At 40.1% G+C, this 116212-nt stretch overlaps 7 protein-coding genes across 10 annotated transcripts; 4 read left to right on the forward strand and 3 right to left on the reverse strand.

Moving 5' to 3' along the window:
* Positions 1-8600: 8600 nt before the first annotated feature.
* On the reverse strand, positions 8601-11919 carry LOC146307856 (uncharacterized). Its single transcript, XM_084710333.1, has 2 exons — positions 11817-11919; positions 8601-10678 (listed from the first exon to the last, which is right to left on the reverse strand). Exons 1-2 carry the CDS (start codon positions 11844-11846, stop codon positions 9617-9619), a joined length of 1092 nt encoding a protein of 363 aa, XP_084566459.1. The 5' UTR covers positions 11847-11919; the 3' UTR covers positions 8601-9616.
* Positions 11920-13066: 1147 nt separating this feature from the next.
* eif1axb (eukaryotic translation initiation factor 1A X-linked b) lies at positions 13067-20762 on the forward strand. The gene is made up of 7 exons (XM_084747020.1): positions 13067-13232; positions 14020-14103; positions 17747-17850; positions 18067-18117; positions 18415-18496; positions 18829-18920; positions 19380-20762. Exons 1-7 carry the CDS (start codon positions 13217-13219, stop codon positions 19383-19385), a joined length of 435 nt encoding a protein of 144 aa, XP_084603146.1. The 5' UTR covers positions 13067-13216; the 3' UTR covers positions 19386-20762.
* Positions 20763-23311: 2549 nt separating this feature from the next.
* On the forward strand, positions 23312-56349 carry map7d2b (MAP7 domain containing 2b). Of its 3 annotated transcripts, XM_084747632.1 has the most exons (17): positions 23312-23466; positions 25959-26042; positions 27014-27067; positions 27874-28034; positions 35008-35185; positions 41752-41841; positions 45476-45565; positions 46563-46681; positions 47754-47827; positions 47922-48130; positions 48715-48853; positions 50471-50651; positions 51578-51682; positions 52990-53056; positions 53869-54013; positions 54509-54804; positions 55856-56349. In XM_084747632.1, exons 1-16 carry the CDS (start codon positions 23430-23432, stop codon positions 54798-54800), a joined length of 2025 nt encoding a protein of 674 aa, XP_084603758.1. In that variant the 5' UTR covers positions 23312-23429; the 3' UTR covers positions 54801-54804; positions 55856-56349. The 3 variants fall into 3 exon arrangements, with proteins under 3 accessions (XP_084603758.1, XP_084603757.1, XP_084603756.1); XM_084747630.1 differs by lacking the exons at positions 23312-23466; positions 25959-26042; positions 27014-27067; positions 27874-28034 and having other exon boundaries at positions 34713-35185; positions 54530-54804; XM_084747631.1 differs by lacking the exons at positions 23312-23466; positions 25959-26042; positions 27014-27067; positions 27874-28034; positions 41752-41841 and having other exon boundaries at positions 34712-35185.
* Positions 56350-60689: 4340 nt separating this feature from the next.
* On the forward strand, positions 60690-72525 carry LOC146307859 (uncharacterized). 2 transcript variants are annotated; one of them, XM_084747022.1, is made up of 11 exons: positions 60690-60934; positions 61794-61837; positions 62011-62673; positions 63083-63907; positions 67890-68059; positions 68967-69087; positions 69719-69791; positions 69931-70052; positions 70411-70516; positions 70638-70749; positions 71670-72525. In XM_084747022.1, exons 2-11 carry the CDS (start codon positions 61803-61805, stop codon positions 71681-71683), a joined length of 2241 nt encoding a protein of 746 aa, XP_084603148.1. In that variant the 5' UTR covers positions 60690-60934; positions 61794-61802; the 3' UTR covers positions 71684-72525. The 2 variants fall into 2 exon arrangements, with proteins under 2 accessions (XP_084603148.1, XP_084603149.1); XM_084747023.1 differs by lacking the exon at positions 60690-60934 and adding an exon at positions 60982-61083.
* Positions 72526-73568: 1043 nt separating this feature from the next.
* lipib (lipase, member Ib) lies at positions 73569-83475 on the reverse strand. The gene is made up of 10 exons (XM_084747093.1): positions 83331-83475; positions 79127-79518; positions 77528-77636; positions 77341-77442; positions 76935-77024; positions 76678-76845; positions 76458-76547; positions 75519-75627; positions 75139-75312; positions 73569-74674 (listed from the first exon to the last, which is right to left on the reverse strand). The coding sequence occupies exons 1-10, from the start codon at positions 83380-83382 to the stop codon at positions 74590-74592; spliced, it is 1371 nt and encodes a 456-aa protein (XP_084603219.1). The 5' UTR covers positions 83383-83475; the 3' UTR covers positions 73569-74589.
* Positions 83476-92825: 9350 nt separating this feature from the next.
* On the reverse strand, positions 92826-96612 carry LOC146307861 (serine/threonine-protein kinase pim-2-like). Its single transcript, XM_084710414.1, has 7 exons — positions 96414-96612; positions 95876-96196; positions 95564-95703; positions 95228-95446; positions 94158-94338; positions 93885-94058; positions 92826-93792 (listed from the first exon to the last, which is right to left on the reverse strand). Exons 1-7 carry the CDS (start codon positions 96610-96612, stop codon positions 93701-93703), a joined length of 1326 nt encoding a protein of 441 aa, XP_084566540.1. The 3' UTR covers positions 92826-93700.
* A 2235-nt stretch (positions 96613-98847) lies between these two features.
* On the forward strand, positions 98848-109666 carry LOC146307862 (SH2 domain-containing protein 1B). The gene is made up of 4 exons (XM_084747542.1): positions 98848-99509; positions 103520-103583; positions 108491-108689; positions 108775-109666. Exons 1-4 carry the CDS (start codon positions 99367-99369, stop codon positions 108819-108821), a joined length of 453 nt encoding a protein of 150 aa, XP_084603668.1. The 5' UTR covers positions 98848-99366; the 3' UTR covers positions 108822-109666.
* The last annotated feature ends 6546 nt before the right edge of the window (positions 109667-116212 follow it).

The raw sequence follows: 116212 nt of genomic DNA on the forward strand, positions 1-116212 counted from the left end.
TATATTTAGAAAATTTTCACCACTTTGCCTCGCTGTCACTCAGCCTTTTCTGACAGAAACTGAAGTTATATCGCTTGTTAAATCGCGTCCCCCTCTACCACCAGACTCCAGTAACAAAATCATGAATTTTACTCCACAGAACAAAGGAGCTGCTGATCAACTGCTGCCTCGATCTATTAGTTCGTTTGTGTTATTGTGCAACTTCTGTGAATCCAGACTAACCCGCTCAAACGCTGAAGTCACACAATAACAAACAAGCTAACAGATTCAGTGCGGCGATACATCAGCAGCTCCTGTGTTCTGTGAAGTAAAATTCATGATTTTGCCAGTGGAGTTTGGAGAGAGTGATAATTGGTTTATATAACAGCAGTTACCCATCAGAAGCTGTCAAAAATTAAGATAAAGTGGTGAAAATACTCTAAATATAATGCACACTTAAACTGATATTATTTTATCTGTCAAATACATTTTGCTGTTAACCCTGTCCACAGTAGCACAAACACTCCTTTGCAAGTAAAAGTCCTGCATTTAAAATTTCACGTAAAACATGTTTGAAGTGCCAAAAGTAAATGTACTCTCAGCGCAGACTGACCCCTTCTGAGAGTAAAATATTCTACATCAGTCTATGACAATATATAATATTTGAATTGACAATTTGATCCTTATATTTTGTGATAAAAATAAAAAGTATCTAAAGCTTTCAGATAAGAGAAGTGCAGTAAAAAGTACGTTTTCTACCAAAATGTAGTGGGGTTGAAGTATAAAGTGACAGAAAATGGAAAGACTCAAGTAAAGGACAAGTACCTCAAAATTGTACAGTCAGTAAATGTACTTAGTTACTTTCCACCACTGGTGAAATCTCAAGCATCTTTCAGGCTGATGAGACAATAATTTTGGAGTATTTTCACGTAGAGCTTCTACCTTGTGCAGCTTTAAGACGTGTCAGTAAAATTTAAATGAGAAAAGCAGCTTTAACTCGAGGAGACGGGTGATATTTAAGCAGCAAACACAAGACGTGTGGAGTCCCAGTCCCAGTTTTTCCTACAAAAACCAACGGGAGGATGTTGTGTTACCTGGAAACGAGGTGACCCGGCTGCCCAGAAGGCTGAAACGTTGGATAAACACAAAGGCGAGCGAGCGTCCTGCTTCCACACTCGATCGACTGGAACCCGGACGAGCCTCTGACCTTCTTCTGTACGAGTCGACTGATCATCTCTATGTGCAGCAGACAGGAGCTGAACTGTAAATATATATAAACATGTCGAGCAACTCAGGTTTCTATGAATCAAGACAATGCATTTTTATATGTCCAGCAGCAGGAGAGAGAGACAGAGAGACGTACAAAATAAGCACACAGACGTGAGCGATGGGAGGTGAGCGAGGACACATGCAGGACAGTTAAAGTCCAGAACCTGATCGATCGATCTGATGGATGATTGGTTTTTGTCTCATTCATTGTGTCTGAAACATCGACATCTTGTTTCGGAGGAGTCATTTCTACCACGAGGACTTCATGTGTCACAGATCACCTGTCAGCAGAAACCTTTAAAAACACAAAGTGTAGCAGGAAAAAAAAAAGAAAACACTCACCAGGTACATTTACACACATTCCTGTTGTGTTCAGGCTTCAGAACTACATGAGTCTGTCCGCCATGTTGGAGGTGAAGAAGAGTTCAGTCTGCAGAGGTCAAGGCATCTTTTACTTGAGTAAAAATACTCCATTACTACATGAGAAAGTGCTGCATTAAAAATCATACTGAAGTCAAAGTACAGAAGTATCATCAGCTAAATGTACTCAAAGTATCAAAGGTAAAAGTACTCGTTCTGCAGCAAAATGGCCCCTGTGACCAACATATTCTTATCCATTTCATCATTCGGTTGTTTCTACTAAAGCAGCATTTTAAGGATTTTCACAACTTTAGACTGGATAAATCTGAGATTATAACAGAAAAGAAAAGAAAATCAAATTTATGCTAAACACATTTGGTTTTTCTTCTCAGACTTTTCTCTTTTTATTGTGAAATCTCTGATCATTTGTGGCTCAAACAGATGAAAATGAAAAAGAAACCAGGTGAGAAGTTTAGAGAAGCCAAAAAGATTCAAAACACTGGTTTAATCTTTTTTTTTTTTTTATCTTCAATTCATTTTGTTTTTTATGTAAAATCTTAATCTGAAATGTAACCAGGGGTGGAACAGTTCAGTTACTGAATACAAGTTACATTTAGTTACTTTTGAAATAAAACTATGATCTGTTGCAGGAGTGAAAATATCTGGATGAAGCACATTAAAATACTTTTAAATGCATCAATAACTGATAAAAAAAAATAAAGTGTTATTTGAAGAGTACTTTTACTTTTCATATTTACTGATTATTCTGCTGTACTTTCATTTAAGTAACATTTTTTAGATTATTTTACTTTTTCACAGTTGGAATCATTTAATTGGTTCATTTGAACGTTTCCTCCAAATCATTAGAAAACATCTGACCTGTGGAAGAAACTCCACCAGTTAATGATGTGGTAAATCTTTTTTTTTTTTTTTTAGTTTGGGTGAATTGGTCGTTTAATTAGAACACAGAATCAGTTTTAAATTTATATTTGAGAGATTTTAATTGTTTTTATGTTAAAAACATCCAGCTGTTAAGATTTGACCTCCAACATGGCCGCAGCCAGCAGGTGTTTGTTTTCTCGTGTGTGTGTGTGTGTGTGTGTGTGTGTGTGTGTGTGTGTGTGTGTGTGAGTTGGCCCCGCCCCCTCTGACTTCAGTGTTCAGGTGAAATAAAACCCACCTGTACCTGCGTGTGCCTCCTCTCACCTGAGATTTTACCTGAAGACAATCAGCGAGCACTAAAGACAACCAGACATCCTGCGAGTGTTAAACATGAATACTTCATCCTGTCTGTCCGTCCATCCGTCTCCGTCCATCTGCGTCTGTCTGTGCTCACCTGAACGTCTGTCAACACAAAGGGACAAAACTTTCACTGCTCTGAGACTAAAGTTAGATTTTTTTTTATATATATGATATGATGAAAGATATAAATGTTGATCTTTGCCTCGTCTATCGATGTACAGCTCTGGGATAAAGGAATGTAAAAGGAATGATTTTTTTTTTCTGTAATTATGAACAGGGGAATAGCTTTCTTCTTCTCCTCCTCCTCCTCTTCTCTCTTCCTCCTCCTCTTCCTCTTCCTCTCTTATCTGATCCTGTCAGAGACGCATTCAGCCCTGCTGCTACACCAGCTCTCTGTTTTTGTACCTGCAGTGAGAGTTGGACTTTCTATTAAAAACAATAAAAAGGATAATCAGCTAATAAACGACTTGAGACTCTCATTGAAATGTTTTACGCTTCAAGTTTCTTTAAAGATTATTTTTGCACAGAAAACATTCAAAGACTTTATCAAACATGCACTAAACCCGGCACCTTTAACTGTGAAGGTGTTTCTCACTTTCAGATACCAGGATTAAAAAAATCCTCAGACGGCCTAAAGCAGTTTTCCCCAACCCTGGTCCTCAGGGACCACTGTCCTGCATGTTTTAGATGTTTCTCTGCTCCAACACACCTGATTCACATGATCAGGTTGTTGTCAGGCTTCTGCAGAGGCTTGATGACGAGCTGATCATGTGAATCAGGTGTGTTGGATCAGAAACATCTAAAACATGCAGGACAGTGAAGCTCTGAGGACCAGGGTTGGGCACCACTGGCATAAAGTACTGGATCAGGACCTGGTGACGATAATGTAAGACTCTGAAATTGGATCAGGACGTGGATCTGTGATGATACTGATATTAGATCGGTCCCGTCTCTACTCGGCATTGCCAAAAAATGCAGAGATTTAAGTTTCAGGAAGGAAAGCCGGTGTCAGAACATCTCTCTTCTAATCATTTAATAAATCAGGTTGTTGTTGCAGCTCATCTCAGAGTTTCTGCACAAATCCTGGCTGATATTTTAATGATTTTAACACCTTTAATTGTGAAGGTGTGACTTTGTTTTCTGGGTAATTGTGACAGCATTTCTGACTTTTCAGATTTTACAAAAAAAATATTCAATTGATTAATAGTCTGATACAAAGTCTGCACTGGAAACTTTTACTTTGAAAACTTGAACTACATTTTCCTGATTATACTCATACTTTTACTTCTGACAGTATTTTCACAGTGTGGTAATAGTACTTTTACTTCATCACACAGACCAGAAACATCGAGCACCGATCACATCGATCGACAGGAAATGGATGAAACTGAAGTTTGTGGCCTCAAAGAAACACTGAGTCAAAAATACAGCTGACATGTTCCAGTGAGGTTTATATTTACAGCTTCAAACTAACAGTTGGGTTAAAATAAAGAATTTAGTTAGATAACAAGTTAGTCTGATCCTCCAATTAAAATATAAATGATTATCCAATTAATCCAAACCAACTGGGTCAATAATCAAACTCAGAGTCCAGATCATAAATTAAATGTCCCTGAATTGAATAAATGAAAGAAGCCACTCGCTCCTCAGTGTCTCTGTCCTCCATGTTTGTTGAGTTTCACTCTCCTCCTGTTCACAGGTGTGTCTCCTCCCCTCCCTCGTCCCTCCTGTCCAGGTGAGAAGAGTTCATCTGTCCATTTTAAATAAATAAATAATAAAACTCACTAACTAAATAAATAAAACTGTCCCATCAGCCTCAGATGTTTAGTGCTAATTAACAAATGTTAGCAGAGCTGCACAATTATCAAATTTATCACAAGACTGAAGTATATCAAAATGTAACATCCAAATATCAGAAGCAGCATTTTGTGAAAATGTGATTCAACAGAAACATTATTGGAGTCATTTTTTAATTAAAAAAAATGTCCAAACTCTGATTTCAGCTTCTTAAATGTGAATATTTTCTGGTTTCTTTATTCCTCTCTGACAGAAAACTGAATATTTTTGAGTTGTGGACAAAATAAGACATTTGAGGACGTCGTCTTGGACGTTGATCAACATTTTTCACCATTTTCTGCAGCTGAAAACACTATAATGTACTAAAAGTACATTACTTTAATACTTTGATGCTTCTGTGATTTAAGAGGTAATAAGTAACTGTAATAGAATACATTTTCAAAGTAATCCTCCCAGAACCTGACTAACAGGCAGTGGCTGAATATAAGAACAAACAAGTACAAATCTGAGGTTCCTGTACTTTACTTAATACAGATAATATAAAATAAATCAACTAATAATTTCTCTTGTATTATTACAGACTGATCTACTCAGCAGTCTCTCCTTTATCATCTGCAACATAAAGTGATTTAAGTGATCAATGCATACCTTCTTATTTTGCTGCTCAGGAAGTTTTACCAACTGAAACTGTTTGTAACAGCAGCAGATAAATCCGACTAATTCTGCCTTTAAAAGAAAACTTTTCAACATTAAACCTGCAGCATTTCTTAAAGTTAACTGAAAATTTTAATAAACACATTAAAAACCAGCTCCCTGAAGTTTATTAAGTAAATAAAGTAAAAATAAATAAAACCAGGCTTAAACTTGTACTGAAATGCCTTTAAGCATGTGTTTAATTAAAATAGAAAGTTTAAACTTTTCTCATAAAGTTAAAGTGTCTGTGAAACAGCTGCCTTCAGGTTTGTGAATTGTGACCAATCAGATCGTGTCGTGGGCGGGACTTTGAGAGATGACAGACCAGACGGCAGCATCAGAAACAAAGAGGCACATTTTAAAATTCATTTACCTCGTCAGCAGAAACACAGATTAAAAAGAAAGTTTGATAAAGACTCAGACCGGAGTGAGAAAAATAACACAATGCTGAAAAAATCAGTGGCGTTTCCCTTTAATGATGTCAGAAAATTAAAAAAAAAAGACACAAAGATAATGTTTCAGAGACAAACTGTTACAGCAAAGAGTAAAAAACAAAACAAAAACACACAAAGATCTCATTCCAAACGTGACATATTTTCATTTCCATATGTTCACTTCTAAACTAGTGTTTCTGTGATACTGACACCAGAAACAGAAAAACGCCTCAGACGCAGCTTCAAACGCGAGAACGTGAGTCTGTGCACCAATCAGATATCACGTCATTTATTAGACCTGAAACACCAGAGTTTTTTTTTTTTATTTTAATCTGAGTCCGGCTGACGTCCACGCAGAGTTAACAGCTGATAAAAACAACAACAACATACAAATATTTTTTTTTTATCAGACTCGTATCAGCTAATACAGAAAGTTCAGGTATCAGTATCAGGAAGAAAAACCTGGTCTCAGAGCGTCTCTATCCTAAATATTGAATAAAAACAGAGTGTTGCAGTTCATCTCGGTCTTTATTTACGCACCAAACTCAGTTCATATTTTAGACATTTTAGCACCTTTAATACTTGTTCAAAAAGTAAAAGATTCATGACTCGTGTTTACTTTTTTTAATGACCTCTACTGGAAAAAAAAAGACATTTTAAAAATCAAGATTTCCAAAATAAAAGTGTATAAATTAATAAATAAGTGCCAAACCGTATTTTGATCCTCGGCAGGTTTTTAAATCCACATTTTGGCCTTTAATTGTCAATGCATTTTCAGTGAAACATGGAATCAATGAGGGACACACACACACACACACACACACACACACACACACACACACACACACACACACACACACGACTCAGTGGTTCCCAATCTGTGGGCTGGGACCCCAAACTGGGTCCAAAAGAAGACATAAGGGATAAAAATGAAAAACATAAACTTCTTAAACACATTTTTTTCTCTAACACCTTTAGGAAACGCTTCTCTGTTTGATCCGTATAAACTGAGTGACTGATGTAATTATTTTTACTTTCTGGGTTAATTTGTTTAATTTTCAGCCTTTAAATATCAGGAAGGATAAATGCCACTTTGAACCCAAAGTGATACGTTCAAACTTTGGTGATTTTATTTCATTAACAACTTAAATTACCACAAAAGATTATGGGAAAATATTAGAAATGTAGTTTATTAACTTATCTGTCAAACTAAATTATTATTTTATTGATGTTTGGCTTTTTTAAGTACTTTTTTTAACATCAGTTAAATCTTCCATTTTCATTTTTCCGAGCACATTGACTTTTACTACAACCGTCATCTGCTGAAGAAGACGGTGTGAATCGATCAAAAGCTCCAGAGAAAGACGAGATGGGAATTTAAAGTTGAATATTTTCTATAATAAAGGCCCAAATGGTCTTTTTTCTATTTAAAGTGACGACATTTACATGCAAACAATCACTGAAATCATACTGTTTTTATCCATTTACTACAAATCACATGCAGTTTACTTTACTGACATTATTTTAACTGACTAACTTTTATAAAATCTGCCTCAGAAACTTTTTTGAGATCCATCACAACGAACATTTAGAACTGTTTGTTTTTATTCTTTTAATTCAGAGTTGTGTTGTTGTGTCCCCGCAGCTGAAACTGAGGACTAATTAAAAATCCTTCAGACGCAGAGCTGCGACAATTTATCAATTAGCTGTCAACTATTAAATGAATCGACTATTCTGATAACTGATTTCTCTGATTTCAGTTTCTTAAATGTGAATATTTTCTGCTTTCTTCACTCCTGTAGGATAATAAACCAAATATATTTAGGTTGTGGACAAAACAAGACATTTAAGGACGTCATCTGATAGACATTTTTCACCATTTTTTGATTTTTTTTAAGTGCAGACTACTAATTGATTAACTAAGAACATAATGGACAGATTAATAAATAATTAAAATAACTGTTAGCTGCAGCCTTGTTTAGGTGTCTTAAGTAAAACTGTGCTGATAAAAAACTTCTAACATCTTAGATTTGACTGCTGAAAAGTCGTGAGCTGCTGTTGCATCGAAAATCAACCCCAGAATAAAAAACAATTCACAAAGATACACCAAGTCAACAAAGTATTCTGGACTGAACAGGCTGCAGCTGACTGCGAGATCTCAGGTGACAGACGTCTACATCAACGCAATCAATCACTAAAAAAACTAAAACAGAGGCGGCTTCGTGTTCACTGTGATGGATTTACCAGCTTCAATTCACAGCTCCCTGCAACGATGCATAGACTAAAATATTAATATAATAAATTTATTCACCTTAAAAGCTGCGTTGTGTTTTAGAAAATGTTGCCAGTGATGTGATTTGTAGTAAAACACGAACAAACAGTGACTCAGCATCATGTGTGCATCACATTTCTGATAATCAAACAATTATGGAGGGAGTTAACAGTGAATATCCATCATCACTTCCTGTCGTCTCTGCTGGATGAAACCTGCAGCTGTTCAGTAAAGGATGAAATAAAAAGTGACTATGTGAGTTTAAAACTACATGAACAGTCAGCTGCTGTCTGCATGTAAACATCCTCACATGACATGAACCTCTGATGTGAAGCTGCAGCATTAAAACAGATTTACTTTCTTCTACTGTAACTGAGTAACTGAGGAGTAATAGAGAATATACAGTATTTACACACACTGATGAACAGATAACAGCACTGACACTGAGAGCAGAACTGACACGTTAGATGAAAAAAAAAAAAAAAACACCTTTTTCTTTGACAACCTGGGTCTGATTTACACCAGAGCTGAAAAAAAAAACATCGACTGATTAATTAATCTGATTCATGTCATAAACTGAATATCGTTGGTCGAACAAAACAAAACACTTGAAGACGTCACAAGAAACTGATGAGCAGTTTTAACGATTTTTCGACATTTCAATGATTAATCAGCAAGATAATCAATGATGAAAATGTTCGTTAGAGCCCTGAAATACATTTTTGCCATCATATCAGTTATGACACTTTACTTGATCGATTGATTAATTGTGTCTGAGGATTGATTGCGAGCACAGATGGAGGCTGCGTCACTTTCACACAAGATCCTAAAAGTTGCTCTCACATGTAGTTATATTTGTGATTCCTACACGGCTGTAAAAATAAGCAAAAAGCCGTGTTGCAAATCACAAGTTGTCGTTAAAGTAGTTTTAAAAAAAAACTACATGAGGGACTATTTCTTGTGGTGGATGCAGAGACTTCCTGGAGTACACAGTAGAACACGTATCTCTCCTATAAAACAGCGACTGATTGTTATTGCGTGGATCAAACAGATAAAATAAATCGTATTAGTGAAGTTTAAGGGTTCAGCAGACGGTCAAACAGCTTCAGAGCTCTGTGGTGTTGATCTTCTCATCTGACTCTCAAATAAATAAATTAATAAGCAGATTTCTAATCCTTTAAATTAATCTGGCGAGAAAAATTAAACATATCCAGTCTTGATTTATAAAATAAACAAACAAGACCCAGGTTGTGAGAAAATGTGATTTTCCTTCAGTTTCCACTGAGGCCGCCGTTACCATGACAGTATTTTCTCTGACCATGAGGCTGCTGGACGCTGCAGGGAGGAGCCTCCGACACATGATGGCACAAATCATGAAAGAAGAATGTTAGTTACAAAAAAGTTTTCCTTAATTTGACAAAAACATAAACAAACTGTGTCCAGAGTTCAGTTGAGTCAAAGATGCATAAACGTCAGACATTTTTCTGACAGAGGAGGTCGCTGAGCTGCTGCTGCTGCTTTAGTCTAAAAACAGAAAACAAACAAACAAATAAACAAACATAAAACCGTGTCAGAAGTCGGAGTCGTCTGTGGCGGAGTTATCGCCGCCGGCGGAGACTCTGGACGTCTGCAGGTGGTTTTCTTCAGACTCCTGCTTCTTCTTCTTGTCGTGGTTTTTCACGTGAATGTTCAGACCGCGCTCGGTCATCTCGTAGATCTGACACTTGGCGCAGTAGTAGGGCGACACGCCGACGTGCCTGAACTGATCGGCCAGGTACGACGAGAGCGCCTTGAAGCCTTTGTTGCAGATGTCGCAGCGGGGGATGACGCCCGGGTGCTCTTTCTCCAGGTGTTTCTTCAGACCCCACTTCGACCCTTTGAACCCCGCCTCCGATTTGTCTTCCGTCTCCGCCGCCGAGCAGAGGTGGCAGGTGAACACGGCGTCCTGGTTGGCGTGGCGTTTCGTGTGGGCGTCCAGTTCGATCTGCGTGCGGACCGTTTGCTGGCATGTCGTGCAGTAGAACGTCTTCTTCTCCACCATCTGGTGCATTTGTTTCAGATGAACAGCCAATCCCGAGCCTCTCTTGAAGAGCCTGCCGGGCGGCGGGCACAGCGAGCACATCAGTCCTTTCCCTGCGTCCGAGTTCATCTTCATCACGTCGTTGTAGTCCTCGCCGAGCTCCAACACGCTCTTATTGCTGATGACCTCCTCCTCTTTGACCTCCTCCTCTGCGATCAGCTTCCTCTTCTGCCTCACCTCGTATCTCGACCTCGGCGCCCTCGTCTGTTTGAACATCACCGGTACAGGCTCTCTGGCGGCCTCTGTGACCTCAGGATGTTTGACCGCCTGCTTTCTCGCCGGGACAGATCGATCCACAGACATGGTGAACTGGTAGCTCTCTCCTTCCTCTTCAGGATTCGAATACTCGATGACATAAACGCCATCCTCCTCTTCCTCTACCATAGCCACCGCCTCCTCCTGCACCGCCACAGGCACCTCGTAGTACTCCACCGCGGCGTCTTTCTCCTTCACCACGACATGAGACTGCTCCTCTGCGATGTGTGTGTCATCTATTCTCACCACTGTGATCTGGTCCATCCCGCCTGCGGCCGCCACAGGCTCAGGAGACGTCTGACACGAGACAAACAGGTTGTTTTAATTCACCTCCAACAGAATAAACATTTTACTGATGTCAGACATGTTGAGAATCATTTTGTTTTTCACTAAAAAGTTCATAAGGTCCCCTGGTATGAAAGTAGGGTTGAAATGATTAGTCAAATAATCAGCTAGTCAATCGGCAGAAAATTAATTGGAAACTGTTCTGATTATTAATTAAGTCTGTCACCTACAGTAGAAGACGGTCGACACGCCCTCAGTTTAGGGAAGCAGCAGGAGCAAAGGTGTAAGAAACTTTATTTACAATATTTTCACTTAAGTGACAATTTAAATAACTCTGAAAGCAGAACTTCAGTCTGAGTATGAAGATGTCGTGCTTGGAGAACAAGAGTTTGACAGAAAAAGAGTGCAGAGCTGCAGACAGTGAGCACCGACATGCTGCAAAGTCCACAACACAACATCATCTCACACCAAACTGTGCAACATCCAACTGTCAAAAATAGGTGCAGTGGTGTAAACTCAACGCCTGAGTCTGTTTCCTGTTTATAATGTTCCTGTTTTTATTCTCTGTTTCTAGCTCACTTGTTTATGTATCTGTTATATGTAACTGGTTATTGTACACTTAATACCCTGTTTTTTAATTGATGCCTCTGTTATTTTAACAACGCCCAATTTCCCCGCTATATTTAAAGTTAAGTAACTTCAGAATTATATTAATGATTGTAAAAATACATAAATAATATTCTGTAGTTTACAATGTGTTACTTAGAAAGTATAAAATGTTACGACCAGATATATCATTTTGTTGAGTTTTTAAGCAATTATAAAACTCTAGAAATTGCTGCTATTCACGTTTTCACTTATATTCTCCTGCAATTATTAACTTTTTTCTATTATTGTTGTACTGTTTATAGTTTGCGTTTTAAATTGCTTTAATTAAAATGGGAATACAAAGGTTATTATCCATCAATCTTTAATTAAAAACATTTACAGTAAAATATAAATTAATGCTTAAAACACATGTTGAAATGAACTAGGTATAATATGATAATAACCCCTGTTATAACAACATCTATAACATTCTGATTTAGGTCCAGAGAGAAGCAGCAGAACTACTTTCTCTTTTTAAATAAAAGGATAAAAATACACTCACCCTGATCTCGCTGCCATCACAGTCAGCCATCACAGCCAAACCTCGTTGACCAAACAAAACTGCAGCTAGCTTAGCAACAAGGTAGCTAACGTGCAAAGAGACTGCAAAAATATATGTTTGTTTTAACTTTGCATCAGTTGGCTATTTGTCGGCAAATACGAAGAGTTGAAATGCACGTCTGTATGTTCCGAAACAGGAGATAGTCCACCAATATTCGGGGCAGGAGGGTCACTACTCTTCGATCTTTGGCTGCGATCAACCAAAATGTCTATTTTCTGTATGGAGAAATGAAAACATCTACGGCGCCGCGGAGGGACAGCGCGCCCCCTGGCGGAGCGGAGGAATACAGCGGCAACCCCAGACCAGCGGCAGATCTCGCGAGAGTAATCATTTCAACCCAAACCATCTTTCCCCAACCAAGTGTTTTTGTCCATGAAACTACTCAGATTTTAAACCGATGATTTTAAACATTACTAATTATACTTAGTTCATGACTCATGTACAATGAAGAGACACCGCGTACAAATCTCGCGAGAGTTTCGCAAATCAAGGGTTCCTGTCTAAACACGACGGAAAAATACTGTAATGCAAATCAAGTTCCATAATTCGCTTTCCAGCGGAGCCAAATATAACAAAGTACATTTAATCAAGTACAGTACTTGAGTTTAGCTGGAACAATATGTTTTTTATTACAGCAACTCGGAAAAAAAAACATTTTATAGATGATACAAAGTGCTGGAGACAATGTGGCTGTGTGAATCCTGATTATTATCATATTTTTGGGGGGGAATGCAATGTAATTCGTTTGGCTTTTGGTAATAGAGACTGTGCTTCATATTAAGATTCCATTCAGTTTTGATGTATTATAAACACTGTGACATTTGCAGCGGCACCAGCATCATAGCTGTGTTCACTTTGTTTGTGTATATTGTGGCCTATCTTTCCCTATCAAATAAATCAATGAATGAATAATAAAATAATGCAGCAGGGAGGAATGAGTAGAGTATATGTTTACTTTTGATATTTTAATGATATTATGCTTATAATAGCCTGCCTCAGTTATGTAGAGAAGTTTCACTCATAATAGTAGAGTATTTTTTCATTTAGGTATTCCTACTTTTACTAAAGTAAAGAATCTGAACACCTCTCCCACTATTAATACTACTACTGGAGGCTATTGTCTCTGTCAACAATCACCTATTACAATAAAGCAACGGAGCTTTGAATGTCTTGGCAGGCGCATGCGCAAACCGGCGGATAGACTCAGCAGTAACTAGCTAGCTTCTCGTTCTGTTCAGTCAATTTAGACCTGTGCTTTCGCTGACTATTGTAAACAGTTACTGTTTAACCGTAAGTCGTTTCTACCGAGCGGGATTAACGTGACCGAGGTGTGAAAGAATATGCCCAAAAATAAAGGTAAGTCCCGGGGGGAAGATGTAAATATCTGTTTCAATGTAGTTAATTGTCTTCGCGCTGTCGAGCCCGCCGCGAAGACACACGCAGTGAAAACGTGACACCGAGCAGCTAACGCTAGTTAGCCGCATGAATTACACTTCTTTTCACAGCCGTCAGCGGTGTCTGTCTGAGTAACTTAGTCTCTAAACGTGAATTTGGCTGAGATAATGATGAAGTAAGTTTAGGCCGGATAAAGTTGTTCAACGCATTGTGCCTGCTAGCCAGCTAGCTAACGTACTTATTGGTGTAACTAATTCCGTTGCTAGCTGACGCAGCTAACTAGCTAGCTAGTTGCTAGTTAAACCCCACCCCGGTCTGGCCCATGACATCTGCCACTTTATTTCACCTAAATTAACCTCTCATGATATCATTCAACGTTGAATCGACCCATTAGACTCATTTGAGGATCTAAATTAAGCGTCCTCGACAATATAATCTTTAGGATGTCACTTGGATTAGTGAACTAGCGAGGTAACGTAAACGTTAGCCAGTGTTCATGTCATTCCTTATCTTCTATAGTTAGTCTTTCAGACAGGAAGAGAGGGGCTGTCTTTGGCTCTTGAATGGATGTTGTTCTATGGAGGAAGTGTGCGGGCTAGAAAATAGATCGATGAGAAATAGACTTATTTGGAACCGAGAGCTATTAATTGATAATAACTATTATATCAGTGAATATGATTGTTAAATTATTATATATCTGTAATAAACAATTGACAACATACACTGATATCTGTCTGTATCTTTACAGGTAAAGGAGGAAAGAATCGGCGACGTGGAAAGAACGAGAATGAGTCTGAGAAGAGAGAGCTGGTGTTCAAAGAGGATGGACAGGGTGAGTAGTGGTTCTGGGGCAGTTCTCACCTGATCCTGGGTTACAAGAGTCAGCTGCTGGATGGACCGGTCCATTACTGTCTGTCTTTACACTGGATGTGTCTTTTCTTCAGGCTGAACAAAGTATTTAGTTACATCCCTTGAAAACCAAACCAATGACATAGAATAAACTTGTGTTTGCAACTCGGGTCACTGTAGTGACTGTGATGTTACTATATTATGGTTCGGTATCAGTACTGAACAAGTTTAAGGTATCGACTGAAATAATCCAGTACCAAGTAGTACCAAACCTCTCCAGTCAAACAACACCTGCATTAGACTGTTTTTGGACCCAGGTCTAGGAAAAATACTTATTTGTATTTGGGCCTGACTAATAGAGATATTGAGGAGCAAGAAAACAAATCCGATGTCAATTATATATTGGGCTGACATCGTTTATACAGAACATATATGTATATACATATATAAAAACAGTATTTTTGAAATGATCTCGAGTGAGTTAAAACTTGTGACAAATACTGTATATGTAATGGAGGCAGGATATTTTACGGTTTATCAATAAAACTATGATAAAATTATGTCAGGGCACTGAAACAGTAAACTTTTGCTGGTATTCTTAGTAATTAATTACCTAAGAAAATGGCTATAAATATAAAGAACACAAATAAAGCAAAAATATTTGTATGTCCTAAATGAATTGAGAAAAAGGATGAAATAGATGGAAAATGCTGCCTGTGAAGCTAAATAAATAAATAATGATCTGCGTTATTTTCCGTTAAAAAATACTGTATTGGAGGATACTGGACAACATATATGCAGAGTACTGATATAGACAGATCTAGTTATGATAGGCCAATATAGGTTGACTTTTGTTCACGGCCAATCACCGGAAGTGTTCTTTGTTTTAATGTGACATGTGATTGGTCCTCTACCACAACAGGTATTACCCACACAGTCTGAGGTGTCGAGCGCTATGTATTTGACAATATTGGCAGTTCAGTGTGCCAACGTGCTGTCAAAATGTTGTAAAGTATGGATAACTATACTACACAGCATGCCTCTGGAATCTGATATAAATAAACGCTAGAAGGATTATTTCAGGAATATTTCCATTCACAAGATGGGTATCTAGTGGAGTAAATTAAAATTTAAAAAAAGGTATCAAACAAAGTACTCTCATGGTTCTAATATCTCTTTAAAAGTGTTGGTATTGATATTGTTATTATAATTTCTTTGAACGATATCCAGTCCTAAATCATGTGCTATTCCTGCTGTTAGTAGATAAATGAGCGGAGGCTTATTTTAGGAAGACATTCCGGTAATTAAATCATTCATTTTAAGCATAAGAGGGGAAGAAAATTTCTGGTTCCAGCTTCTCAAGTGTGAATATCATTCTGGTTTTCTTCCACCAGTCAGCTGTTGGAGACATAAAACAAGCAATATTTAAAAATGTCAGTTTGGGCCTTGGGAAATTGTGAGGAGCATTTTTCACTGTTATCTAATATTTTATAGACTTACCTAGTACTTGTTTAATAATAGAGCAGATGGCAGTTTCTGCACTTGTGTTTAGTCTAGCAGAAAGATTCAATTAAAGAGAAATAAAAAAAAATAACAAGAAAGGCTGCTGTGTCAGAGATGCATAGAGTTAAACAGACAATCTGCACAACATACAGCTCACACTTAAAGAAATATAATCTGAGGAGGGATGTTTAAAGTGAAGGATGTTTTGACATACAGCGGACATCGTCCCTGAGAGCCTCACTAGATGGGAGCATGAGCCTGCAGTTAGAAGAGTAAGAGCTTGGACTGCAGTGCTCACTGCTGCCAAAATCCCTGATGGTGTGGAAGTGCGCCCAGTGTGAGGACGAGGCTGGTTTAAGGAACATCCTCAGGTAGTGCTTAATGCACACAGTCTCATTTAGTGCAGGGGACAGATATTAATTTAAGTTTCAGAAGAAATCTAAGAACTATCTGTCATGAATTTAGTCAGTACAGTTGGGCTGCTTCAGTTGGGAAATGGATGCAAAAAGTCTTTTAAGACAAGGATTATGCTGTTTCCATTTGTTTTATACAAAAGTGCTCCTTCTCTTCCTTCATTGGTCTTTTCTAAACAACAAGCAGCTGAATAACCTTCCTGTTCAGACACCAGTGAAGCTCATGCTCAGGTCATCTTGCACTTTTATATCAAATCAAATTATATTTATTAACTTAAACTAGGCTTTCCCCTACATAATTGGTTAGCAGAGGTAGTTAGTATTTTATTTTGTGGCTGGTGCTGCCAGTCAGATGTGTTACAAGACACTTAACACGTATAAAAGAGTAGAAACCTCTTTTAGTCTTCAAAAAGCACAGAATCATTCCTCTACAAATGCCGCTTAAATTATTATTGCAATCAAGAAGTGTTCATTTTGGGTCTTTTCATGCAGGATCATATATATATATTTTGCTCTACCCCAATGATGTTTTGAAAAACGCTGTCTCATCAAAGCTTATGACAAACTGCTTAAAACGAGGCCACGCGATGCAGCAGCAAAACTACAGCACGGTTCAACATTAATGTATTTTTTCACATGCCGTCTCTGGAAGGTGGGTCAGAAATCTACTTGCCCCATGTCAGTTTTTACTTGCCTCTGTAGAAAATGTTTTGTTTATTAGCAGTTTTAAAATAACAGGGACCAACATTAATTGTATTCTTTAGTGTAGGGCTGCAAGAAAATAGTGAAAAGTGTCAATGTCCAGTTTTTCAAAGGCCAAGATGATGTCTTAAAATGTCTTGTTTTATCAGTCTGAAAACCAAAGATATTCACCTTATGATGATTAAAGAAGAAAATTGAGAAATCTCCATATTTGAGAGGCTGAGAACAGCATTTTCTGCTATTTTTGCAGCATTTTACTGGCTCCATATGGCTTTTTACTCATCTTGCCTTGCTAGCCTTATTGTTGAGCTCCGTACAGTAAATGTGTCTCGGCCTCGGTTGAAATAACCCTGTACCAGGTAGTATTGAAACTTCTCCAGTCCAACGATACCTGCGATGAAATACAAGTAAATGATGACTGGTTTCTTGATAAGCCATGATAAAATTCCTGATTATTAGTATTTCTGTCTCAGATGTTAACTTTTTGATGCTTTGAAAAGCTCGCAGTAAATAAAGTTAACAACAGATTCCCCAGAGGCGGATACAGCAGCGATGTGGATTTGTTTTGCATCAGTGACATTACAGAGGACATGATGTCATTTCAAATTGTTGAGAGATTTTCAGTATAAAACTTAGTGAAAATAGACCTTCTGCTAGCGGATTGGCTGTTTGGGTGTTCTTATTGGCTGCTACCAGCTTGGATTCTCCTTGAAATCAGACGCAATGATTTACAGCACACAGACCAGAAGAGACTTTGTTTACATCTTCACAGACAAAGTAATATTAGAATTGTATGTTAGCCAGTTAAAAAGTAGCTGGAGGAGATTTTTCTTTACATCAGTTTATTTTTGATGTTATATTTTGTGCTTATGGCAGAGGAGACACTACTACTTTTGTCCACAGAGGCCTCCAAAATCAACAATGAGAGTTTCTCGTAGCTGCTTTAAGCTCATTTTTCTCAGTTTATTACCTTGTATCAACAATCCTCTGCTCTCCTGTGTCTTCCAGAATATGCTCAGGTGATTAAAATGCTGGGGAACGGACGTCTGGAGGCCATGTGCTTTGATGGAACCAAGCGGCTTTGCCACATCAGAGGAAAACTCCGGAAAAAGGTAGGAATGTCCCGACCGTCCTCTCTTACCTTTACCCCCCCCAGCACACACAGGAAACCCCCTGACGTAATGCTGAGTCGGCGTGTTCTCAATGGTCAGTCAGCCACCGTTGATGTGGCAGTATGGACTCAATTGACTGTGCGTGTGAGGGTCACAAAGTGCAGTGTGTTGCTGTATGACACGAGGTAATCTCTGCTGTGTTTTGTTTTCCTTTAGGTTTGGATTAACACGTCAGACATCATCCTGGTCGGGCTGAGAGATTACCAGGTGTGTTGGTCGCTCACGCATGACAGATGAGACTGAACTGAACTCACTGTGGGGACACGGCTCATGTTTTTGTCTTGAGAAAAATAAGCAGCTTTTAAAACAGATGTTTGACATTTTAAATCAGTTTCAAGTTCAACAAAAAACTGAAAATGTCTCATGCTCTCTGAACCGCTCTTTCACTATAACTACTCAACAGTTCTTTGTCATTTGATCAGATGTATTTGCCTTTATCTCTAAAATACTCAACACATTTTCACACAAACTCTGCCTTTCCTCACACATCAACTTGTGTTTCAGGATAACAAAGCTGATGTCATCCTCAAGTATAACGCAGACGAGGCTCGCAGTTTGAAAGCCTACGGAGAGCTGCCAGAGCACGGTGAGTGAAACCACACGTCGCGCCAACCCCACAGCTGCTGGATCCAAAAACTGAACGTCACCAAAGTGAAACAAGTCCAGGAATGCATTGATAGCGCTTAGAATGACTCTTGTCTAAAGTTTATTCAGCTCAGACAGATAAGAGGAGGATTTTCTTCAATCCAAAGCAAACCTCCGTCTACCTGTTTAGTAATGTTGGAACCAGTGAAGTAATAAGTGCAGTGTCTGACTTTAAACGTCCTCCACTGTCCTGACCGTCATTACACTCCTGTTATTTTTCTGATCGATGAACATGAATCTTTCTAACACCTCCTCCTGTCATCCTTCTCACAGCCAAAATCAACGAGACAGACACCTTCGGACCTGGAGACGACGATGAGATCCAGTTCGATGATATTGGCGATGACGATGAGGACATTGATGATGTAAGCTCCTTTCATTTTATAATTAATCTGTAGTATCTCGTTTCTAAATCTATATATAACCTTTTTTATTAACTCTAAAGTCCAGTGTTTTCTCTTGACAAAAGATGCCAAAGTCGTTAAATACTAAATCTTGTCTAAACTCAAGCAGTCATTAAGTGTCAGCCTCTCAAATGTAAACATTTCCTGCTTTTCTTTGCCTTATATGACAGTAAAGTGAGTTAATATAGGTGTACAACTGTCTGACTCTTTATAGATTAGTTGGCAATTAAATGAGAATATTTTGCAGATTAATTGATAATAACACATCTTTAGATCCATCTACTCTCCTGACATGATAAAAGCTGGATAAGCTGCAGCGAGATCTCAATTTTTTAATAATTTTCCTTAAGGAGCAAAATTACAGTGTTAAAAAAGTGCAGAACAAAAGTTGAAATATTTTTGTTTTTTGTCCTCTTCCAGATCTAAAGACCTGCTACTGGAGGGGGAACGTGGGATTTTACTAGAGATGCTCCGATTGGGATATTTTGAGCCGATACACCGCACCGATATTGATTATTTTTTATTAAGATCAGCCTATGCCAATCCAATACAGTTTATTAATATACAGTATGTTTCAATTTATTCCAGTCTGTTAACCATCAGTAGACGTCGTTGTTGTTTGGAGAACTATAAGTGCATTTCATGTAGGGGAGAAAATGACATCAGTATGAGTTTATTGTCAACATGAATGAAGATGAATGATGCTGCCGTGGTCAAACTGCGTCAGTTATCACTCGTAGCATCTGGAGGGCGCTGCAGCAGGCTGACTGACGGCGACGCAGACGGTTTGCTCTCTCTGCCTTCCAGCGGTTGGATTGGAGAATCAGAGTAGGCTGATCCACCAGCATCATATTCAGGGTGAACATCTGGAGCACTGCTAGATTTTCACCTTTTTGCTTCTAACGTCAACAAAACGGCAAATTTGCCATCTTGTTTTTTTTAATTTTTAATTTTTTTTTCTTTCTTCCTGTATTGTCAAAGAAACACTCATTTAATATTTAGAGGCTCACGCCGAGACCATGATAGCTAAATATCTCACACCAAATGCGTCATCTTTTTAAAATGTATTTATATTGATTTCACACCATGTGGAATTTAGCAACAAGTACAGAATCTCTGGATTCGCCAATAAAAAGATAAAACATTTTGTTTGTTTTTTTTCCTTTGACAGTCTGTATCATTGTAGCTTGTAAAACAGTTTGAAAGCTGTTTATTAATGACAGAAGACAGATAAAAACATTAAGTATAGCTCCGTACCTTTTTAGGGTCTTCACTTTAACGTCATATTCCTCTGACAGCTTATTACAGCGAACTATCTGCTCGTTTTGGATCGATCCACGGCCGACTGAAGGCGATCCCTGTCCCCCCGAAATCAAAAGAAGAATCAAAGTGTATTTTTCTATTGTTTCCCTTATTTGTGTTTCCGTCTGTTTTTTTGTGTCCATGTTCTGTTTTTGAACTCTTGGCTGCTCGCTCTGTGGCTTCAACACGCCGTGAAGCTCGGCCCGGTCGGCCACCCCGCCTCATGCCAGACCAGAGGTTCCCAAACCTTTTTCCACCACAGACTCACACACCAGTAAAACCTCACATCAGAGCCGTCGGTCTCGCACATTCTCTGAACCTCTAGAAAGTCTATTAACAGCGACATAAAGTACTTTATTTTCCTTCTCCCCCAGCACCTCAGTTTGGGAACCTCTGCTCTCGATCACATGGGGTCTGTTGCTGCTGTTGCTGTAACTCTGAATTAATACAAATGTACTATGATGTTTGAAGGCTGGGTTTCCAATAAAGATCTTAACTCCACTGACCTGACATAGTGGTTCTTGGGCGCTATACGCACTGCCTGTGCAGGTCTGAAGGTGGCGACATCGAGCTGAAGCAGAGGCGGCCTCCGATGAAGCGGCCTCGTGCCCTTCAGAGCTCCGAGCCAAGAACATCCGGGGCTGCTGGGTGTTGACAGAGCACAATATGTCTGTCCTGGTGCTATTTTTGTCATTATAGGCAAGAAAAAAAAATGTCCCTGAGCGAAACAGTGAGTCCCCTGCGGCTCCAGGGCCACAGCTCCGTATGTGAGCCTGACCTCTGACCCGTCTGGTGATTGTTTGTGTGCTTGGACTTTCTCCTGTTTTGTAATGTCAGTTTTTTTTTTTTAAGATCACATATCTAGTTTCATTTTACAAAACATTCACATTTTCTGGATTCTGATTAGAACCTGAGATCTGTGCCCGGATCTGACAGGTTGGGGTCAGGCCGGGCCTCAGTTCTCACATATTTCATGGGCTCACATCGGGTTCGGGTTGTACTTTATTCAATTATTTATTTGCATTTTTTCCCCCCTCAATGTAGTCATTGCTAATTCAGTTCCCTGCATGTATTGTCCCTGTCAATGAAAACGCCTACTGTTTGGTGCATAGATCGAAGCTTGTTAAGAATAACGTCAGGCTGTAATCGGGTTCGGGCTGAAATATGATGATGAGGGTCGGGTTCGGGCTGAAATATGATGATGAGGGTCGGGTTGGTTTCAGACAGAATTTTGTCATCATTCCTCGACGGGCTCAATTTTTCAGGCACGATTAAAACACTAATCCTGTGTGTACTGTTTTAGGGTTTAATCTGGTTTTAATGCTCCTGCTGAGAAATCCAAACAAATTATAAGAATACAGTTCTCTCAAATCAATGTGAATTATTTTACAAAGGTTTTATAAGGGACAGTTCACCCCAAAATCAAAAATACCCCTGGTCTGTAGTGGTATTTATCCATATAATTATTTTCAGTGTGAGTTGCAGTGTTTTGGAGATATTGGCCATAGAGATGTCTGCCTTCTCTCCAGTATAATGGAACTAGATGGCACTCAGACTGTTAAGTTAAATCACCTGTCAGATCAACTGTTTTAATTAATGACAGAAAACAAGGTGGGTATTTACCACATTGCCCCTGGAGAGGGGGCAGACATCTCCCAGAATATGCAACTCACACAAAAACAGTCTAGAGGGATAAATAATAATAATAATAATAATAATAATAATAATAATAATAATAATAAATAGTGCTGCAGGTAAGAAGTTATAGTTATTTTTGATTTTGGGATGAACTGTCTCTTTAAGGTTGGGACCCACTGGGCTAATTAACTAATCCTTCTAGTGCAACTTGTGGATGTTGTTTCATAATTTTTATTTGTACTAACACATCAGATTTCATAAGCACAAGTGTGATACGTGAGTAAATGTACTTAGTTACATTCCACATACAGTATGTGCTCATCTTTATGCTTATTTATAGAGCTGCCATCTGACATGACTTAGTGGGCCTGTGTGTGTGTGTATGAGCAGCACTGACCCATATTGCCTGTCATCAGCATCCAGCCTCAGTTTGTTACAAGTCTGACGTAACACAGCCGCTGGGTCTCGCTTGTGCCTGGCACGTGCGCTCTGACACGAGCCAGGCAACGGCGCCAACTGAAGCAGTTAGTCAGGCACGTGAGGGTGAGAGAGAGAGGCGTTCATGACGGCTAAACACGACATCACCACACATACACATGTTATGTATTAAAAAACAGAATATACATACACATTTAATAAAGGTGTTTTAACTCTATTTTACTGATAGTTGGTTTGATCCTTCCGCCAAGCTGTATCGCTCGTGTGCAGCCGCCTACCTGGTTGCTAGGCGACGCATAACGGCGGGAGTGGCGATTTTTGGCGCATTAATATGTAAATTGGCCAACGGTGAAGCGGTCGTGTCTAGAAGGTAACTCCAGACCTGTGAAAGATCTCGCGAGAATTATCGTTTTAATACGAGTCATGATCTTTTTTTAACCTTAACCAGGAGGAGGTTTTTGTCCCTAAACATAAGCAGATCTTAACCAACGCGCGGTCACATTAAAAAACACAATTAGTTTGAAAAATGTCCAAATAAAGAAAAATCGCGTACAAATCTCCCGAGAGTTCTACACTTCAAGGGTTCCCTTCTAAAGACGAGCGGTCACAGGTTTGACAGCTAAAATGGAGTAGATCGCAACGAAACAAATCAATTTATTCTCTATAGGATTGTTTTTCTTTTTATTTTTTGAGAAACTGAGAGAAATTTATAACCACATACACACTGAACAATTGATAATATTTAATTTCCCTATATGTTCTACAGTAATTGTTATAGGGTAACGGGAAAGTAGACCCCAAAATAGGGCAGGTATACTGTTTTATTTTGTCACAGTGACCGTGAAATCATAACCACACGTTGTATAGTATAAAAGTCAGATATAAAACTAACATATATGCTAGCCGTAAGGCATATAGAACCCCCCCTCCCCTCTCTGTCTCTCTACCATAGGCTCCCCATTCCCAGCATCATATTTTCCTCCGTCTTTTCCTGAGTCATTGTGTTGCACAGATCTGCTCTCCCGTGTGGTTTTCAGCGGTTTTCTGGCTCCTGTCAGGTCCCTGCGGTGAACAAATTCGACGACCTTTGAGATGACTGAAGTGGCTTCAAGCTGCCCTGAGATGACAGGTGAGGAAAAGATGCTCTCATTATTCATTCCGGTTATTCGGTGTCTTGAAATGGGTGTTTTACTTGCACACAGATGCAGACACCTGACTTGTAACGAGACGCATAAAACCTAGACTGCAGGTATCCATGATATGAGTTATACTTCTTAATAAGAGTGAAATTATGTGTATTTTCCCCAAAAGACTCCTTTGCAGCAAGGTTCACTACAATTTGAGACTTTTACTTGATATTTTAATGTCACTAATAAAATGTGTGAGGTAGGTTTTTGCAGTGCATCTAGATTTATAGAGGCTCTTTACCATTTATGGAGATCATCATTAATATTTAGCATCCTAGGTTTTAATATTTTCATACATGCAGTCATTGTTACTTTTTCAACATGTAATACTGGTATCAAGAGGTGTAGAAAATCCTGTTGTTATGCAGGAATACAAATCTGTGACACATACCTGCATTTCACATGAATCTGATTTTCTGGCCAAGTAGCCAAGTATGTATGGTTGTTTAATGTATTTGCATAGAGGTACATATGCCTGACTTGTATGAAATAATATAGATAATAGTAATATAATATAATAATATACATTATAAATAATAATAAAGATTTCACCTTAAAGAAGCTGTGTGGTCAGCAAAGTTCACTACGCTATACTTTGTACTATATTTTAAAAAATAATGTCACCAATAAAATGTGTTAGCCACTTTTCAAGATGGTTATTCATATCTACACATCCTAAGTTTTCAAATATTTCCATATACATGCATCTATCTATCTATCTATCTATCTATGGATGTAGGAATATATATGTATAAATATGTAATTCATGCCAGTTATGGCTGCATCTCATGTGATTCAGAATCAGATTTATTGCTCATGTGTGTGTATGGATGTTTATTGTACTTGCACAGAGATGCAGACGCCTGATTTGTCGACTTTATGAGCTGAAATAATATAGATAATAATATAGATTTCACTGTTTTCAAAGACTCTGTGTAGGCGGCAGCGTTCACCACAGCTTGAGACTATTTTATGTCATGCAATGCTTTGTACATGATATTTTATATTTTACAGAATAATGGGTGAGATATATATTTACCATTTATAGTGATTGTTATGGATATTTTAGCATCCTAGGTTTGTAAATATTTGGATAGATCATGTTACTGCAGCACTGATGTTGTTTGGTGTAGAAAAACCTATTGCAATATCAGAATTTATACATATTTTATATGTAAATATATGTTATAGATGCCAGAATATATGAGTTATTGTTGCATTTCATACAAAAATCAGCTTTATTGGCCAAGTATGTATGGGTGTTTAATGTATTAGCATATAGATACAGACGCCTGATTAATAATAACATGAACAGACAACTGATGTATACATATATATATAAATAAAAAATATCTATCTGTCTATCTGTATAGATCAGTCATTGTTACTGCAACATTTTCACACTAATGACAAGAGGTGTAGAAATATATAAGTAAAATTATGGAATATATGCCAGAATATATCAGTTGTTGCTGCATTTCATATGAACGAGACACAAAATAATATTTTCATATATTTCTATAATATTTATACATGATTATGACACAATTCTAACACATACAAGGAATTTTACAGTTTTTTCTTAGCTCTCAAATACAGAAATATGTTACAGCTAACAACATATGTGTAGCTTTATCAGAATAACATAAAAATATGTCATGTCTGTTCAGTAATTTTATAATATATAGTATATTCTTAACAAAAATATGTTGTGTTGTCAAATGTGTGCAGAGTCTCTTATAGATTCAAATGTTCTTTTTAATATCCGACATTGTATTTTCTCATTTACGTTCTCCACTGCTGCCCTGCTTTTTGACTGACAGGCTGACTCAGGGATGTTCCTTAAATCAGCCATGTTCCTTCGTTAATGCAGCGGCTTATTATCAGCCTGGTGTTCACACGTAACAAACCTCAGCTGGAAGAGGCTGTTAGCGCCTTTAGAACATGTGATTCAGCTCATTTTTTTTGCCTGTGATGTCATCCTAAATGAAGGTTAAGCAGAGTAAAACCCACGGGACACTGAGGACTCAGATTTGCATGTATTTGCATATCTAATGTGTGTATGTGTTGTGTGTGTGAGAGGACGTTTGCAGCCGTCCCCTGTGTGTGTCTGTGTGCAGAGACGACGGTCGATAGTTGTCCTCTGGCAGCTTTCATGTCAGCTTGACAGATTGAGAAACTAAAACAGAACCAGTAGAAGGCTGAGGGTCACACTCAGGGGTCCCTTCACTGACATCTGACCCTGAAGGTGACACGCTGACTGACAGGAGATGTGTTGCATTTGGACGCCACGGCGAGTATGTCTGATTGTTTGAAGTGTTGGAGTCTTGCAGGAGTCACGTTCACCACTCCAGCTTTTACATTTTTGGCCGTATTTGCCTCTTGGCGTTCAGCGTAGCGTGAATCATGTCTGACTGCTCTCTCCAAACCACAGCTCTGGCCCCTCCTCCTGCGCCGCTCACCACCAGTAGGAATGCCTCTCCTTCTCGATCACCATCCAATCACAGCAGCCCTTCAGGTAAACTTCTAATCACATTCACACGCTTTGATGTGTTCCCGTTATCTTCATAATCCAGAACAACTCTCCCTGTTCTCCCACGAGACTCACGTTTCTCCTTTATTTCTTTTGATTTCAGACAAGTTTTAAGCATCAATTATCTTTTAGTGGCAGGGGCACAAAATTAACGAATGACAGAAAACTGGTGAATGTTGGTTTATATCAGAGATTTACACAAGTTCATGCTAGAGGGACAGATTATTCTGTATTTCTCTCCAAGAATTAAAAGTAAAATTAAAAGTATTCAACACAAAAATGCTGTTGCACTGTAGAGTTGCAACAATTATCAATTATGAATCGATTATCAATTTAATCTACAACTTTTGTAATAATAAAAAGTCAAAATTCTCTGATTTCAGCTTCTTAAATGTGAATATTTTCTGGTTTCTTTCCTCCTCTCTGACAGTAAACTGAATATCTTTGACACTTGAGGACGTCACTTTGGACTTTGGGAAACACTATTCAATATTTTTCACCATGTTCTCTCATTTTATAGAGCAAAGAACTAATCCAGTAATCAAGAAAATGATTAGAAAATAACTGACAGGTTAAAAAATTATTGTTACAGGACAGATTGATCGAGAAAATGATCGACCGATTATTCGACAATGAAAATGAGTTGCAGCCCAGTTGCGGTGTACATCTCAAAGTTGGCAAGCATGCATGTAGCGTCAGGATTACGTATGAGTCTACCTCTAATTATTGTGTCTAATAATTGTTTTATATCGATTTTATATCCTGGAGTTGTGAGAAAATACTCTTTATTTTGTATTTTTTATGGCTGAAATGAGAAACTTGCTGGGTGTGACATCAGACTAACACACAGTTATTACACACAGATAAAACAATACAATAAATTATAAAAGCCTCCCTGATTATGAAACATATGTGACCTGCAGGCATCTATTAATTTTTCTTTCACTCTTCTCAAGGCTCACGGAAGCATTTAGCGAAGGATCGACGGGAGGACAACGAGAAGACGCAAGGTATGAAAAAGTGTCCAGCTGGTGGAGCTGTGTGTGGTCTGTTCTGTTCATCTGTCACTGGCACACACACACACACACTCATGGGTGGGTGGGTGTTAGATGCTCGATGTTAGGAAGTATTCAGATCCTTTATTTTGGTAAAAGTCCTACATGTAAATGAAAATGGGAATAAATGTTGGCAGGAAGGTTAAACTCCAAAGATAAAGATCTTTGGAGTAAAAATGCTCGTTGTAAACGTTGTATTTACATGTGACAGAAGCTGTGAGTGTATCACGTCGTCCTCATCAGCAGGCTGAGTTTGCTCAGTTGCCATGGAAATGTAGATGTGCCCATGATTATAAGACATCTACATATTTTCTCAAAATCGCTCAGCCATAGAGGCGTTCACTTGCATCAACCAAGATGCATCTTTTATGCCATGATGTGGACTGAAACAACAAGCATTCTCATGTTGAATCTGCAACAACTCACTGTGTGTCAACTGGTTTGTGCTGATTTAATTTAATATTTGCTCAAGAATATGCACCACTAAACCATGATACTGACACGAAGAAGGTCTCGATGCAGGTCCTCCATTAAAATCTGATCTTATGAGCCTGACTTGGAGGCGTTCCTGCGTCAAAATCTATTTTTAAGACCTTTATTACTTCACTTTTGTGACACACCAGCTAATTTTTGCCCAAGGGCTCATCTGGGCATGTAGTGGAATAACAAGTACAAGATTTCTCTCTGAAATTTAGCACAGAAAAAGAAGACCTCTGACCCTCGTGTGTGTGCGTGTGTGTGTGCCGTGCATGTGTGTTCAGAGATGTTGGAGGTGCTGCGGGATAAGGAGCGCCGCACGCAGCAGCAGCTCGACCGCTGCGCCGAGGAGCGAGGGAGGAAGTTAGAGGAGCAGAGGAGGAAGGAGCAGAAGCGAAGGGCGGCAGCTGAGGAGAAGAGACGCCAGAAGCAAGAAGCAGAGAAGGTCAGAGGTCGCAGCACGCTAACGATGCATTCACTGCACATCAGAGGAAGTTAGAAAACAGGATGACATCTGACATCAACTGACACTGAAATTAGCCATGTTAACTATTAAAACTAACAGAATAACAACAAAAAAGAAAAACAAATGCGGCTTGAAAAGTCTCCTGTGATGAAAAGCTTCCTCTGTCTTTTTCCTTTTCTCTCTCTCTCTCTCTCTCTCTCTCTCTCTCTCTCTCTCTCTCTCAGCTCTCTGCTCTCTGAGTTAATTGTGTCGATCCATAAGTGAGTCAGTGTATTTCCAGCTGTTGTTGGGCTGAACCGGAGTTTAAAGGAGTAATTAATGCAGGAGCTTTAATGACTTTCTGTCAGCTGACCAATTGTGTGCATTCGGCTGTAACATTCGACAGCCTCCGACGGGTCGCTCTGAGATTTGGGTGTGTTATGCTCATAGTGGCTAATGTAGCCTGGAGCCTCCAGCCTGCAGCAGAGACGAGGAGCGGCAGAGGTCTGGTCACCTCCACACCCCTGACTGTGACGTCTTCAGACCCAACAGACATGATCAGACTTCACACAGCTCCCTCTGGGGACAAAAAAGTCTTTAAATAAGTTTGTTTTTAACTACACCTGGAGACAAACTTTGATCTGTAAAATTAAATATAGACAGACACAGAGGTCAGATGGCCCGTAGCCACAAAAAGTTTCTCTGTGGCCACCAAATAGTCCATGTAGGTGGCCCCCTGCAGCCTGAGTAAACCAGCTGTCCCTCATTCTGGGGGAAATGAGTTTAGAGCCAAAAGTTTTATTTACAACCACAGAAAGTAAGGAGGTGAGAAGATGTGTGTCTGTCTCTCAGTCGCCTCCACTGTCAGAACCACAGACTTCACACACAGCGCTGTGTTAATTAGTGAAGATAAATGTTTGGAAATTATAAGATTATGAGTGAATAAATGTGCAGCATACAGACACACGGCATATTTGTTTTATTTATTCCAGGAACATCATGTTTTAGAGCTCATGAAAGTGGACTTTCAGGGGAGCTCAGATCTTTTTCAGGGGAGCCCATGCCATGATTCGGACCGTGGGTGAACTGTCCCTTTAAACGTGGAATAAAACTCAGCGCTCTACGTGAGTCATGAGTGGGCATCACTGAACTGAGAACCACTGACTCATTTTATTACAATCCAACATAAATGATGTGCTGTGTTTGTGTGAGAACCGCTGAGTATAAATCATTAGTGCCTGTTGAAATGCTAAGCAGCACATAAAGGGTTAACGAGGCCGTGACAGTCTGATCCACAGAGACTACACCGCTCAGTGGGGGGGGGGGGTCACCGTCTGTATTGATTTAAGGTCTCTGTTTGCATGCTAACAGCCCCTCCCCCTCCTCCACTACACACACTCATATGCATAACTTAATGACATAATGATCGGTCAGTCTCACTGGGCGATGACATCACCGGCAGCGTCTCATGTGGCGTTTACTGGAACAGACAGTCGATGCTCGGGGTGCTGTGACAAGCACATATTTCACCTCAGAAAAGGAAACGACACAATCAATGTGCTGCAGATTACACAGGAGAAAATTAAATGTTCGTTTTAGTCTTTTGTTGTGAGAATTTAAAGCTCAAAAGGTTTTTGCCTTCTTGTGAAGTTATTTTAGTCTCTGCAGTGAATGATTATTTTATTACTTTGATTAATTTTTTAATTGTCTAGTCTATAAAATGTCAGCAAATAGTGGAAAATGCTTATCACAGTTTCCCAGAGCACCAAGCGGCGCCTTCAAGTTAATTGTTTTGTTGGATTAACAGAAGATATTCAATATACAGCGACATAAAACTGAGAAAAGCAGCGACTTGAAAATACTTGATACCTTAAAAAGTCTGCTGATTTAAAGAGAGTGAATCTTTTATTTATTCTCTGCAAGTCAACACTCAGTTCACTGAACCAGTCTGACAGCAGCCAATCAAATCACAGGAGAAAACCGTGAAGAAGTGATGTCATTGTTTCTGAGCTCCAGTTGATAAAAATGATACCAAAGATAATTTCATTCATGTGTTGAAGCTGTGAGGATGAAAAATAATTTGAAGTATGTAAAACATGCAGGTTGAAAATTACAGACAGATTTGAAGTTACAAAAAGAACAATAAGATGAGACTGATCTAAACACGGTGAACTAATGCTTAGCTAGCGTTAGCTTAACAGCTACGTAACTCAAAGTTTGCACCCAAGTCTCAAGTCAGTCTTGACTTGTCCTAAACTTTGCAAGACAATGACTCGGCCTCACCTCTGCTCTTTGGTGCTACCAGGATTGTAACAGAGCTGCAGCGATTCGTATTATTTTCATTATTGATTCACCTCTCATTATTTATTTAGTTTGTCTATGAAATTAAGAACTCGTGCCAAAAATTTGACACAAAGCAATTAATCACTTATTAAAAGAGCTGCTCATTAATCTTCTCTTGATCAATTAATCGACTAATCAGCTCAAGACGTCGTTGTGATGGTTACAGTCCCACGTAATGATGGAGATTTGCGACACGTTAAGGAGGGAAAAACTGAGAAGGAAGCTTTTTTTCTTAGGATTTTGCCTTTTGAGAATAAAGTTGAAAGTGTGGAGAATAAAGTAGAACTTTCAGTATTCATGCCAGGGATGAGAAAAAATAAATCAGAGAGGGAAGATTTTGGTGAAATTTTGCATATCGAGAACAAAACTTTTTTCTTGACAGATAATCTACCTAAATCTCCTCGTTTCATTTTTCTTCTTGTCTCTGGCACTAATTCCCTTCTGCACCAAATAGTTTATTTTACAGCAATATTGCAAAATAATTGTAGAAACATTTAAATGTGACTTTTTGACCAAACAACTCTTCGACTCTGCTGTTTTTTTATCGTGTCAGTTTTCTGGTTGTTATTAATGCTGCAGTGTGTCAGGCTTTTAATCTTTGCAGGTATTTTCTATTAATATTCTGATGAGGCTCTGCAGATGTAAATTAGTCCATCATGACTAACTCTGCCTCGTTTGCTTTGTGATTAATGCTACTCAGTGTTCTGCGTTTTGCCCCTGATAAATAAAACAGCACAAATTAAAGGTCCAGTGTGGAAGATTCAGTGGGATTTATTGGCAGAATTTGGAAGAAATGTGATATGATATTAATGAGTATGTTTTGCATTAGTGTTTAATAACCTGAAAATAAGAATTGTTGTGTTTTTGTTACCTTAGTACCTTACCTTAATTAATCTGCATCTATAGATTAATCATTTTGAGTATTTTTCTTAAGTTTAAAAAGTCGTCCTGAGTTTTGGGAAACACTGATCAACTTGTTTCACCTTTTTCTGACATTTCATGGACCAAACAACTAATCAATTAATTAAGAAAATAATCAACCAGTTAATCAATGATGATCATTAGTTGCAGCCCTAAAAACACTTTATCAGGCTAAACAAATTTCACCATATTTTATATTGAGGTAATCCAAAAGCAGCATAAACTAATAAAGTTACATTACTTTAATGTTGTGATACTTGGATTATGTTACTGACTACAGTTTTAAATTAGTAACTGTATCAGGATACATTTGTAGAGTAACCAGTAACTGTGTTGGCGTTGGACAGATTGTCCTGCAGTCCTGAATCAGGTCACAGTAAATGTCTCTGCTGCAGCGTTCAGTCTTTGATCTGTAGCTACATGAACGTCTCTCCACTTCTATCATCTTACCTTTCTGCTCTCTCTTTTTAAATCCTTACTCTTGACTCGGACCCCCCCCCTCCTCCTCCTCCTCCCCCCATCGTCTCTCCTCCCTCCTGCAGTCTGTGCGTGACTCTGCATGCACCTTCAGCAAACCCACCCCCAATGCTGAGGTGGGGCTTTTCCATCCTTTATATATATATATATATAGAGAGAGAGAGAGACAGACAGTATACTGGAGCAGAGCATCAGCTTTAGATTGTGCAGTTACTGTAGATATACACCTGCTGTCTGCCACATTAGCAGCTATTGACTGAAAAACCAGTCTGGGACGTGGTTTAAAATAGAAAACTGAACCACAAAGAAAGCAGGAAGAGACGGACAGAGAGACAGTGAAAGAGAAAGACAGAGTTGTCTCTGATTTCTGCATGTGATCAGAGAAAACAAATATGTCGTATTAGTTTGAATAATTAAATGATATCAAAAAGCCCTAATTTAATTTACTAAATTTAAAAGTAGTTTCTTGTGCGTGTCACTGGCAGTAATGTGAGTTATAAAATGTTTTTGTGTGTGGCTGCAGGCTGCTGGGAGACGTTACACTCTTAAAAAGTAAAAGTTAGTTTGTTGTGACAGGTGATTTACGCTGCAGGCGGCTGTTCAATCCTTATTTTGTGGAGTTATTATTATATCCTGCTGAGACGTGCTAAAAAAGACCACATCGTCCCCACCGGCCCTCCATCGTACTTTATGCAGAAACCTGGTCCCCCATGAAATCTCTTGGAAAATCTGATATTAATATATATGAATAATTGATGCTGAGTGGTCGCCAGATCTGACAGGATGTTAAATTGTCGACATTATGATGGTATAAAGAAGAAAAAGTTGCTCTGAATGATTTTTAAGATCTTAGGAGACACGATGAGAAACAGTGGAGGGAACAGTGAATTAATTTGCAAGCAGCTTGTTCACTGAGGAAAAAGACAAAATTTATATATTTTGGAAGACAAATACACAAAATTAAAAGATGCTAAAATACAGATGGTAACACTCGATTCTTTTATTTTTTTATCACAGAGATGGAAAGAAAACTTTTTGAGCAAACGTGTGTAATATCATATCATATCATATCATGTGCTGAATATATTGTATTGTTGTTCTGTGGTGGTTTGTATTTATATTTTAAGATTGTACACTCAACAAAAATATGAACACAACACTTTTACTTTTGCTCCCATTTTTCATGAGTTGAAGTAAAAGATCTGACTTCTTCTGTGCACATGTGAGGTTTATCACTCTCTTCTCACACTTCTCTCCAAGATAATCCATCCACCTGTGAGGTGTAGCATAAAGTAGGGCTGCAATTAACAATTACTGTCATTATTGAGTAATCGGCTGATTATTTTCACAATTAATCGATTAACTATTTAGTCTGTAAAATAAAAAAAAGTGAAAACTGCTCAGAATTTCCCAGAATCCAAAGTTACATCTTTATTTGTGCTTTAAAATGACTGAAACAATTAATCCATTATCAAAATTACTGGCAGATATTTTTCTTTCAATCAGCCAATTAATTAAGCGACTAAACAGCAGGATTGTTGCACAGCTGTGTCTTGGACTTTTCAAAATAAAAGGACACTTTAATATGAGATGTTTTATCTTGAAAAAAAGACATTTATTAAGTGTTGAACTGAACTGAATATTAGAAAAACTGGAAAAAAAACTGAAATCATCACCTCTATGTGTTGGACCTGTCAGGTGGACAGAATAATCTTTAAGTAGAAGTCCTAACTGCAGAGTCAGTTAGGACTATTTTAACAAATTTATGAATAAAAATTTGAAAGAAAGAAACCTTTTGTGTGCACAGAAGTTGTTCCAGGTTCTTAAATTGAAGAATTTATTGCTTTTCTTTCTTCTTATCTTTTCTGCGAAGATAATTCCATCCACCTGACAGGTGTGGCACATAGAGACACTGATTACAGTTTTGTTTTCAATTTCTAATATGTGAGGACATGGTTCAGTGTTTAATAAATCTCTTATTTCAAGATAAAACATCTGATCTTTAAGTGTTGTTATATTGTTTAACCTCTGTGATACAGCTGCAACGATTAGTCAGCTGATTAGTTGATGGAAAGAAAAATAGTTGCTTTTGACTTTGTTTTGATAAAGAATTAATCATTTCAGTCATTTTGAAGCAAAAATGAAGACTTCACTTTGGATTCTGGGAAACTGTGATGAGCAGTTTTCACTTTTTTATTTGATATTTTGTAGACTAAACAATTAATCGATTAATTGTGAAAATGATTTGCAGATTAATCAATAATGACAGTAATTGTTAATTGCAGCCCTACTTTATGCTACACCTCACGGGTGGATGGATTATCTTGGAGAGGAGAAGAGCTCAGGAAAACAGATTTATACAAATTTGTGAGCAAAATTTAAGAGTGATAAACCTCACATGTACACAAAAGAAGTCTGAGATCTTTTATATCAACTCATGAAAAATGGGAGCAAAAAAAAATGTTGTGTTTATATTTTTGTTCAGTGTACTTTTATCAGTCTTCTGTATTTTATGTATTTTACAGTATTTTAATATATTGTGTGCAGAAACAAGGTAAAAGAAGGTAGAAAGAGGAGAGGAAAGAAAAAAAGCACCAGAGATGAAACAAATGCAACCAGTATCAATATCTAATCCACCCACTCAGTCTGTGTGTGTGTGTGTGTGTGTGTGTGTGTGTGTGTGTGTGTGTGTGTGTGTGTGTGTGTGTGTGTGGAGGCATGGTCCCCTGTGTGTGAGTGTGTGTGGGGGTGGTGATGGGTTGCATTTTGTCCCCTCCCGTCTCACTAAACTGCTCTGTGAAATAGACTCAGTTATTAGAGAGGGAGGGAGGGAGAGAAAGGAAGAGCCAGAGAGAGGGAGGGAGGGCGGTTGGGGTAAACAGTTGTGAGGTAGGACAGGAGAGGAGAGAGAGAGAGAGAGAGAGAGAGAGAGAGAAGGGGGAGGGGGGGAGTCAGTGGTACCTAGAGGGAGCGGCAGGCAGACAGAGACAGAGGGAGCAGAGCTGCTGTGTTCTGTATCACTGACTGACAGCCGAGCAGCGATCGAGCGCTGCTGACCGCCGGCAGACGCACAGCAGACGAGCGTGAGGAGGACGGAGGGGCGAGGCTGCTGCGGTTGCATGCGGTAACCATGGCGCAGCCGTCTCCGAGCGCATCGCCGGGCATCCGTCGCCGTAGCGATGGCTCAGTGAGAGAGTGTCTCTTTTTCCCTGTTTCTGAACGCAACGAGCAGGAGAGGCTGGAGGCCCTGGTCCGCCGGAGAGCCGGAGGCGCCGAGAGACGAGGAGGAGGAGGTGGAGGTGGAAATGGAGGTGGAGGCGGAGGAGGAGGAGGAGGGGGGGAGGCCCGGGACCACCTGGATAACAGGCCCAAACGCTGGACATGGGGAGGACCGCCTGATGGAGTGGAGGGTGAGTATGATGGGAGGTGGGGGGGGTTTGTTGACGAGGTGATGGAGAAAGAAGGAGAGTGATGGTGATGATGTCAGCGGAGGGTTGGTGCGAGAACAGCTGAGAGCATAACGGGCGGATGCTGATGGGGGCTGGGAGGAGAGGAGGAGAGGAGGAGAGGTGTTTTGGGGGGAGGTCTGGAGGTCAGGGGGGAAGGAAGAGGGGGATGGTGGGATGAAAGGGTGGGGACAACAAAGCAGAGGAGAGCAGCTGAGGAAGAGGAGCAGGTGATGTGAGGGTAAAGAGAGGAAGGAGGAGGAGGAGAAGTGATGGAGCTAAAGAAAGGAGAAGGGCAAAGGATGGAAAAGGGTGTGGAGGCTGCAATGCAGGAGCTGCTCAGCGCTTTGTGTGTAAACCTGAGCGGGGTTAGGAGAGGCTGTGTGTGTGTCAGACTCACTGAAGCTGTGTGAGCTGGTGGTTTTAAACGTGCTACAGGTGTGTGTTTGTGTGTTATTGCTCTGTTGTTTCATTTCTGTGCTGGGAGGCAGGGCTAATTCCCAGAAGAGCGGGAGTTACACATCAACCTTGAACGCACCAAGGCCATGCACGTAAACACAGACAAAGTGCGACACGAGGCCGTTCACTCAGCCGACGTTCGTCTCTTTTAATTCACGTCTCTGCTTCTTTCGTATCTCGTCGTTGTCATCTTTTTTATTACATATTTCAGTCGTCGTGTTGGCCAGCAGGAGGCCACAGCGCCACCAGCTAGGCACGACATCCTGTGGTGCATTCATAACGCCATCAATTATTCACAGTCCCCATCAGCCCAGCCGTCCTGGCACTGGGATCAGGGTCCACCCAGCAGCAGCAGCAGCAGCAGCTCGTCTGGCTCCGGCCCGGCTGACTGACGGGCAGAGAGGCTGCTGTGGGATGTGTGGGGCCCAGCAGAACGCTCACTGCAGCAGAAAACAGCAGCATCTCATCTTACAGCTCCACTCGATTAAAGGACAGGGACTCACTAAAGACGCAAAGTGTGTGTCTGTGTGTGTGCTGCGTATTTTTCTCTGGATCCAAGGTGGTTCAGGTAAAACTCAGTTTAATCTGACAGGATGTTCAGTCCATCATGGCAGGTTTTTCTTTACCAGGGATACATCAACTCATTTGTGTTTCCATGCTTTATGTTCTGAAAAATTGAAAGACATATGGAGGACATTGATTGGTCAATAATAAGCCGGGCTCCCTGGCTGTAAATCAACCTGCAGTAACAGACTACTTCAGCATGATTAATGCAAATATGACAGGAAGCTGATGGTCGTCCATTACAAACTGCTGCAGAACATTGTTCAAACCGCAGAACTTTAATTTAAATTCTAGTGGAAATCCTAAAGTTCTCAGGGGAACCAGCTCTGTCAGGATGAGCTTTTAGAACAGAAACATCTACAATATTTGCTTCAAAAGAGCCGAACAAAATGAACACAAAGTTTTAAGGGAAAAATTGTCACTTTTCATGTCGATGTCCAGTCAGTGTTGATGGTAAAAATGGTCAAGTTGGAGCAGTAAATTCCTCTGTTCTGCTTTACTGACCGAGAAAGCTGTTCTCCTGCTAGTCTACATGTTCTTCTTCCTCCCACGCCCATGTTAAAAATTATAAAAACTTTATTTAACACCTTAAATACCTTTAAAGACAAGGAGCAGGATACCCAGGGGGCAAAATAACAGCAGAAAGCCAAAACAGTGAGGCCAGAGTGAAAACGGCAAGACAAAGTTAAAAATGAGTTAAAATTAAAACACAAAGCAAAAGACACAAAAACATAGTAGAAATAAAACAGAATGATAACAATTAATAAGAATTAAAAGAATAAAAAGATGCCATTGGATAATGTCAGTAGAATTAAATAGAAATAAAAATAATGAAAGATTAAAAAGATGACATCACATAAAAGTGAGTCTATAAAGTGGGATTTAAAAGATGTCACTGATTCTGCAGGTTTATCTCTTCAGGCAGGTCGTTCTAAAGCTGAGGGGCCGTGATGGAGAAAGTACAGTCACCTTTAGAGTTAAGCTTCGACTTTAGAACAACTTTTACCCCTTTTCCATACACATGCTGGCCCGGTTTGACTCGGCTTGACTCAGGACATCGGCATGGCAAGAACTTGCATCTCCATTACAACAGGGCCACTCGCTTGTCTTTAACTGAAGACGAGTTTAAGTTTTAAGTCAAACGGCTGTAAAATGGTGGATAAACATTGAACTTCCTATAAATTCTTCACAATAAAAGTCCCATGTTATTTTGTTATTTAAAAGTTTTTATTATGAGGCAGCAAAATCAGGATTTTTTTTTTTATCAGCAGTATCTTAACATGGCTCCTGTCAGCTGAAAACGAAAATTAAACAGTAAAATAAAGCAGATGCCTGAAAGTACAAACAGCGACACATGAGAGAAATAATCTTTAAACCACAGAGGTTCAGTTAGAAGCAACAAAAGTACTGAGAGCTGAACACAGACACTTTTAAAAACCTGTTTCTCTCTGCTCTTCTGCTCAGACAAGTTCAGTCTCACAGCCCATGTTTGTTTGGGGGGGAGAAGGGGGGTCGTCACAGGTTGGCTGCGGTGGACGTGACATCATCGCAGCCTGCTTGGAGGTTTTGAGTGTGCTCCAGAGATGGGCCATCTAAGGCGCATCTTAAGGCTCGGCACAGCTCGACACATTTAAAGTGTTAATAGAAATGCAGATCAGCACGGCACAGTTTGACCTAGCATGGACAAAAGTGCCAATGGAAAAGTCCCACAGGAGGTCCCAGACGGGCTTTAAAAGTGATCAGTACAATCTTAAAATCAATTCTAAAATGCACAGGGAGCCCATTGAGGGAAGCCGGGATTTGGGTGATGTGATGTTGTCTGTTAAAACCAGTAAAAAGCTGCTTTCTGAACCAACTGGAGGCGAGAGAGTGAGTTTTAGTTTATGCCAGACAGTAGGGAGTCACAATAGTCCGGTCTAGAGACGATCAATGTGTGAATTACTGTTTCTAGGTCAGATTGTGGGAGCAGTGGTTTAAAAGATGTTCAGGACAAGATGTCTGCTCCATCATGGCAGCATTTGTAGTTTTTTTCTGATACAGTGATAAATCAAAACTCACTGACTCATTCGTATTCACATGCTTTATGATATGAAAAATTTAATAGACATATGGAAGTCATTGATTAGTCAATAATAAGCTGGGCTCTCAGGCAATAAATAACCAGCTATAAAAGGCCACTTCAGCATGATGAATGCAAACGTGATGGGAGGCTGATGGTTGTCCATTACAAACTGGTGTGCAGCCAAACTTTGTTCAAACCACAGAACTTTACTTTAAATTCTAGTCAAGATCCCAAAGTTTTAGAACAGAAACGTCTAGAATATTTCAACATTGTAGAGCTTCAAAAAGAACTGAAATAAATTGTTTTTCCAAATGGGAAATAAAAGCATAAAACACAATGTTTTAAGTTAAGATTTGACACTTTTTTTTTATTATTAAAAACAATGTAGATGTAGCCAAGTGAATCAATAAATTCCTCAGTGCTGCTGTATCGACCAAGAAGGCTGAGTTCTTCTGCTTGCAGAGCTGTGCAGGCAGTGCCTACATGTACCAGGATGCACTGCATGTGAACGTGCGACTCCCACATGCATGTTGCTGTGTATCACTACCCAGGCCTGTAGCTCTTACTTTGTTGGCTGAAACATAAAGTTAGGTGACAGAAATACTAACCCAGAACTCCTCCTGGTTACCCAGAGATAGAAACTCGAAGCTGAAATAGTCTGCAGTTCTTCCTGAACACCAGTGACATCACTGTGACCTCACTGGATGCAGGAAGAAAAACAGATTTTGCAGGAGAGGAGCTCAGCTGTCTGAGGACTACATTTTCCATCAACACTGGCTGGACAGTCACCTGAAAAGTGGTGAATTTTCCCTTTAAGGGTTAAATGATGTCTTTAAATGCTCTGACTTCACAAGTCGTGATTTATGTGGATGTTTTTAAAAAAAAATGAAGAAGTCACTTTATTAAAAGGATGTTGTTCTGATACAACAAACTGACCTTTATGTTCAGTTTCAGTCAGTGCTGTCAGTGCTGTCAGTGAGTCAGTTCTCATCATACACAGTACCAGGACTGTGACTGTTTCTTACTCACTGGTCCTTCTCACAAGCTGCTGGTGCTCTTTTCTTCCCTCTCCAATGCGATGTTCTCTGGTGAGTCATAATGGCCCTAAATAAACTGCATTACCCAGGGGTCACTGTGTGACGCTCACCTGTTCCCGCTCCCCTCTGCCTGCATTTCTCTGCCAGCTGGTCGTCTGAGTAGAGCTGTCACAATAACAGACTTTTTGATACTCTAGTGGTTAAAAAAAAAAAAAAAAACGCTCCATATTGATGTTTTTTCTTTTTGTATATTAACAACCTGCTCACGGCACCAGTACTGAAATAGTCACTGAACTGTTTGGCTTTGCTGCGAGACAAATTTTAAACATGTCATATAAAAAAAGTATTGAAGTATTGATTCTTTTGACAACCGTAAGTCTAAGTAATGTTATATTAACTTTTAATAGTGTTGGCCAGGCTCCAAAAGGGCAGAACAGAAACCATGAACAGAGTCAGACGATGACACAACAGAGCTTTGAAAGTCAGTACGAAATGCAGTCTGAGAGCAGTAAGCTAATGTTAGCGCCCTAGCCTGCTGTCTTCATTACACGACACACTAACGCTACTTGTACCCGCTCAATTCTTTTATTCTAATAGTTGAAATAGTTGCTCCCTTGGTTTAAGAAATTAATTATAGAAATTCAGATTGTAATTCTTAATGATTTGCTGATGCCAGCTGATTCACAAGCAAACATGTCAATAAGCGGAGTGCTGGCACTTTTTTTTTTCCTACTTCAAGCCCTGTCTTGAATGATTGGTTTGAATGGATTTCCATAAAATTGTGAGACACTCATGGTTCCCAGAGGATCAGTCTTAAAGATTTTGGGTATATGTATCATGCAGTTTGGTGCAGACATGCATGGTCTTTGAGGACCTTGGTGATCCCCTGGCTTTCCCTGAGTCCAGACCTTTGAATCCGCCCGCTCCGCTGAGTTGACTGATCCGTCCGGCATCGTGACATGAAACAGCGGCTTCTTGGTTGAAAAAAGCAATCGATTCACTGAGCTCCGCAGGGGGTCTGATGATTAGCCAATCAGTGCCATGGGCAGGACTAACAGCGTCGTCAAGCTGTGCACCAGAACCAAGGAGGAGCAACAACTGCTGCTATCGAGGCTGTTCCAAATTGATTAAAAGAACCAATTACTGCTAAATCTGAACAGCATTCTGCTTTGAAGGCAAAGGAAGATGTTTTTTGTGCATCCTGTCAACTTAAAATGCTCAGGTGGATACTTTGGTTTCTACTGATTGCATAATGAAAATTGAGTCCTCCCCCACGAAATAGAGCAGAAGCAACATGAGACTGAATATGGAAATGCAGTGTAACAAGTTGATAATTCAGCTTGATGTCAAGCAAATCTAAAACCCATCATGAGGTCAAAATTTCACTTTGTCTTGTAGATTCTTATGGTGCATTTCATTTAAACTTGGAAGTCAGAATTTTCAAGTTCCCAGTTGAAAATTTCAACTGGTACGGCTCCCAAGGGGTTCCAGAAAGACGGAGGAACCTCACCAACTGGACCTCAAATTTTAAGATGGCTGCTCAGCTCAGCAGCAGTGAGGGCTGTTTATTAGCACTCCTGTCTTTGGTGTCTCATTAAATCGGTCGTGCATGCAGTGCTGTCTTAGTTATATCTGTGGACGTGTTGCTGTGGTGTTTGAATGTGCAACATGTCATGTAATGCATTATTATCAAGCAAAAAAAAGCTTTTTTTTCTTTTTTTTTCTTTTGCACTGGAATGCAGTCAGTGCTCTTAGCTACAAGCGAGACAGATGTTTTACTTTTTCTGCAGTGTTTTTGTGGGCGGACTGTACATTTACTGCCACTACACAACTGATCACAGCCATCAGGTTGCTCTTTTTTCTTTCTTACTTTTGTTCATCCATGCCCACTGCTCAGTAAGTTTGGCTGCTCCTTTGTTTTGAAATGCTCCTCCTTTGCTTTGACATTACAGAGCCTGTATAGACAGATGCTTCACTGTGGCGTGAACACTGTCGTCACATGAGTGTAATGATAACATGACGTTTGCAGACTAGACAAGAAGTCAGTCTTCTTACTCAGATACTCAGATCTTTGTTGCACGATGTTTCACTCTGTTCCACCATGTTGGTAAGATTGTTCCTCAGCTGGGATCCTTCATGTTGCATCTATAATCTTGTTTTGTCTGATGATGATGATGATGATTTGACATAATGAGGTTTTGATGAGGCGCTTCTGCTGGGAATCTTGTGTGCAGTCTGGTGTGTCTCAGATTCGCTGTTTATGTCAGTGTGTGTGTGTGTTTTTAGGTTGGTGTTGTTACCTGTTTGTTCGTCACGTGTTGGTGACGCAGGTGTGAATGTGCGTCTATATGTGGGCGTGTGAGTGTGTAACGCTTTGCTTTCTCCGCTCTGCTTCACCTGCTGCCCAGGTAACCCTAAGACCCCGCCCTGCCATGCCATTGGCTCCACTCAGCCCAATGAGCTTCCTTCTGCTTCCAGCGCCAGCCAATCCCGTAACGGTACAGACCTCATGACTCTGTGTGTGCCACGCTCATACCGCTCACCAATCCTGCTGTCTCACCTGCAGCTGTTTCTCCGCTTGCATGTGTGTGTGGACGTCTTTGTGCCGTCACAGCAGCTGTTTTACAGTCCTGGAGTGTTTATGACGTGTGCTCAGTGTCTGGTGATGAACTCTTTTATATAATATCTTATTTATTATCTCAAAATATTTGCACAGAACAGAAGGGTTTCTGAATAACTACACTTTGCTTTGGGCCGACGCCCAACAGGGAGCGAGAAAGAAACAGCTGACAGCACACCGATGATTTAATATATTTACACTGGGTTGCATCAACAAAGATGAATTTGACACAAGATTAGATCTAATCAGAGTTTAGCAAACCCAGGTTTAAAATGAGCAAAGCCAGACTTAAAATTTAGCAGAGCTCAATGAAAACTTTAGTAATATAAACTGACTTTGAATAGAGTCTGAATCAGTATGAAGATACTTGCTTGTCCAAATGGAAATAAATAAATAATAAATTTGACTGCTATCGTAACTTTGAGTAAGTATAAAAGAGCGAGGAAAACCGTTAAACCTTAACAAAATGTTGCATTGTTTACTAGCTAGCTAAAATGTTAACAAAAGGTTACATTGTTTGCTAACTATCTAAAAAGTTTTTTAAAAATTGTTTGCTTGTTAGCTAAAAAGTTAACAAACGACGCATTGTTTGGATGCAAGCTAAAACGTTTTTAAAAATGATAGTGTGTGCTAACTAACTAAAAATTTAAAGAAACAGTACATTGTTTGCTAGCTAGCTAAAAGGCAAAACCTGCTTGAAAAATGACTGAAACGATTTATTGATAATCAGAAATTTAGCAGCTAATTTTCTTTGGTTCTTCTAATCAGTTAATTGACTGCTGAACCGTTGCAGCTTTACTGTACAGTTTAGTTTGGTGAATGTGACGTAGCCTTCAGATTAATGTTGGCAGAAAAAATGTCTTGAAAACTGACAGAAACACTGAGAGGCAAAGTGAGACTTTTGTCATTTATCTCTTGTTAAATTGCTAAATAATACATATAGTTTGAGCCAAAAATCCTTTAAAATGTGATTCAAGCCTGAAGCTCTGCCGTTTATTTAAACACACACACACACACACACACACACACAGTGCAGTAGGTTAGCAGTGTGCTGTCGTCTGCAAAAAACTTAATTTTAAATCTGTACTGTGGAATATTTTAAATAAATCTCTTCCCTCTGTGCCTCGGTACTGTTGTCTGAATATTAACTACTTGATAATTTACATATTACAGCCAATTACTGTTTAGATTTTACCAATGTGACTTTATCTGGTGACTCTGCTGACTCCGACGGTGATGCGATTTTCAAAACGAACTGCGTAGTCACGATTACAAAGGTCGATTTTAGTCTGTGTTTCAGGTTGTAGTGGTGTTTGACACTGAGACATTTTTTCATGATTTTGAAACCTAATTTTATATACTTAGCGGCATCTCTTTTTTAATGGTGGCTTATGGGGAAAATGCTGTCTTTTCTCTGCCTTTGAATGCTGTTGGAGACATTTAGGATAATGTAAAGTACAAGTCGAGTGTTTTTAGATATTTTACTTTATTATTTTGGAGCTTTTATGCCTTTAATGGATAGAACAGCTGAAGTGAGGACAGGAAGATGATGTGCAGCAGAGGCCCGTGTTTTTAGATATTTTAATGCATGAATGTTAAATATTTTATCTTTAAAATCAAAAAGCTTTGCAACCCACCATGAAGCCTTGGTGAGATCCAGTAAGGTGACAAAAACACAACAGTTCTCACATCACATTTTGCATTTTAGTGCCACGTTTTTTTCATTTTTAAGACAAACAGACATATGAACTCCAACACTGACTCTGTGTTTAGGTTGTGTTTGTTTAACAGAGAAACATCAGTGCTGTTGTTCATCATTTTCATCATCAGTTCACTGCACAAGCACACTCATGTTCTTCTTTGTGGCTCATGAGTGTCTGGTTTAGAGCCCCAATAAACACACACACTCCCACACACACACACACACACACACACACACACACACACACACACACACACACACACTCCCCCACCCTTATCACAACAAAGGGCTGCTCCACTTCCTGTCTTCCTGGCTCGGGGCCGTGTTTAGCGATGCATACATATCGTACTCAGCAGGGAACCCGGTCTGAACCCACCCCGCTCCGCCGCACACACGTACATCACACCAGACATTTACCCTGTAGCTATCTGTGAAACTTATTAGACCCCACCTACACACAGTTCAATCAGATACAGACACACAAACACACACACAGACACACAACATCCACCAGACATTTCCAATCATCCCGTCCCGTATTACAGAAGCAGCCGCAGCAGAAATCCCTGCTCTTTTGTTGATGTTTTCTTTGCATTTTTGCTGTAAACCCGAGAGAAATTTAACTGAAACTTGATAATAATAAAACAAAAAATATTTTTTATAATATTAGAGTTTTCTCTTCTTTGTTGAATGCAAGAAAAAAATGCCTGCAGCAACTGATGCAGAGACAAAACTGCAGTCAGTTAGGATATCAAACCAGTAAAACAAAAATGAAACTGTGTCAGGATTGCTGTGATTAATTATTAAATAACTTATTATGCAAAAACTCTAACATCAGTGCAAACAAATATATTCTGAGAGAGTTAAATGTTTGCTAAAAAATCTTTTCGCTTTTCATTTCTGTTCCATTAACTCAATATTTATATATTATCTCAGCTTCTCTGTCAGTTTGTTTACATGCACATAAATAATAATCAGAGTATGAGACCTGAGATCATTTGAAAAGTAATAAAATTGTTTTAAAAAATCAAGTTCTAATAAAATTAATTAAACTCAGCAGTGTCTACACAAGCCGACTTATTTGTCAGACTTATTTTGATCTGATTTAATTGGCTTAATATGACGCTAAACATAAAAAATAACACTTTTTAAAGCAGCTTTCACATCTAGAATTAACAGAACTTGTGTTAAGTTGCTCTATAATTAACTTTTTTAAACTTAGAACAGTTAATGCCAGTGAAATCCTTCTTTGTTCCTTTTGTTTACTGTATTTTGGGACAGCGTTATCTATTTTTGTTAGAAGAGATTATGTAGGACGCTACGTTATCGTTATCATTTAGTAGCTCTAGAAAAGACACTAAAGACATTTTAACCTGAAGATTATCAAAAGCACATAAACTGAGACTTTTGAGGAGATGTCTTCATGGTGCCTTCAGGTGCTGTTGGAAACATTTTCCTCTCAGTTTCATGGGACTGCTGCAGCAGCTGCCTCTGTATCTTCCTCCTCCTCCTCCTCCTTCATTTCATGATGAAGCAGGCTGCAGGTTGTGTCTGCCTCTGCTCGCTGTTCTGCTGCTTCATTTCTGTCTTACATCACCAAGGTTAATTTATTCAGCTGCCTGCACGGCTCATTGATCGGCAGGATTATTTTCTGTGTGGGTTGGCAGTTTTGTGTTTGTCGTGTGATTGGTGTTTGTTTTGGGATCGGGGCGTTTATTGAACATATTTACATCATCCTTCAGTCCAGCAGCAGTCAGGACTTTTGGTTCACTGTCGTTCGTGTGTCTGTGTGATTTTTTTTTTTAATCAGTTGGTGACTTCCTGTCTCCACCCATGATGGAGCCGCCAATCAACAAACAGCTCTCCAACTCTTCAGCCGCCCTCCATTCACCGGAGAGAGGTGAGAGAGAACAAAGTCAAAAAAACACCTGAACACACCACTGAAACACGTTCTCACTAACAACTCATCAAATACAGCAGCGCGGTCAGAGGCACAACCTTCAAACTGTGATGCTGTAGGTACCTTTAGCCTCAGTTTTACACCTGCAGGGCTCCGTGTGCGACAGTTTGTCAACCAGGAACAGGAGAAATACAGGTTGGACCCAAACGCAGACACTCGAGGCAGACAGGAGCAGTTCAGTGATATTTAATAAGAAAACCAAACACAAAAAACTTGACAGAGATGGCAAAAGGTCAATCAGAGGAAACCAACAAAGTCCAGAATCCAAAATCCATGATCTAACTCAGAGTCTGAATCCAAAAGCACACAGGAAAAAACACAAAGTGAAAAATCCACAAGAAAAAAACAGAAATCCAAAGTCCAATCAGAATTGCTCGCCAGGCGAATACGCAAAAAACATTTTCTCGCCTCCAGGTTTTACTTCCACAGTATGCGGCTCACTGTAGAGATACATCCAGGGGAAGAAAGACGTCATTTACACCATGTTTTTAACCTGAATCTTCACTGTAGATCCTTGGCATGTCAGGACAGACAAGATTGTTTTGGTTGTTTTTTTTACATTTGAAAACTGGTCACCTTTCACTTAAACTGTTTCAAACACTTCCTGTGAAACTGCAGCAGTGTTTTCAGAGGGCGAGAAGACAATGACTGAATTTTCATTTCTGGGTGAACTATCCCTTTAATGTATTGGCATACACATTAAGGACTCTGTATTTATCATATTTAAAAATGATGATAAAACTATGAATCTCAAAATATATCCAGATAATTATTTGTCTACCAGGTGAAATGTATCTTTTTGGTAACAGGAGTATTTCCTCTTCTGACTTCCTTGGTCCGTGTCATCATCATGTTGTGTACATTTGTGAATGTGTGTTTTGTGTGTGTGTGTGTGTGTGTGTGTGTGTGTGTGTGTCGGTCCGCCGTGACTCGTCAGTGTCTTCTGTGTCCCATCGAACAGCTTCCCCCAACAACAACAAACCGTACAGAAGTTCCTCCAACCGCAGGAGCATCGCTGGACTCCCTGAAGAGACGTCCAGAGCCAGAACACCGACGGTCAGTCCTCACACACACACACACACACACACACACACACACACACACACACACCTCATTAACTGTTGAAGACTGAAAGGGCACATTAGCAAGTGTTGTGAGACATTTTGTTTATTATGGTAACACACATACTGGAGCTATAAACTGCAGGTTCAAAGGTCCTGTTATGTGCAGATGAATTTAATAATTTAAATATCTGAAGAGTTACTGTAAACACATGGGACTGTGACTGGGTGGCTCTGATTTCTCAGGTTTGTCGCTGCTGCGGTGGTGAAATATTTTCTTGTCTTTCTTGAGGAGGATGGACGTATTGAAACGTTTGTTTCATGAGTGTCATCATCAGATCTTCATGTTTTGTGTCGCAGAGCAGCAGGTTTCTGTCCAGATTAATGTGAAAAGAGCTGACATTGACTCAGTTATCTCTGGAAGACTTTTTCATTTAATCATCAGAATTAAGATGGGTGGGAAAATGATGCTTTAATTATGCACATGAGACATGAATCTGTCTGTGGTGTGGAGGTTTTCTGAAACAGAGAAACAACAAAGTTGCTATTTGCAGTTATTGCTCAGTGTCGGTCACATCAAATCACTTCATTTGAACACAACATATTTAACTGTCCAGGGGGATTTTATACCTTTAATTAATAGGACAGCTGAAGATATGATAGGAAAAGGGATCAGAGTCGAGTAACAACATGGAGCAAAGGGCTGCAGGGGGAAGTTGAAGCCACGGCCCTGAAGAGGACTCACAGCCTCCATATGAGGAGCGAACGCTCTACCAACTGAGCTCAACCAGTGTGCAACCATCATAACAGGATGAGATGGGGGGAAAATGGGGAATCAAAAATGTATTTATTATATATTAGCTGCTGATGCACCTAAAAAACCTCTTTGTTAATAAATGTCAGCTGTTGTGTTTTAACTGCATCACTGTACACAAAACAATGAAGGCTGCAAACTTTACAAACTCTAAATCACCAGCACCAAAATCCAGTCCCATGCATCCCTGCAGGGAACAAGTTTAAAATGTTCTTGTTATTATCACAGTAATATTTGTAAATGTGGCTTTCAGGGAGAGTCTCCAAACACACCAGTCCGCAGTTCTTCCTTCAGGGCCAACAGCAAGGGCCCCGCCACACCGAAACGGTATGAAACACACACACACACACACACACACACACACCTCACCTGGATTAGGAGTCCAGCCAGGTGACCTGCTGTGTTTTGTGTTGTTTTTCAGGGTGAGGTCGACCAGGAGTCGCGCCCAGTCGCCCTGTTCCCCCGGCCAGTACCCCCCCTCCCCGCTCCGGCAGAGGGCCACCACCCCCGGCAATGACGACAGGGGCCACGCTGAGGTCAAAGGTCACAGCACCCTGGAGAGAAAGTCGACCAAATCTGAGACGTCAGAGAAAAAGATCCCCAAATCAACCAGCAGAGAACTGACTGCAGGTAAAGACGCAGCCTCTGTGTGTTTCAGTGTTGAGAATCTATTTATAGCAGCCAGCCTTTGGTACATTTTGTATTCATAAGCTCATAAAAGAAGTCTTTTTTCTGCTCTGTGTCGTTGCATATCAGTTCACCAGCCTGCAAGAAAGTTTCAGCACTTTCTCATTCTCTTTGTAATAATTCAACGGCACAATACATACAGCATTATTCATTATTATTTAAACTGTTGTGAGAATATTTTTTACATACCTGTTATTCCTGTTTTCTTATAATTTCTCTCTGCTCATCTGCGTCACTGTGGGGATCAAAAGAATATTTCTGCATCAGAAATCCTTTGACGGAAAGACAAAGAGAAGACAGGAAAAGAAAGAGACATTTTTCTGTCTATGTTGGACGTCTGTCCACTCTGAGCTGGTGTTTTGTCTTTCAGAGTTGATAAATTTGAAAACAGGTGATTTGACAGTCCTGTCTGTATTTCACTCTGGTCCACTCTGTGAGTTATTCTCACTGAAGGGTTCGTCCATACGTGTTTTTTTCTGCACCACCTCTCGACTCAACCATCGTTGCCTTCCTCCTCACACACGCAGAGTCTCCTGGAACGCCCACAGGCAGGAGCGTCGGTGGGACGACGGACGCTGAGGAGGCGTCCAGACTGCTGGCAGAGAGACGACGTCTGGCCCGAATACAGAAGGAGCAGGAGGAGAGACAACGGCAGGAGGAGGAGAGGTGTGTGTGTGTGTGTGTGTGTGTGTGTGTGTTTTACATTTAAACTCCTCAGTGCCTGTTTTGATAGAGGGAATGCTCTAGGGCTGCATGACAGGGCACCTCGTTATAATGCTGTTTTCTCACACATTTTTCCCTTTTCAAAAAATTGTGATCTGGTTCTGGTTCTGTGATTTTGGATATTGCACTTGGCCATATTGTGACTGTGCAGCTCTGATATGCACTAAAGCCCCCTCAGTCAGACTGAGTGGAAACACATCCTGCAACATGGCTGCCTTTAGTAGAGAAACTGCAAAACTGGGAGTATAACAAATGATTATCGGCTTAAATTAAAGGCAGTTGGACTCGACAGGCATCCTGATAACAGTGGTTTGTGGACACTTGTGACATTTTTATGGACCTGATTTCAAAGGCATACAAAAGCCTTGATGCTTGGTTGAACGTTTGTTGGTAAAATTAACACTAAATTAACACACTTTTTGCACAAAATCCAACATACCTGATACAAAATGCCAACTGCAAATCTGCATTTCATTTCCTGGATTCCAGCTGTTTCTGTGTTTCTGTGAATTGCAGTGATCCATTTTCTTCTCTTTGCTTTAGCTTCTGGCAGTTTGTAAAAAGATCGCTCTGATTTCAGGTTGAAGCTCTTTTTTCTTTTGGGTGGTTTTGGTGTTTTTCATGGCAATCAAGCTGAAAACTGACACTGACACTCATATTTTTGCCACTCGGTGGTTTTTATATTCATATATTCAACCTATTGATTAATGGTTCTAAGTATTTTTTTAAGAAAAAAAATCTAAATAGTCTTTTCAGCTTCTAGTAAACTGAATATCTTTAGATTTTGGGGTTTTTGTCAGACACTTGAAGATGTCTGAAGGCCTCACCTTTGGCTCTTGGAAGTTGTGATGGGGATTTTTCTCTGTATTCTGGCATTTTACAGAATAAATGATTAGAAGATTAATTGACTTATGTGTGAGTGTGCACACTCAAGCTAAGAGTGAAATGGAAGAATAGATGCTTGAATAACCAGAGCATATTTTGTGTATACTCTATCATGAAGCCTCGAGTTTGGCCTTTTAGAGATTGTCATCTTGTTTTTTAGAGGCACAAGTGATCATATTTGGACAAGAGGGTGGAGCCTGGGAGGAGCGAGGGGTGAACACTATGGTCAAAGGGCAGCTTCAGTATTTCTCAACCTGGACCCTATTTTCTCATGTTTTTGTGTCAAAGTGACAAATGGAGGTGACAGTTTTTGAAACTGGTCCAGTATTGATTGAGAGCTCTGCAGCAGTGAGAAGCAGAATTGAACAGCAACAGAATCTTTCCAGGCGACTGCACCCTGTGAACGTACATCCACCAAGTCTCAGATTATTATTCTAAGTGTTTGACAGCATTATAGAAGGATCCCTACAGAGAGAGAGAGCTTTTTCTTAAAGAGTAACATCCTTTTATTTCACCATAAACAGCTGTTTTATTGCTTTTACCAAACTGACTAGACTACACCAAAAATACTCTGTATGGAGGCATCAATTTAAAACTAAACTGTGCTGAGAAACAGAATGGATTTCTCTTAAATTAGGCTTTGTCGTCATGTTGTATGCTGGCCTGTTCCTTCAGGCTGCGGGCTGAGGAGGAGCAGAGGAGGCAGCAGGAGGCGAGAGAGCGGCAGGCGAGAGCCGCGCAGCAGGCCGAGGAGGAGAGAGCGAGGCGGGAGGAGGAGAGGAGGAACAGGGAGGACGAGGAGAGACGACAGAAGGAGCAGAGGTGGAAGGACATGCAGGATCAGCTGGACAGAGAGGTCAGCGTGCATCAGTGTCTTTCTAATTTCTAATTTCTGAATACCTCCAGCAGGTTCCCCATGTCCGGAGCCATTTCTTGGACCCCAGAGCCTAACCTGTAGCCCCTAACTCTGGCTCTCCAGGGCATGGAGAAAACAAAAACTTTTATTATGAAGCAGCAAAATCAGAAAATGTTGGGTTTCCATGAGCAATAACTTAACATGCTCCATCACAAAAAACAGTGGCACAGGAGAGAAACTAAACTTTAGACCACAGAGATTCACTTAGAAGCTACAGAAATACTGAGAGCTGAACACACAGAGACTTTTAAAAACCGTTCTCTCTCCGCTCCTGCACACATGAGTTGAGTTTTGCTCTCCAGCGAGCTCCAGCAGGCCCCAGCTGGGCCCTCTGCCTCCTTGCCTTCGTGCGAGGCCCCTGATCCTCCCTGCAGGAACCACGCCTGCCCCTCAAACCTGCAGACCCACTCTTCAGTACCCCCTCCCGAGCTACACGCTTCCAGCTGCACCCACCAGATGTTCATGCACCTGGTACATCGTTTTTCAATTTGTGCCCCTAATGCTGAATTTCCAGTACCTGCCTGGGCTCACTGTTCGGGGGGTTAATGGAGAGCCTACTGGAGGCCTCCTCAAGGCCAGAGAGCCACTGTTAGGTCCTTGGTGTCACACTTATGAGCTGAGAGTCCTGCCTGGACCTGCTGGAGCTAAAGGCTGCTTGGTGGTTGATGGTGGTTGCTTGATGGAAATGAGCTTCAGTGCACTGAGCCACACTGTTAAACAAGGATAAATGTCTGTTTCATTTATTAAATTAGATCTATGGAGAGATGTGCTGTTCATGAGCACTGTGATAAACCCAACTATAATCTGCTATCTTTGACATACAGAAAGAAACTGTGACTAATTGGATGCTGATGGATGTTTTTCAGAGGGAGGAGGCCTTCCTGCGAGCTCAGAAAGAGGCAGAGAGGAAGAGGCAGGAGAGAGAGCTGCTGCACATCCAGGAGGAGCAGGAGAGGCTGCAGAGGAAGAAGGTAACGCAGATCTGTTTCATGACTCATCAAGGTTTAACATCCAAACCAGAGCGAGGGAAAGTCAATAAAAAATGCCAAACAAAATAAGACCCCAGCTGATATGATACTGGCCTGTCACAGACATATCGTTCTATATTCACATCAGTTCATCTGCTGTTGCTGTGTTTTTTTTTACAGAACATAATGCTCTGTTTTTTTTTTATTTTGTCATCTTACAGTTTTATCAGAACCTTTTTCTTAACTCAAATTTATATATACATATATATTTTTAATAGTTATTTATAGTTATTTAAAAAAAATACTGTTTTTCCATTTTGTAAAATAAAGTCAAACTTAAATATCCCGCCTTCATTAGGCTGCATATCTTTGTCGCAAGCAGGGGTGTCGCGATACACCAGTATTGACGATAACAATTTAAAAATGATTTTATTGCTTCTCCAAAGTCTCTGTGTCCATAACAATAGTCTGTTCTTTATAGAAACTACTCGTTCTGTGTCGGACTACAGATGGAAATTAGTGTTTTCATTTCTTGAAAATGATCAAAGTCAGTGCGCACTGTCCCTTTATAAATCAAATAAACTAAACTAATAAAAATGCTGTACACACCATTTATTATTTAATAAAGGACAGTTTTCAAGTCGTTCTTTTTCTTTGTTTTTAATATTGTGACAGATATTGTTTGGTGTCGTTACATCCCTAATCGTTAGCATTAATTCTTTTGGTGGTTTTAAAATGGCGTTATTGACTTTGGTGAAATCATAAGACATTCATATAATCAAAAATAATAATAACTTTATTTTAAAAACAGAGTTTACAAAGTGCTTTGACAAACAAGGCAACAGATTACAGTTAGGCCAAACAGAAACAAGACAACATTAAGATAAAACTGAAGACTAAGACTCAAGCAAAAGACACTAAAACTGTAAAAATAAGACAATACAGTAAGATAGATAAGAACAAGAAAACAAGAAAAACAGGACAATCAGAATAAATGAAAATAAAGGGAGGTGAATGCAGAGACGTTACATGATGCCATGAATATAAATAAATAAAATGAATGAAATAAGATGACATCACATAATGTCAATATGAATAAGTACAAAAGAATAAAGATTAAAATATATTAAAAAGAGACAAAGACACATTATATAAAATTAATTCTATAAAAATGGGTATAAAGATGTTACTGATTCTGCAGCCTGATCTCTTCAGGATACAAATAAAGTAAAAACGACATTAAAAACAAAGCGTGTATTTCAGCCGTAGATTCTGTGTTTCAGTTGTGCTGTATTCGTGTGTTTTCACAGAGGATCGAGGAGATTATGAAGAGGACACGGAAGAGTGAAGTGGAGCCTCTGACTGCTGCTCCTGCAGGTTAATGTTCAACACATCATCCTGCTTTAACACCATCAAACACACAACCTTCATCTCGCTGCACCACCACGGTTTGATTCCTTTCATTTCTTTTCTTCTGTGTCTCGTTCCGTGACTTTTCTGCCGTGTTTGTTTTTTTCTCTGCTGGGGTGTGGAATATTCCTACAAAATGTTGTTTTTTTTTTATCTTGCTGCTCCAGCATTATTAGTTTTCTGTGAAACTGAATGAGATCAGTCTCAGCTGCAGTGTGACTCAGCAGTGTTAGACAGGCAGGAGAACAGCGCCCCCCGATGGTTAACAGCCAGTAAGAACAACACCAAATATTCTGCAGTGTTTGTCGAACTCGCTGACCCACAGTGACTTCCTACATTATTATTATTTTATCTGCACAGAAGGAAAAGAATCACACTAATTCCTTTATTATTACACACTGAGTTTTGAATCCTGCCACATAAATCATCCAGAGAGAAATGTCTAAAAAATAAAGTGTTGTTTCACTCAATTTTTTGTCACAGAATTAACAAGCCGCCTTTTACAGGTGAATCAACACATCAGTGTCGTGACCACCTTCATATTTCCACACAGTTATTTATAGAACGATGTTTCATAAGAGCTCAGATTTTTTATTTAGTCTGATTAAAAAACTTCTTCTTTCTTTGGTGTCGTGTAAATAAAGACTTGTATTCATATAAAGAGACAGTCAGGTTGTTTTAAGGGAGACTTCCTGTTCACGAGTCATTCTTCTCCTTTATGATAATATTCATCAGTGAATTTCCCGGAAAATACCTTTTAAATAAAAGTGTGTTTGCAGCTCCTGACACGAGGGCGGAGGCCGCTGTCCCGTCGGAGGAGGAAGCCCCAACTCCGGCTGAAGCCCCCGTCATCATGCTCGGACCCCTGGAGAATAAGAGCTGTGTGGACGAGCTGTCTGACGGAGTCCAGTCCATGGACGTCAGGTGAGACGTCTCTCAGATGTCTTCGACCCTCTCTGGCTTTCTTCACACTTCATCTTCAGCATTTCTTTTTTAAATTAAGCATCAATTTTAGCATTGATTCTGCATGTTTTTATATTTTGCTGATAATGTCATAAATAATCACAGTTGTTTTACAGGGTTTTTTTCCATACAGCTTGTAAATTTTACACATTTCAGTGAGTGTGTCTGCCAAGTTTTGTCTGCACTGAGGTGACTCATCACAGACAAGTCAGACTTTTTGGCTTCTTCCTCTCATTTGATCTCATGCAAACTGACAACATGTTGTAAACGGTGTATTAGATGAAGGAAGAAAGATTTATTTATTCATTTTAAATGTTCATATTTAGAACCACACTGCTTTGTAGCCCATCTTTTCATAACCAGAACCTCAAAATGTGTGTAAAATGACCCAGTATTCGTTTCACACTGAAGCAAATTAATTAAATATTCTGTCTCTGTCATCATTGTGTCTTTAAGTTCTCCATCTGTCTCCATCAGTCCAGTGTCCAGGGAGGAGCAGGCGAGCGCTCATGAGTTTTCACCGGTCACAGAGGGGACGGACGGCTGTCCCCTGGAGCAACTCATGGACCTCGACGCCCAGGGACGAGGACAGCGTCAGGGCGCAGAAACGCCCCCGTACCCCAAACTGCAGGCCGGCAGCGGGGTGGGAGACCTCAACAAGAACCTGCTGATTCAAGCGTACAGCGCCGCCTCTGAATCCTCCCAGCTCATCCACAGCGTCGGCCCGAGCAAACTGGACGTCCAGTAGCCAGGTAGAGACACTCCGCCTCTTTCACTGTTTGATGCCTCTGGAGGAGTTTGGTCAAGTCTGACGAAATGACCTTTGATGATGACATCATCAGCAAGGGCTTTGAGACTTCAAATCTGTGTGACAAACTGGGGCGTGAGGTTTGACAGAGACGGAGCTCACGAGGCTGAGGAGGCTCTCAAAGACATCGTAGACATAAATATGTGTAGACGCCATGTTGGCCACTTCAGCCTGTTGCTGCGATACGTCGCCATGGAAAATTGTTTTTCAGTGGAAATAGAAACTGTTTACAGTAAAATATCCTTCAGTTGAAGGGAGTAATCTTAAAATTATAACGATGTAGGATGGTATTTCTCAGTGTATTAATGCAACTGCAGTTCACAATAATACGATACGATATGATATACTTTATTGTTCCTGGAGGGAAATTTGTCTTCAACTCACATACTGCGCACAAACATGCCTCCACAGTTTCGGTAAAACAAACAACAAATATATAACACATAATCCACATAGCACATAACACATATTGCACATACCTCATGGTAGAAACACCATAAAACTGTTGCACAATCCCTGCAGCCTCAAACAGCATTATTTAAAAGTCGAAGATGCATATAGAAGATGGAATAGAAAATACATATACTGATAAATTTATTTGTTGGTATTTATTTGTATTGAAGCACCAGACAGAGGTTAGTGTTTCATATTTACTGTTGTTCACTATTCCACTATTTTTTCTCCTATCTGGTAGTGTGATAGCAGTTCCATAGCGCCACCTGTTGGCCTGGAATAGGAGCAGGTTTATGCTGAATTTTAATGCCAGGCACGAGTGAAACTAGAACAAGGAGCGGCAGAAATCTGACGGGATTTAACAGTCACTGACAGCAGGAAACTAATTACTTTTTTCAGTCAAGCAGTTTCACACATCCACAGTTTAAAAAGTAAAACACACTGCTGCGGTGGACATAACTGCAGCTGTGTGGTGGATTTAAAGGTATTACAGATTTAAAACAGCGTTTTGTCTTTCTTTCTCTCTCTTTGGATGTTTTCAGGAGCTGGCAGGAAGTTCGTTAGAAACCAGAGCCAGGAGACACAGACCAAGAGACCATCACCTCCGTCTGCAACAACAACAACAACAACAACAACAATCATCATTTCCACAAGGAACAAATGCTGAACAACTCACTTCACATCTGTATTACCAAACCTCGCAAACACACAACTAGTAAAGCTTCTGGACACATTTTGAGGCAGCGCAAATGGGCAATTTTGACTCACACAGATACAACATTGTTTGACAAAATCATGCGAGTAATGTGAAGTGACAGAAAGATTCCTGCATGTCACATGAAAAAGTTAAACTTAAGGTCATAGTTTGGTTCATTAATCTAAAACTAACACTTTGCTCATGTTGTAAAACTAGTTAAAGGTCAGTTTATCCTAAATCTGCACACATCAATCCACCTTTTCATTTCCAGGTTAAACATCTTTTTGCATTTAAGACGTCTCACAAAATTCAGAATGCACCTTTTTGCAAGCTTTTTGCTCCTAACAGCTCTCTGAAATCTCCTCTACATCTGATCCCGGTGAAGCCAGTATTGCCCAGCTGCACTGCCCCAGAATATCACTCGAGTATCACCCACTTTAATCTCTCATCCCCGCTTTTGTAAAACTGTAAATAGATCCGACCGGGTGGAGGAGTCTGTCATCGTAGGCGCAGGGAGCGGCTCTGTAGCAGTTTATCTGGAGAGAAGCCGTCAAAACAGACACTGCTGTGTGAATACTGTGTAGCATCTTCAGTGAGGACTAGCTAGTTGAGCTGTTTATGGTCGTAGCCGTGTACTTCAACAGTGTGTGAGAGTTTCTCTCTGTCTGTCAGTGTTTCTGATGGTTCCTGTGTGTTTATCTCTGCTGCTGACAGTGACTCCTACTTCCATTAAGCCCAGTCCGCTGTAGATGTCCCGTCATCCCGATGCTGGAGAAAAGTCATCAACAACCGATATTATAACCCCGCTGTTGACCCATAACACTTAGCCTATAGCTTTGGTTTTTCTGCTGCTCGTCGATGGACGTTTTGTGGAGGTGCATCGATCCACAGCGAGGACGTGAAGAAAGCCTGGGAGGGAAAAAAAGGGGCGTGAAAAAATCTGTCAAATGTCCTGCATTTTTATCTGCGGGTCAGGAAAACATTGACACAGTGTGTTGTGTATTTGTCTGGCACTGACTGTAACCACGCTAGCTGCAGTTTATAATGTGCACTTACAGTAGTTGTGTGTTTCACTGCTCTGAAGACGCTTTTATCTCCACCTCAGCTCATTGCCCCGACTAAAATATACCTCACCGATTCAGAACAGACTCTGGTGTGAAACAGCCACCTCACAGCTCATCACCTCTGAGGCCTTAAACCTCTGTGCAGTCAACATCGACCCGTCCTCTGTGCTTTAACCCCGGGCTGTGTTTCGTCCAGCATGTGCACTTTTGCTGCTTAAAGCCTCTTTTCCACTAAAAGATCCTGAAAGTAGAGCAACAAGAACTACAGATACTCTTCCAGAAAGTCTGTTTGATTTTCAGCTGCACCTCATTAGGCAGATCAGAGGGAACTGAGGGAAAAATGGCAATTATCTGAAAGAAAGGCTGGATTATCAGCAGGGTTCTGGGTTCCACAGGTTCTCAAGGGTCCTGAAAGTCCAGGGTTTACCTCTGGATGATCAGGGGCCATAGCCAGGATTGTAGAAATACTGAGATAATAAGTCCAAACTCCCCCAGCTGAGCTTCACCCTCCTAAAGCAAACTGGCACGTCACCAACCAAACTCTGTACAATTTTCTGAGTATTTATTCAAAATCACAGTCTGTTTATTCCACGGTTCTATTTCCCTGCAGTGTCTGGTCCAGACATGTCATTAGGGTGAAGAATACTCTCTAATTTTTTGAACACACACCAACCAAACCCGGCGCCAAATTCTGAGTATTTAAGGAAAATCACATTCTGTTCTATTTATCCATACATTCAGTTAAATTTCTTTTTTGCGGAATACTAAATTCATTTTGTTTTTATAATGCAGGTTTTGTCCAAAATCAGCCTTTAAAAATCCCTCCCTAATAAAATGGATTAGATAATCATATTCTATGAATTCAAGTGTTAATTTTTAATTTTTGTAAATTGTATTTCCTCCATTTTTTTTTGACCAGACACCAACCAAATTCTGTGCAAAATTCAGAGTATTTAAGGAAAATCTATCTACATAATTTTACAGTATCTCCTCACATTATGGTCTGGTGGTTTCCTTATGTTTTTGCAGTGTAGTTTTTGCCTAAAATAGTCAAAAAAACAAAAAGTGTTCTTGTCAAACCAAACTCTGCACAAAATTCAGAGCTTTTAAGGAAAATAATATCCTATTCTATCTATTAATGTATTTAGTGGTACATTTTTTTTATAAACTTCACAGTATCTCCTTACATTACAGTCCAGTGCCAAGTTCTGGTGGAAAATGCTAAATTCTTTTAGTTTTTCCAACATAGTTTGTGCCTAAAAATTGACAAAAATGTCACAGTCAGCCTTTAAAAAATCCAACATGTGTAATATGGATTGGAAAATCACATGAGCTCAGTGTCAGTCGTTATGTTTAAGTTGTACTTATTTAATGCATATTCCCACACAAATATATTTAGTTTGTTAAATTGAAGGTGACTGATAAGCTGGTGGTCGTAGGTAAATGCAGCCACGGCTCAAAGTAAGATCTCAGTCACAGGGACTTCTTGCAGGGTACCAACTGTGAGGAACGAATCAAAATTTGGATGCAGGTGCAAAGAAAGCTCTTACTGTGGAAAAGTGGCTCTATTGCTCCTCCAAGGTGCCACGTTGAGGGGAAAAAGGGTGTTTACCCGTCACTGCTGCAACGTTTAGTGCTTCATTTTTATGTTTTCACCCTCCTGTTGGCTTTTCTCTCTCCATGTTAGCTCATTATTCCTCCAGATTCTGCTGAAACTCAATGTAAGAGGGTCTCCTGGGTCCCCTTGTATATGAAGTCAAAATAAAGGACATAATGTTTATCCTAATATTACTTAACTCTGTGACACTGCAGCTTGGTGGAATATATCATTGTAGATGTGGTGCATGGATAACTGCTGAAAAAGAACAATAAACTTCATCAAGCCATCTGTGTCAGTGAGCTGGATAAATAAACAAATGTAAAATAACGGCAAACAGACGACTGAAATGAAGGGAAATGTTAAAGATTCAAAACTGTATAAGATGTTTAGTCTTTGACATTCATAACATGTGACATATGAGATGACAAATCTAGTGTAGGGCTTAATGCAGCCACTTTTATTTATCATTATATCTCACTGTGTGTTGACTTGATGCTGCACTGAAATTAAAACTGATCTGCAAAAGCTGGACTGAATAATATTTTTTAATGAGATTTCTGCAGAGTTGTGTTGCTTTGAAGATCATATTTATGTATAGATCACATGTTGTAAGGAACAGATCACAACTTCCTGTTTAGCCTTTCAGCTTTCAAAATAAAACAGAATTTTTGACCTAAAGGTGGCACCGAGTCAGACCAACAAACACCAACAACCCAGCTGAGGGTAATAATTATTAATTATTGATTATCTGATATCTCAGATTATTTTCTCTCATTGAATTTTTGAGAGGACTGGTAGTGGATGTTGTATTATGGCAGTGCTGGACAGCCGGTATCAGATGGCACAGAGACATTATTTATTTAGTCATTATTTGTGTCTGTATCTGTTTAACCAACAAAATTATCTGTCTCTGTATCTGTATTCAGATACAAGACAAGAAGTGGGCGTGGTTTATACCCGAAGTTGTGGTAAATTTGGCAGATATTTTATTTTTGAACAGTGTTATTTGGCATTGCAACTGTTGCGATTAAAAGGCTTCAAAATAATTTACTATTGGCAAATGATTAAATATTTCCATATCATTATTGTGTGTTTTTCAACTCTGTCTTTTTATTTTTAACTGAACTATGTTTTATGAACAGTCTGAAGTCCACCACCACCTTGAAAAATTCAGAAACTGACTTTTGCAGTGAAAATAAAAAGTCCTCAGTAAAAATATACAAGTATAGAAAATTAAGTTAATTATTTTTATTATATTTTTCCTTTGGGGTGAAGTGTCCCTTTAAGTGAAAATATATCACATTCTGAGAGAACCCAACATTAATATTCAACAAATTTAAGACACATATATGCCCATGCCCCAAAATGTATGAAATCAACTTCACATGACTTTCACTTAACTTTCTATAAAGAAATAATCATATACAACATAATAAATCAAGTAAATTAGGCAAAATGCTTACATTTTCCATTTTACAACACTATCACAGTGCCTTTACACCAAAAAAGTGATTCTGTGAGACTCATGTTCGAGTCAACAAACCTCAGATTAATAGTTAGATCTATCTGGTCCCCTATAATTAATGCACATACTGTAAATTAGAATTGGTGTGTATAAGAGTAAAAAGGCATGTGCTAAATGATGGTGTTCAATCAAACGAGCCCACTGCACAGCAGATCTGGGGTACATTAAAGTGTGTACACATTACACAGAGAGTTGGAGAAATTAAGGTTAATGGGAGCCCAGTAGTTTATTTTTTGCCCAGTTACCACTAAATCAGGTTATAAAGTCATGAGCCAATGACAGAGCTTAACAACGACCTTTTCAGAATAATATGACTACTATAAGTCATCGGTGACGGTGAATAGTTACAACAGAAAAAATATTGTATAAATTCATCTTTCATTCACATTTACACAATTTATCTATGTAATAGCTTGGTGTGTTCTTGTTTCTGTTGCATCTGTGGATTTGTCCAACCAGTAGTTTTATTGTGAAACGACCAGAGCGGAAGTGCCGAAGTCGTTCTTATTGGCGGTTTACGGATCGCTGGCAGCGGAAACTAGTTGATGTCAACACAGCCACTTTATTACAGACTATAACTGAAAAGACAACTCGTTTAGCTCGCTTTGGGTGATATCTGGGTATAAATAAGGTGATATTGTTGTCGTACAGACTGGTTTACTGCGGTTTTTGGTGTGCTTATCCTCGCTTTAGCTAACGCTAGCCGCGTTAGCCCGGCGCGTGAGGTGGACGAAGGTAAGACAACTGCGTAACGTTACGTTAGCTGCTAGTTAGCTTTTGCGTTAGCCTGCCAAAAGTCGGCTAATTTTCTTGGAGCGCTTGATACGGTTTGGACGGATTGGTGACTCTTTTAACACACTGAAGGCTAGTGGTCCAAATATTAGGTAAATGTGTTCACTCTAAACTCATTAGAGCAGAGAGGTTGAGCTAAAGTTAGCTTGTCTGCTCACTAAATGCCTCTGCAAAGCCATAGCCAAGTTAAATAGCAAGAGTTGTAGTTAGTACACAAAATCAACGTGAGGTTGTGTTGTGTTTGTCATTTGAAAGGAGGCTGACATAAATTCACTTTGGTTGTATTACTTTAGCGGCCTAGGAAGTCAGACATAGCAATTAAAGAAACTCAGTAAATCTACACAATTATTCATTTGTACATCGATAACGATAAATCCATGTGATTCAGAATGATTGCCTGTCATGCACTCAGTTGGTAATTGTGGTGGATTTTTCTCTTGATGTATCTACCGCGAATTACCATTACTCTCTATTATGCTCTACTGTTCAGAATATAACTAATAAACAAATCAAATAGTGAGGCACCACAAACCTCACCCAGGTTGACATTAAAAACGCAGAGCCGCAGTCAAGAGATTACATGTTACATGGCTTTGATGACTTGCATTGTCCAGAAATATGCAATGCAGGGTTAATTTTAGCTTTTCAAACATTACATTACCAGAGCTGACCCATGGGAGACTGTTATCCTGGTTGGCAGAAACTCATCAGTCATACTTTGTTAAATGATTTGCTCGACTGTGGGGTGTTATGTTTGTCTGCACTTTTAATCTTGAAACAAAAAACTCTCTTTTCCTTCAAGGTTGACAAAATGTCAAGACCTCGGTCCAGATCACCACGTTACAGGTACATGCATTGCCAGTATTTCATGTTCATAGTTGCGTCCCACAAGATCTGTGCAGCCTAAAACTCATAGATGATTTGTCATCACCCACTTGACTTTTGTTTTGTTATAAATTTCAGTGTGAATGCTGATTTATTGATTGTTTTTTTCTTTTCTCCAATATTTACTTTTTCAGGAGGTTCCCATGGGAGGAACCTGACTTTGATCCGTACAAAGTCCTTGCGGAACTGGACGGGGATCGACCAGACAGGAGCCACCGCCACAGAGAAGATCCAGAAGAACACTTGGATTACTTCAGGGAAGATATGTACCCAGATGACCAGAGAAGATCTCCTCCTTACTCAGAAGACCGCTATCTTGTGCATCAGCACCATTCAAACCAGGAGGATTTTTACCACAGGAGGCCATCACCTCATCATGATGTCATGGGCTATGAAGACCGAAGACATTCCCCACTGCGTGATGCAGGAATAGATGGAGACAGATGCAGAGGAGGGTATAGAGAAAACTTCCAGAGTTTTGAAAACAGGGCAAGGTCGTCCCACTCGCCTCCAAGGTTGGCGAGGGAAAGATTGCCTCCAACACCAAGGCCTCACCACCAACAGAGAGAGCCGGGGATGGGCTGGAGGAGAGAGGAGCAGGGCAGAGGTCGTGGGAGGTACAGAAACCCCAGTCCCAGTGTGAGGTCAGATGACCAAAGAGGAGGTCCAGGTAGGGAAGGAGGAAGAAGGAACACACAGGGTCCTAATAGAGACAGACAAAGAGAGGATTCACATCAAGAGAGGAGCCCCCCCTTTAAAAGGCAAAGACGAGAAATGGATGACGACAATCATCTTGGGTAAATTTAAGTAAAAGACTTTTCAGCACTATCGCAGGAACAAAAGAAAATGAAGAATGCAGAGGATTCTCATCTTATTTCCCATACAGCCAAATTGCTCACTGATTTAAAATGCTAGTTTAACAACTTGCATGGCTTAAAGTTTTCTCGCTTTGCATCTTTTTTTTTATACCAGAAAGTGCATGTCTTGTGGTGAACATGTTTTAATTGTTTATAAAAATGGCAGCTTTAATCACAAAATTAATTTTAAAAATCTGTTACAGTGATCTGATATCAGTCATCAAATATTTGATGTAGACTGCAGTAAGTCTAAAGATAAGTTCAAGTGTAAACTTAAAACCACATGTGAAGATGTGACAGTTCCATGAATAATTGCTGAACCATGTCACCTCCTCTTATGCTGTCACAGGTACAGGAATGAGGAGGACTTTGGGGAACAGCGTTACTCAATGGACACACCCAGAGATAGGTTTGGAGGAGACACTCACGGGAGCCTCCCCCGTGGAGAAGGTCGGCACTCGGGACCACTCGTCATTGAACATGGTCATGGCATCACGCACAGCAGAGAACCCCCACTGTGGGAACAGTTCGACGATCGCAGAGATCTTGACCCTGACTTTGATCATCACAGGAGCCCTCGTCCAATGAGCTCCTCTCAGGAGCGTTTCAGGACATTGGACAGCAGATTGGATGATGGCTCAGAAACAAGACCACACCATTTTCAAGATAATTGGAGAGAGTCCAGCTATCATGAAACTAGAAGGAGCCCAACGCCACAAGAAAGACCAAACCCCATGAGATATGGTAATCGAGATGGTCCCATGAATCACAGGGGGAGGGGCGGTCCTCGCCCAGGGCGAGGGCGGTTTAGTCGTGGCCATGGTGGAAGGGCTGGACTGCAAAGGAATCCACCACGCTCACAGCAGTTCTCCCAAGGATATCAAGATCTTTGTCATGACGAGCAAAGGCAGGAATACCGACCCTACAGGGAAGATAGTTATGAAGACCCCATCGAAGGGGAGGCTGACTGGGAAGAAGAAACCAGACTTAAACACTGGAAACATGACAGGCCTGATGGTCTGGATGGACACCCACCCAAGGTTGACTTGGACCCTAAAATGCCCCGTCAGAGGCTGCGCGCGATGAACGATCAGAAAACCGATAACGTGACTGTTGTAACGGAGGAAACGCTAACCATCAAAGTGGACATGAGCCGACCCGTAAACCAGAACAGGTAGAGTATGATTTTGTAACCAAATTATCAAGGGTGAGAGGTGAAAGTTCACACTTCTTTCTAAGCTCATGGAAATCTGCCTCAGGAAGATGTCACGTGGAGACTGGAGGCTTGCTGAAAAGACTTACAATCACAGGACACAACATACATTTTCATTTAACTGGATTTCGTTGCAGTTTGGAAATCAGTGCCAGAATTCTGTATCTTTCTTTAAAATGTGTCCCGTTATGGAAACTGTAAGGTCCTGATGGAACGAGCATCTGTCAGAGTGTATCTATGATCGGGATACGTCACAGAGAAGATTCTCAAAGTATCATTACAGATGAAGTCGCGCTCATACAGAAACTTGTTGATTGACACCAGGAAGAGACACGTGCTACTTTTACTTAACTAGAAGCTCAGGAACACCTCAGACCTCCTGAGGAAAACAAATCCTAGTTGAAATATGCATTTCTGAAGAGTACTGGGCATGGAAGAGCCTCCCTGGATGAGAGCAAGCTGGCGCCGCTCTATAAAAATTCTAATTTCATGCAACACCGAAAAGGACACGCTCATCAGCTGGAAACTTGTCTGAAAGAATGAACTGGATGCACCAAGTCCTACACTGCCTTTCTGCTTAGCAGTGACGATGAGGGATCTGGTATTTAGTCAGAAAGCAAGATACAGGAGAGCACATGATCCCCATAAACAGATGTCTGAAGCACCGTTTGGCTCATCCTCATTGTCCTTTTGAAAACTCTATAAAATAACAATTACCGAGGACAGTTTGGACCTACCAGAGTTAATCATTCAGGAAAACCTGAACGATTGTCGACAGAAAGCATCATGGTGAGTATGTTTTCATCCCATTAATGGAAGTCTCTGTGAGATGAGAGGCAGATGAAGAAGATGATGTGTGAGAGGTGATTCTGGCAGGATTCAATCGAAGCCAGCAGCATGTTCACTACTGGCCATCCAGTGTGTCTCTGCATTTCACAAGGATCACAGAGGACACAAGACTTCAAAATCAAGCTCATGAGTGAAATCAGAGGTGGATCAATACAGTCACCATGGACTTTTCTGAAGCCAGAAGCGTCTTGAAGATTATATTAAAAAGGCCTTAACCAGGCATTAACTGTGTTAGGGTAGTTTTCTTTCCTATGAAAACAAACCTTGCAAACCACCTGTTTGTGAAGTATTTCCGAAGGGATGTTGCAGCATGTCATCACTTAGTTTAGTGGTGTCTTAGTATGTTGCTGACCTCAGAAGTCTTTTACTGGAGCCGCTTTGACTGTAAATGGAAATCTATCCTCATTTGACTGCCAGCAGAAGGACTTCACAGATGAACATCATTCTACAGAGATCTCCATGTATGCAGCTATTTTTTAAATACTCATTTTGTGTTAAATCACCTCCTGATTGATGCTGCACATGTTATGATTCTGAGTCATTTGAAGAAACATCAGTTACCGTTTGTGAAGCTGGTTTATGAAAGATAATCCCAACATTGCTGAAACCGAGGCAGGAAATATCTGTTCACAGGCTTCGTTTCAGGAGGGAAGTCGGAACAGTGCTGACAGACAGATGGTGATCTGTGAAAACAAACATGGCATGGTATTGGTTGTTAAGTAACATCACCTCATCACAAAGCAGAATCACTTGCTTTGTCTTCATAATAAAAGAATTACAGGGAGGAAATCACCAAATGACAGTCTGAGTGCTCTGTGATGAAGGAGAAAATGTCTGGAACATTTAAACGTCAGAAATCAAGATATTTGACAGGAAGATGAGAAGGTTTTTGATCTGGACAGGAGCTGTTGGTCCACATGCCAAACCTGAACCTAAAGAACCTTCATACTTTGATCATTTAAGTACCAAGTTTCTAAGAAGTGGAGGCAAACACCGACCCTGTCCTTGCACAAGATCCCACCCAGTGTGGATGAACGCAGAGGATCAACCTCTGCCTTAATTGGCCAAGTACTGAACGTGGAATGGCAGTGTTTATTTTATTGCTTATTTTGAGAAGAGGATTCAAAGCAGGTCTGCTATGTGTATGCTGCAGTCTATCCAAGTTCAGACACACGTGAACAACTTGTTTTTGTCCAGCTTGCTACACAGATTGATGGATGGGGGAAAAAAAATCACATAGAGCTGATTATTATCGAAAAATGGAACCTGTACAATCTCAGTTACTTTTTCAAAGTAGCTGGTAAAGAGGACAAACCTGACGGATTGAACATACATTTTGTATCAAGGATAGACTGAAGCCATGAACAAGAACATCAGTGCTGCTAAAAGGAGAAAATGAGGTCAAGAACATAAACTTCAATCTAAAAAAAAAATGGGGCAGTTAAAGCCACGAAAGTCTTATCCGTGATGATAAATGGAGAAATGCGGCATCAGTCCTGTAAAAAGCAGAACATGAACAAACACGGAGGAAGTTGATGTATCATCAGTGGCCTTTACACAAGAAATTGAAGCCATATACGCAAATGCTGGCAATCTTAAAGAAGGGACAAAGTAACAAGGAGAGGAGGAGAAATCAAAACTGTCAACATTCTCATTATCAAACTGAAAGGAGACATTAAAGTCATGAATATAATTATCCATGTCGACTAATGGAGAAATTAAAGTGTCATCAGTGCTGTTAAGATGAGAAGTTGACGTTGGATTCTGCTCAAAAAAACAAATCAAAGCTCTGTGGCTCAAAAAGCTAAAGGAGGATCGGTCAAATCTTGGAGAAACTATGGGGCCTTCGAACAAGAAGCCATCACAGATCAAGACTGGCCAAGGTGGCCTTTGAAAATATCAGCAGTGTTCGTCTGAGGAGTCATAAAACATGACTGGAATCCACCCAATGCAGTGGATGACACATCTGAGCAACTGAGAACCAAAGTAATGATGGCAAAATGAAGATTTAATGGAACAAGCAAGAAAAGAAGTGTGAACTTTCACCCAACATTTAACGCTCGGGACACACAAGATGCAGAAGGGCCTTGAAGCGCTGCCCGCTTCCATTTGGCGCCCATGTTAAATGTGTGTTAAGTACGCGGAGCTCTGCAGCCAGACCGTGATCTGTAGCATTAGTGTCGGTGTCTGTTTTTTTTTTTTTTTTCCTTTGCTCTGCAGGCAAATCTGACAAGAAAACACAGGCACTCTGATGATCTACTGTAAATGATATGCTATAAATTATCTGATTCTGATAAATGATGAAATACATTTTATATGTTTTCCAGGTCTTTTAATTTTTCGCCCCTCTCTTTGCTGTTCCTGGAATTTCCCCTGATTAGATTTTCTCTCCACATGGTGAAATATCAAAATCTGCCCATCCTCAGCATTGTTGCTGTCTGTGGTTTTAAATTACACATTTATGCTGCTCGCTCCAGAATTGACATGACGCTGCACTTCTGCCTCCTGTGTGTCCCCAGCATAACTCACCTGTCTGTTAAAAAGAGGGCTGTCTTGTCTACTCTGGCTTTCACCTTTAAACTTTTATAAATATCCGTAAAAATATGAATTTGTATGATTTTGTGCACTCTGAAGGGTGAACACCCCCCTCTTTAGTCTTCATATAGGGTGTAGTTATTGTAGACATTGTCAGTTGTGGAACTCATGAAAGGTAAGTTTGTTGGGTAAGGTAAAGATGTTGCTTTTATTTATCTTCTTTTTTACCCAGATTCACAAATGTAGGCCTGTGCTCACAGAGTTAATAAATATTTCATCTTTCAGGACTAATTTTCCACCTGCCACAGTAGTTAGTGACTTAAAACAGACTTAAGCTTTCAAAGGAGGGAATCGGCCATAATCAGCCTCCATGTTGTTCACAGAGAGAGTTTGGTATCATAACTCTGTCAGCTTTCTCAAAACACTGCAGAGTCACAACAGCTGGTAAATTCTACTTACTGAGTCACTTCTGTGGAATTAATTCAGGTAAGAGCTCATTTTGAGGTAAAACCAGTTTTACCTCTGGGTTGGTTTCATTCTTCTTCTTTGTCCCCTGCAGCCTGCAGTGTTACTCCTCAGACAGGCAGCTCTCTTTAGATCTGGTGAACGTCGGTCGCCAGCGTCTGGACTTCCTGCCCATGCTGGAGCATTCTGGGACGTACCGGGAGACCGCAATGCACACTGGGACTTTTGCCCAGGAAATCATCACACTGGTGCACCATGTGAAAGGTCAGCACAGCACACATACATGATTATCTGTCTGTTGTAAAATGCATCACAATTTCTATTTTTTACTGTGGGGGAAAAAAACTAATGAATAAATATTTTTGCAAACATGCTTTCTTACAAGATTTGTGGGACATCTCTGCAGTGCCACAGTATCATAAATAATAATAAATAAAAAATAATAAAAAATAAATAATTTATTACTCATTTTTCCTTTTTAAAAAATTGCAGCTTCTTTGCATTTGGCCATATTGTAATTTCACTAAAATTTAAATTAGATGGTGGGGTGGAGGGCATGTTACGTAATCATGTATGCCTGGTTACATGCCTGCTGTTGGACAAAGTTAAGTAGAATTTTCAGTACAGCGAATGGGCACAAGCCACAGTTTAATCAAAATTTCAGTTCAGAACCTTTAACAAAAATTCTACCAGTCAAAAAATCAGTGCCTCATTCCCTCTTTATGACATTATGACATATTGCGTAGTCAGTCTCTCTAGCTTAAGAAAAAAGTGGAACAAACTTAAACACTAAACTCTCCTGGCACTCTGGTGGAAGTTGTGAAATCTAAAAATGAGTGAGAAGATGTCGGTCAAGAGCAGCTGTTTCCTGCAGCAGTGAATCCGTTTGCCCAGAAGGAGTATGTCAAACAATGGGCACAGTAAACTGGTGCTATTAACCTGCTTCACAATGTGTAAAATGCCTCAGCGAGGGGTCACATGATGATGAAGTGTTATTAAACACAGTTCCACCTGGTAAACTAGGTTTGGATACCAGCATGTTGCATCAGAGCACGCACACATTTTACAGCTTATGTAATCGGGACAATGTGAAGCCCTAATTGGATTGTGATTAAACCATAAGTGTTTGATCTATTTAAGCTTTTAAAATGTTAGTTGTCTGTGTTTACAGAACAGTATTTCAGAAATGATGGCATCACCTTGAATGAGCGTTTCTCAGCTCCTCAAAAAGGCGGCTTCTCTGAAGATGAGACAGAGGAGCTGACGCTGGATGAGAGGTTCAGTTCAAACCGGTACGTCACATGTTGACAGACAGATATTGTTGTTTTTGGTGATCAAACTGGTACAAATGGTGTGCATGACTTGCTTAAATTAAACCTTACTCCTAGGTTATTATGGTTATGTAACACATACCACTAAAACACATCCTGTAATCATAATCCTGTCCAGACAGAACTGAAAATATAATTAGTTTTATTACTTGAACAAAAAATAAAACTTAAGGTCTGTAATATGACCAGTTACAGTAGCAGGCTAACATTGTGCACCACAACATGGACAGCAGTAACTGAAACAGGAAAGTGTCTGTAACCAGATGGTAGCTGGTGAGCAGATGCTTGTTGTCCAAAAAGAAAAACGCGTCTTCCTGTAAAAGTGCCTTTGAGACCTGCAAGTAAATTTCTCCTGGTTGTTCAGGACTAAAGGAAACTGGGCCTCTGCAGTCTGTTTTGTTTGTTATTTTGCTTCATTATATTTTCTGTACTTTTATTTGAATTATTTATTGTCTCATTGAAATGTCTTAATCTTTACAAGATAGCTTTGTTTTTAAAGGTGCTGTATAAATAAAAATGATTATTATTATCAAGCGTCAAGTTGTGAAAATAAACTTTCTCTTTTTGTCTTTCTGGCTCGCATCGTCTGCAGAGGCTTCAGCTTAAACATGAACTCGCTCCTTGATGATGATGAGCCTCTGTTCTCCAGACTGGGACCCCTGCAGGTGAATAAATAACTTTCTCTGATTCGATGTCGACGTCCTGTAGTCACTGAGGAGAGCTGCTGTTATGATGGAGAGAAAAGCTTGTTTGATTAGATGGATGTTGTTTTTCATTGATCACTTTGATGATGTGATGACACAGCCGGTGCGAGGCCCCGGTGATCTGAGGCACGACCTGGAGAGGAGGAGGCAGGAGAAGCTGGAGGGGGTAAAAGTCACAATATCAGGGAACAGTATGTCACAGCGCCCCCTGGGTCCAGTCAGGTGAGATTAAACTTCTCTTTGTGCTTCACTTTTTTCTGAAATAATGACTAATGATTAATATTACAAAAATATCATATAACTTAAATAATTTCTATTTAGCAAAGTAGAAAATATACTGTATTGTATATGCATTGTTATAATGAAATTCTAATTATATTTATTATAATATATTTACAAATCATTTTGTCAGCAGTTCTCAGCTCTAAAATTAGTGAGATTCAGAAGTCGGTAAATTCAAACCGTTTCCCCACCAAACATTAAAACCAACTGGATTCTTTGATAACACCTCCCTCTCTGTTCTGGGTGATGGTATCTGGAAGGAAGGTGAAGTTCATCTTGTGTTCTTGTGTTCTATCAGTGATCCGGGTTTAGAGTACAGTGACAAGGATGAAATGGCTCCGATGGAGGACGAAGGATTCTCCAGCTGGCCTGAAGAGCAAAGCAGGAGACGAGAAGGCAACATGGTGAGTGATGGAGTCAGGTTTCAGTGGAGTTTGACCTGTGACCTGTCAGTCATGTGATCCTTCTGATGGAGGTGACGTGCAGAGGTCTAATTGAATATTTAAACTTTCTGTCCTTCTTTAGGGACCAAGGAGAGGACCATTCAGACCGAACAACGGCTCCCAACGCAGGAACCATCGCTTCGGCAACCGGCTCGGACCAGTGAGGCGACAGAACAACCGCAGCAACCCTGCAGGTAACAGGTCACTTAAATCAGCTATAATCTATATTTTTGTAATATCAATGCATCGAATGGGGTCTCTGGTAGTGATGAACCTTGTGGAGCTTCATAGTGAGTTTCAGCTCATTGTTTTTAGTTCTCTGTTTTGATTCACTCTTATCACCTCGCAGCCTCGTTCTCAGCTGCAGCAGACTGCTGTCCTCAGAGAAGTAGAACACAGTGGTGCTAAAGAGATAAATATTTCCCTCAGGAGGTGGTAGAGACCAAAAACAGCTAAAAGGAAGTGAATAATGGACTACACCAGTGTTTCCCAGACTTATTTCCTGAGGACATGCATTTTAAAAATGACAAACCATTGCAACCCAAATCACAATTAGCCTCATTAATACATTTCACCAAGAGTCCATTCATCAAATCAACTTTGGGCGAGTAGATTTCTGACGTGGTTGCCAAACCATCAAGTACAAAAAATAACAAACGTTGAATCCTTTAGAAATCATGTTTTCTCTTACCTGTCCGTGTTCCACCATCTCGCCATCCGCAGCCCAAACTACTGATTGCGTGGCTGGCGGCTCAGTGTGACACATTTAGTCAGATTTATTCTGTGGTGAACTGTGTTTGTTCCCGTTGTGTAACAGCCCTGCAAACCTGCTGCTCTTCCCACTGCCAGCTTCATGATGAGTCTTTAAGGTCGCTCGGGTAGTGGAATATTCCCTTTGACCCGCTGACATGTTCCTGTTTTAAGGAGGTTTCCCCGCCCTCCCACTGCTCAGCGTCTAATCATACCTGAGCTTTTCCAATCCCGTCTTCTCACCTCGTCTTTCTCCATCCACACCCGTCAAATCCTCTTTTATTGTTTCTTCACTGACCCACCTGTTGGCCGTGACCCGATTTCTCTGACCTCCGCTGTTTATCTCCGTTTTCACCGTTCACAGGTCCTAACTGGTGACGGACGCTGGAAAGACGTCCTGCTGCTGACGATACCCCCACTAAAAACCAGCCAATTAAAAGGAAGTATTTTGTCTTGTTCTCCGACTGAACCGTGCTCATCTTGATTTCAACGAACAGCACAATGTTGGCGTTGAATCAAACTGTGAAGAATGTTCTGCAACTTTTACTACAACTGTTCTGTCCTTCCACCTTTGTTTATTTGTGTTGATGTCTGTATTTTCATGTTTCACACTTACTTTCTGTTTGAAGCTCTTGTTATCTTGATTTGAAAAAATAATTTTAATTGTTTTAATCAAAACGTCACCGTTTTTTGAAATAATGTTGGTCTGAATGTCTGCAGCTGTGTCGTGACAGAAGATGTTTAAAGGACCAGTGTGTAGGATTTAGTGGCATCAAGCGGTGAGCAAACACCTTCTTCGCACTTTCCATGTCTAAGGTAACAAAAACTCAACAGTGCTCATTTTCAGGTGATTATACACTAATGAAAACAACCAAATTTATGCCATATCCTGCCAAAAAACCCTGTAAATCTTACACACTGGAACCTTTACAATCCACTACTCTTGTGTGACGTCACAGTATTTTAAATTACCGTCATCGCACACATGTTGATATTTTCTTGCGGTCAGGTCACTGACACGACCTCACGCCCAGTTATAAGTGAAGTACACGTCACCAGCGATGGTTCAGCTGCGTATTGATGACGTAGTTCTGTTGTTAATGAACATCGATGTCACGTTATCTGCTGTTCAGTTCAGTATTGTGTGGTCACACCAGCCTTTCTGTCAGTCACATGACGGTGCTGCTGAACAAATAAAACATTTTGTCTTTCAAATTCAACCTTGTTGCTTAATGACAATACCAGAATTTTAAACTTCAATACAGCACAAAAAAACTCGAAACAAGTTGATTTTTTTTTTTTGTTTTATTAAAAACCTGAACAGTGTTTTGATCTGTTTCAGGCAGGTCAATAAAGACGCACTTAGATCAGTTTATTTGTTTAAAAATCAATCTGTTCATCAAATATATTTTGAAATGAATATTTATTTCAAACAAAGAGTGAAAATACATAATAAAAAAGACAACAGTTTAGGTTTTCAACACTGTGACAAATCTGTTTTGAGCGATACGTGAGAGGAAGTCTTTGTATCGGCTGCTCAGTCATGTCAACAGTCACATGATGCATTTACTGACTCAAGTCCCAAAAACACTTTGACAGCTGAAAGATGAAAGTGAAACCTGCTTGTTGCTGGTCCTTCTGGTCCAAACTCACAAACTACAAACACTCACAGTTTACAGCATCACACATTAAACTACTGTAGTATAACAGCTTATGACCTGTTATGTATTGCTGTGGACAAACGTCATAGCAGCGTCACTGTCGAGGCAGCAGCTCTCAGCCTGGAGTCACAACCCCCCCCACCCTCTCTACTGGGTTGATGGGATTATTTTTCTTGAAACTGACATTTTTAAAGTACTTGCAGAATATTTGCAGCATGAAACGCCTGCAGACGTTCACACTTCAGGAGGGTTGTGAACCGGAGAGGCTGAGAGCTGCTGGTGGAAGGCACAGAGAGAAAAACTGCATTTGTAGTCAACTTTGTAACTGCACTGAAACTGAACAAAGGGAGGAGATTTAAAGTTTTCTCCAACATCAAAACTGCAAAGTTTTCCAGTTAAAAAAAAACGATTTTGTTTTTAATGAAAGTTCACATTGTGTTCTTGGTTTTCAGGGAAATCCAGGTTCTCAAATAGTTTAAAATGTAAATTCAGAGAACAGTAAAGTGCTGTTGAAGATGAAAAATGTAGTCACAGAAACACCACATCAGTTTCAGCCTCACAGGATTTTAAACAGGGCAGAAATGCGACACCAGTCTTTTTTATTTTTATTTTTTTTACATATCTATATAATTTCTCTGTCTAAAGGTGCCGACTGAATGTTTTGCTTATATTTGTTTGTCCAAAAGACTAATTTTACGTTAAAACTCTTAGAATAAAATATTCCTGTATAAATTCTGGCTGTTATTGAAAAGAAATGTCATAAATATGTAATGTACGAGTACATGTAACATTTAAATCTTATGTTTATACTTTTCAAAAAGAGAAGAAAATTAATACAAAATTACAGTTTAGCAGCTTACAGTTTTAAACAGCTGATCAACTTAATGTGGAGGACTTTGGAGGTGCTTGTCTTGGACTCCTGTGGTGTTTCTGCAGCCTGCCTGAGCTTCCTCAAGTCCAGGAAGGAGGGGGGACGATGGCTCCAACTCACTATTTGGACCACGGTCCTCATTTCTGGATGTAATTACCACATACTGCTTCTTTAAGTAATGAATCTGAATATTTCTTCCTCTACTTTTAATGATTGATGAAATTTTATCCTTGAAATCAGACTTGTAACATAGAATCTAAAGGCCGGGACGTTGCAGGACAACCAGAGTCACTCGTATTATTTGTATTTTGTTTTTTTTGTCAGAATAAACTGAACGTTGAGTGATTTTGTAGCGGTGATAGTTTGACTGCAGTTACAGGTAAAAGAGTGAAAATGCAGCCAGAGATGAAGAACGTGTAGAGAACTGATCTCACCGTGACGAATGTTTCTGCTGCAGCAGCTTCTCACAGATCTTGTTGCCGTGACGTCACAGTTTAACGTGACTCACTCGTATCCCATCAGCGCCTGCAGAGACGCGTCTTCAGTCAGACATGACAAAATGCTGACAGGATTTGTCCTCAGCACCCGTCTGCTCGTCTTCATCGTCCAGCAAGGAGGCTGCGACTCCTCTTGTGGGGCCCCTGGAAGTCCGCCGGGAGACCCTGTAGCACCCAGATGATGTCTGGGTTTGGGTGAGTTAATGTGTTTCCATAGAAGAAGAGGAAGAAGAAGAAGAGGTGTGTCTGAGGAGGTCAGAGATGAGAGTTGCAGGGTAAAGGTCGAAACGCCACCTCCATGTTCTCCTCCATGATGATGTCAAAACGGCACATTAAAGGCCTGACAGAGAAAAATACAGAACAATTAATCAGCAACTATTCTGATAACTTATTGATAAATTTCCCTCCATCCAGTCAAGGATTTGCTGCTTTTCTTCCTCTTATGTGACAACAGACTGATGATTTTTGTGTTTTAGACTGGTGTTCAGACCAAAACAGCAAAATAAATATGTCGCCAAAAACTAAGTTTTGGAGAAACATTTTTCTGTCTGTGAAGTTTAATTACCTGTGAGGTGTTTGATTTACCTGCTTTGGTGTACTGCACCAAAATCAGTTAAATGTCTATAAATTTAAAGGTATAATCTGCAACATTTCCTTAAAAATAAAGACTGCTGCCCAGGACATTTTACCAACCCAAAACATCAGTATTTGGTTTCCTGCCATCTGTCTGTATCGTCTCCTGACGGCTCGGACAAATCCTCGAGATTCTACCTTTAATGACCAACGCTCTGGTTCAGGACCGACCTCTCAGGATGTTCCAGCGGTGTGAAGCGGATTCGCAGCAGTCTGATTTTGTAGCGAGGTCCGATCACGTTGCCGGTGCTGATCCGCACGGAGATCTTCTGGACTTGCTGCAGGTCGTCGTCGAACTGGGCCAGCAGCCGCGTGGAGGTGTACTGCTCGAACCGCAGGAGCTTACTGAGAGCACAGAGGAGGAGAGTTCAAGTTAAAACAAAAAATGGGAGCCGTTCATGGTGAACTGTCCCTTTAAGTCAGCAGCAGCAGCCTCAGCCTGCAGGTTTTGTCTTCATCAATCAGAGGTGACATTTTCTTCCTGTTTCTGTGGTCACATGATCCTCTGCATGTTCTGAAACTGGTCTCACTGGTGTCACAGACAGACTTACTGGTCTATTCGGGCCTCTGTGAAGTTTCTGCCGCTGTGCAGCCGGATGTAGACGACCCCCCAGCGGAGATACTGGTTCCAGGTCACCATGTCCACTCTGTAGCTCAGCTCTGACACACACAGGACACACACACACAAATCTCACTGAAACTTCGATCCTGCTGTGATAATTTTCTTGTTTTCTTGTTTGCTGCTGCACTGCAGTCGATGAGTTTCAGTCATGTTATTCTTTTGTCCAGATCTTTTGTCCAGATCTCCATCAGTATCAATCAGAACCAAATCACACCTTTTTGAAAAAGGAAAAATGGTAGAAAGCAGCATTATGATGAGGTTCTGTAGAGCTGCAGAGGAGTCCAGACCTAAAAGTCTCGTTCTCCAGATAAAAGAGAACATGTTTGTTTGGCACAGACCTCGACAAATGTCACATCATCACGAGTTTAACAGGTTTTCTTTCAGTCAAAATGAAAATGACACTAATCGTATCGCAGTTATCAGTTTCAGTCAGATAATCACAATATATTGTGCAGCTCTAGTCTCGACAACTCATGGAAAACAAAAGACACTTGCACATTTAAGGCAAGACACTAGAGGCAAATACATAGTTTTTTGGGTTTTTTTTTTTTTTTGTAAATTTTGAGATTTTTCCATTTCCATAACATGTCTACTTTAAGATTAATGGCAAGAAAACATCCAAAATACATATTTAGATGTTTATTTAACTAAACTTTGTCTATTTGCATCTATAGAGTTCTCCTAAATTAGCAAAAAGATTGCATTAGATAATGCCTCATTTTCAAATTTAAAATTTCAGAAAACTTATTACAAATAGTTTCAAATAATCAAAAGCCAGTCCTCCAATTTGAGAAGCCAGAATCCTAGAATGTTTTTTAATATGAAAAACTGAGTGTTGACTCTTTCTGTGACGGTGTGTTTGACTCACTCCTGTAGGGCAGCGTCGCCGTGGTGCTGAAGAAGACTTTGGTCTGTCCGAGTCGCAGCAGAGTCTCCCTCCACTGGCTGAGATCATAACCTGCAGGTGAGACCACACAGGTGATCAGGTTCAGTAAGACTTCAGACTCTACAGTGTGAAGTGTCACTGGCCTCCAGCGTAAATGAAATGTTTAGCTGCTGAGTTTTCAGTGAAAGTTTCCACCACGTACCGAGCACAGGGCAGGGGGCAGGTTTAAAGCCCTCACACTGCAGGCACCGCCCCTCCAGGAACTCGCCGTAGGACGAGCAGGGGTAACCTGTGAGGCTGCAGGTTCGGTTCAGAGAGCACAGGTACAGAAACACCGAGCGCTGGTGGTCACACACAAAATAAGATTTACCTGTGGGAGGAAAAGACGATACTGCAGTCAGTGTGTGCGTGTGCATGAGTGTGTGTCAAAGGACGTGTTCTGCTTGTGTGTGTGTTCACCTGCAAAGATGGTTTTGGGACACCCTGGTTGATCTGCTCCTCCGTTCGCATAGAAGTCAATATGACCATGAGCTCCTCTCAGTCCAAACGCTGCACACGAAAAAAAAAACAGATTCAGTGAACACAGTTTGTCTCTGCATCTACAAATGTAAGTTCAGACTCTACCATGCAAAGAGAAAGACATATGTCAACAACATCCAGAAACACTGCAGACTTCTCTGGACCAGAGCTCATCTGAGATGGACTGACGCAAAGTGGAAAAGTGTTCTGTGGTCTGATAAGTCCACATTTCAGACTGTTTTCACTAATCATGGACGTCGTGTCCTCAGCTGGAAACATGTTTGTCTCTGCACTAATGTCACCAACACAAACCCCTGTGTTCAGGAAACGTAATTTAGATGCTCACAGTTCATGTCTGTGTGAAGAACGTCCACAAACATGGCGTCTGACGGGTCCAGCCTCTCCTCTGGTGTGGCGCTGGTGAACATCGGCCCCGCGGGGTCCAGGCCTGCAGGAGACAGAAGCTCTTTTACACCTCAAATTCTGGTGCCAAATCTCTTGTCTTTGATTGTTTCTCTCTTTATTTATTTTACCTGTGATGCGTCCGATCTTCCCCTTCAGGTTCGCTCCAACAAATCCGGCCAGGTGAGCTCCCAGACTGACGCCGATGAGGTGAACTGAGCTCAGAGAGGCTCCTTCCTCCTGCAGACACACCACATTCAGAACTTTCACTGTTCACATTTTGTTTTCGCTCATTTTCATTCACATCCAGCTGCCGTTGTGCTGTTCACGCATGGAGGAGAAAAGAAGCTTAAAGAGTCAGTATACTTAAAGGCAAAATCCGTAAGATTTGTCAGTTGATTGTTGAGTCACAGGACGTCAGATGTCGGGTGTTTTGGTTGGTAAACTGTTCTGAGTGCAGCAAAGTAATGAGAAAAGAAGGTATGAGTGGAGGGTTGATTCTCTGCAGATGCAGACGCCGTCACACACTTCTGGCAGGTGATGATTGGGATGGATTTTTTTTTTTGTACGTCTATGCAACTATTTTTAATTTAGTCTTTTTTCACAGCAGCTGTTTTATGATACTAACTAAGGTTGTATTCCATTCAGGTCAAACAGAGTCACGGTGATGCTGTTTTGCATGTTGGCTCACTAGAAAGTCTTATACTAAATGGAACAGGGCCTTAATTAGTAGGGTTGGTAACACCTGAACTTAATCCTGCTATTTAATGAAAATATGGCTGCCGTGAAAAAGGTCAATAAAAAGTACAGTCTGTCAGAATTTCAGTCCTGACAGGGTAGAGAAACATCATGAAGACCTCCAGAAAATGGATTTTTGATCACAAGATGAGATACGTTAAGTTTTAGGTTGTTGGGCTGCATGTCCCACCATTTTGCCTGCCTGATTATGTTGACTTGCTCAGATTTTGTTCATTCGGTCTGTTTTTTTTTTCTTTATTTTTATGCTTCAATCTTGGGTAAGTATGCTGTGTAGTTAAACAGTTTCTTTTTTGTCTGTTTTTATGATCTGGAGTCTGCACAGGATGTTTTATTTTTAAAAACTGACCAGATTCTCTCTCTCTCTCCATGCAGCTTGATCTGGCATCCTTCAAAAATAGATTTGGTGCATATTTGAAGCCGAGCAGAAAGCTGTTTCTGGGATGCACTGGATAAAATCTGCTCCAGTGGCCACGGTGCGGCTGTATGGCAAAGCAGCCGTGCACAGTAAGTCATAAGTCAATATTCACTCGCCTTTTTATTTTTTGCTCTGGTTTTCCTCTCCACCAAATCCAGAGGGAAATATGTGGCTCTTTAGCTGCTAAACACTGCAGGAGAAGTGGGATTCTTGTCACTAAGCAGCACTGGAAATTGCTGCAGAAGATCAGGCTAATGACTGTTCACAGGAATTAGCAGCGAGCACAGAAAACCTAGATTTGGCAATTTGGAGGCTTTTGCATGTAAATGGAAATGCTGTGAGCTACACACATGCAAATCAAGAAAGTGGGAGGAGTCTGACACAGGCTGGTGCAGATTTAACACCAAGGTAGTGACTCCAATTTAGGAAAATCTCTGCTATAAATACAGTAAGTCAGGCTTATTATAATAATGGACTGTAGGTTGAATAGATTTGCTTTTGAGTTTATCACTCTGGTTCTCAGGTAAATATCCTCATACTGACAGCAGCTTCTCACCTGCATCGTCATGATGAAGCCGGTCAGGTTGTGAGCCGCCTCCCTCGTGTAGGTCACGGCAGTGAAGTAGTTGAGGTTGGCGGCCCCCTTGTTCCAGTCCACCACGATGATGTTCATGTCCTCCTGCTCGGCCAGCAGGTGGACTATGTGGTCAATCCAGATGGGGGGCGCTCCGGTGGGTCGGTAGCCATGGATGACGAAGGCGGTGGGGAGGGAGAGGTTGAAGAGCGGCTGGGAGGACAGGTGGTGGTGGTTGAGCTCGCGGCCGCAGTCGAGGTTGGAGCGGGTGTAGAGCAGCAGGCGGACGTACAGGCTGGTTCCCATGAAGCAGTGGGACAGGTTGAGATCTGTGAAGTTATCGCAGGACTCGCCTGCCCCGCTCTCCTCCTGGCCTGGACGCACGACACAGAAGGACATTTTGTGTCAGAATAAGAGCTGAGAGACGATAATAAAGCTTTAAACTTCATGACAGGACTCAGAGTCAAATACAAAATAACCTCAGACAGAAGCTGAGACACATAAACACAAACCAGTACAATGTGATGAGGTCAAGGGTCACTGGAACATAAACAAGACCTGGAATGTATTTCAACAAAGTTCAACACCGTCATCATGCCACAAGACAAACTCCAAAGTCCACCTGCAGGTGGATCACAGACTTCCTGTGTTAAAGGTGCAGCACGTGAAGCTCAGGAAACATGTCCAGGTGGGAGATTGACCGTGTGGTGACCTGGTGCAGCGAGAACAACCTGGAGCTCAGCGCTCTAAAGACAGCGGAGATGATTCAGCCCCACCTGCCCTCATCACCCTGTGTGACTCCCCAGCCGACACGCTTCAGGATGTATTTCCTGCAGCAGCTGAAGAAACTCAGACTGTGATGGTGCCCGTCAACCCCGCCATCGTCCAGTCCATCCTCACCTCCTCCATCACCACCTGGAACGCTGCAGGCGCAGACTGCCATCCCTGCAGGACCGGTACGCCTCCAGGATCCTGACGTGTGCAGGTAAGACTGTCCCCTCCTGGACACAAACTCTTTAAGACGCCCCCCTCTGACAGGAGTTTGCAGTCCATCAGGACCAAAACCTCCTGACATAAGAACACTTTCTTCCCCTCTACGAATGGCCTCATGAACAAGACCTGTGACTCCGAGAAGCTCAGTCATCCATGAGGGACTCGGAGTAGAGACGCTGCCAGTCGAGGTGGTTTGTGCATCTCAAAAGGATGCAACCTGGTCGCCTCCCGAGGGAGGTGTCCCAGGCACGTCCAGCTGAGACGAGGACCAGGTGGAGGGACTATACCTCCACTGTGGCCTGGGAACGCCTCGGGATCCCCAGGTCAGAGCTGGCTAATGTGGCCGGGGAAAGGGAAGTCTGGGAACGTCCCCTGCTGGAACTGTTACCTCCACGACCTGACTTTGGACATGCAGATGGACGGATGGACTGTGAACTTGCACATTTCTTGTCAAACATTTGCACGGCTGCATAAAACTGTACAGCTGCTTCATTTTTTGAAGTAACGTTTACACCTGTAAACACTGTTTCTGCTTTTCTTATGTTTATGTTTTGGGATGATCAAGTTGTTTTCCTGTGTTAACTGGATAAATATCTTTGTTTTCTTATAACAAGAAAATCTAATCACTAAATAACCAGTGTTTTTTTTAAATGATAATGAAATAAATAGATCAATCTTAAAATAACACACAATAAATCAACAGTAATGCCTTTATTTTGTTTTCTGTTTTGAACTCTGGATCTCATGGTATAAAACTGAATGTGGTTTAATGACAACTGCAATATTAACCAGTCTAATCACATCAGCCAAGTAAATTACAGTTATTTTTTTATCAGTGAATGTCAAACATTGTTAGCAAATGTAAATAATAGATTTTTTGGTGCAGATTTTGTGTATATGGTTCATGTTTTTAAAAGGATTTTTGTTCTATCATGAACTGTTACACTTAAAATACTAAACATGCAACATGAATCTGATGTAATCAGCATCCAGATGCTGACTAAACATTTTTAAACTCTCTATTTTTATTCTACCTACCTAGTTTAAATAGAGTTAGCTATAATAACCCTGGTCATTACCTAATGAGGCTGGGTGTTTCTGAAAGTCTGAAGGTGAAGGTGTTTCTGAAAGTCTGCTATATTTGTCAGCACAAATATAGCAGACTTTCAGAAAAACCTTCAGTCTGGTCTTTTTTATCTAAATGTTTAACATGTCTCACCCTCTGTCCCAGCTCTCCTCACCACACATCTCATCCTCTGCACAGATTAAAAGTCCAAAGTCTGAGTTAAATCTCCACGCTGTCTGACTGGAAACGCTGGGATCAATTCTGTGTCTGGTAAGTGACAGTAAGTGTAAGTTGGACCTCTTTAGCTCTATGATGTGAGGATTAAACTGCCATTCAGGGCAACATTGAGTCTCTTTAGCCTATTTAAAGTGTCTTCAGCCTGCAGGCTGGACACAGGCTGGTGCTGGTCGCTTTCTGCGAGGCGAGGATTCAGTTTTCACATTTAATCACCTCTCAGTGGTCTGACAGAGCTGGTTAAATATTAATAAAAGACAACAGTCCAACAAATCTTTTCTTTTCTGTATCAGGACCAACTTACTGAGGTCAAATCAAAGAGGGGTCGGTTTAATTAAATCAAGAGAAATAATTGAAGTATTCAAGTAGATTTAGTGAAGACTGCCTGGTCAATCTAGTTAGTGTGTCAGATTGCATGTTAACTTATTAAAGTCACAGGTGGACGCAACTTTGTGCAAAAATCTGTGCAAATTGAAAATGTTTCCACTTGTTTTGTGGGAGAATTTTAAGTTTTTTGTTTTTTGCTGAAATGAACCTGAGAGTTTAAACTGAACTTCTCAGCTGAAGTTTTTATGACCGGTCTTGTAATATCAGATATTTTATTTATTTTAGATTTTATAGGGGGACGTTGTTGTCTTCATGTGAATAGACAGGTTTAGACAGACGTTAAATGGCAGAAAAAGACAAGATATGCAGCAGGCAGGAATCGAACCCAAGGCTGCTGCTGAGGCCACAGTTCTGATGATTCGACTGATGTCGAGTCTTAGAAGAGCTCCAAGTGTGAGGTGTCCAGGTGCGTCAGACTAATGTGAGAGAGACCCCTCAGTCAAGTTCATCTGAGAACGTACGGTCACTCGCTCTACAGGACGTGCTCACTCAATGGACTGACCATCTTTAGGGTTGGACGATTGGACAAACATATCGACGACTGATTGTTGGCAGTTTATTTTGCTGCTTTAGTTGCAGAGTGACGGGCGCTGCTCCACGACACGTTATTGTATATTTTTTAACAAAAAGGAATTGCACACACACTGGTTTTTGTTTTGACTGCAGCTGGTTTGTGATTAGCCTCCAGCTAACACTGTGACGTAATCAGAATTTTGGCTCAAAAAGGGTCACAAAAACACGATTATTATTTTAAGGTGATTATACATTATTGAAAACACATTTATGAATATTATAAGCCAGTAAAACCCTGCAAATTTTTCACACTGGACCTTTAAAAATGATGGCTGATTGCAGCCATTCCAGTGTTGACTGGTTAGCATTTAGCATCAAGGCTATTTTCCCATGGCAGGGGGTGATCCCCGCTCTGCAATTAGCTCACACGAGTGCGACACTGCCCTCAATAGGATCAGGTTGCTATAAAAAAAACACCTCATCCCCTCACCACCCGCCCCACCCTGAACACAAGAGGGTGGAAATGGCCCCAATCCAGCCCCAAACACACTCACACACTCACACACTCACTCACACGCACGCACGCACGCACCAGTAATGAGGACTGGCTAAGAGACTATATAGGGAGACTATATATATATGTGTGTGTGTGTTTGAGTGTGGGTGAGTGACCACCAGACACAAACAGGTTTTTCCTTTTTAAACCTCAAAGTGGAGCAGATGGGGTGACTTGAAATAATCTGTTCCTTCCTACACTTCACTAAGCTGTTTGTCTGCTGCAGACACACACACACACACACACACACAGACACACACACACACACACACACACACACACACTCATATTGTCTGTTTGTGGGTGTTTAAGGTACAATACAGTTACTTTTATCTCGGTTTCTCTCAGGATCAATCCCTCCACAGGGAGCTTCACAGGGAGCAGAAGTTTGAATCTTCTTTAATGAATGAAAGAGAAAAGTTTGGAGTTCGTCTTACCTTTGCAGAGCACGAGGAGCCCCAGCAGACCCAGGAGTCCGCGGGGCAGCATCCTTCCTCCAGCCACAGAGACGTAGAGGGAATGATGGAGGTGAAGAGTCGGACAGGGAGAGAGAAGGAGCTCTGAACGCAGAGTGAAGGAGGGACCGAGTGAGCGAGGGAGGGACTGTTGTTAGAGGGAGGGAGGAGAGGAGAGGAAAGAAGAAGAGAGGAGGTGTCTTCACTCAGTGAGGATCTAGAAGGACGGAAAGGGAGAGAGGGAGGGAGAGGAGGAAAGACTGATACAGAGGAAGAAAAGTTAGAGCATTTAACAAAAGATCAGACGAATGAATGACTCTTTAACCTTTCAAAAGAGGAGAAATAATTAAAAGATGTGAGAAAGTAAAGTTTACTTGTAAACTCCATTAAAAAAAGCTAGAAACAAATATTTGTTTACTTTAGCAATGTATTAAATTATCTTGCACAAACAAATCTGTGCTTCAACAGCGAGTACAAACATTTTACGTGCAAATCCACAATTCCTCTTTTCTCCCAACCAAGATGGAGATAAAATTTTAAAAACAGGAGATTCTAGAGACAGGAAGTTGTATGTTATATACAGATAATTACAAATACTCAAATTACTGATATGTGACAAATACTTTGTACTTTTACATTTCTAACAGCAGTATTTTTGCTTTAGTAATCTAACAGTACTTGTACTTGTGCACTCTTTCCACCACTGATTTCATATAAACATGGTTTAAAAGAAGATTGCAGTCTACTGTTTGTACTTTATATTTTGGGAGACTATAATCTTTTTTTTGTGTGACCATTGAAGAATTGGATCCAGACAACAGCGATGGTTTGGAAGGAAAATTATTTTCAGAAAGTGGAGGATGTCTGAAGAGATTTCTGTCTGATTCTGGAGAGAAAGAGGGACAAATGAAATAATGTCATATAGGATTTGTTTTTGAGCAGATCTGTCTGTATGTCTTTGTGTGATTTCTTTCTGGGAAAGCTACTTTCTGTTTTGTTTAACCTCAGAGAGAGAAATTAGTTCCAGCCACATGCTGGTAAAAGATGAAAGTGGCTGCTAGACTGCAGACACAAAATAAAGATTTAGTACTGAGTGAATTTCAGCATTTATCTGTCAGTGGCTCGTACATGTTCCCATTTCAGAAAGTTAATTTCCCACCTTGGCTAATCCCTCGTTTTAAATGTACAGTAAAAAATATGCATCAAAAATAAAAGTAGAAAAACCTGGTAGGTGGCCCTCGACTCCACTGCTCCTCATCACTGATTAGTGAGGTTAAAGTACGATTGTGGGGATTTTGTGCCGTCAAAAGTTGAAGGCACGCCAGTGATGGTTATTAAAAGCTCTGCAGGCTGTGACCACACTGCGCCCAGCCCATCCTGCCCTGTATTCACTCAATTCAACACGAACACATGTAATTTAACATCCACAGACTCTGAAAACACTTCAAAAGCAGCAAAACTGTGCAGAGGGTTACAGTAATGCGAGGGTGCACGCTGAAACCGCAAAATCAATGGTTGAAACACAGAACAGGAGCTCGGTTCGACTAGTTAAAGGCACAGACAGAGACCAGCCTGCAGACGACACACTGACCTCTGCAAAAATCTGTTTATCTGAAGGAACACTGCTACGTCACTGCAAACGAGACCTTCAGGACGTGTGGAAATAACACCTCACCCTCTGAGTGTCTCTGTTTCAGTTTGCTGATGTTGTGTTTTTGTGATAAAGTTGACACCAGCCCGTCTGTGTCGTCCAAAATACGCACAGTGGTCCTGGGTTTTCCTTCGACTGAAAACACTGCGTTCACTTTGATGGAAAGTTTTTAAAAGATTTTTTTTAGGGTCTAGACTTTGCCAACCTGACACAGAAATCATCATTAGAAAGTGTTCGGAAAAGGGCAGGCACTTTAAAAAAAAAAGAAACTTGGCAGGTCATCAGATGAACCATCTGTCTATCATGTCTAACATGTGGCTAACTTCAACCAATCAGATCAATGCTTCCACTGACATAAGAAGAGCTGCGAGTCCCGTAGATGTTTTTTTTTCCCCGGTTAGCTTCTCATCAGTTTACTCACATGTAGGTGTACAGGCTTTCTTGTGATAATTCATCTTGTTATTTTCAGAAATCTGCACTTAGTTTCCTTGAGATAATAAAGAAATTAGTTTGTGACTTCGAGATAATGCCATTAAAAGAATAATTTCTCTGTAAGAGGAAAGACTGAAGTCCCTGCAAGCTGATTTTTATCCTGAATTAGAATGAGAGGAAACTTAATCTGGGACGGCGTCACTGAGCTGCTGCAGGTTTTAGTGGTAGTTTGTGTGTGTTTCAGGGGTCTCTGCAGACCAGGAGGGAACAGTGTTTGACAGGTGAGCAGCCAGGTAAAAGGTCAGTGTGAGGTCACAATGTCCTGCTCAGTTAAAGAGCTTATCTTTGAGGTCACGCCCCCTAATCAGTCACATGACTTGGCGAATAGCAGAAGCCGGTGTGCCTCCAGGAGAGATTATAAAACAGAGAATGATTGGTCAGGCTTCACTATTTCTTTTTTTTTAAAATGATATTTATTTATCCAGAGAAGGTTGACAAACTGCAGCTGCTTCACACTTTCATACCTGGAGGTGCAGCATGTTTGCTCTTTGCCTTTAGCACACGTTTAGCGAGGACTCCAAAAAGAAAAAGCTGGTATTTTGCCCGGGTGGGGGTGGTTTTACAGGATGTAGCGGCGCACGTTTCGCCAAGCTCATGGACAAGCTCCGTGACCGTCTCAGTCTGTGTTACGTACGATAAAAGTTGGACTGAGTGGCAAAGCACAAGCTAGTTTTATTTCTAAAGCTTGAGATATTTGCCACTTAGACTGAATAATACACACATACAATATGAGATCAGTTTATTTTTATGTTTAAAAGCCTGTTTCAACAAAAATACTCCACTGATATCAGACTACTGACCCCCACATCTGAGCAGATTTTTGACATGTTGTCAATATATTTCAGCACTATTTAGTTTGGGGGTAAATCTTGAAATGAGGCTGAGAGTTTCCTCACTGTTTTGATTAATAAAATCCTAACAGAATCAAGTTTTCTTGGTACAAAACTAAGTCATTTTTATAATACCTTGGGTCATCTTTTTTAATTTGTGATCACCATCTAATGCAAATATATTGTCCAGTACTGCTTGCACAGTTTTCTGTAACTCCTTTCTTTAACTTTTATTGGAGGTGTTTTATTGTTTGCTCCAAAGCCAGATGTGCAACATGTCTTCTGTATATGTGAACCTCAGGCAGCATGCACTGCAGCTTTCTTAAAGTGAGGAGACGTAACAGGAAATTTAAGGTGAAGAGGTTTTGCTTTTCTCTATACGTGTAAAGAAAATCAGAGTTCTTAAAAAGCTGTAATATTTTACAGAAAGCAACTGTAAAATGTAATGAACATTATCATTAAAGGAACAGTTCAAACCATTATCAGAAATGCATATTTGTCCTCTTGCATGCTGTGCTATTTATCCACATAGATAGTTTTGGAGTGAGTTGCTGAGTTTTGGAGATATCAGCTGTAAAGATTTCTGCCTTCTCTCCAGTATAATGGAACTAAATGTCACTCAGCTCATGGTCCCCCGTGAGAAACTGAACACCAGCGTCTCTTTCCAAAAATCACGACCCTGTTATTTAAGATAATCCACAAACCTTGTTATGAGCATTTCCATGTAGGAACAGGACTGCTTTTTTCAGTTAGAAATAACAGTTCCTGCATGAAACTGCTCACAACAAGGTCTGTGGATTATCTCGAGTAACTGTGTCATGATTTCTGCAGAGAGACAGAATATGTGTGTCTCACAGTAAAGGGAATGGGTGAACCAGGGGTCACAGAGGTTCCTTAAACATCTGTAATCATTAATCTGACCACAGGTACCTCAGTATATCAGCAGAAGAGCTGTGATTGGTCAAACCAGATGCTTAAATTCGCATTAAATTTTTTATAGGGTCATGTTTAGGCGCTGGGTTTGAGATGGTCGCATTTGAGTTTGAGTTTTAGTGTGATCAGGATAAAGATGGTGAAGGAACTTTGATGCAGAGAACAAACCAACAAAATTAAAATGTCTTGATGTAATCAATCAGGGGTTCAGATATCAGAATAATAACTTCTGATTATGAGCCAATCAGAGGCCCTGCAGCTCAGAAAAGGTCAGGAGGGGATGGAAGTTCTATAATAAGAGTCTTCAGCTAAAGCTGCTGAGATAATCGCAGCTAAACGGTTGAAGCTGAACATATTCATGTCTCTGTTAAACTGCAGTATTAGGTAATGATAATGAGATGATCCACCATGGATCTGTTCTCTGACAGCATGAGCTGTATTATCAGTTATAACCTGCTGCATTATGTCGCCTCTGAGCAGGAAGGTCGTGTCATAACATCTGACACCGAAAAGAACTGGAGCAACCAGTAAATCAACTGGGCGTACGTGTCAGTCGAGACACAGACAGAAACTGCAGTACAGACGTGCAAAAGATACACTCACCAGCTACTTTATTAGGTCCACCTTGCTAGTACTGGGTTGGACCCGCTTTTACCTTCAGAACTGCATAAATTATTTGTGGCACAGATTCAACAAGGTGCTGGAAACATTCCTCAGAGATTTTGGTCCATGCTGACATGACAGCTTCACACAGTTGCTGCAGATTTGTCGGCTGCACATCCGTGATGTGAATCTCCCGTTGCACCACATCCCAGGGTTCTCTGTTGGACTGAGATCTGGAGACTGTGGAGGCCACTGGAGTTCAGTGAACTCATCGTCATGTTCAAGAAACCAGTTTGAGATGACTTGAGCTTTGTGACATGTTGCTGGAAGCAGCCATCAGAAGATGGGCACACTGTGGTCATAAACGGATGGACATGGTCAGCAACAATCATCAGGTAGGCTGTGGTGTTAAAACGATGATCTGTTGGTACTTAGTGTTTCAAGAAACTATCCCCCACACCATGACACCACCACCAGCAGCAGCCTGAACCATTGATACAAGGCAGGATGGATCCATGCTTTCATGTTGTTTACACCAAAGTCTGACCTGACCATCTGAATGTCGCAGCAGAAATCGAGACTCATCAGACCAGGCGACGTTTTTCCAATCCTCTGTTATCCAGTTTTAGTGAGCTCATGTGAATTGTAGCCTCAGTTTCCTGTTCTTAGCTGACAGGAGTGGCGCCCGCTGTGGTCTTCTGCTGCTGTGGTCCATCTGCTTCAAGCTTCGTCGTGTTGTGCGTTCAGAGATGGTCTTCTGCACACCTTGGTTGTAACGAGGGGTTATTTGAGTTACTGTCGCCTCTCTGTCATCTCAAACCAGTCTGTCCGTTCTCCTCTGACCTCTGGCATCAACAAGGCGTTTTCTCACCGCTCACTGGATATTTTCTCTTTTTCAGACTGTTCTCTGTGAACCCTACAGATGTTAGTGTGTGAAAATCCCAGTAGATCAGCAGTTTCTGAAATACTCAGACCAGCTCGTCTGACACCAACAACCGTGCTGCGTTCGTCCTCATTCTGATGCTCGGTTTGAACTTCAGCAGGTCGTCTTGACCATGTCTTCATGCTTAAATGCATTTAAAACTATCTAGATGGAGAAATAGCGCCACATGTAAGAGGAAAAATATGTTTTTGATATTGGGGTGAACTGTCCCTTTAACTTATCTCACCTCCATTGTTATTCTATTAGACACTGTTCTTTTTGCATTCGTTCCTTGTACACTTTATATTTCACTTTATATTTACTACTTTAATGCTGATATTCTTATGTAGCTGCTCTTTTTGTAGTAATTAAAACTGAACAAAACCACAACTGTGAGTGTAACTGAGAAGTGTAACACCAAACCTGCTGACGTCAGCATGCCGTTTGTTTGATGTGTTCGTTCACTGGATTAAATGAAACAGATGGCAGGAGCTCAGACACACCTGTGTGTGAAGTTAACTGTTCTCAGTGCAGACAAGAGGACAGAGAAAAAACAATCTGTAGAACTGAAGCTGACAGGGAGCATCTGATGGACAGATTGTGTGTGTGTGTGTGTGTGTGTGTGTGTGTGTGTGTGTGTGTGTGTGTGTGTGTGTGTGTGTGTGTGTGTGTGTGTGTGAGCTCTGGTCTTCCTGGCAGCCTCTGAAGCCATGCAGCGCTGCAGATTGACGGGAAGGATCAGGTCTTCCAGCAGCACCTGAACGCCCCACAGTGAGGACGCAGCGTACGGCGCCTCCTGCAGGACAAAACAGGTAAAACAAATTACACCAAGTATGTTCACTGCTGACAGGGTAAGTACAGGATCCACACCCGAATATACAATGATCATATTTATTTATTTATTCATTAGTTTAAACAGGTGGTCTCATTTAATCAAAACATCGACAAAACACACAGAAAATATGTTTTAAATTTTCCCTCAACAGATAACAGCTTCATTTCTCTCGGTTAGTTTCTGCCTTGTATTAGTTGTAGTTGGCGTCCATCTTGTTTTCCTCTGGGTGTTATTTGGTTTGACCTGGTCACTTTAAATGTTCACTGTTGCCTCTGTGACAGTGTGCTCCTTTGTTGAAGAGGCTTTAAAAAAGAAAATCCAAAATTAATTAGTTAATTAATGAATGAATTGTATGAAATATTTCTGAGCGTTAATGTTGGTGAGGTGAAAAATGGAGGCTAAACCCTTTTACTTCATGTTTCTATCTCTCCTGAACACTGACTGACTGTCTGGAGCTTTAAGACTCCATGTTTCTTTTGACTGTGCTCTCACTGTCTCCTTCAAGTGACTGACAGAGAGCAAACATGATCACTGTGTGTGTGTGTGTGTGTGTGTGTGTGTGTGTGTGCAGCTGCAGTCAGTTATCAATCAGGGCCTGGTGCTTTTAAATAGGGAGTCTGCAGCAGGACAGGAGCAGACTGAGGTCTGCAGTCTGCAGTCTGGTCCTGCAGGAGAAGTTAAACTGCTCGTTGTATTTTGTGCGTCACGTGTTTTGCTGGTTTCCTCAGCAAGCAAAGTCACTCACTAACTTTTGTATGTTTTGTTGTTTTATTTAGGAGGTTAAGTTGACCTGTTTGCTTTACTTAATTTGATGATAACTCACTTTTAACTTGATGTGTTCATAAAAAAGAATCTTTGTTTACACTTCAGTCAGTTTTCCCCATTTACTTTAAATTATTATCACACCCCCAAAACTGTCAAAAGTATGAAAACTGCTTTTACCTTTGGCTCCCCATGATCTAAATACATTATGTTTAAAAAATATATGAATTAAAACTTAAAATAATGATATAAATTCATTAGGAATAAAAAAATTTGAATTATATAGTAAAGCACCTGTAAGACAGGACAGAAAGTAAACCTTTGGGGTCTGTAGGTGCCACAGTCAGTAGGATTAAGGTTAAGACAGATGTGAAAACTTGTGAAACGATCCTTTAGGGCAAAACACTCAAAACAATCTCAGTCCTCAGACTGGTTCAAAATGCATCTGTCTGGCATTTCTCAAACTGAAGCAGACACGATCACCAGTCACTTTCAAAGTTAATTGATTTGAAGAGTTTTCTGACCACGTTTAAAAAAAGAAGAAGTGACTCCTGGGTTCTTGGACAGGAACTTTTTGTGCTTAAAAAGGCACATGGCTGGAATCTCACACTCTCTTAAGATTAAATACATTTTTACCTGTAAACACACCTCAAACAATTAATTGTTATGATGGAAAAAGAGACTGGACTTATATACTTCTAGTGCATTTGCACATTTTATGCTTTTATACTTTATTTCCAACAAATGTATTCATATAAAAAAAGAAGCTGACTGGGTTTCTGCTGTCACGGCCCCTCAGTTTGTCTTTTTATTGGCCTCTCAAAACTGTTTAGAAAATATTTTAATAACAATATCCCCATAATCTGTTTTTCCTGTTCTATAGTGTCTTATATATTTTGTTTATCTCTATTTTCACACTTATTTTATTGTGGTGTAAATCATTGTGACATTTATTTCTACACACACTTTTCACAGCAGCGAGTAAGAAAGCTGCAAACTCAGAGTTGTACTTTTGCAATGATGATAAAAGATGTTCTATTATCTTCAGTATTATAGTTGTCAACATTTACTTTGCACATCTTTCACTGTAACAGAGAACAAACCCTGCAGGTGGATTAAAACCTTTATAAAAGTCAAAATAAAGTTTGAAGAAAAGACAACAGTATTAGGTTTAAATTCAATGAAAGTTTATTAATTCTTATGTTCCATCAACAGTCGAATTAGAGTCCAATTACAGTCACTAATTAGCCTAATTTTGGTTGTGGGAGGAAACCGGAGAACCCGGAGAAAACCCACGCAGACACAGGGAGAACATGTGTCCTCCTCACAGATCAGCTGGAGGTTTGAACCCACAGCCTCGTTGCTGTGAGGTGACAGTGCTAACCACTGCACCGCCGTGCCGCCCTCAGAGTGCACACACTGATGTCACTTCCTGTAAAAGAGAAAAGAGAGAGCAGCGTGAGAAATAGCATGAGCATTAGGACAACACTTGTATGAACGTGTGTGTGTGTTAAGGCTGGGTAATATCTCTATATTATATCATTATCATGATATGAAACTAGATATCGTCGTAGATTTTGGATATTGTTGTATCGTGATGTGAGTCGTTTTAAAGATCACGTTAAGATAAAATTTATCGGTCGGGGACACTAACTGGACAACTGAGCTACTATAAAAGACTTTTTTTGGAAAACCGGAGCACCCGGAGAAAAACAACAACTATCTACTTAATCTATTTCTGTATAACAGACTGTTGCTATGGAAACAGTTATGATCGTAGACTCTGGAGGAAAAATAAAATCATCTTTAAATCAATAAAATATTTTTTATTTAATATTTTGTGTCAAATTATTGTGTTTTTGAGTAAACAGACATGTAACATAAGGGATCATGTACAGTGAGCAGGTCATTACTGTGAAATGATGCAGGACTTGAATCATCCTGTCAGTGTTTATTTCACAATAATGACCTGCTCACTGTACATTATCCTGCTAATTAAATTATGTTTAAAAAAAATCTATAATTTGACACAAAATGTTAATTTAAAAATGATTTTATGGATTTAAAAATGTTTTCATTGCTTCTACAAAGTCTATAATCAAAATAGCGTCCATAGCAACGGCCTGTTCTTCATAGCAACGGTCCCTTATGTGTTATTGATGTTATTTCTAAGACATATTGTCCAGTCCTAGTGTGTGTGTGTGTGTGTGTGTGTGTGTGTGTGTGTGTGTGTGTGTGTGTTAGGGCTGGGTAATATCTCTATATTATATCATTATTATGATATGAAACTAGATATCGTCGTAGATTTTGGATATTGTTGTATCATGATGTGAGTCGTTTTAAAGATCACGTTAAGATAAAATTTATCGGTCGGGGACACTAACTGGACAACTGAGCTACTATAAAAGACTTTTTTTGGAAAACCGGAGCACCCGGAGAAAAACAACGGCCTGTTCTTCATAGCAACGGTCCGTTATACAGACATAACAAACCTTAAAAGGCCATAGTTGTCCAATCAGAATTGAGTATTTAACAAAGTCATGTAGTAAAAGTGAGATAATGTACAGTGAGCTCATGATTATTGTGAATAAACCCCTTCAGGGTGATTCAGTCCTGCTCCTCCCTGTCAGGGTTTATTTCACAGTAATGACCTGCTCGCTGTACATTATCCTGTACAAATACTGCGTATCGCAATAAAGTCTAAAAACATTGAGATGTTATTTCTAAGACATATTGTCCATTCCTAGTGTGTGTGTGTGTTAGGGCTGGGTAATATCTCTATATTATATCATTATCATGATATGAAACTAGATATCGTCGTAGATTTTGGATATTGTATCGTGATGTGAGTCGTTTTAAAGATCACGTTAAGATAAAATTTATCTTTATCGTCACATAAACAGTTAAACAGTTAGATTCAGTCTCTGTATGTAACTTGTCCTCGTATCAGGAGCAGTGAGCAGCCTGTTGGTCGGGGACACTAACTGGACAACTGAGCTACTATAAAAGACTTTTTTGGAAAACCGGAGCACCCGGAGAAAAACAACAACTATCTATTTAATCTGTTTCTGTATAACAGACTGTTGCTATGGAAGCAGTTCTGATCGTAGACTGGAGGAAAAATAAAATCATCTGTAAATCGATAAAATATTTTTTAAAAATGATTTCATGGATTTAAAAATGTTTTCATTGCTTCTACAGAGTCTATAATCAAAATAGTGTCCATAGCAACGGCCTGTTCTTCATAGCAACAGTCCATTATGTGTTATTGATGTTATTTCTAAGACATATTGTCCAGTCCTAGTGTGTGTGTGTGTGTGTGTGTTATCTCAGCCATGGGTGTTGTTGTAGATCCTGCAGCGTTGGGCGCTGTTCTGGAACTTTGGTCAAACACAGCCGTAAGAAATCCAGGCAGTCTGTAGAGGAAGACAGACGAGAGACGTGAAGGTGGCGTCTGCAGCGATCCATCAGAACGTGAATTTAAAAAGCTTGTGAAAGTTTTTCTTACCTTTTGACAGACTCTTTTTGATCTTCAGTTGGTGTTTCATGAACTTGGTGGTGTTAAACGTCTGTTTTCTGTGGAGTGAGTCGAACAGGACCACGCCCAGCTGCCACACCGTGGTGGGACCGGCCCTGTAGATCGAACGACTGACCCACTCCGGAGGGACGTGAGCAGGGGTACCTACAACACACAGGCACAACAAGAAGACGTGAGGATGAGGAGAAGCTTTGTTTTAACTGTTAACCGGTGAAGAGCAGGAGTAGAAGCTGAATATCTCACCAAAGAAGACCCTGAAAGATGAACGTTTCTTAAAGAAACAGCCCAGACCAAAATCGATGATCCGAACACGGGGAACATCCGAGCTGGTCTCTATCAGGATGTTTTCTGCCTTGATGTCGCGGTGAAAGATACAATGATCCTGAAGGTCTTTCACTGCATCAACCAGCTGTTTCAGTATGATCTGAGAGAGAGACAGAGAGACGTGAGGAGGGAAGTTTTTCATGGCTGTGGGGTTTTAAGAGCTTCTTATCAAGATGAACTTATCCAGTAAAACTTATTTTAACCACTTAACCTAAATATCACTAACATGTACACTATATTTAGAATATTTTCACCACTTTGCTGTCAGACAGACTTTTCTGACAGGAAATGGCTGTTTTATAAACCAGATGTCGCTCTCTCCAAACCAACCAAACTCCATTGGTGAAATCATTAAATTTACCTCACAGAACACAGGAGTTTCTGGTCCACTGCTGCCTCCATCTGTTTGTTTGTTTGTTTGTTTGTGTTATTGTTTGACGTTTGTGTTGTAAAAGTTTGGTTCAGATTCACTGAAGTCACAAAATAACACAAACTAACTGACAGATGGAGGCAGCAGTTGACCAACAGCTCCTGTGTTCTGGGACGTAAAATTAATGACTTTGTCAATGGAGTTTGGTTTAGTGACAGAGAGCAGTATTTGGCTCATATAAGTAGTTCTAATATGGGGGAAAACAATGGAAACAAAAGTAGAACCCGGCGCAACAGCTATATGTGAAGTTACAGGCCATTAAAGGTGCAGTACGCAGTTTATTTTTGGTGTCAAAAATCCAGAATAACCTTTGAACATTCTGGTCTGAGGGAGTTCTGCACCTCCTCTTTGCTCTGATTTCAGACTTCAGAAAATCTCTCCTGTGACGGGAGACTTTGACCAATCACAAGTCGGTCAGATAGTTGGTTGTTGAGCTTCCAACACAAAGCGTCAGTATCTGACGACCCAGACATGAGACTCAACAGTTAAATATCTTCCTCCAGAATCACGTACTGCACCTTTAAGTTCCTTTAAGGAGTAGAAACACACAGTAGCGTACCTTGGCCTCCTCCTCCTGTAGGGAGCCCCTGTTTTCATTGATGTAGTCCCTCAGGTCTTTACAGGGGACTGGTCTCTCCAGGACCAGGATCAGCTCCTGGTCCAGATCGTACCAGTCCAGCAGGGACACCGGTGCTGACGTCCCCACTGATCCCGTTGTTCCGTTTGCTATCTTTAACATGATGGCGACCTCCACGGACAGCTCCCGCCCTCTCTTGTCCTGAAACATCACAACAATAAAATGGAGGCTGAAGAAGAGAAGCTGCACAGATTCACAGATAATAAATCATCCGTCAAACGTTCAGTCGGTGACAGCAGTGATGGAAACACTCACCACCTGTGTGCAGTAAATTTTGTCTCTCTGGATGTGTTTAATGGCGACGGGTAAACGATCTGCTCTGCGGTAACCTGCAAACACAGATCCACATCCTCCTGCTCCCAGCTGATTCTGCTGCTTGTATTTCGCCTCAAATTCAGCTGAACACACAAACACACACACATTTTATTGAAACACAGTTGTGAGGAACATCAATCACATGTGACCAAAGTTCTAAGATGAATCCTTCCTTTCTTCCACCTCATATAAATCCTCATTTTACTCTTCACATCAACATAAAGTCAAAGTCTTCATTAATCACTACCTACTTACCTCGAGCGTCTTCTGCTGCCTCCTGTCTTGTCTTTGCTTTGTTGTCCGTCTGGTCTGCAGTCGTCCTCCTCCTTTTCCTGCTGGGTCCCTCGTCGTCTTCAGCAGCAGTCTTCCTTTTACCTGTCCTCTCTCTGCTGGGTCCCTCGTCATCGTCAGCAGCAGTCTTCCTCTTACATGTCCTCTTCCTGCTGGGCCCCTCGTCGTCTTCAGCAGCAGTCTTCCTTTTACCTGTCCTCTCTCTGCTGGGTCCCTCGTCATCTTTGGCAGCAGTCTTCCTCTTACCTGTCCTCTTACCTGTCCATGTGTTGCTGCTGCTGCTTTCTACAGATGAGAAAAACACAGAAGAAAGTCAGCTTGTTGACAGTCACAGACACTAATGTGGACATTAAGTCCTCCACTGTCCTTCACTGGCAAAGGTCAGTCTTTCAGGAGACGTGCATCAGAAACTGGACTTAAGATTTGTTAGTCCAGCTTAGTCCAGCAAATCTTAAACTCATGATGATTTACACACCAACAGTAACTTCACTGATCATCCTACCTGTGTCAGTGTCCTCGGAGGAGGACGCAGATTCATAGACAGTCCGGTCCATTTTTCTTTTCTTTTTCTGTAATCTGAGTTGTTTTCCAAATTCCCAGACTGTCTTCTTCAGGACTGTGATTCGGAGCTCCTCTTCTACCCTCCTCCTCCTCCTCCTCCGTCTCTTCAAGGGGCGGTTCAGGTGAGAAGTGGCCGTCATGCTTGTTGTCCGTCCATCTATTGAAGAACCTGGACTTTGGGTTCCGCTGTCGTTTTTTGTTGCTAGAAATGTAGAACACAGCAGAACATCGACTTTGTCACAGTGTGAAGTTTATCACATAAATCATATCAGGGTGAAAAATAAACTCTCAACATCACATCTGCTCAAAGTATTTTGTGTTTGTTGTTTGGTTTATTAGTTTGTTCAGCTGTTTCTTCCTTTGTTTTGTACGTTTTATTTATTGTTTATTGATTTATTGATTGATTGAAAAGTAAATCATTCTTTATTTTAAAATAGTAATCCTACTAATAATACACACATTTTTAACTTAACGTAACTGTAATCAATTATTTTTATCTGTAACTGTAATGGAATAGTTCAAGTATTTTTTGTACTCAGATAATGTAATCCTGTTACATGTAATCTGTTACATTTGAATGTGTGTTTTCAGGTTTTTGTGATTTCTGACTCACTGTGATCTCGAGGCGAACGCTGAGTCTTCTTCGTCTGCGTCCCTTTTCTGTCCATCGCGCCGTTGAACAAGTTTCAAATGTGATAAATTCAGAATCTGTTTGTTTTTAAGGTGCCTGCTGAACGGAACACAGAACCTGATGACACGTTCCTCACTGTGATGTCACAAGGAAGAGTTCTAAAATATTCAAATGAGCTCAGTGTGAAAAAAAAAAAGTTTATGTTTGAATGTTGATGATGTGTGGAGGTTTATTAACTGAAAGTCATTAAATCTCATCTGTAATGATTCAGACGATACAAACTGTTTAATGTCAGCTGTTTCTCAGTCACCTGACTGACTTCACTTCCTGTTAAAATGCCCTCAGATTATTTTTATGAACTCTTCATGCTGATCTAAACCTCAAACACTTAAAAATAAATATATATTATATTAAATACATAAATACATAATAATATTAGCCCTGATAGTGGCATGAATTAATCCTCTGATGCACAATATCGGCCTAAAAATAACATGGCTGAGTTTTTATTTTCTGTATTTTAACTATAAATTCATTTCATCACTCAGTATTCCAGATATTCTATATATATATATATATATATATATATATATATATATTGTTTTTGGTGATCACAGTTCCTTATTTTAATTTTTCCTTCCTTTCCTGAATAAAAATAATTATATGTGATTTCATGCATTGCTGAGTGATTCTGTGCTTTATCTGTGAAATAAATGCATTTTATCATTTAATATTCACCGAATTCACTAAATATCTTGTTTTTGATCACCACAAATCATTATTTTTTGGCACCCAGGTGTCTGTGGCAAATGATGCTATTTGCACCCTGGGTGGAATAAACATGTTGGCTGACCATGTGCTATTTACACCTGCATGGCAGCAACAAACCGTCGTTTCCTGAACCTCACAAGTGGTTTTTGGTGCCTAAACTTTAACATGTGAGACACTGAATTTCTGACCCCCCTCAGCCTGCTGGGTGTCAGAGTGCAGCAACACGTCTCTATTTCAACACATAACTGCAAAACTATTCACCTGTAAACATGAGACAGTATCACCGAGGATTCACAGCCCTCTTCGTCCTCATACTGGGGTACGTGTGTGTGTTTTAGAGGAACACACCTGTATGGAGACAAAGAGGAAGAAAACTTTAGCATGTCTTCATCTCAGCTGCAGAAGTTATTCTGCAGAGAGTTTAGCTCTTTGCGCCCTCTAGTGACCTGTTTGAGAACAAGTGACGTACAATGACACTGGCATTTTAATCACTATTTAAACACACAATAACATAAAAATGTATGAATTAATTTATTTTTAACCATATTTAATTTATTATTTTAGCAATGAGTTGTACCATAGTTTCACAAAAATCTTTTAATGACAGTTTTATTTCCTGTACATACACTGCATGTTAACCATTTAGCCTCTATGAATATTTATGTCTTGTAAGCACATATTTTAACCCTTTACTCCCCTATATGTTTGGGACCGAGCAGGTATCCAAAGAGAGACATAGATGGTTATCTAAAAATTCATATCTAAAAAAACCACAGCCCCTCCCTGTGATGCAGAGGGAACATGGTCCAGCCCAGTTAACAACCAGCACTGTTTCATCAGGTCTGCAGCAGCAAACCAAGGAACTGGAAACTTATAGAAAAATACAAATTAATTAATTAATTAAATAACCTAAATTTGCACTGCAAATAATTTACTGTTGTTAAAAAATGCTAATAATTGGCTGCTATCACAGCACCAACACTATTTTATTTTAGGAGTAAAGTTGATGTTTTTAAGTAGTTCTTAACTTTTATTTGCATCTGTGTCCAAGTTCTAACCTGGATTACGTGGATTTCTTTCCTTTGGGGGATTAATGTTATTGTGTCTTTTTTTTCTCTCTTGCTTTCACACATGCTCTCTCTCTCTCTCTCTCTCTCTCTCTCTCTCTCTCTCGCTCTCTCATACAAACACTCCCTCACACATCACAACACTTCCTGTGAGATCTGTGAGTGAGTCGTTTTCTTTTCTTCTTCCACTCTGGCTCACTCCTTCATGTGAGCGCTGACCTCTGACTGCTGCAGGCCAACCAGACTTCAGGAAACACAGTCCACCGCCGGCGGCTCGTCTGGGCCTCTATGGGACCTGGACCACGGCTCAGAGGGACCACAGAGCTGCTGATTTCAGACATGAAGCTGTGCTGAGAAAGCAGAGAAGCGGTGAGACGTGTCCAGTGTGGTGGGCGTCTGTGCGTCTGTTGCAGTCCCTCCTCACCATGGCAGCAGCTTTGCCAGTGTGTTACCACGGTGCCATCAACAAGAAGGAGTGTGAGGATCTGCTGGGGAAGAAGAACAAGGATGGAGCCTATCTGATCCGCGACAGCGAGACCATCCAGGGAGCCATGTGTCTGTGTGTTTAGTGAGTACTCTGCACTCTGCTCTGGCTGGTTCCCTTTAGTTTAAGGCTTTTTGACACTGGCAGTTGAGTTATTGTTACTTGTGATATTCTATGATGTGTATTCTCAGGTTATAATTTAATTTAAATTTCACTTTATTCTAATTTAAATTCAGTAATTTAATTCTAGGGGAATATTTTAGATGAAACTTAAAAAAAAAACTTATGTTTTGTGGAAGTTTTACTTTGAAGCAGCAAGATGCATAAAGATGAAAAGGAAGTGGTATTTATATTCAAATATATATGCAGGTTAAGAAAGAGATTTATCTTGTGTTTTTTTTTATTAAAATAATTTCAGGTATGTAGGATTTCAGGAGGTTTGTTAATAAAAAATGTCACGTCACAATCGTGGAAAATGAAAGTATGACTCTGAAAACAAAAACATTATCTATATTTTGAAGGAAAGTCTTGCCATGATCAAAATGACAAAAACACATGTAAAATGTACAGTCAATACTGTATAAGTAATAATCTATTATTGTTAAGTGTAACAATTATAGATTTCTTTTAGTAAATGTTGGTTTTGTGAGAACTTCTGCCAAATCTGTCTCTCATCAATCAGATATCTGGTTTATAAGGCAGGAGATTATTCATTCATTCATTGATTGTCTGTAACCGCTTATCCTTAACGGGTCGCGGGGGTCTGGAGTCTGTCCCAGCTGACACTGGGTGAAAGGTGGGGTACATCGCAGGGTTAACATCAGTGCCAAAATAGGAAGTTGAAGTTTTAGAAAGTCGTTGTGTTAACAGATCACAGAAGATGCCGTCGTCAGCAGGTTGCACTTTCACACCCCTTCAGAATACGATGCTCAAATTTCATTTATTGATTTTAGTTTAGCGTTCAGTGCAGTGAAACTGTCAGAGAAGCTGAAGGTGTCGACACGACTCTGATCAGATGGTTTTATTCTTTTCGAACTACAGCAGGTGAAGGTGGAGGTGATGCTTTCAGAGAAACACACCTGGGCCCAGTGTTCCCAGTCTGTTTCTCAGCAGCCACCACTTTCATTATGTTGCTGCTTTTAGTTCCTCTTCAGTTCTTCCCATTAATTTTTCTTTTTGTATGCACTTCATAGCTCTCTCTCTCTCTCTCTCTCTCTCACACACACACACTGAACTTATTTACACTCTCATGCGCTGACACTCCACGGCACACGTGTGTTTTTGTCATGGCCTTACGAGCCGGGTTGTGAGAAACTCGGCTGCTACAGAAATATCTTAAACAGCGAGGTTACACAAAGTGTGAGATGCTCATATTTTATCCTGTTAGATACTTGTGTGTAATTTTATCACGTATGAAATCTTGACCAAAAATGTGTCTTGTGAGATCGCTGTGACCTTTGGCCACCAAAATCGAATCAGTTCAACCTTGAAGGGACGGTTCACCCCAAAATCAAATGAAAAATTCATATTTTCCCTCCGGCCTGCGGTGCTGTTCATGCATCCAGATAGTTTTTGGTGTGAGCTGCAGAGTTTTAAAGATATCAGCCGTAGAAATGTCTGCCATCGCTCCAATATAATGAACTAAATGGTACTTGGGCTGTGTTGCTCAAAGCATCAAATAAATACATTTCTTTCCAAAAATTATGACCAGATTACTTAAGATAATCCACACACCTTTCTGTTAGCAGTTTTGCGTAGGAACTATTTTCTTTCTAGTTGAAAGGAAGTAGTTCTGGTAGATTTGACTGCAGAAAGAAAGAAGTTCGCACGTTTTGAAAACTAAAGAAAGTCATTTTTAAACAAACAGATGAATTAATTCTATAACTGGAAGAGGTCACTCATATTTCAAATAATATTCAGATGTACCATCTTTGTTATCACCAACATTTGGGTGGCAGATCACCCTTTTCCAGCTGAAGCTCAAGATGCAAAATCTTTTTAGGTTGACTGAAAGCGACGGCTCCGTGTACTCGGACGGTCGATAGCTCTGGGTACACGATAAAAGCCACACACAGACATACAGCGTGTGGGGAGGCTTCCAGCGGGTCCAGCAGCTTTTTCGCTGCTGTAAGCTCGGCTAACAGCGCTCAGCTTTTGACTGGTCCGTCTTAGGTAGATCATTCAAAGAAGAGTCAGTCAGTTTTCATTGAACACAGCTTCCCAGGGGTCAAATATGTTCTGTGAATAAAATTATAATATATTTGCTGGTGACCGGGGTTTCTGGAAGATAGAAGTATGTTAGACTTCACTTAGTCCCAGTCAAAGGCTGGGTCCGAGTTAAGAACGTCGGTTCTCCACATTTTATGTAATGCCAGGGGTCTGTATGCTTGCCGTAACATAAACTGATTGGAAACCAGGCGTCTCGTGCCTCTTGTGCTGTGCAAAAGGCCTCGAGAGCTGATTTTAATTTCTGATCAAAGAAAAAGGAGGAGCGCAGTTTTATGTGTTTTTGAATTACAGTTTTGCCAAGTTTGTATGAATTCATGTTGAGTGAAACAAATTTTTGTATTATAGGCATTCATTTGTTCATTCATTGTCCTTAAAGGGATAGAAAATTCAGTCATTATCTGCTCACCCTCATACTGATTGAAGGTCGGGTTTATTTTGTTAGTCTGCTGGAGTTTCACAGGAAAACAGTGCTGCAGAATCTCCCTAACAATGGAAGTGAATAATGACCAGTTTTCAAACATAAAAAATAACAGAATAAAAACATAAAATGACTCCAAGTTGCTCATCTGATGTGATCCAAGTCTCCTAAAGCCCCAACATGCCAAGTTGACAAAAAAAAAATGTTATTTACACTATGTTTTTAGCCTGAATCTTCACTGCAGCGCTTTGGCTTGGAGCCACGTTCATGTGCACACTGTCTGAACAGGGTGTGTGTGGTGTGATGGTGTGCAAACTGCATGGCGGAGCTTCAGGAGACTTGGATTAAACCAGAATAAACCAGACCCTCAATCAGCATGAGGGTGAGTAGATAATGACTAATTTAGCTGCTTATCCTTGAAGCCTATCCCAGCTAACACTGGGACATGTCCAATAATTTTTCTGTGACCTTTCCTGAACCTGAGTGTTCGCGATATCTTAATGAATGTTGTCTATAATTATAAAATTTGCGACAGTCTGATGCTGCTGCTCTGTGCAGTACTGACATTTATCATTCTCTGGAGGCTCATAAAATCTTACTGCTCTCTTTTTTTGGATCCTTTCCTCTCCAGGAAGGATGGGGAACCAGAGATTGTGATGGATTTGTCTGTTTATGTGTGTTACAACCTGCCACACTGCAGCTTTTCAGCACTTTTTCAACCTCTCCCATTGCATAAAACTGCATGTTTTCCTCCAGAAAGGGGCGTGGCCTTGCTGACTCAGGCTGGATGATGTATTGCCAGATGTATTGCCAGATGTATGCACACACACACACACACACACACACACACACACACAACCAGCTGCATGATCTCCTAACAGCTGTTGATGACTTGTATAAGAGTGAAGAAAAGGTGAACTGGAGTGTGAACTTTTTGAGATGCATGTGAAAAACAAAGTAAAGGGAAGAAGTGAAGAGGAACTAAAACTGCAACGATGAGTGGTCATCACTGTTTAAAAACGTAGTCAAATAGACATTTCTAAGTATATTGTTAATGAACTTTGTGATGCTTTAAAGTGCTGCGGTTTAGTGAGGCTGCACTGTGGTTATTCTGTAGCTTCTGCCTGTCTGCTAGTTTCCATTTCATGTGGTCAGCGAGACAAGATGCAAAGTGATTCTTCTGCAGCAATAATTTAATATTTTCATTTTTTTGGTAATTAAATAATGCATAAAAAGGGCCACTCTCATGAGAAAAACACGCTGGATGATTTTGCATGTTTCAGACTATATCTTATCTGTAACTCATCAACGTCATTATCTGTTGTGCAACAAACCAAACGTTGGCATGTTCTTCAGAAACAACGACTTCTCGGCTAAAACTGCAGCTGAAATTCCTTTTATTCATATAATCTATGGTTAAAACTGACTGTCTTGTTTATCTTTGCAGTAAACAGAGGGTGGTGTATACCTACAGACTGCTGCAGACACACACTGGGCAGTATACGCTCCTGGTAAAGACACAAATATAGACACACACACACACACACACACACACACACACACACACACACACACACACACACACACACACACACACACACACACTAACCGGGCTGTAACCAGAATCCACGTCCTTATATTGTTGCATGCAAAATTAACTGTTTTTTTCACATTTTATTTTTTTAGTTAACTTTTCAGTTTTCTGTAAATTTAATTTTTTAAATGTTTTTTCAAAGTCTGCTGAACTCTGAGAAATACTGAGTGTAGAGCTTTAGATATTGAACTCTGAATAACTTTTGAATACTTCGAATACTTTTGAAAAACTCTACAACAGTGTTTCTTGGATGCACAAAATTGTACATATTTTCTGAACATCTTTGATGCTCCTCTGACTCGGTTTGCTGTCATTGCATATTGCATATATATATTTTACACTCTAAAACTTTCCAAATAAAATTTGTAACCCTTGATTTCCTCCTAAAGACACATACTTTCTGCACGGATTAAAAGAGCTGAGCAGTTGGATGCATTCACTCGGTCAGATATTTTTTAAATTTTTCGAAAAATGCCTTAATTTACCCAGAATTCATTGTGTCATAGTCCCACTGACGATAGTGATCTGTTATATATGAACAAAAGTCAGAGTCTGTCTTTGTGAAACTCTCGTCTAGTAGGACTATGGTACAATGAATCCTGAGTAAGACCTTTTTCAAACAAAAAAAAAAAAAAAAAAAAAGAAAGGCCGACTCTGTGACCACGTCCAACCTCAGCTCTGTTCACGCCTGCAGAAAATATGTGTCTTCTGGAGGAATTCGGGACATTTTACTTGGAAAACAGTCAACTGTATTAATCCACCGCTGAGCGGAGCATCAAAGATGTTCAGAAAAATGTAAAAAATATGATACGAGACACAAAGAAATAATTGCTCTCTATGACACAGTTTAGGTGTAAAATGTAAAAACTCTAACGTAAGTCTAAAATATAACTGTGAGACCAGCTTCTGGTTAGCAGCGACAGCTTCATCTGCACAAATACCACAATCAGGTGAGAAAAACTTCATGTGACTGAAAACACTCGTGTTTGAATGCATCAGAAACACTTCACACACACACACACACACACACACACACACACACACACACACACACACACACACACACACACACACACACACATACAAAACACACACAACATTAGTCACACAGTTCACAGCAGACACACAAACAGTTCCAGCAGTGGTGGGAAGAATACTGTGAATCCGTAAACAGGCACATTACTGAAACATTACTCAACTGAAAGTAAAACTACTGGTGTTACAAATAAAGTGAAAGTATTCTTCTCAGAATATTAACAGCTTTTTAGTCTCTGATGCAGCAGCAGGGATGATGTTGAAAGAGGTTTCTGTTTCTCTAAATCTTCAGTCTACATTAGTCCACTGCTCAGTGGTCACACTCACCTCTACAGAACTGTGGTTTTTATGTCCATATGTCACAGCTTTAATTAGCCTGTTTGTAATCAGATTACAGATACTGGTTCCAAGAATGCAGATGAAAGGATTGGATATTAATTCAAATTGTTGGTATTTTTTGTGGTGAATGATGACCTTAAAAGTAGTGCAGCAGTTTATATTGTACAACGCGAACTGAAATTGGAGTAAAAATTGCACTTGAAAAAATAATAAAAAGTACAAGTACTTCCAGGGACCAGTATTCCCAAGTTATCCAGATTTTGTCATTCCCTTCTTTACTATTCTGGATCAAACTGATCTTGTAGGTTTTGTCCTGGTTTTTCAACGAGTTTTCAGATCATCATTCTGATCCAGATATCACAAGATCAGGGTTACAGAATCCAGTTTTGCAGTCTTTGGATCGGCCTCCATCTGTCCGTCAAAAGGACATTTTTATAATACAGATGTGAAAATGTTGGGAGGTGCATTTATATGATCATTAATCAATTGACCGTCCAGCTGGTTCATGCAGTGCTGTCAGTCGTCTGTTTGATGCTCCACTGCAGTCAGGAGTCTTGCTTCCTTTAAACGCGACGCATGAATCCTGAGAATAATGTAGAAAATGTGCAATTCTTGTCTTTTGCACCAACCAATTTTTACGCAGCAACAGCTTGGAGTTTCTTTGGTGTTCTAATCAAAAATATTAGATTAGTAGTTAATGAATATTGGTTTGGCAGGGCTACTTTAGTTTGCAAGAAATAAACATTGATGCTGCAGTAATATTAGTCCAAAAACAGGAAACGTTTTACCGCACAGTGACTTTTACTTTTGATATTTTTCATTTTGCTTATAAATACTTACTTTTAAGCTGCTACAGCTCCTGTTGACTAAAGCAGCAGTGTTTCCATCACCGCAAATGTAGCGACGTCACAATCACGTCTCACACTCTGTAGTACAAACCAAACGCACCCTTCCAGTCTGGCGGTCTATTTAAACCACTAAAACCTCCCATCTCTCACTCTGCCTGCTGCTTTGCATCAGCGTCACTGCCTGTTCATCCACCTGCAGGCTCTGACAGGGGGTCCACGATACGTGTTCATCACTCTCGATGTTTTTATGTTAACATAATCTGTGAGGAGTGATGAGGTCGGAGCCCAGACGCCAAACTCTGACTACGTTCTGCTGCTGCAATAAACATTCTAAAATGTTAGCTGTCTGAACTACAAAATAAAACATAAAAAAAAGAAAATGATCAAAGTAAAAATGTCCTCCTGCTCCTTTCTAACTGGCTAACGTTTCGACTGTTTCATCACCAGTTAAAGAGTCACTGTAGTAGCTTTAATTAAAGGATCTTTAGTGTAGTTTTAATCATCATCATCAGCTGATTTTGACACAACTTCTGTAAATTTTCATAAAATTATCTGTTTTTGGCTCTAAACTTGACAAACAAACAAAATCTTTAACTAAATCCTTCACTTTTATTATTATTGACTCGATAAACAGTCTCAAATAATCAACATAGAAAATAAAACCTGTTAAAATAAGTGAGAATTTGATGAAGTTCCTTAAAATCAAACATATCTGTTCTGTTCAGAACAGTTTGTCCGCTCCCGAAGTTTTCAGACTGACTGAAGTGAATCTGATAAAAACAGATTCACCCTCCTCAGACTAAAACTGTTAGACAGATGACACAGAAGACGGGACTAAGTGTCTTTAAAGGAACATTTCACCCCCAAAGTGGAAACTCAGTAGTTGCCAGGCTCGTCCCCGCATCACAGGAAACTCCTCTTGACGTCAACACTCCACTCAACACTTCACTTCACACTTTGATGAACTGATAAAAACGGTTATTTAGAGCACTTTTTCCACTTAGTGAAGTGTTTATCAAATCTGAACTAAGGCTAATAGGAACTAAAAATAGAGTTCACGCCTCCAGACATCTGCATCATCTGCCCACACGAGTTTCAGATGATCAGACACAATTTTAATTTGAATTAATTTGTCAATTTGTTGTTTTTTTTTATTGTTTTGCATGTTATTATTGTTTCTACTTCGACATGTTTTCATTTTCCACTCCAGCATCACTGCAGTTTCTGAATTACTCATGAAATTTATATTCGTGTGCGACACTTTCTCACACAGAAACCAAACCCCAGTCAGTTTATATCATTTATATAAAACTTATATAACACCACAAAGTGCTTCACACCCCCTCAACACACACACACACACACACACACACGTATATATTTACACACACACACACACACACACACACAAAGCAAAGACTTTGTAATGGTAAAGACTAAAATAAGAACAGCATTCATTAAAAAAAAACAGAACTGAGGAGACGTTACCAGAAACAACTCTTCTCCTGTTCTTGACCAGAAAATAATCTCTGGTTTTTGAACCAGTTCCGCTCAAGATTCTTAGAAACTTGGTGCTATTTAGAGAACCAGCGTACATTCCCACCTGTGTTGAACAGAACCATGTGCAAGAACTGGAACAGAGCTAAAACAACAGATTTATAAAGGTTTAGTGTTCAGTGAGATGAGAAGCTGCAGTTTGTAAAGATAAAGAAATCAAGTTTAGTGCTAACATTAAACATATCCTCCAAAGGCCCTGAAAACCTGTTTTCTTAAAGGGATAGTTCATCCAAAAATGAAAATTCAGTCATTTTCTGTTCACCCTCATGCTGACTGAAGGTCAGGTTTAGTTTTTTTGTTCACAAAACATTCCTGGAGTTTCACAGGAAAACAGTGGTGCAGAATCTCCCTGACAGTGGAAGTGAATGGTGACCAGTTTTCAAACATAAAAAATCAACAGAATAAAAACATAAAATGACTCCATGCTGCTCGTCTGGTTTGATCCAAGTTTTCTAAAGCCCCAACCTGCCAAGTTGACCAACAAAAATATTATTTATACCATGTTTTTAGCGTGAATCTTCACTGTAGATCCTTAGCTTGGAGCTCAGGTGCACATGCACACTGTCAGGACTGGGTGTGTGTGGTGTGACGGTGTGTGAACGGCATGTTGGGACTCTAGGAGACTTGGATTACACCAGACGAGCAGCATGGAGGCGTTTTATGCTTTTTCCCCAGTTATTTTTACATTTGAAAACATTCAATCTGCATGAGGATGAGTAGATGATGACTGAATTTTTATTTCTGGGCAAACTATTCCTTTATCCCTGGGTGACCGTCTCAAGGTCCAAAACACTCATAATCTAATCCCCCCGCTTCCTTTACCGATGTTAAAGAGAGCTGGGATGAAAACTTGTTAGAAACATTAAGAGATCAGCTGGAGACGAACTTCTCAGCTGATTAAAGGAGTCGAAGCATTAGCATTAGCTCACTTTACAGATACAGATACTTTTCATTCACAGTCTGTCTGTTTTTCTCATGTTTTTGTCCTTCTATGGGACATTTTTCCTCCCTTGTTGTTTACTGCATGCTGTTGTTCTTCCTTCAGACAGCAGGAGGTTTGGAGGAGACATACTTTAAGAATTTGGACGATCTGATTCGTCATTATAAAAGGAGGAACCAGGGTCTGGCCATGCATCTGCGCCACTCTGTCAAAAGGAAGACGGCCTTGTTGATCCAGCCCCAAAGACAACCTGCGCAGGCGCCCCAGAGGATGCAGGTGCCTGAAGAAGACCCCGACTATGAGAGTACGTCATTTATTTTATCTTTCTGTCTTTTCACAGCATCTTTGATTTGTGGTATATTTGACCTTTTCTCTCCTTTTCGCTCCAGATGATCCGTTTCACTCTTCTGAATATGTTGAGGTCTTGCCTCCCTGAACAACTCGGACTTTGACCTTCAGCATCAAAGACAAAAGGAGATCAGCAAAGACATTTTGGGGAGAAAAAAGACTGAACTATGGGTGCTAAAAAAGGACAACAGCCACATTCAGAGACTGAATCAAATTCAGGATAATGAATGAAGACGCTGGACAAATGGACACATGCTGAAGAATGGGGCTTATGTAATCGTATATATATATATTTTGTTTGTTTGTTTGTTTGTTTTTGTATTTAGCCATGCTAGTGTCATGACTCTAAGTATGGCAACATCGGTCAATCAGTCCACCGCTGTGGTCCAGAATGAAATATCTCAAATGTGAGATGAATTGTAATCACTTTCATGATACTTTAACTTCTCATATAGTTCCATTATCTGCTCTCCCTTACTGTGCACTTTACTCCTAAAAAACATACGTAGACTGTTGCACCAACAAATCATTTAATCCAAGATTAGTTTTAATCAGTTTAGCAAAAATGAATAGTAAAATAGTTTAATCAAATATGAAGAATTGCTTACCCAAATCTAAATAAAATATATTTACACATATGAGGGGACCGTTAACTTTAGGCTGTTCTGTATTCCTTAACAAATGTTTAATTGTTTCCTAGCTAGATTTAAAAAAAAGTTACAATGTTTGCTAATTAGCTAAAAGATTAACAAAGCGTTGCATTGTTTACTAGCTAGCTAAAAAGTAAAAAAGTTACATTGTTTGCTAGCTAGCTAAAAAGTTAACAAAATGTTATATTGTTTGGTAGCTGGCTAAAATGTTTTAAAGAAAGGTTACACTGTTTGCTTGCTAGCTTAAAAGTAAAAAGAAGTTACATTGTTTACTACCTAGCTAAAAAGTAAAAAGAAGTTACAGTGTTTACTAGCTAGCCAAAAAGGTTTAAAGAAAAGTTACATTGTTTTCTAGCTAGCTAAAAAGTCAGTTAGCCTAGTTAGCCAACTCATGACAACAAATTTCATCTGGAGTGAAAGTCAGAAGAGACACATCGTCTGTTCCTTAACTTAATTCGAGGAACCTGATTATTTTTCTCAGTCCCCAGTTTGGTGCAACATAATTTAAAGTTAATCCATGATTTAATCAGATTTAAAAAATGAATCGTTGGTGGTGCAGCCGCCTTAATGTTTCATTGATTCATACTTCTTATAATTTTGTTGGTTTAGAAAAATGCAAAAGTGGCCACTTTAATGAGTAAATCGTATGACACATGTAGGACATCAACAAGCATTTACTATCAGAAGTTTTTTTCTATTTCTTTTCCATATGGGTTATGTCTTTATTTTTAGTGCAAAGCTAACATGATAAAAGTTACACCTGCATTAGCATCAGCATGTTGCCACGTCTTGCTTCATTTATTTTTTTGTATTTCTGCTGCTGCTTTGTGGCGACACGTGTGTAGAATGTGGAAACCATTTCTCTTCAGCTCAGTAACCCGAAGTATTTTTCACACCGTCTGAGCGGCACCTGCTCTCAGTTAGTAAAATACAATGTGGAAAAAAAAAACCCTCAAAACACATTCTGACTAGACGCTAAAATAAGGATGTGTTCAAAACTGATAAGTGAGTGGAATATTTTACAAACTGTGTGAATTGTACTGATCATTTGCATGTGACTCATCCAAAATTGGCAGGTGGAAACTCTTGACCTACTAAAGGAAATCCTTCGTGCAAATCTACTCAACAAAAGATCTGCCTGCCAGTCGTCCAAGTGGAGGGCAGTTTCAGTATTTCTCAGCTGTGGCTTTGTCAACATGTTGTTTACCATCAGCAACAAACTTACCACTTTTACCTCTTTCAGTCTCCTTACTGAGCTTAAACACATAATTTCTTTCTCTCAAGAGTCAAAAATTGGTTTCTCACCTCCTTTTCCTACACTGAGCCGTCCATTTACCCCTATTTTAAATAGTTTGCTAAGATGCTGCTCATCATTCATCCCCAGCTCATCACCTACCGACCGCTGCTTTGTCACGCCCACCGCCATCTCACACTGATGCATAAGTAGCGTCTATATGAGACGCTGCCAGAAATATGTTTTAACACGTTAGTAATGCTGTCACACGGCCGCAGTTTGGGAAGGTTTCAGATAAAACCATGTTTTCTTGTTACGCACGGGCCGTGATGTCACTGAAGCAACTTGCAGGATGAAAGTCATACTGTAATGATTAATTGATTGACACACTTATTTAATCAATTGCCAACTATTTTAATAATAATAATAATTATTAATTGGTTTGAGTAATTTTTTATGCCAAAAAAAACAAAACAACTTTCAGCTTCTAATTCTAATAATTCTATAGGAATATTTTCTGAATATCTTTAAGTTGTGGACAAAAGAAGACATTTGAGGACGTCATTTTGGACTTTAGGAAAACTTGATAGACATTTTTTAATTCTCTGGACTGTTTGAAAATACAGGAAACACTGTAAAATAAATGTTTTGGCTGAGATCAAATTAAACAGTTTGCATCAATCATTGCTGCCTTATGTGTAACGTTACGTTCCTTAAAACTTTTAATAACATCTTGGTTTCACGCGGGACGTAAACACTGTTCTCCTGGTCAAAAGTCCTGTTTTTGTTTGAGTCATCAATCCCCCTCACGTCTCATTTGAAAACTTAGCGTGTCTGTTTGGGCCGCCGAGGGGCTGTAACTAAATACCAGGCTGACATTAGTCTGACATAAACAACACAGCTACAACTAATAAAAGTGATAATGGATGTGTTAGATTTGCAGCAGGCGTGCAAATGATCAAGCATGAATGATCGTCAATAGTGTCTGTGGCATTGAGGTGGTGGTGGGCCGAAAATCATCAATCAATCATCAATCATCCATGTAGCTCCAAGCTCACTGGTTGCAACTGAACATGTAAATCTTCAAAAACGTCTCACAAATGTGTAAAATCAGCTTCATGAAGTTTCTGCTCATTGCAGTTTTTATTAAACAAACATTAGGAGAAAGTGCTTTCGTTAGGGACTATATCCAGCAGTGGATTAACACATTTGGTGCTCGAGTGAGCATCTGGGGCAGCAGGTCGATCAAAATAAACTACAGTGTGAGTGTTTGTGGTCATGAAGGAACATGTGCAGCCAGAGGATGAATCAGGCTGTGATAAACACATCTCTTCATTTTTAGAAAAACTAAGAATATCACTGATAGCATTATTCTTGTATTTTTTTCTTTGTCATGCAAGCATACATCCAATTTAGTGATGATAATAAGTCCTCTCAATTATTTTTGCAGTGCAGAATCTCCTAAACAATGGAAGTGAATAGTGACCAAACATAAAAAAAATCCCCATAAAATGGCTCCATACTGCTCGTCTGCTGTAATCCAAGTCTCCTAAAGTCCCAACCTGCAGTTTGCACACAGTCCCACCACACACGCACACACACACACACACACAGTTCAGACAGTGTGCACGAGAACATGGCTCCAAGCTAAAGATGTACAGTGAAGATTCAGACTAAAAACGTGATGTTAATAACATGTTAATAACATGTCCCCCCACATGAGAAATAATTGCTCACCCCTGGTCTACATGTGCTGTACTCTCTTTCCTGTCAACTGTTGGTAAATGTAAACGTTAAAACAATGAGGTGGGGGTCAAAGAGAAACTAAAACGTTGCTGTGATGACACTCCTTACCGCAAGTTTGACATGAAGTCAACAGATAAGATGCCAAGTTCTCTGAATCAGTTGACAGTGATCATATCTACTTCCCTCTTTCTGGGCAACAAGCCATTTACATTAAAACAGCAGTGACTCTGACTTGTGGTCTGGCTGCTCTCAAACCACTCAAGGATGGTTTTACTTTTTTAATTTTCACCACTGATGAGAAGTTGTCCTCACTTTTTGTAAATATGACACTGGAACATTTTCACTGTGACTGTTATGTGCAATTAAAATTTCAGACAAAAAAAGACAGAGACTATGAGTATTTATTTTGCACTGTGATGTTAAAATATGATTCAAGAAGCTTTTCTTCTTTTCTTTTGCTTATTCTTGAGGTGAAGGGCTCATTGCACTTCAAAAACACTCCAAGGTTCACTGTAAGATTGGTCAGTCATTAGTCAGTCACTCCAGGAGTTTTTGTGAGTGTTGCAGCCTAAAATGCCTGATTTCACACCACCTTTTCTAAAAAATGTTTTTATGCATTTCTTTGCAGTGAAGTTCAACCCTTTACCTGAAGTTGAGTCAGTTCCAGCAGAGGTGCCCAGACTTCTCTTTCCCCGGCTACATTAACCGGCTCTGACTCGGGGATCCCGAGGCATTCCTAGGCCAGGGTGGAGGTATAATCCCTCCACAGAGTCCTCGGTCTGCCCCGTGACCTCCTCCCAGCTGGACGTGCCTGGAACACCTCCCAAGGGAGGCGACCAGGTTGCATCTTTATGAGATGCCTGAAACACCTCAACTCATTTCTACACAAGTGGCTGTACTCCAAGACCCTTGATGATTGAGCTTCTCACCCCGTCCCTACGGGAGATGCCAGCCACCCTCCTGAGAAAAACCATTTCAGCTTCTTGTGTCCATGATCTCGTTCTGTTATGAGTCAGAATGAAGACTCACCGGTAGATCGAGAGCTTTACCTTCTGGCTCAGCTCTCTTTTCATCACAACAGTGCAGTAAAACAAACACAACACCGCTCCGGCTGTTCCGATTCTGCAGCCCATCTCTTGCTCCATTGTCCCCTCACTTGAGAACAAGACCCCAAGATACTTGAACTCTCTCACTCGGAGTAGACAATCCACTGGTTTCATGCTGAAAACCACGGCCTCAGATTTAGAAGTGCTGATCCTCATCCCAGCACTGATGCACACACTGATGCAAACCAATCCAGTGAGCACTGCAGGTCACAGGCTGATGATGCCTTCAGGACCACATCATTTGCAAAAAGCAGCGATGAAACCCTCAGCAAAAAAAAAAAAAAAAGTGAAAAATGAAACTAAACACTGAGTTGGTTCACTGAGACGTACATGTATGATGTTTGCATGGGGAACATGCAGGAACCAACAATGATTGGTCAGACTTGTGGAGTTTAGACAAAACTGCATTGTTGTGCAGAATTGACAGAGAACGGTTGAATCTGCGTGAACTGTTGGCGATTGCAATGTTGCAACTTCCTGGAGGGACTGATTAGTGTAACACAGTGTACGTGTGCAAGTTACTGATGACTGACAATGATGAAGACCTGTGTTGTTGATATGCATTGATCATTTTTGTCTTTTTGCCCTGTAAAATAAAGCATTTTAATTTTACATAAAGCATTAGAGTGAGCCTTGGAGCATTTTTAAAGACTTGCATTTTTATTTTTATTTTTACTGAGTTGTTGTTTCATCCATGCAATGGACACATAAAGAATCAGCACAAAATATCAGAAGAGCTCAAGAGCAGCTGGATGTGATTAACAGACAGACCCAGCAGCATTTTTACTCTGTTGTCTTTAGACCCCATAGATGTGTGTGTTAGCGGACCACTTCTTTGTATCATTGCCTATGCGGACATAGACATCACCGCACATCCTGTGTCAGTTCTCACACCTCAACATGCAAGCTGCTCATGAGCCACTTTATGACCCTTTATAAGCTCACATTCATTACTTCGGACCATGCATAATTTCCGGATTTTCATTTTGTTTTTTGCATGATCTATGAGGTGTTGCACATGTTGCACAAATGCATTTGTTGACTTATGTACAAAGGAAAACAAAATCACATGAAAAAAAAGTGGAAAAAGTTCATGGTGGTTTTTTAGTCTGTATATGCATGGTTTAACCACAGTTTCCACACATGCACATACAGAAGCAAACATCTACAACACAAACACACACACATGTATGTGCACCCACCAGAATCACTCAATAAAAGTTGATATCAAATCTTGATTTTATGATATCATTGTGGGGAATGTGTGATTACCGTGACAGACATTAAAGTCTATTAAGATATGAGAGCTGTCCTCAATAACATCCTCACTCTGCTGTTCAGGAAACACCTGTTCAGTCTGGTTATACAGCCTGACTGATAACAGACAGATATAATCAGTCAGTGGCTTATCACAGATAAACCTTGACGTATATTTGAGGTGATAAGTGGGAAGAAATAGGGTTTAGCCATTAAAGTGCGACAGTGCAACAGTAGTAGACCTTTGCTGCATGCCAGTTTCCTGTCCGTCTGATAAAGATAAAATACCAAATAAAAGTAATAATTGAATGCAACACAGAAATGACAAAAACATGTTTTGGGGTATCTGTATCTCCATTATGTAGTTTGCCTTCCAGAGAAAAAAACACAAGTTTGTTTTTCAGCTTGTAAAACTAAACCACTGACCGGAGCGTTGAATCAGCGCAGTGTCACAACAAGGCAAGGCTGGAGGGTGAGCAGGCAGGCAGGCTGCGATCCTGAGGGAGAAAAACGATTAGATTCAAGCAAGAACACAAGAGCACAGGGTAAATATTAATCCAAAATTCAAGGGCCTGAAGCATCATACTACCACTATACTGAAACAATGATGTACCCAGGACTGGAGAGAAGTGCAGGCATGACAAAAAACACCTTAAATGAGTTGAAAATTAATAAATAAAAAAGTAACATTTCACCAATAAAACTAACAAACAAATTTAAATCTTAAATTCAGACTTATCTTAGTTGATTTACTAATGTTAATTGGAAATATAAATCATACTGATGATAAAAGAAAAAGCAAAAAATGTCTTTGTTTTACTAAATTCAATAAAATTAACTTATGTAAATGTTTTTTATTTAATTTAATTTAATTTTATTTTTCTACTACAGCAGGGTGAACCCTTGACTCTTCCAAGATTTGTACACATTGTTTCTTCATTTAGCACTTTGTACAATATTATTATATTTTATAATGTGAAAATGCTGTGGTTATCATGATTGATTTGGGTTAAAATGATTACCCTTTTTCTTTTATTCTCTGAAATGCGGCATTATGTAGGATTTAAAACATATGGACTAAATATGAATGTGCACAGTACTAACTAAATAATGAATTATTAAAATAAAAAATATAAAATGATTAAGTTAAATATACTTGAATATGCTGAATGTAATTTAATATACTGTGCATAGTAGTACAACATTGAACATGTGGTTTAAAAAGTTCTATTTAAAACTAAATAATAAAAAGTATATATATATTTATGCATTTAAGAAGTTGAAAATTGTTTTAAATATAAGTTTCTATTATGCTGGTTGAGTACAGATCAATTATCTCATATTTCTTGATAAAAAGGCATATTTAAAATATATTTCTATATTTGATTAATGGAAAGATGTTTTAATTATAGGTTTCCATCAGCTGAGGACAGATTTGTATCTTGTGCTTCTTGCAGTCATCCAGTGTTATTTGGTGTTATTTGTT

Source organism: Lutjanus erythropterus, chromosome 21 (assembly GCF_056507025.1).
Source record: "Lutjanus erythropterus isolate fLutEry1 chromosome 21, fLutEry1.hap2, whole genome shotgun sequence".
Taxonomy (NCBI): Eukaryota; Metazoa; Chordata; class Actinopteri; order Lutjaniformes; family Lutjanidae; genus Lutjanus; species Lutjanus erythropterus.

What these genes read in the sequence shown, in the direction of transcription:
- LOC146307856 (XM_084710333.1), bottom strand. Translation starts at nt 11,846, where the DNA reads ATGGCTGACTGTGATGGCAGCGAGATCAGG. An exon ending in GTGATGGCAGCGAGATCAGG is followed by an intron (nt 10,679 to 11,816) that starts GTGAGTGTATTT and finishes GTCTCGTGTCAG; the next exon opens with ACGTCTCCTGAGCCTGTGGC.
- eif1axb (XM_084747020.1), top strand. An exon ending in GTTCAAAGAGGATGGACAGG is followed by an intron (nt 14,104 to 17,746) that starts GTGAGTAGTGGT and finishes TGTGTCTTCCAG; the next exon opens with AATATGCTCAGGTGATTAAA. An exon ending in GAGGAAAACTCCGGAAAAAG is followed by an intron (nt 17,851 to 18,066) that starts GTAGGAATGTCC and finishes GTTTTCCTTTAG; the next exon opens with GTTTGGATTAACACGTCAGA.
- map7d2b (XM_084747632.1), top strand. Translation starts at nt 23,430, where the DNA reads ATGACTGAAGTGGCTTCAAGCTGCCCTGAGATGACAG. An exon ending in CCTCCATTCACCGGAGAGAG is followed by an intron (nt 45,566 to 46,562) that starts GTGAGAGAGAAC and finishes GTGACTCGTCAG; the next exon opens with TGTCTTCTGTGTCCCATCGA. An exon ending in CCAGAGCCAGAACACCGACG is followed by an intron (nt 46,682 to 47,753) that starts GTCAGTCCTCAC and finishes TGTGGCTTTCAG; the next exon opens with GGAGAGTCTCCAAACACACC.
- LOC146307859 (XM_084747022.1), top strand. Translation starts at nt 61,803, where the DNA reads ATGTCAAGACCTCGGTCCAGATCACCACGTTACAG. An exon ending in CCAGACTGGGACCCCTGCAG is followed by an intron (nt 69,792 to 69,930) that starts GTGAATAAATAA and finishes GTGATGACACAG; the next exon opens with CCGGTGCGAGGCCCCGGTGA. An exon ending in CGCCCCCTGGGTCCAGTCAG is followed by an intron (nt 70,053 to 70,410) that starts GTGAGATTAAAC and finishes GTGTTCTATCAG; the next exon opens with TGATCCGGGTTTAGAGTACA.
- lipib (XM_084747093.1), bottom strand. Translation starts at nt 83,382, where the DNA reads ATGCTGCCCCGCGGACTCCTGGGTCTGCTGGGGCTCCTCGTGCTCTGC. An exon ending in TCCCAAAACCATCTTTGCAG is followed by an intron (nt 76,846 to 76,934) that starts GTGAACACACAC and finishes TTCCTCCCACAG; the next exon opens with GTAAATCTTATTTTGTGTGT. An exon ending in ACAGAGGCCCGAATAGACCA is followed by an intron (nt 75,313 to 75,518) that starts GTAAGTCTGTCT and finishes CTGTGCTCTCAG; the next exon opens with TAAGCTCCTGCGGTTCGAGC.
- LOC146307861 (XM_084710414.1), bottom strand. Translation starts at nt 96,612, where the DNA reads ATGACGGCCACTTCTCACCTGAACCGCCCCTTGAAGAGACGGAGGAGG. An exon ending in ACAAAATTTACTGCACACAG is followed by an intron (nt 95,447 to 95,563) that starts GTGGTGAGTGTT and finishes GTGATGTTTCAG; the next exon opens with GACAAGAGAGGGCGGGAGCT. An exon ending in CAAAAAGAGTCTGTCAAAAG is followed by an intron (nt 93,793 to 93,884) that starts GTAAGAAAAACT and finishes CTTCCTCTACAG; the next exon opens with ACTGCCTGGATTTCTTACGG.
- LOC146307862 (XM_084747542.1), top strand. Translation starts at nt 99,367, where the DNA reads ATGGCAGCAGCTTTGCCAGTGTGTTACCACGGTGCCATCAACAAGAAG. An exon ending in GCCATGTGTCTGTGTGTTTA is followed by an intron (nt 99,510 to 103,519) that starts GTGAGTACTCTG and finishes TTATCTTTGCAG; the next exon opens with TAAACAGAGGGTGGTGTATA. An exon ending in AGAAGACCCCGACTATGAGA is followed by an intron (nt 108,690 to 108,774) that starts GTACGTCATTTA and finishes TTTTCGCTCCAG; the next exon opens with ATGATCCGTTTCACTCTTCT.